Consider the following 142,139-nt stretch of genomic DNA (forward strand, 5'->3'; position numbering starts at 1 on the left):
CATGACACAGGGGTCTGAAATAAAGAGCGTCCTCTCCCTTGGGCTGAGGGAAGAGGCTGTTGGCCACTTGGGTGCAGGGAGGAGGGAGCCCCTTTGTGGCCTGTCTTGGGAGGGAGCAGCCAGAGACAGGCCAAGTTTCCCCAGCTGAACTCAACCTGGGGTCTTGCTTCTGTATCTTGGGCCTACTTATTTCCATCCCATTTCAGTTGGGTTTGGAAGATGCCACTTGGGACTTGGGGAAGAAGAATTCCTATTAGCATTGTTGCGGCCCTTAAGAAAAGGGAAAAGGAGAAATATAGAGATTTCAGACCAGACGGGTGAGCTGGAGATGGAGACAACCGTCCAAGCCAGACCACACTGGGATGGGAATGATTCCTGGGGTATTAGGGGGCTGGGCTGGGCCCGGAGATGCACCCCCAGACCAAGCAGAGAAGGAGGCTCCCTTACCCAAGGTCTTTAGCCAACCTCATCTGGACCGGAGGATCTTCCCAGGGATTCAGGTCTGAGTTACAGCTGAGAGAGCAGTGGAGGCCCATACATACCTCAGGAAACCAGGGAGATGTGGGGGGTGGTGACAAGACAGACAGTCCCAGAGAAAAGCCGTTGGGATGAAGCCAGAAAGGCAAGGAGGAAAAGAGAAAGACCAAAAGAACAAAACAGATGGAGGAGACCATAAGATAGACTGAGGGGGACAGAGGGGCAGACAGGAAAAGTGTGTGAGTGAGAGAGAAAGAGAGAAAGAGGGTGAAAGAGGGTGAGGACAGAGAGGGACAGAAAGAGGGATCAAGGGCTAAAGGGAAGAGTCCAGCCCAGCCCGTACAATCAGAAGCCCCTCACAGCCTCCCAGCAGCAACTGGAGGTCTTGGGACTTGATGAAGTCTGCATGGGGGTGACTTTTTTTTAGGGGGAACACAAAGGGAAACAAGAGGAGGGGAAGCTGCTCTCCCCAACCCCCAGCCACAGTTCCCAGGTGAACCCTCCTTTCCCCTGCTGGATGTGAAATCGCCATTTCACCCCGCCACACTCCTTAATTGTTGCAAAAATCATTTGTGAAATTGGTCTCCAACAGGCAAGAATGGCCACGCTCATTCCAATAGACAACCCCCCCAACCCTTCCCCCTGCAGGGGCCCTCGGAATCCCCGAGCTGCAAAAACGCTGGGGGCGTCACGACTGGACTCACCTCTGTGAGTCTTTTGCGGGGAGGGGGAGGGACCACACTGTGGACGAGGTGGCCCCAGTGCAGGACTCCTGAGGCTCTGAGGGTCCCTGGCTGCAGAGGTGTCCAGCTGTTCACTCCCCACTCGGCTCAAGATGCTTTGAGAGCACCAGCCAGGAGAGACAGAGCCTCCCACCCTAGGCACGCCCTGGAGGTCTTTTCTCACTCTGGAATTGACCTAAACACACACTCACACATTCCTGATCCATGCTTACAGCCAGCCATACCAAGGCAGCATGGAGGTGACCTCAGAGCAGAAATACAGACATGGTCCCTCACTTAGAAACACAGACTTACTCAAACTGACGCCAAACAGACCTACACACAAAACCCACCTGCATCTTAACACACAGATCCAGGCACAGGCCTATCCTCCCACACAAGCACCCTGGCCCATTTCACAAACACATGGAAAAAGTGCCTGGAAATCTTCCAGGCAAAGAGGACAACTAGTGATGAATGAATGGATGAATATGCAATATACCTAATATATATGCATGTGTGTTACGTGTGTGTGCATACGAGCATATCATACAAATACATATATATATATAGACACATAAAGAATATATACCCACCTATGGAGGTCAAAGCAGGCCAGGTCCCCAGCAAGGCTGGTGATGTAAGGGGGTTGCCATCTTCCCTGGGCACACATGCTATGGCTTAAAGCTTGATCTCCCAATCTCTGCTGGGGAAGGGCCCCATAATTTGGGACAGGCAAACCACCCTGGTGTCCCCCTTCCAATTCTAAAGCTACTTGGTATCTCCCTTCTCAATCAGAGATAGTGTGAGTTTAACAAGCTTTTCAGCAGGGCCCCCATTCCCAGAAGTCCCCCCAAAAATCTGATGAGCTCCTTGTGTTAGGACAGTGGGGAGAGGAGGGAGATCTGTCACAGGCTGAGGGGGCAAAGGTCACAGGTGAGGCGAAGGGGAGGGATGGGGACACCCTGGGGCTAGCCAGCGGTGAGCCCCCAGGCTAAGACAAGGCTGACCCCACTGCCCTGCCCAGAGAGGGCGGGCAGGGGGCAAGTTTGAGGGCTGGGTTCATTTTATTGTATTTTGCTTCCAGCGTGGGGCCAGAGACACTCTTTCCTCCAGGAGACAAAAGCCCTGCAGTTGTGGCGTCCTGCCCCGCTGGGAGGGCGTTTCGCCCCCAGGACTCAGTGTCCGGAGGTTGAGGCTACTGGTCACCCTGGCTTCAGAGAGCAAAGTTAGTGCTTATTGAACCAACACTATCTGAGATACCAAGTTGACTGAATTCTCATAATAATCCTTCAATTCAGGAACCTCTGATCACCCCACCCCAATTCCCAATCATTTAATTAGGATGTCCCCCCAAACCTACCAGAAAGGAGCTCCGAGTTGATGAGCTCAGAAGTCTTGACCGGCTCCCTCCCTCCCATCTCCCACCTTTTTGGACCCCCAGGTCCTCACACCAGCACCACCTCCCTGTAAACCCAACTACCTGCTGGAAAGGAGTTCTGGGCCCGGCCTGGGGGACGGAGGAGAAGGGCGGCGGCGGCTGGAGGTGTCTGCACGGGGCGGGGCTGGAAGGGGAGGAAGAGACCCGTCCCTAACACTTGGCAAACCCACTTTTCCAAGCCTCGGAACCAGATACGGTTACTAGGGGCTTCTCAGAGCGGCAGGGAGGGAGAGTAAGAACCGGACACCGGGGCTCTGACATTATCACACAGAAAAAGTCAGAATTCCTCCCTTCAAGTCACCCCAGGCCGGTTCCCGGGGAGCCTCACTGGAGGAATTTCAGAGGGTGTAAGACGAGGGAGAGAACGAGAAATACAGCGGACTCTGCCCCTGGGAGGCCAGAGAAAAGGCGAGACTCCAGGGAGGCTCCGGGCCGGAGGCAGACATTCCCATAGAGCCGGGACGCCGAGAGCGGCCGTGGGCGACCTGGGGGCCGGGGACTCGGCGGATCCGGCCCATTCATCAAAGGAAGGCACTGGGACAAAGTTGGCCCCCTCCCCTTCTCCCCCAGCCCCCAGCTCGCCGGGATCGCCTCCCTCTGTTTTCACGGCGGTTCAAATTCTCCCCAGAAACGAGGTCGAGTCGGGGATTAGAAACGAGGGGAAAAAAATATTCGTTGGCGATTTCTTTTCGTTATTGGTCCTCTGCTCCCTTGCGCCCTGGCCCCCTTCCCTCCTCATGAATAAAAGAAAAGTCCGAACCTATCAGATCGCGTTCACTGCCTCCTCCTCCTCCTCCTCCTCCCCCTCTTCCTCCTCCTCCCCTTCCTCGTACTTCGGTGAACACTTTTGCACAACTTACCCAGCTGATCACTCGCGCCCCCTCGCTTTTCCATTTCTCTTCCCCCAACCCCGTCACCCGGGTCACCCCCTCCAGCCCCGAAACCCGAGAAGGCTCCTTCTTCCGTCCGTCCCCGGGTCTCCTAGGGGGCGGGGGTGTGAAAGCTGGTGTGGAGGGAGAAGCGAGTGTGGTCCGGAGAAAGAAGGCGTGGAGAAGAGGGAGGGAGCGAGAGCGAGAGAATAAATATATAAATAAATACGAGAACGAAATCCACTCCGCAGTCTCCTGGCTCGGAAACTTTGGCCCCGAGCGCGCGGCGCTCGCCACTCCGAGGCTGGCGGCCCCGATTCCGGCCGCGTCCCCCCGACCCCCCTCCGCTGCCGGGCTTCGTCTCCTGGTTTTGCCGAGCCCTTCAGCCCGCACAACTTCTGGCAGAGCCCAGCCGGCAGAGGCGGACTTGGGGCTGGAGTGTTTGTTTGTTTGAACTTCCTTGTCGTCGCCACCTTCCCTCCCCCCAACCTCCGCCCCCCACCTCACCCCCCTCCCCAGCTTCTGGACGCGTTTGACTGCAGCCAGGGGTGGGGGGTGGGGGTAGGGAGTGTATGCAGAGGGGAGGGAGAAGAGGTTAAAAAAAAAGAAGACGAAGAAGACAGAAAGAAAGAGATCGCAGCAGGGGTGAAGGGAGCGGACGGGAAGCGATTTTTGCCGACTTTGGATTCGTCCCCGGCGTGCGCAAGAATGGCGGCCCTTCCCGGCACGGTACCGAGAATGATGCGGCCAGCTCCGGGGCAGAACTACCCCCGCACGGGATTCCCTTTGGAAGGTAAGAGCGCCCAGGCTGTCCTCGATGCGACTCCGCCGCCCGAAACTCGGGGTCCTTGGAGAGGCTGCGGTCTCCAGAGGATGGTGGCGGCGCCGGTGGTAGCAGAGGGATCCCGTTCTCTTCTGGGTCCCAGTCTGGGCGCTGAACCCAGGAAGTTTCTGGGACCCATTCTTGTCCGCTTCTGCGTGGGTTTCACTGACCGGCGGCCTTCGCTTCACAGGTCGCGAGCTGCCGGCCTTTACCCGCAGGGCTGAACTTCTGGTAGATTTGGACTCCTAGTAAATTTCAGGTCCTGGCGAATTTCAGCTCTTTCCACTATTTCCACACACTTCTTCCCTGACAGTTTCTCGGCTCTCCGGGCTCACTGGCTGCCGGCTTTCTACTCTTGTTTTGAATTATTTTTTCCACCCTTGGAATTGGTCTTCCAGTACCTTTTATTTCGAACCACCTACCATGGGTGATACTTTCTGCCAAAGCCACATTCAATCACTCCTGCTTTTCCATCTGGAAGCAAACTAATTGGAAATAATAATTAGTAACGATTTTCCCCCTAAAACTTTTTACTCGGGCTTGCGCGCTCTGGAAATCTCCCGGGAGAGAATTTCCAAACGACGAGGTTTAGAGAACCTCTAAACTGCGAGAGGGGCACGGCAATGTCCAAACGAGGGGAAGGAGTCGGTTTTTTAACGCGTCCTTCCAAAACCTCCAGCGCCCGCCCGGGAAGAGCGGAGAGGAAGGGCGGCGGCGAACCGGGTCCCCGGCTGGAAAAAAGGCTGGGAGCGCCCGGGCCGAGAGACCTGCTCCTGTGTTTTTGTTCTGTTTTCTTTTTAAACTAATGGAAGGCCTCAACCTGTCACTGACGGATCATTTGGCTTCTGGGGGTAGGTAGCCTAGGGTGTCACAGAGGAGTCGTTAGAAAATATGTGCGACTTCTTTTTTTTTAATTACTCTTCTTGTAATCGTTAGAGTCCCTGGCGCGTGAGGAAGGGGAGAGAAGGCAGGGAGGGGGTGGGCGGGCTGGCAGCCCGCGATCCGGGAGGAGCTCCCTTGGGCAGCGAGACGGCGCCCGGTCCCTGAATTAGACAGAGGCGAAGAGAGCCGCTCCGTGATCAAGTGCGCGCAGGCAGCCACGCAGGCGGGAGAGCGCGCAAACCCGGGGATTTGCAGTGCCACTCTCCTGTAGCGAATGCAAGTAAAACAGGCGGCTGAGGACGCGCGGCGGATTAGAACAATATTTGCCCAACATGACGCAGAATACTGAGGAGAGCCGAGTGCCGGTCGCTAAAGAGGCTCTTGAATATAAAGTTGGGCGCTCGAGAGCTCTTGAGCGCTAATGGCATATCCCGCCACGGAGACCGAGTGACTCTGACTTTGCGACGCACGATTTCTGATTAAATCCTAGGGTGGCTTCAGACACCTACTTTTACAAAGAGAGGTGGGGTGACCGGGAGAGCGAGGGAGGGGGCGGTAGGAACGGCCCAGCAGCGGAGCCTCTTCTCGCCTCCTCCCTTTCAATTACAAGTCGGCTCCCTCCAGTCCTGCGGCTGTGAAATCGTTCTAATCTTCCAGATCTTCGCAGCCGCTGAGTCCCCAAATTGGGGGGATCGAGGCAGGATTAGTGTGCTGGGTGTCCCCCCAACCTGCTGTGAGGAAATTGTGTAGACTTTGCATTAAGGCGACCATGGCGTTCTCCCCTCCCCAGCATACACCGGGGATGTCTGTCTTCCCGGTTCCCTAAGTCACCCCCAGCTGGGGACTGTGGCCAATCCGCCTACCAGCCTCACAGAGCCTGCAGGGACGGTTTATGGATTTGTGTGGCCAATTGAACTATTTTATTTAGGAGCTTTGGGGCAGTGGAGTGGATCCTAAAATTGTCCGAAAACGAAATTAGGACTTCGAGGGTGGTTAGAAGCAAGGGGAGTCACCCAAGGGAGAACCAGGTACCCTCGGAGGCAGCAGCCAACAGCATATGTCACCAGTCCCTCGGCTGTCTCAGCTGTTCCCTGGGACAGTTCCGCTGCTCCAGCCAGAGCTGTAAATGTAGTAATCAACAGCCCTTTCCAGCCCTCAACAAAATGGGATCATTCGTGACTATCAGGAGTGTGGAACTGACCAGATGAGCCACCATCACACCAGTTATTGGCCTCTCTGAGACGCAGGCAGGCCTGAAGCCCAAGTTTCAGCCTGAGGAACAGAGAGTCATTGGTCCCAAGATCTCTAAGGCTCTACCAGCCTTGTAGCTCTGCTGTCTCACCTGTCTCCCTCTGCTTCTTAGCAGCATTCAAATCCCCCCAGCTGTGTCCTCACCCCTCATTGTGTGGCCGGAGTTGGGGGACACAGCATCTGGGGAGACTCTTGCAGCCGTGACTCCTCTATCCATCTCTGCAGATTTCCTAGATTTATGGCAGTTGTTTCTCCAACTACCTACCTACTGAAGCCCCAGTATGAGGACCACCAAGATCGCTGTCTGGGGCCTTGGGGCTCAAACAGGCAAAACTGGAGTCAGGGAGTGCACTCAGTGTCTGCCCTCCATCCTCACCCTGTACCTCTCTCCTGCATCTCCTCTCCCTTCTCCAGTGTCCACCCCGCTTGGCCAAGGCCGGGTCAATCAGCTGGGAGGGGTCTTCATCAATGGGCGACCCCTGCCTAACCACATCCGCCACAAGATAGTGGAGATGGCCCACCATGGCATCCGGCCCTGTGTCATCTCCCGCCAGCTGCGTGTCTCCCACGGCTGTGTCTCCAAGATTCTCTGCCGCTACCAGGAGACCGGGTCCATCCGGCCTGGGGCCATCGGCGGCAGCAAGCCCAGAGTGAGTGTCTTTGCCACAGAGGCTGGCAGCTGGCCTCTCATGGTCAGGGGATCCTGATTGTGGCCCCTCTTCCTACCTTGTGTCATCCAGTGGCACTAGGTTGTAGGAAAGTACAGCTGGAGGGTGTCTCCTACTCCCAAATATCCTCCCATTGTTTTCCTATTATTTGAATTTCTCAGGGATGGGGCTAAGTGAGGTCTAGGTTGTCCTAGACATTGAGGTCAATGAGCCATTCCTGGGCTGTCCCCACATTTGCACATTTGCCTCAATCCCCGTCACCTAACAAGACCAGAAGACATCTTCTCTCAGTCTTCCCTGAGATAATGAGGGTGACCCTGGGGGTCCTAATTAGAGTTTTTTATTGCCTATTCCTGTCTCACCCCCACCCCCTGCCACCCTGCCAGGCCCCCAGCTGCCTTCCTGGGATCCAGGAACCAGTTTCTTGAAAGGATAAAGCCAATCTCTTGGAGGGTAGGGGGACACTTGGTAACCAGAATCACCAGCCTGGTTTGGGGCTCTTAAGAGGTGATATTAAAAGTATTTCCCTCCCCCCACCCCATCTTTCCACTCCTACTCTCCCACCTCCACCTCTGAAGCAGGTGGCGACTCCGGATGTGGAGAAAAAGATCGAGGAGTACAAGAGGGAAAACCCAGGCATGTTCAGCTGGGAGATCCGGGACCGGCTGCTGAAGGATGGGCACTGTGACCGGAGCACTGTACCCTCAGGTGAGAAGGCAGCTGAGCCAGCACACCTGGCCGGGAGTGTGGCTAGGGCTCTGATGTGGAGGGCTGGAGGTGGGAGAGAGAGGAGGGGAGGTGATGGTTGACAGAGAACTTACTGAGAAGTTGGGAGGAAAGGAGATCAGAAAGGCAAAGAAAGTTAAGGCAGAGGAGTAGATCAAAACAGAATGTAACAAGATGGAAAGAAAAGTTAAGAAAGAGGGGAGAGAAGGATGAGTGAAAGGGAGGAGGACGAAAGGCAGACAGGCAGGAATGGGCAAAAGTTAACCTAGAAGGTTGGATGATAAGAACCCCCCTGCAGCTTTCTTGGAGAAGTGACTAATAGATGGTTCTGTCCTAAAAGAGTGGATGCCCACTGGCTTCCCTGGACTGCTGTCCAGAGTCATCATTTCTGGTCCGTCACCACCATCAGCCATTTGGGTCCCAAATTTGGAGGTCCCAAACCATACTGCCTGTGAGAGAGAAAGTGACCTAATGTGTGCGTGTGTGTGTGTGTGTGTGTGTGTGTGCACGTGCGCGCATTCAGGCATGCAGGGCCAGGATGCACACCTAAGCGTGGGGGTGGCAGCAGGGGCTGGAGAGACTCCAGGGAGGTCCTGGGATCTCTCAGGGGTGTGGGTGGAAGTGCACCTAGGGCAGGTGATAGTGTAAGGCACAATTGCGTGCAAGCATCTGCATAGGAATGCACAGTCTAACCACCCTGCGAGTGTCCCGGGTGTGAGCCAGGCTTCCCCAAGTGAGTGCCCGTAATGGATGCCTGTGTGTGGAAGAGGGATGCATGGATATCTGTAAGGAAGCAGGGGGCTTCCTGACTTTCTCCCAGGGGCCCCGGCCACCGCTCGCTCCTCTGCCCCAACAACTTATACTCGCTCTTTTGCCTTTGCATTTCTGAGGTTTAGTGAGTTCGATTAGCCGCGTGCTCAGAATCAAGTTCGGGAAGAAAGAGGAGGAGGATGAGGCAGACAAGAAGGAGGACGACGGCGAGAAGAAGGCCAAACACAGCATCGACGGCATCTTGGGCGATAAAGGTAGGGGATTCCGGGGCTGCGAGGCCCCAGCCCGGACTTTCCCACACTCAGGTGTGCGGGCCGGAGGTTCGCTCGCGCCGCCGGAGCAGGAGACTAGAACTCCAGCGTGAGAACTCTCAGGCTGTGAGGCAGCCGGGAGTCGCTCAGGCTTTGCCAACAGCGCCCCTTCCGTGCGCACCCCGCATGCGGGCTGGACGCGGAGCCCGCGCCGCCTTTGCGCGACAGAGACCGGGCGCGGACCGCCTCTGCGTCCCGGGAGAGCCCGGCTGCGGGGCCAGGCGCCGTGCGCCGCGAACCGTGCCACAGCCGAGCGCGCCGGGTCTACCCTAGTACTGCGGGAAGTGTGTCCTCCCGGGCTGGTGTTTTGGCTGCTACTCCCGGCGTCGATCAATTATTTATAGGAAACTTGGGCACGGAGGCAGGGGGAGGGGGTGCGGGGGGTGGGGGAGCGAGGAAGGAGGAGCCGGCCCGAGGCTCCCTAAATGAATTTGTTAACCAGACCCGCACACGCTGTCTAAACGGTCCCTTGAAACCCCGCCTGACAGTTGACTGACCGCTGCAATCAATAAAAATTAGCCAGGGCCGCCGCCTGACTCTCAGCCCCGCGTTGCCAGGGCGGACTGGGGGACAGAGGGTGCCTTCCACTTTGGCGTGCGCCGGCGGGGCTGGAAGTGGAGGCCAAGTTCCCGGCTGCCCAGGGTCGGAGGATCGCAGTGGGGGAGAGATTGAGGCTGCACACACCCTCTCCCCATTCTTAGCGCGGCTTTCGCAGGCAGGCTGGAGACTGAGCCCAGCGCCACGCTTTACCTCCGGATCAGCTAAGGAAGGCGTTTAGTTATCTAGCGCCCGCAAGCCCGGGGAAGGGGGTTGTGCTTTTGTTTCTTGACGCAAGGAAGTTTCGAGAGAAAGAAAGGAAAGTTCTTCCTCACTACCCTCTCCCCTTCCTCATCGCCCTCTTAGTTCCCCTCCTGGTTCTCTTTGAGACTTGGTAAGTGCACTTTAAGGGGCGACCGGGAGAGAAATAGAAATGGAAGACCCAGAGTCACAAAGACTGACAGTTAAAAGAAAAGGCCCCAAACAGTCGCGCGGGGAGGCGGCAAGCTGAGGCAATCGGAAAGACAGTGGCCATGGGAACCCGCAGATCCAGGGCTTTGGGAAAAGTGGCGAGTGCTCTAGAACCTGAACGCTTACAAACAGCCTGTGTGGTTCCAGTCTCCTCCCTCCAGAGGTTTCTCCCAGCACCCCTCTCCTCGCGTCCCAAGCACTCCCAGCCCAGGTCTCTCTCCAGTTCTCAGAAGACCCTCCCAACCTTGAAGATGAACTTCACAGACAAAGCCGGCTTACTAAGACAACTCCTATCTTTGCCCAGCCCCCACAGGCCTGGTCCGAGGAGGAAGGATGGGGGCCGGGCGGTCCCTTGTGAGAGCGTCCCGGAGCGAAGGGAAGGGGCGGGCTATTGACACGCAGGGCCCCTAATGCTGCCGCTGTCCCGCCCGGGACAAAAGGGCGAAGGAAGAAAGGGACCGAGCGAGCTGTACCGGGCGCCCCGCTGTGCCGGGCCTGCGGCGGGGCCTCGGGTCTACAGCGGGAGGCAGCCCGGCACCGCCAAGCGGTCATAGGCCTGGCCGGTCTGCCCAGAGCCCTGGGACACCTGCTGGGGGACCCAGTTCTTATTTCAGTTCCTATTGGAAGGACACTAGATGGGCTTTTTGTGGGCTGAGAAGGGGGAGGGGTCCATAGAACTTGAATAATCTTTCCTGGACAAATAATCTCTCCTGCACAAAAGACAGCTCTTCTGAGAGTTATCCCAGGGAGAAGGAGACGAGTTTGGTTTTCTTTGGAGAAACTTTAGGTATGTTTGTACACAGGGAGTGTATCCAGTTCAATTCATGAGGAAGCACAAATAGGTAAATTTCCTCTGAGAAAAAAGGGAAGGGAAGGGAAGGAAGAGGATGGAAAGATGGTGCAGTTTGGAGGATTCCTTTGCTCATCATACCAGCTAACAAGCCACTTCGCTGGAGAGAGGTTTTCCCTGCAGCAGAACCAGGAAGCACAGCGTCTCCAAGGGTTTAAAGAGAAGCCTATGCCAGATGGGGGAGGCTGAATTCACAGGTGCTGAGTCTAGAGGAGCTGAAGAAATGAAATGATCTCATGCAGTGAGCCTGGTGTCCAGGAAGTCCTGCAGTCTTTGCGTGACGGTGGGTGCGCTGGGTGCGGTGTTTGTGCACTGAACGGCAGTGTAAGCGTAAGCATCTCTTGGTGTGACTGTTCACCCACGGGCCTTTGGATCGGAATGCTGGGGGCGTTTAGATGAGTGTGAATGAACAATATGATGGTGCAGATGAGAGAGGGCTATCTAGCCATCTGTGAGCAAATTGTATCCGTTTCCTATTTGAGTTCCTGGGCAGGTCAGCAGGCCCTCCTGTGAACCCCTCATCTCTCTCCCAGGCCCCAGACATCAGTTTCTGGCCAAGTTAAAGGTGGCAAGACCTTCCAACCTCCACCCGAGTCTAACAGGTAGGGAGAGGCAGAGATGCTCCATGGGCAGAGAAGGGGGAGTTGTGAACACCCACAACTTTGTTTTGGCTTCTTGCTCTTAAAAAATGCTTTCTCTGGGGGAGTTGCCCCTCTCATGGCAGGGAGCCGCCAAAGAAGGGGTTTAAGAGCTCTCCTCTTTAAGCACTAAAGAGAGATCCCTCCCTGAGTCCGTTTTTTCCTATCGTCCGCTTGGCATTTAATAATGTTAAGACTTATTAGAGCTGGTAATGAAAACTGGGACTGCTGAATAGAAAACTGTGTTGGAGAGGGGTGTAATAGCTTCCAGGCATGGTAAGAAACTATTTATCCGCAATCAGTTCTCACTCTCAGAGTTTGAAGCACAAACGTTAAGTTGAAGGGTTTTAAAGCAGATTAAATTGAGCTTTTATTTCTGTGCACTTTCATCTCTGAACAGCTCACTCCTGCTCCCCTTGGGCTGATATTCATGAGGCTGTTCGTTTTTTCCTTTTTTTTTTTTTTCTCTTATCCTTGTTAAGACTGACTTATTAGGATTGTTGGTTATGAGCATTCTCAGACCGCTGCCGATAGTTGCCTGCCCCAGCCAAGCTCAGCTCACCTGCAGAGGGAAGTGGACAGTTCCTTGCCTCCATGCACTTAGAGTCCCTCCTCTTCACCCCTTTCTCCAAGGATCAAGGGAGAGACAGGCCAGGGACCCAACAGGGAGAGGATCTGAGGAGGGAAGAGAAAGGAAAAGATTTTCACAGAATCTGAGCTCAGAGAGATTCTTGTGGGGAATGTGATAGGGGTTTGCAATGGGTCAAACCATTCCTTAGTGGGAGCTGAGGGAGTGAGTGTCAAGAAATAAGCAATACCATAAACAACAGTAATAGCAGTGACAAACAATAAGATCACAAAAGCCCCATGCATCTGACAGTGCACCAGTTTAAGCCAAAGCTGACCGGATCGGACCAGGGGCTCCACTTTGGTCTCTAAGATGGAAAGACCAAGGAGGTTACAATTAATATGAAATACAGGGGAAAGTTACTAGATCAGAAAAAAAGAAGTAGTAGTAGTGGAGGCAGCCTTTTTCTCTGGGTGGTGGGGGGAATCCTGGAGGTGTCGAAGTCCAGCGGGGGAATCCTGGAGGTGTCGAAGTCCAGCTGGAGAATTTGCAGACTTCCTGGGTGTGAAAGATGGTCTGAGCTGGGGAGAGGGTTGGTGAGGAGGGTGTGTGAGGCAGATGCGTTTCTCTTTGCATTTTTCCTTTATTTATTTTTAAGGCAGGGAACTTACAGGTGTGGAGTGGGAAATGACGGGGAAGGATCGGAAAGGAGGGGAGAGCCCGGAGTGTCGGTTTTAGACACTTGTAAAAGGAGGTGGGAAACAATTTAATTTGGCAGCGGCGATAGCTGCTAATGCGGTTTTCGGTCGTTTGCTACACTGGAGGAAGCTGTTTTGATTGTGTGTACAAGGACCTGCCAAATTTAATTAGGCTCCGGGGGAGCGAGTGAATAGGGGAAGGGGGGCATGGTTCCCCTCAGCCCACACCATTTTTTCGGTTTCACACCTGGAAGGGACATTGTTTATGGGATCTTCGAGAACCGAGAAGGGGCGGGGACGGAGAGGGACAGGAGCCTCGGAAAAGGGGGCGAGGGAGGGGACGAAGATAGTCCATTTATCACGAAACAATCTGCATTGATTTAAACCAACAAGTTCCCTCCTCTGTAAATGTGTGTTTAGAGAAAGGTAATTGACACTCCACCAAATCAAAGGATTACCCCGGGTTGGCAATCTAATCAAACAGAGTCCAGGCGGGATTTGAAGCTGTTCAGAGTGGGATCAGCTTCGCATAATGGGGGCTCGGAGGAAGATGGGAGGGTGTCAGGCAATTCCCGGCTTTAGGCAGCGCTAGGCGGAGGATATCCAGTGCGACCAGAGGGAGAGAGGGAGGGGGCGCGGGAGGGGCTCACCCGGCCGGGGGCTGGAGGGGGGATGGGGCGTGCGGAGCTGGGAACCTCCTGGAGGAGGGGGCTCCCGGCGAGGGGCCGAGCCCACACTGGGCTGACAAGGCTCCCCTTTTCTTCCCTCCATCCCCGCAACCGAAGAAGAGAGAGGGGGAGGCGGGAGCGGAGACTAACGAGGAACAACAATGAGGAGATAACTATTACAAAGGCAAACACTGGCGCTCGCGCGCTCGCAGCCCCAGAACCCGCGGTAAATAAACAAAGTCTGCAAACTGTTTGCCAGATAAACTCGTGCCTAAATCGAGTGTGACGGGCAAGGAGAGAAGAGACAGAAGGAGATAAGGTTGGAGGGGGAATGAACGAGCATAATCTAATAGAAGACATTTAGAAAACAAACTTTAAACAAGGGAGAACAGGCGAGCGGCGGGCAATTATCCGCCCCAGAGAGCGGGGGAAGCCGTTGGAGGGCTAGGAAGGGGTGGAAGCGGCGCGGGGGGGGGGGGGGACTGGGAGCCGCAGCAGAGCTGAGTGTTAGGGGGTGCCTTTGGGACTCCATGGGGAACCAAGAGGGGCTCCCCAGGGCGCGCAAGAAAAGGGGCTCGATTCCCGGATTGAGGTTCCCGCGCTCAGCCGGTCTTGGAACGCAGGCACATCTAAACCGGGTAGGGTCCCCTGCTGCGAGGGCGTGCGGGTTTTGTGTTCCCCTCGGGGCACGCACCGCCACACACCGGCAGTTTCGAGGCGTTTGTACCTAAAAGACTAGTGTGCACGGCGCAGCGGTTAAAGGAATTAGATATTTACCAGTTTGAAATAAGCCTGGCTAAGAAGAAGAGAGAAGAGAGAGAGACATTGAAAAGATGGGGCTGGGGGAAGACTTCAAACGAATTCATCATTTGGAATGGTGGAGGGGAGATTTACCAGACAGTATTGGGAAGTTATTTAGATATTAATAACACATTTTCCTGAGGCGCGACCACGGCAGCCATCTGCGCTGCTCTCGGAGCTATTTGGCTGGGTAAAATATGGGCGTCTCAAATGTTGGGAAGAGATAACGCAATCAGGCTAACCCTGGTCCTAAGACTGCATCGCAGCGTTAAACCCGGATTAACCTCCCCCCAACTCCCGCGGCCCCCTCCCCTTTCACAGCTTTCCAAATTTTCAGTGGAATTTACATGGAAGGATTTAAAAGCACATATAACAGTAGCCTTAAAGCAGTAAGGTGATTATTTGGGCTTTTTTTTTTTTAATAATGTCTTTCTGAAAATGATACTTGTTACACATTACATTATATATAAATAATATTATATAAAAACATATTTTTATATAAGAAAAGAGGGCTGAGCAAATGAGATTTATTTCCAGGTTACCTCTTTGGAGTTTCTATTTGCCATCATTTTATCATCAACAAAGTTGATGAGGCTTCTTTTTGTACTGCGGGTCAAGAGCGCCTAAGGATACAAACATGTAATGTACAAGGTCCTGGCCGTGGCCCTGGAAGCTCATAGTCTAAGACTAGACACAACTCACACCCCAGAAAAGACAATGCCTGGGTGAGGGAAGGGTTCCTGCACAGAGGAGAGATCCCCAAAGGAAGGTTCTCCAGAGGCTCTGGGGCCTTGAAGGCCATGACTAAGGGCGGGGGGGGGGGTACATTCCAGAAATTCCAGAAAAATAGCTCTTCTCTCACTCCCATTGCAGACTAAAGAGGTAATTAGGAAACTCAGGATGAGTGTCAGAGGCGCTTGGAAGATTGGGATGCCCCCCTCGGTTTTTGCCATCCGGGGCCTTCCCTCTTCTTTTCCCCTTCCCCCAACTCTGGCTGAAAGAGGAAAAGGTGGAAATGGGGTCAGCGCTTTCTGACCTGCTCTGGAGCAATTGGCCCCGGCTGGGGTGGGCAGGGGGAGGGAGGGAACTCGCCTTCCCAAATCGAATCAAGGCAGAACGGTGACCTAAGGGGGAAACTTCGCCATTAGTAGATAGATCTCTCCAAAACTTCAAACGAAGTGGGGTGGGGGCGAGGTGAGGCAGGGAAGGAGTCCAGAGAGAGCGCAGGGGGAACTACCAGCTTGTGAATGGGGAGGGGCCTGGAGAAGGAAGAGACGGGGTCGAGGGCAAAGGGGAGGCGGGGGCCAAAGGAAGGGGTGTGGGGGAGGGGACGGAAGGGAGGGTGTCGGCTGCACTTGGAACTTCAACCCCCTGGGAGAGGAAAAGCGTCTGCGGGTCGCTGTAGCCTCGGGAGGGGTGAGGGGAAGTTGTGTGCGCCCCAAGTCCAGCTCCGAAGAGGCCCCGAGGGCATTCCAGGGCGCCCTGGACACGCGTGCCTGGCCCCCGGTTTGGCAGCCGAGCTGAGCCAGGGTAGATTGTGAGGGGCACTGAGACCGCCGCGGGGCTCCGTGCGTCTGCTGCCGGCGAATTGTTCGATTTTCCCAGTCTGCGGGTCAGCGAATGGACCTTTCCATGACTTAGTTGCCCTGGTCACGGAGGTGCGATGGGCCTGAGCTCCGGTGGAGACCAAGGGAGGAGTGGGGAGATGCAGCAGAGACAGAGCCACAGATGAGGAGAGAGCTAGAAAATTCGGAGTGAGAAAGGCTGAGCGCGGCCGAAGAGAATCGTGCGTACAGTTTGAGGACGCTGGACAATGCGGAGGGGCCGAGGGAGGCGCCGAGCACCAGGAAGAAAGACAAAGAGATGCAGAGTCACCGAGAGGCTGGCCCTGGGACAGGCGGATCAGGAGAGCCAGCAGGACCCAGAGACAGCCGGCGGGAGAGCACTCGCGGAGAGGGCTAGCGCGCAGAGCCGGGCGGCGGCGAGGGGAAGGCGGGAGGCGGGAGAGCCGCGGCCGCCCTTTTGATCCTCCGCGGCTTCCCCTTATCAGAAGCGCTTTCGGTGACACTGGCACAAAGGCAGTTCATCATATTACAGCTCGTCCCAGCGGCTCGCTGCGATCCTGCCGCTTAATTAGAGGCGAGCGAGCTGGGCCGGCAGGGTGGGAGGGAGGCCGACCCCAGGCGGGGGCCGGGGCTCCGCGCTCCAACCCGGGCTCTGGGCAGGGGCCAGCCCGCGTGCCCGGCGGTGTTGGGACGTAGAACGAGGGGGAGGCGGGGAACCGTATTCAGAGCGTCGCTAAATTAACAGGCCGTCCGGGGCTGCACTGCCCGGAGAGTGAAGCTCGCCGCCTTCCAGTTTAGTCGCCGCCCTTTCTAAGTTCGCTGCTTTGGGAAGGGACGGCGCTCGGGCCACTGTCCCCGCTTCCAGGCTGCGAACGCTGCAAACTGGAGGGCAAGTCAGGGGGAAGTAACCCAGGGTGAGCTGAAGACTCAGTGCAGCTCCGGGTCCAGGTCGCACCCACCAGCCCCACGCGGCTGTGTTCCATCCCCTCCTCCGGCCGCCTTGCTCTCCATCTGAACCCAGGTGTGGGAGGCTGGAGCAATCTGAGAAGGGTGAAGTGCATCGTGGTCGTAGTCGAGGTTCTAGCGTCCATCCTGCCCGCAACTCACTAGCGATGTCACCTTAGACAACCAACTCAACCTCTCTGGGGCTCAGTTTCCTTCCGTGAAGAAAGAGAATTAGCTAAGACAAATGTTGTTATCCTTGTAGGGGATCCTGGATCCCTTTAAGAATAAGCTAAAACCGAAAAAATAATTTTTAAAACCTTGCCGTTTACATACTTACATACTTTCATACAGGCAGAATTTTTCATCTAGTATAAAGGGGTCTTTGGGCTCCTAGAGGCCACACCCCATTCAGAACCTCTCAGCTGCTGCTTCCTGATGACTCTGGTATTCCCCAGGGAGCTTCTGATTCCGGGATGGGAAGCCCAAAATGAGGAGACGGGGAGGAGGGGCACTGAAACCCTGCCCTTGGCTGGTCCTTGCTTCTTCCTCCCCTCTCCAAAACAGAGTGGAGAGCATCTCCCCTACCCCATTTGGTTATTGGAAGGGTCCTTTCTGAAGCGTTTATATGCTGAACCTCTATCACCCAAAAGAGAAATTTTCCTCTGGGGTGTATGTGTGTGGATGCTTCATTCAGTCTGCAAAATTTTGTTGAGCAACTATTAGGTGCCAGGCATTGTGTTAAGTGCCTGGGACTCCTGGAAGGCACTTAACACTCAAGAAGGTCCCTACCCTCATGGATATGGAGTTCTGAGCCGGGCAGTGGAGAAAGAAAATAAACAAGCCCACAAATAAATAGATGTGTCTCGTGTATGTGTCTGTTGTATGTTTACCTGGATACACGTCTCACATATGTGCTGTTTTGTTTACTTGGATATCCTTGTGGGCTTCCGTCTTTGCAAGGCTGCCTTGTGTCTGGGTGTCTGTGAATGGCACGTGTGTGTGTGTGTGTGTGCGCACACACACACACAACAGCAGAGTGTTTGGGAGGCTGGGGCTGAATTTGGCAGGCAGCCTCCAAGCTGACCTCTGGAGTGGCCCGAGTCGTCGGCAGGCTGGGCCTGGCTTCGCCACAGGTTCGAGGGAGAGGCGGAGGGAGGAGCGTCTGGGCTGCCGAGCCTCTGGCCTTCACTGCACTCTTTGTCTGACACCACGAAAAGACTGAAGATCAAAGAGGCCCCCCACTCCCCTGTCAGGACAGAAAAAGGGGTGGGGTGGCAGACGCAATAAGTAGCTCAGAAAACTACACCCTAAACTTTTCTGGGTCCTTTCCATGGGACCCAGACCCTACAGAATCCCACCCAAGTGGGCGAGTGGGCGGCCAGTGCTGGGTTTCCTACAGTCCCAAGCCTCAGCAAGGGTGACAGGTGGGAAGGGACAGCTACAGCTGCGGGCTCCAACTCAGGCCCTGGTCTTTAGGTGACTGGAGAAGGTGGAGAGAGAGCAACATTCAGAAGTTTTGTGAGGTGTGTGTGTTTGTGCAGTGTGTTCTGTACACTTTTTCAGGGAGATTGTGGGTCTGGATATAGCCTCCTGGTTTCCTGAAAACTTGTCTTAAAGTCTGCTCTGGCTTTACCTGGCCTGCAGACTTGGGAGTTGGAAGGGGTCAGAAGGAGTCCTGAAAAAGCTTCTGGAACATCTTATTCCCAGTGGAAGCCTGCAGAAGTGCCCGCATCTCCCACACTTTCTAGTAACCACAGACCTAACTCATGAAACTGGTATCTAAGCCGCCTGGCAAGGCGCTTTCCAGCCCTCCCGCGATTCTCACCCCGAAGCTATCCTTCCCACCGGATTTCTTGAGTTTGAATTCACCCTTCTGAGGGTCTAAAAATACAGTAGAAAAGGAAACTCCAATGGCGGGGGTATACCCCATCCTCCATTCTCTTCCTTCCCGCTGCCTGTAAATGCCAAAATTCAAAATGCCCACTCCTCCTACCTTTTCGATGGTGAAGATTCTGAGTGATTGCAGAATCCCAGCATTTCTGGGATTTGTTGGAGGTCCTCAGAATGAACCCTAAGAAAAGACACCTTGGAACTTTCTTTAATAAATGGGGCTGAACCTCCCCTTCTCCAGGGATCAAATTGGATTCTGGTTGGGACTTTTTCTCCGGTGGCCTGGTGGCCCATACAGGGGACACGGAGAGGTTCACCCAGAGTTGTGTGTTACAAGCGATTACTGCTGTAAATGGCCCCCTTTGCGTCTACCCCCCCTCCCCAAAGACCCGTTCTTTTACTTCTCGGCGGTACCTGAGCCTCAGTTTCCCTATCTGATTAGTGAGGATAGGAGCCGCTCCTAGCCTCCGCAGGCAGCAGGAAATTAGGGCCGGGAAGGCGGTTTGAAAACTGGTCAGCGGGTGCAGGCGGGGAGAGGGTAGGAGGCGCCAGGAGTTCGTCCTCCTCTCGGGGCCGCCCCCTCCCCGCCGCCCCCTCGGCGCAGTCCCCGCTCGCGTCTCAATGGCCACTTTAGAAATACAAACAACTTTAGAAATAAAGTAACCAAACCCCCTAAAGGGGCTTTGAAGGAGCGAATGCCTGGTGGCGCTTTACTATGGTGTGGGCCAGGCCCCGGCCTAATCCCGCTTTCATTTCCACCGACGGCCGCGGGGGAAGCGCTCCCGGCCTCCCGGCCCCTCAGGAGGCTGATTAGGCCACAAAGAGCCCCCATTATCCCGAGAAGAAAACCGGGGGGCGGCGAGGGGCGGCGCGGCGCGGGGGGAGCGGCCCGCCCGCGCCCGGGCTATTGACTTAGTGGATGAAGTCAAGAGCGGGCACGCTGGGAGCCCGGGGGTGGGGTGGGGTGGGGGGGAAGGGCTGGGGCCGGGGCGGGGATCCGGGAGGTGCGGTGGGGGGAGGGCTGGGGTCGGGGGGGGGAGGGGCGGCCGCGCGGGAAGGGGCGGGGGACGGAACAAAACCCGACTCACAAAACCCACAACAAAACCGAGCTCCGGGCGAGGGGAAGCCGGGCCCTGGTGGAGGGGCTCGTCTGCTGAGCTTGGCTGGGTCAGCCTTCCGCGCCGGTCAGCGGAGGGGAAGAAGTCAGAGGATCTGGGCCCCGCCGCCCCTGCCGCCTGGGCTGGGTTGCTTACTTGGGACGGGGTGGTGGAGGAAAGGAGAAAGTTGCGTCCGTTGGACAATCTGTCGCTAAGTGCCACGTGGCTTGGGCACCCGGTTCTCTCTTCCTCCTCTGTGACCTTGAGGAGCTAGGTACAGAGGTCTCCAAAAGTCACCCCGCTGTGGCGACCTGAGAATCTGTGATCACAGCTTTAGAGGACGCTGAATTGGGGGCCGGGCAGAGGGGAAGGAGGCAGAGGACTGAAGGAGAAAGAGGAGGACCCTGGATTCTGAAAGATTTGGGTAACTTTGGTGAAGCATTCTGAGCGCCTAGGTGTCTTCTGAGAAATGGGTCCATAGACACAACCTCAAGGTAGGCTAGGAAGCGTAAACGGCGGAATTACATAAAGTACAGGGCCAATGGGAGGCTGGAGAAATGTCAGTCCCGATCCTCTCCTGCTCCCTCATTTCCTCCAAGGCTTGTTTCAGTCACTCCCCTGTGACTCGAGAAATAATAGAGGCCTTGAAAGAAATGGGCTGTAAATCCATACGTGATCACCAAATGCGGGCGGGGGTGGGGTGGGGGCAGATGCTCAGCCAGGTGCAAATAAATAGTATCCCACCTGATGGACAGTTCTAGAAGGAGAAATAGCCTGTGCTGTGGGCAGCTCCTCACTCAGCAGAACGCCAAGAGAAGAACATAGAAACACAGAGACAGTTCCTGGAGCCCAACAGACACTGCTCTGTGTGCAGAGGGACTTCCCTACCCTTATGGCTCCTGTCCCCACAGACGGAGGCTGGGCAGCCTTCACAGACAGGTTAGGGAGGTGGAGGTGAGTGCTCTGGATTGAGGAGATGGTGAAAACATCCTCCAGGTATAAAGGAGACAGGTGAGGGTATGTGACACAGGCTCCCACCTGACTGGCCCCCAGTCACCTCTCCTCCCCAACCAGAGCTGTTTTCTCCAACCCCAGCCATCTCCCAGAAACACGCCCTGACTCCAGTGATTCGAAAATTCTTTGAAAAGTGAAGGCCACTTCACTCTTCATCCATTCACTCTACTACTTTTTTTTTTACCTGGGTCTTGCTCTGTCACCCAGTCTGGAATGCAGCAGTGTGATCACAGCTCAGTGTAGTCTCAACCTCCCACCTCTCAGATTCTCCTGCCTCTGCCTCCTGAGTAGCTGGGACTACAGGCACACGCCACCACACCCAGCTAGTTTTTGTATCTTTTTGTAGAATAAGGATTTTGCCACGTTGCCCAGGCTGGTCTGGAACTCTTGGGCTCAAGCGATCCTCCCACCTTGGCCTTCCAAAGTGCTGGGATTATAGGCATGAGCCACCCTGCCCAGCCATTCTACTGCTATTTATCAAGTCCCTAGGTTGTGTGGGCTGTGCTGGGGAGGATACCCCCACCCCCGGTCCAGACTCATCAAAAGCTAAGTTAAAGAGTTAGGAGTTATTCCAAGGGCAGCAGGTAGCTGTGGAGGGTATTTCAGTAGGGGAGTGATGGACTCACCGAGCAGAGAATGTACCAGAAGGTGTGAAGATACTAGATAGGAGGTCAAGGCTGTGGGAAAAGAGCAGAGAGGTACAGAGGGGCTGGAGAGCCAAGGATACAAAAAGAGATGGTTAGGAGAGGGCTGCCCCAGCTGGAGACAGAAGAGGAGGAAAGCAGCCCATTCCCAGACTCCCTCACTGATACCCAGGGGTCCTGAGCCTATGACTGGCTGCTAGGTTCTTTCAAGGGAACTTGGAATTCCTCTGCAGGCTGAGATTACAAAGGGTAGAGTGAGACTCAAACAGGCCTTAGAGGTCATCTGGCCTTTTTTACAGATGGGAAAGCTAAGGTCCAGAGGGAGTGATATGAATGAGGCCAAAGGAAGGAAAGGCCACTGTTCTGCTGGCAGTTGTGTGCGGGTACAGGAGCATCATAAACTGGTCAAAGCCTTGCCCTCAGGAATTAGGAAGGCAGGAACACGGACAACCACAGGAAATGTGGCCTTTTCCCAGCCCGGCAGTTCATCACCCTTTGTGTTTTATGTGACACATAATTCACAGAGGGGGAGACTGAGGCACAGAGAGTTGATTACCCAAAGGAAGTAAGGGGAGGAGGGTGCCCTCCTAACAGGCTCTTCAGGACCCTGACGCCTTTGCCCTAAGAGGCCTGAAGGGCAGCAATCCATCTCCCCTTCTTACCCCATCTGGACAATTGCAGCCCCCAGCCCCTTTCCTGGTTCTTCTTAAACCCCAGATTTTCAGGTCCAGAGGAGACTGTGGTTCAAGCCAGTGCCACTCCCCACCACCCCACTTCCACCCACACTCCCAGCACCCATAAGCACCTACTGGGATCTTCAGCCCTGCTAGAGACCACAAACCTGGCCTGCTGAAGGGTTGGTCTGTTTACCATCTTGGGAACAGTCCTTTCAACAGCAAGGGAAAATAAAGCCCAGAGGAAAAAGAGTCACAGATTTTGGTTAGGGTTGGAATTCAGATCCTCATGTGAATGGCCCCACGCAGAGGCCCTAGCCTGAGCACTAACTGTCGTGTCATTCTGGAAGAGCCACTTCGTGTCTCTGACCCCTGGTCCTTTTGTCTGAACAACAGCAAGGCAGGATCCGCCTAGTGGTTTTCAAACTGTATTCCACGGAGACGGGATTCTCAGCCTCAGGGGCGATCCTTTGAGCTGTAATACTCTGGGCATGTGTGCTGTGGAGTGGAAGCAGTAAAAAACCAGCCTTGTTCCCCTTAGAGAGAGGAAACTCCAGGGAGGCAGAACTTTGTTTTGGGAAGAGCAGGGACCGCTTCCCATCCAAGGCTGCTCTAGAGGAGGGTGAGGGGAAGAAGCTCTGTATGCTCCTGGAATCAGAGCCCTCAGGCTGTGGTTACTGGTCCTCAGAGATAAGGTGATAACTGTTTATCTGGTCACAAATGATTATCCTCCTCTTCTGTTCCTCTGATTAGGGAACTTTCTCTCCTGGCTGGGAGCTCTCTTTGGAAGAAGGGCAGGGCTGGTCAAGAGACATTGATGTCTGCCTCTTCAGTCCCCGCCCCGCCTGGCTTGCTGTGTGACCAGGAAGCAGTTACACTCTGTGCTTCATTTTGGGACCTGGTGGGGCAGCTGGTTGCAATGCCATCCTCATATGGTGCTGGAAGGAGGATTCGAGGCAGCTTCTGGGGGATGGGGGAGCAGGAGGGCAGATGGCTGTGCCCCAGAGTCACCCAAGTGCTTCTGCAAGACACACACACCTGGGCACTTTCTTGATTTGGGACATTTGAGCACAGTGGCTTTGGAACAATCTGTCCAGGTCATTCTGACAGCCTCCCCAGCGAGAGCCACGGGTCTTGTGCAATGCCTTTTTTTAGGGATAGAGATACTGAAGCCCAGAGAGGGGAAAGGATTTGTTACCTGTTGCACAGCAAAGAGAGAGGAGTCAGAAGAGAGACCCAGTCCCAGACTGTCAAGTCAGGCACCATAAAGGGAACATTCTTCCCTTCATGTTGCTGGGTCCCTCACCTTTTGTTATGGTTACCTGTCCCTACTAAGGGTCCCATCTGCCGGGGCACCATGCTGGGAACAGTGGGGCTGGCAGGGCAAGACCTCTGCTCTGTCATACTGTCCCCAGCCCCTGCTTGTGCCACGGATGGTCTCCTAGACACCCACTGTCATCTCAGCTCTGGGCTCCGAGCCCTTATATCCACAGGTAGCTTCAGTGCACGGAAGCCCCCTGGACTTGGAATCAATAAGGCCCAGGTTCCTCCCCAGTGCTGCCCCCACCATGTCCCCTGAGCTGTGGCTTCCCCTCTCTCAGCCTTAGTTTTCTCATCCAGGCAATGGGAGCAAATGAATTAAAACACAGAAAAGCTATGTGGCACATAGGTAGTACATGCTTAAAATGAGCTAAAAGACCCGAAAGTGATTTGTGTGAAAGAGACAATCCCTTAAGGTCTATATGCTGGGAATTTCCTAAGTCAAAAGCACATTGCTTCATTGGTGGCTCAGATGTATAAGCATATATTTTTATAGGTTTTGGAAAGATTTATGGTAAAAGTAATATGTACTTGTAAAATTTCACATCATAAAAAACTATATAAAACACAAATTTTATATACTTCTCTATCCCAAATTTTATATCCCTTCTCTATCCCTAGCAACAGCTTTGTTGAGTCAGGATATAGCTGTCTAGATTCGTACAGTGATATCTGGATCTGTCTCTGTATCTAAGTAGACCTATCCATCTATCTGTTTAGATACAGGTATATATTTAAAGGCAAGTGCCGTCACATCAGCTTAACTTGGGGGCAATAGAGGCTTCAAGGGGTGACTATGAACCCCCAGAATTAATTTATCAGTGGTGGGTATGTGTCTGGATATGTGCATTTCCCTGGAGAGCTATTCCGAGCCTTCCAGAGCTCAGGGTCCCCCAAAGGTTAAGCATCCTGAGTTGGAAGATTTGCAGGTGTTTGTCCTCGCAAAGCTCCCTCCCTCCCCCGCACCCTCCCTTCAGGCCTCACAGTGCCTCCCCCACCTCCTCATGCACCTGCTGAGGCTTCCGGCCTCCGCTGCTTCAAAGAGGCAGGCTGGGCTTTACCTGCCTGCCTCAGAGAAAAGCAGCCTGGTTTGAAAGGGGAAGTGGCATTTCAGGCACTTAATTAGACCCAGGACAAGAATGAAAGCTGGCTCTCAGGTCAGGCCAGGGGGGATTGTTGGGGGATTAACACCCAGGTAAACCCATCAAGGCTCACCAGCCCCCTGGCAGGAGGCGGCAAGAGAATCCCGGGCAGCAGCGGAAAGGCTGGGTCAGCTGGGCCCACAGCCTGGGAATCACATTCCGGAGTGGGGCAGGGGGGTGTGCAGAACTGGTGAAGGGTGGGAGGGGAAGGGAGGGCCACTGGCCGCTTCTACCCTTAACTTCAACCAGCTCCCTTTCCCTCCAACCCCCACCCCAACATTGCCCCAGAAAGGTAGAGTTAGAACTAGCATTTTACTCCTATGGCAAACTGTATTGAGAACCCACTCTGTGCCAGGCGCTATTCCTGGGAGCTCAGCTGGCGACAGCACAGGGTCCTGGCTGCATAGAGCTCACGTACTGGGGGAAGGTAGGCGAGGAGCAGGTTCACCGATACAGAAAGGCTTTTAGAAGGTAGAAAAGGGCTTGAAGAATATAAAGCAGAATCGTGATAGAAAAGGACTGACGGAGGAGTGATGTTTATTAATAATCAGGCTATCAGGGAGGCCTGCCACCAGAAGAGGTGGTATTTTGACTTGAAACCTGGCGGGCAGGAAAGAGGTAGCCATTTATTGAAAACATCTACTACTTAGGACAATGGCCAGTTGAGAGCCGACTGCATTCGTGTTAAGTGCTTTACATTAATAGTTTATCAGATTCTCCCAAGAATATCTTGAAGGAGCGATCATTAATTAAGAAGCCCATTTGCAGATATGGAAATGGAGGCACACAGAGAGGTGCTTCGGCCTTTGGGTGCAGATGAGCAGGGCCATCTCACTGGACACCTGTGCTCTCCACCTGCCCACCTCTTGCTACGTGGCAGGAACTAAGCCAGGTGCTCTACACGCCACATCTCCCTTAACTCCCCAGCCAGCCCTTCCCCGCGGGTATCCATTATCCCAATTTTGTAGATGAAAGCACAGCTCAGAGAGGTTTATTCAGTTGCTTGGAGTCACACAGCCAGCAAGTGTAGAGCCAGTAATTGAATCCAGTATCACAAACTCTTCCTGCTGCGACACCTGCGATTTTGCAGGCACTGACCTTGGAATACCCTCTGCTAATTGACAGTGTCCTTTGTCCCTGGGGAATGGCCTTCTCTGTCTCCTTCAGGGACAGGGTTTCGTCCTTCAGGGAAGATTCATTGAATCAGAATTTGCTGATTTTTTTTCACGAGTGGGCTTCCTGGCCCACATTTTGATATGCTCTTGGGTTTATGAATTGAGGAATCACAGTCAGCCTTGGGAATGTGTTGCAAGATAGATATTGCAGTCCCGGTTAAGGACTTAAGAACTGTCACGTGTGTGTGTGTGTGTGTGTGTGTGTGTGTGTGTGTGTGTGTGTGTTGTTGCAGCGGTGTCGTGTATGCATGGTGACAGTAGATCGTATTTGGGGAGTTAGGAAGGAAGGGGAGTTGGTTTGTGGTTAGACTTAGGGGAGGTGTCGCTTTCGGTTGTTGGTGTGCTGGTGGCTGTGTCCCTGTGACGTGGAGTGTGCCGTCTGACAGAATGTGTTCAGGGGTGTGTGGCTGTGTGGCTATGGGTGTGCAGCTGCTGGTGACGTGGATGGAGGGATGTATCCGGGTGTGTCTCTGCAGAACAAGTGATACCTGTACCACGTGACTTTGTCAATTCCACCACGTCCAGGCGCAGGTCAGGGAGTTTGTCTACGGCTCTGAATGTATCTGCCCCCATTTTACAGATAGGAAACCAAGGCTTAGAGAGATCAAGTCATCTGCTTGAAGTCTTCTAGCTGAGAAGCGGCTGAGCCTGGCAGGGAAACCAGGGCTGCCTTCAGAGTCCAGCCTCTTTTCCCTGCTCCCCAGGAAAGGTTTAAGTGACAACAAAAGGTTTAAATGCCAGCATGCGGCGACGCCAGCGTCGGTCACGGGGCCTGGCGGACGTGTGTGCGGTCACATGCATGTCCCTCTTCTCATTCTGGTGTCTCAGCTCCTGCCCATTCCCTGGGCCCCCAGCCCAGCCCTGTCGCAGGAGGGCCTTTCTTTCTCGGGGATTGCAAATACGCCAAAGATTAACGCCGCCCCGCAGCTGGCTGCAGCCCTGAACAATGGCAAGACCTAGGAAGTGAAGAAATTGCCTGAGGAGCACAGCAGCCCGGTCCAGAGAGCTGGTTCACAGAGTCTGCCTGCTGGCTGGGGCTCGAGTGGAGGGAGCCCTCCCCCGCCCGCCAGCTCCACGCTCCCGGCTGGAAGGATAAACAGCCTGTAAAGAAATTCTCCCTAGAAAGAGCACTTCGCTCAAGTGCAAGCCCACCGCCTTAGACCAGAGATTAGGGGACAGTTAAAGAAGGGGAGGGGTGTCCCCTATGTAGTGGGGAGAATATGCAATAAATAATCACAGGTGGGAGAGAGTGAGGGCGGGGGCTGGCATCCCCGCTGGATGCTGGACTCAGCCTCAACATCATTCTCCAGAATGGATGACAAAACGCAACACAGTAAAGAGAACCTGATGCTCACGTGCCATGCCTTCCTCCTCCCTAAATCTCCACTCACCCACTTCCTCCCAGTGAGTGTGCAAGGGGGCAGATGCTATCTGAGAGCTTCACGAGCTACCCAGGGTAGCAGAGGAAAAAAACCACAACATCGGGTGAGCTGCAAGGTAGCTCATACACATGAGCAAGGCTGTAATAATTAGAGATGTACCGAGCATTCTCATGTCCAATTGGGAGGGAGCTCTGGAAAGCAAACTTGGAATTCTGGAGGATTTACCATGAGCCAGACACAGCTCTTTTAATCGTCACAACCCTGTGAATGTCACAGGTTTTACTAATCCCATTTTACAGATGAGGGAACTGAGGCTCAGTGAGGTAAAGTCGCTCGCCTGAGATCACAGGGCTAAAGAAAGAGGCCAGAGGAGGCGTTTGAATCCAGACCTCTCAGGCTTCGGGCCGGGGCCTCCTATCACCCCTGGGGTGGCAAGAAAGGAGCTGATCAAAGTAAGAACTCATCTTGCTTGGCACGTGCCTGCAATGCCACCGTAATATTAGTTCCTGGGCCAGAATCATATATGCATTCCTTTAATTTGGGCATCATTGTTATCATTCAATTTTAACTCTGCTATTTTGTCTGGAGCTAGTCAGGTTGCACAGACTTCTTCCCAATTCATCTCATGGCTGCAAAACATAAAGACTGCTATTTTCAATGAAGACAACGTGACTCCCTTCTAGCAGCCAGAAGCTGGTCTCCCTGGGTTCTAGTTTCCACGGTCGGAAACAAGGGCTGCGGCGGGTCCCAGCCCATGACTACGGAGCTTAGAAATGCAGGTGGCACGTCCCCTCAGTAGATGAAGCCACTTAATTACCACGCAATCAATATGCAAACAAGTGCCAAACTGGGTTTGAATCAAATTTCTCATTGGGGACTCAGTGGGGGAGGAAAGTCCAGGCAAAGGGGGGCCAACCAGGGCTGGGCTGGCAGGGAGGGGGCTGCCGGATAAAGTGAGGGGCTTCGGCTGGGACCCAGGCACCTGAGGGCTGCTCGGAGGCCCTCCAGAGTCCCCAGTGTCTGGCATGGGGCCCGGCTCCCATTGAGGGGAGCCGGGGCCTGTGGCTTAGGGCTGCAGTCGGCGGGAGGGTTTCCAGGCCTGTCAGCTGAAGTCTGGCGGCCTCCACTAATTCATTTGACTCGGAAATCTCAACTTGACCAGGTTCCCCCTCCCTTCTTTAAAACAAACTCATTAAACTTGTCAACACTCATTAGGCCTGTAAAACATTGAACTAGAGCCACCAGGGAGACTTGGAGAGAGGGTGTGTGTGTGTGTGTGTATGTGTGTGTGTGTGGGAGTGTGCAATCCAAAGCTGAACCAGGTCCTGGGAGACCCATCTCCGAGACTTGGCAGGGGCAGAAGTCACATTCGTTTGTTCATCTACTTCCTTCCTTCCTGCATCTGTGTTTTATCAAAGACAGAACAGCGTAGGGGTTTGCAGAGTCAAACCTGAGCTAGAATCAGGCTTTACCCTCCTGGCACTCCAATGCAGCCCTTGTCTATGTGTCAGTTTACCCCATCTACAATACGGGTATTATCATAACGGACCCATCCCACTGGGCCATTGGGAAAATAATGTATCTAAAGCACCTGAAACAATGCCTGGTGCATTTTAAGAGTTCAATGACTGGTAGCTGTTATTCTTGTTGTGATTAATGATCTAAAATGTAAGAGACAAGTCTGGGCGCGGTGGCTCACGCCTGTAATCTCAGCACTTTGGGAGGCCGAGGCGGGCAGATCACTTGAGGTCAGGAGTTCGAGACCAGCCTGGACAACATGGTGAAACCCTGTCTCTACTAAAAATACAAAAAAAATTAGTCAGGTGTGGTGGTGTGTACCTGTAATCTCAGCTACTCGGGAGGCTGAGGCACAAATCGCTTGAACCTGGGAGGGCAGAGGTTGCTGTGAGCTGAGATAGTGCCAGTGCACTGCAGCCTCGGGCGACAGAGTGACACTGTCTTAAACAAATAAATAAATAAATACGATGTAAGAGGCAGCTTCATTCAGTACTTTGAAATTTGAATTTGGAAAGATTCAGGTTTGAATTTCAGCTTCCTGGTGTGAGACTCTAGATCAGGGACCATTTCCCTGAGTTTCAGTTTTCCAAAGTAAAATGAGTAAAATAAAATGCATGTTAAAAGAAAAAAAAGGATAATGAGGCCAAGCGAGGTGGCTCGTGCCTGTAATCCCAGCACTTTGCGAGGCTGAGGTAGGAGGATTTCATGAGCCCAGGAGTTAGAGAGCAGTCTAGGCGACACAGACCCTGTCTCTGCAAAAAAAATCAAAACATTAGCCAGACATAGTGGGGCACGCCTGTGGTCACAGCTACTCGGGAGGCTGAGGAGGGAGGATCGCCTGAGCCTGGGAGGTCGAGGTTGCAGTGAGCCGTGATCACACCACTGCACTGCAGCCTCAACAACTGAACAAGACCCTCTCTCAAAAAATAAAGAAAGAAAAAATAGGATCATGGTGACAAGTGAGTTCACGCACATGAACTTAAAACTAGTGTGGTGTCTGTTGCTGTAGGAATAGTAAGAATGTCATTCTTTCTTTGTTTTCCCTCCTTATTCAACCCACACCCCCGACCTTACCAGGCAGCACAGAATCTGGGGGAAAGGTTGAGATCCCATTGCTCTGGCATAGAGAATGGGGGTGGTCAGAGGCTACACTTTCTTATGATCCAATCCAAAAGTGAGGCAGATACGGGCTTCCGGGAGACCAGCTGGGGATTGAAACCCCACCCCCAGACTAAGGGTGGTGATCCCTATGGTCTGAGCAGGAGAAGCCTCATGTGGAGAGGAAAAAGTGATTAGAGGAGAAAAAACTGGCCCCATTGCCTCCACCTTTCGTGAAAAAAACACCTGCAGTTTTTAAAAACTGCCTGATGGCAGAGACCAAATGACCCCAGATCCAGAAAGAGAAGCCGGTGGAAGGGTTCCTGGCTGCTCTTGCTTTCTGGCACACTTTCCTCCTAAGAAGCTCTTCTCGGCCCGCACTCTCTGAGCTACAGACCCGGTCTCCTCTGCCTCCTCCAGGCTGCCAGCAGGACCCAGCTCCACTAGGCCCAGGGACACTTAAAAGGAGGCAGAATTCAGGGGCCCGATGAATAGCGGTTTTGTCTGGGCTGCCTTTTAGGGTCTGCGTCTGTAGTGGTGGTGTGTTCTTTTTCGCTTTAAAGCGGGGTGTCTACAGGCTCTCTCTCTCTCTCCCTTTTTCCTTCTTATTGAGAATGCCCCCTAAAAAAAAAAAAAGACGCCAGCCTTCTGCTATTTTTCTTCTCTCTCTGAAAATGAGAACATCAGCTATTGAAGCGGATTGATGAACTCTTCCCAAAAGTTTATTAAGGGAAGGTTAGACAAAGGCCCCAGGGCCCGCAGGCGACTGAGCAGTCAGTATATATACTGGGCCCTTTTGTCCCCCCAGGGCCGACGCATGAATACCTCTCAATGGCCCTCTTTAGAGTGACAAGATCAAGCCAGACAACGGCTTGTTAAAAGGAACTGCGAGCTGTTTCTCTTTTTCCAGCCCAAAGCTCCGTCCCCCACTTCTCCTGCATTAATGTACATCTGCAGCGGGAGGAATAATCGGCTGGAATTCTGTCGGTTTTGTGTGGGTTTTTCTTTTTTCTTAAATACACCCTTCGTCCTCCTCTTCCCTGCCCCCACCTGCCCCTCCCCCCTCCTACCCTCCCTCTCCCCCCACAAAGGTCCTGGAGCCATATGTTACTGAGCTCATCCTGCCCGTGTCTTCCAGGGACCCCAGGGTGGGTCTTTCTGGAAGACAGTGAGCGAAGGGGGTTCTGGAGCTTCTGTTCCTTTCGGTCCATGCTCACAATAATCACCCTGTTTCTAAATACTTACTGTGTGGCAGGGTCTGGACTAGGGCCCCAGGCTCCATCACCTCTGCAGACTTTTACATTAAGGTAGGCATTACTGGCCCCTACGTGATGGAAGGGAAAATGAGGCAAGAGAGAAGTCCCTTGCTCAGGGAATCATCTGGGATGCAGCTCCAGGCTTGGCCCACTCTTGGGGTCTCGCCCTGATTTTCAGCTGCTGCATTCGGGACAGGGTTTAAAGCCAAAAGCAAATCTTTGCCCCAGTTCTATGGCAGGCTTCTGCCTGGCTGACGATGGCTCAGGCAGCTCAGAGAGAATGTGTTCCGCAAGGAAGTTTTGCTGGTAGAAGCCTGACCATAAGGACATGTGGCTGGGCAAGGTTGTAGGAGGGCTGGTTGGGGCTGACATTTCATAAACATGAAGTTGCCTTGGGAGAAACCTTTCTGAATTATCAATGCTCAGGGAACCCTTTCTCAGACAAACCAGGGTTATACAAAAATCCAAAATTCCCTTCATTTGGGCTGGAGAGTGTGTGTGCATATGTGTGTGCATATATGTATATGTGTGCACATTTACACATATGTATGTGTGTGATGTGTGTGCATGCATGTGTAATGTGCGCATGTCTGTATGTATATGTGTGTGCATGTGTATTTGTGTGCATGCATGTGTAATGTGCGCATGTCTGTATGTGTATGTGTGTGCATGTGTATTTATGTGCATGCATGTGGCTCTGTGCACATGAGCACGTGTGTGATGTGTGTGTGTATGTGATGCAGAGTCACTGTCCACTGCGCCTCCCATTTAGAGCTTGGCTCTTTGACTTAGACCAACTCAAGTTCGAATCCTGGCTCTGTCACTTGCTGGCTGGGAGGTTTTGGTCAAGTCATCCCCCTACCTGTGGAAGAGAGGCGATACCACTCAGACCTAACTCTGCCCAGGACAGAGCAGGCCTCCGACTAATGCCACGTTCCTCTTTTCCTTTCGGCTCTGCTCTTCCCCCAGACACCTTGTTTTTTCTGGCTTAAGGACAGAATTAGGAGGGAGGAAAACGGAAAATCCAGATGCCAAGTCCTTCCAGGGAGACCAAAGTGGGGGCTGAGTGAGGCCTGGGAGGTGGAGGGAGGGTTGTTGTGGAGTCATCATAATTTAAGAAATCTGCCTCCCTTCTGCGCCCCAAGATGAGCGTTGCTATTTCATGGATGATTCAAGTCTAACTTCCCCCAAGGAAGGACTGTGACCCCTGACCCCTGTAACCTGTATTTACCACGTTCAAAAGCCCCTACTAGCCCCAGAGAGCTGACCTGAGCTGGGACCAAGGCACCAGGGCCGGCAGGGCTATAAACAAGCCTGGCTCCTTGGGCTCAGGAATCCTGAGCGAAAAAACAGAAGGGGGCTCAGAGGTGGGGCCCAGTCCTGGCCTGTGAGCCAGCAGCTGAAGGGAGGGGGGAGAGGACTCACCTCATGGGGGTGGGGGACCTGGCACATAAGGAGCTATTTCCTCTCTGTGACCCTCAGTTTTCTTGGCTGTAAAATGGAGCAAACACTACTTTGCTCGTAGGAGTTTTATAAGGCTGAAGTTAAATAGTGAGTGGAAGGGCTTCAAAGTGCTACGGGGGAAAGGTGAAAAGCAGATGCATGCTGAAGCGGGGGCACAGGACGGGGAGGGGGCCAAAGGACTGAGGATTAGACAGTTGACACGTGGTTGTTAGTTGATCAGTAAATCTCTGTAGAAAGATAAAAACCAGGATCTCCGCTGAAACAGAATGACATGGGTCCGTCCCTGCCCTCAGAGGCCCCCTCGCTTAGTGGGGTAAGCCCAGGCAAACAGATACCCCTCCCTTCAGTGCAAGAGTTGCCATGGGGGCAGGGGGCATAGGGGCTATGGGAGAGTCCAGCTTTGGGGTCCATGAGGTGGAGATGAATTTGTCTTTATTTTATCAAACTCACATTTCCCAAGCATCTTTGCAGAAACTTTCTGATCTCTCCTCCCACCCCAAACCTGCCTTTGCTCTGTCCACATCTCTTGGATTAGACTTTAATTCTCTTCCGTCTCCTTGATGGGCACGCAGAGGCTGAGAGGATTGAAACAGCCTTTCCCAGCTCATGCTCTTGGACTATCTGGAAGCCTGCACCCTAACTCAGCCCTTTGCCCTGCCCTGTAACTGCAGACAAGAAATGACCGCCATGAGCCTCAGTCTTCTCATCTGTAAAATAGGGCTTACGATACCCGCCTCACAGCGTCAGACAAAGCCACGCGCCGTGTCTGGCACACAGTAGGTACTCAGAGTGTGGGCCTGGAGCCCATGCTGGCTTTCTGGCAGCAGCACACAAGAACTCAAGCTCCCTCAGCCAACCGGGCCTGGCCTTTGAAGCTTAGTGCAGCTCCTTATTATGGCAATTAATTACCGGGGGACAATGGAGCACAGCCCTGCCCTCTGCCCGCGCCTTCCAGTGGCAGGGGGCAGGCGGAGGGCCCCGGGAGGGGGAGGTTAAGTGGCTGCCTGTTTGTTTATGGGCACTGGACGCTTTATTGGTTTTACACTCAAGCCTGTTCTGAAATCAAAGACCATTTCCAGGGAGGGGGTGGGAGTCAGTCACTTGGAGCTCAGAGAGTGGCTTTGTTTATTTTTTGGGTCCTGACAGCACAACCCGGTCTCTGCCTGTCCCAGTGTCCTAGAGACCTGCTCTGGGGTTGGGCAACAGGAGTTGGTGCTTTGCTGGGGGTAGGGTGGGTGCTGGGAGGTTGCCAGGGGTGAGGAGGCAGTTCCTCCTGTAGGCCTGGGAGGAGAGGAGGAGCTTTGCTTTCCAAAGCTTGGGGTGAGTGCTGCTGAAGTTATGTGACCCAGCCTTGGCCAAGCCATTCCTGCTCTCTGAGCTTTGGTGATCTTGCCTTCAAAATGGGCCTAAAGATGACCCCTGCCCCAGCAGTCTCGGAGGATGTGCCGGGTAATGCTCATTGGTGTGGTCACACGAGGCAGCTTTTCTGCAGTCCTGGAATTTGCACTGCTCCTTTGTTCCTTCTTTAGTTCATTCATTCACTCATTCATTCAATCACTCATTCTCTCATTCTGTAAGAGAGCCTGTAGCTTCATGCCCAACTTCTGCTTGGAATAAGAGAAAAGAAAGCTGGTTTCTCAAATTCAAAAACACTTTATTAGTTCTAGGTTTTTGGGTTTTTTGTTGTTGTTGTTTTTGAGACAGAGCCTCTCTCTGTCACCCAGGCTGAAGTGCAGTGGCACAATCTCGGGTCACTGCAGCCTCTACCTCCTGAGTTCAAGCCATTCTTCTGCCTCAGCCTCCCGAGTAGCTGGGATTACAGGCACACACCATCATGCCCGGCTACTCTTTTTTATATTTTTAATAGAGATGGGGTTTCACCACGTTAGCCAGGCTGGTCTCGAATTCCTGACCTCAAGTGATCCACCTGCCTTGGCCTCCCAAAGCGCTGGGATTACAGGTGTGAGCCACCATGCCTGGCCTGTTAATTCTTTATATTGAAGGAATTACATATTATTGTGATAAAACCTCAAACACAAACAGAATACAGAAAGTAAAAGTTTGTCAGCCTCTGCCTCCTACTCTCCAGAGTTAACTATGATGAATAACTTGGGAGTCTGATCTTTTAGATGTTTCTCCGCAGAGAAACGTGCACATCTATACATATGTTTACTTTGACAAAGTAGGATTATGCAACAGACACTGTTCTGGACTTAATCAGTTAATAATGTGTCCAGGACATCATTTCCTGAAGGTTGGTACAAGAGGCTGCTTCCTTCTTGACACCTCGCCAGTGGTGGGTTTTATCCATTGCTTTAGTAACCTTCAGCCTGATGATAGCTGAGAACTGATGCATCTAGCCCCAGGATCATCACTTTCACCCGTTAACTGAGGAGCCATTGCTGTCCCCGTTGTACAGATGATAAAACTGAAGGCCAGAGAAGCTGGATGATTTCTTCGGGTCTCCCACTAGAAAGTAGCTGGAATTTGTGGGATTTGTTGTGTTTTGTTTTGCTTCATTCCGTTTTGTTTTTGAGACAGAGTTTTGCTCTGTTGCCCAGGCTGGAATGCAGCGGCAAGATCTCGGCTCACTGCAACCTCTGCCTCCCATGCTCAAACGATTCTCCTGCCTCAGCCTCCCAAGTAGCTGGGACTACAGCCATGCGCCATCACCTCCAGCTAATTTTTGTATTTTCAATAGAGATGGGGTTTTGCCACGTTGGTCAGGCTGGTCTCGAACTCCTGGCTTCAAGTGATCTGCCCATCTTGGCCTCCCAACGTGCTGGGCTTATAGGCGTGAGCCACAACATCCAGCCTTGAGCTGGAATTTGAATTTGGGTTATCTGACTCTCTATCCTCTAGAATAATCTGGGGTATGTGGAGGAACTGGCCCTATCCTAAGTTCAGGGGGCAGACTCCAGATAAGAAGTATAACACAGCCTATAGTGAAAGGTGGTATTGACATCTCCCCACAGGCCAGGAACAGTTATGACTTTAACATAACCTTGAAGTTTAGGCCAGCTGCTACCAGCTCATCCCAGATGGCTTCCTAGTGCCACAGCCTTCCCTTTTCCCTCCCAGCGAGAGAGCACAGAGGTGAACTGGGGGCTTAGAAAGCCCCCACCCCATGCATCGACCTTGATAAAGTGGGATCCCCCAGCTACAATTCACTTTCTCCATCCAGGATTTTGAAAGTCACAGCTCTCCCATATCCTCGTACCAAGATTGGGATCTGGAGCTGAAAAGAGCTTCTCCTGCAGACACTCCTCAGATGTCAGCTCTGGAAGCATTCAGTCTGACCCTCTCACTTTCACAGATGGAGGGGCAGAGGGCCCAGGAAGGTTAAGTGACTTGCCCAAGGTCACACAGCTAATCAGTGGCAGAGCTGGGACAGATTCCCTTTTGCTGGAAAGATGATCTCGTGCCTCTGAGGCGGTGGTGACCTCTCTCCTGGCCCCTGACAGCCTATGGCCACATCTGAGTTTTTCCTTCCCAACTGTTGAAAGTCTTCCAAACCTCTGGGAGGCTGGGAGGCGTAACAAATGGGGAGCTGGTGACCTGGAAGAGGGAACACCACGGCTGGGGAAGGGGAGGGAGGAGGGGAGGCAGCTACGTGGAAGTCCAGTTACCAGGCTCTCACAGCCCTCTCATTTGGCCAGCACTTTAGAGTTTACAAAGCTTGTCCCAAGCCGTGATCCTCACAGCCCTCTATAAAGTAGCCTTGTCATCCCTATTTTCCACATGGGGAAATCGAGAGGCTCAGAGGGTGACATCCGTTGCTCAGAGTTCCACAGTAAGTGATGGAATGTCAGATCTGGGGTGAGGCGGGGGCTGCTTGAAACCATCTAGTCCTATCCCCCCATTTTACAGATCAGGAAGGTGAGCCCCTGAGGAGGGGAGGCTAGGAGCCCCCTGTTGTAATGCTCATTTCCCTAGACGTATGCTGGTCCCCTGGACATAGGATGGCGAACCCCACATCCCGAAGGGAGACAGGACTATGTGTTTGTTTCCTTTCCCAGGGAGCGTGCTTCTTGACAGGGCCAGCGGGAGACACTACCCTTTGGTTCCAGTGATTCAACCTGGGAGTGTAGTGTGGTGGCTAATCTTGGGTCAGCTGGACTCAAGCTCCAATCCTGACCCTGCTGTGTGCCCTTAGGAGGATGGCATCATCTCTCTGTGCCTCGGTGTCCTTGTGTGCAATGTAGAGCTGCATTACAGGGTGGTTGAGACGGTTAGATGATGTGATGTGTGCACACAGCTTCGCAGAGAGCCTGGGCATGGTAAGTGCTCAGTAAACATTAGCAGCTTACTATTATTTCTTAAGTCACAGTCTAGTGAGAGGGGTGGAGAGTGTCCCAGCTCTCATCCTCAATGGCTTTAACAACACACCCATGGCACACGACCTTCACGGGTCTCTAGCCAACCCATAAAGGCAAGGAATGAGGTGGGCTTGTGCCTGGAGCTAAAAAGATGCAGCATGAGCGGGCTGGAGTGGCTTTTCTTTCCTTTTTTCTTTTTTTTTCTTTTTGAGACAGAGTCTCGCTTTGTTGCCCAGCTGAAGTGCAGTGGCACAGTCTTGGCTCACTGCAATCTCTGCCTCCTGGGCTCCAGAGATTCTCCTGCCTCGGCCTCCCCAGTAGCTGGGATGACAGGCATTTGCCACCATGCCCGGCTAATTTTTGGTATTTTTAGTAGAGACGGGGTTTCACCATGTTGTCCAGCCTGGGCTTGAACTCCTGACCTTGAGTGATCTGCCCGCCTTGGCCTCCCAAAGTGTTGGGATGACAGGCGTGAGCCACCGCGCCCAACTCAGGTGGCATTTCAGTGCAGAAATGGTGACCTTTTCCCGTAGAACAGAAGAAAGAGGCTGGGCGTCATGGCTCCAGCCTGTAATCCTAGCACTTTGGGAGGCTGAGGCGGGAGGATCACTTGAGTCCAGGAATTTGAAACCAGTCTGGGCGGCATAGCCCTGTCTCAATAAAGTAAGACTCTGTCTCAATTAAAATAAAATAAGAAAAGAAAGGTGGTAGTTCATTTTCACCTCCTTTCCCCAGGGCTGTGCCAATTTAATTCATTCTGTTTCAAAATAATCATTTAATTTAGAGCTATTTAAAAATAGCCCTGCAGACCAGGGCTGAAGGCTAACTCCAGACCTTGGGTCTATCCCCCCTATCTCTTTGCACTTGGTGGCCTGGCTGTGGTTTAGGGGATGATCCAAGTTTGCTGTGACCTGTGGGGACCTCCGAGGCTCTCCAAAGAAGTTGTCAGGGAAGGAGGTGTCATAGTCTCCTCCACAAGCCCCAGAAAGGCTGATGGCACAGATGAACGTACCTGCAAATGCCACAGTCTTCCTAATAGCTGCCCAGCAACATTTTCAGGGGTGCTGAGGGCCTGCGGCCCCCAATCTGAGTAAAGGTGGTGCCAGCCAGTGATTGTGGGCAAAGGCTTCGGGGTGGGGGAAGGGGTTGGTGAGGCCCGGAGGGTGACTGAGGGAGGCATCTGTCCAATCACAGAGCCCTGACACCACCCTATTCCCTGGCAAAGTCCTCGGGGTTCAGCCCTTCGCCCAGGTGCTGTGTGGCAGTGTTCCACCTGGAGACAGGTTTTGAAAGTCAATTATTTGAAACTGAGGAAGCCAAGGCCTCACGGGGCTCTCGGCATTCTCAGAGCAAACAAACATTTGGCAAGTTCAGAAAAAAGGAAGCAGGATTGAATTTCCTCTTCGACTCACCTGGGGAAAGATTCAGACTGCTTGGTGGTGGGGGCATCGGGACCTTGGCTCCAGGACAGGCTGAGGGAGTGGGGGTTCTCTGGGGTCATTGAGAAAGGTCCCTGAGATACTCTATAGCTTCTCCACAGCAGCTGGTTCTAGAGCTAAGGGCTACCAAGTTTGGACAGTTCTTCTTTTGGTCTGACTTCTTTCTCTCCTGCTGCAAATCAAAAGACAGCTTCCCCCTTGCTCACCGGCTGAGTTGAGGAGTCAGGCTCAAGTCCTGACCCTAGCTGTGTGTGCTGTCAGTTAGCTGCTTTACCTCTCTGTGCCTTTCCTTATCTGTAAAACTAGGGAGAAAAATAGTAGCCTCCTTAGAAGTTTTAGGTCAAGTGAAAAATTTTATGAGAAGGAAAGAGGTGGGGAGAAGTTTGTTCAGCGGCTGGATTTTGTCCACATCCTTCAGAGAGAGGAAAGAAGGAAGGAAGGAAGGAAGAGAGGGAGGGAGGGAAAGAGGGAGGGAAGGGAGGGAAAGGAGGGAAAGGAGGGAAGGGGGAGGGGAAGGAAGAAAGGAAAGGAGGGAGAGAGGGAGGGAGGAGAGGAGGGAGGGATAGAGGGAGGGAAGGGAGGGAAAGGAGGGAAAGGAGGGAAGGGGGAGGGGAAGGAAGAAAGGAAAGGAGGGAGAGAGGGAGGGAGGAGAGGAGGGAGGGATAGACGGACGGAGGGAAGGAAAGGAAGGAAGGAAAAAGGAAGAAAGGGAGGGAGGGAGGAGAAATGAAAGGGAAGGGAAAAGGAAGGAAAGGGAAGGAGGGAAGGAGGGAAGAAAGGAAGGAAGGGATGGAGGGAGAGAGGGAAGGAGGGAGAGAGAAAGGAAGGAAGGTGTGAGTTTTGGTCTACACACACCCAGAGCAGTAGCCGTGTAAAAGGGGATCTTTCTCTGAGAAGCCAGATTCTCATAAAATAACGGAGGGCCAGGAGGACAAACCACAGAAGGTAGATGCTGGAGGATGCGGTGGAGGGACTGAGATTAGATGTGAGGAAACACACACCTGTTACTATCTACAAGTCATGGAATCCTGGGTTGGCGGGGTGGAAATCTGAGGAATTGGAAATAACTCTACAAATGTGGTAGAGGCAGGGAGATGGTGCCAGCGACCTTCCCACTCCATGCCCAGGAATGCTGGCCCACCTGCCTACTTATGTAGGATCCCTGTCCCTGAGCCGGTCTAACCAGCACTGGGGGTTGAGGAAGGTCTAATCTTTGCTTTCCTTTTTCTCCAGCCAAGGCCAGTGGGACACATGCCCTCTCACCGGCTCCCAATCCTCCCTTTCCTCTGAGGAATTAGCTACATTCCTCCCAGCTGAGCTATCAAAGGACCCTTCCTCTGAATCCCAGTCTCCTAACCATGCTTCCTCTGAAACTGAATAGAACACGGGAAAATTCCGAGCAAAACCCATGAGCCCAGGAACAGGGGTTCTCAGCCTTGGCTGCATAGGAGATTCATATGAGGGAGCTTTTAAAAATCCCGGTGCCCAAGATGCACCCCTGCTCCATTAAATCAAAATGGACAGGGAGTAGGGAAGTATATTTTTAAATCTCCTTGAGCGATTCCAAGGAACAGCCCAGATTGAGAACTTCTGGCTCAGAGTCAGAGCTGTGAATATTCCAGCCACATTAGATGCCTGAGCCACACCCTCTGAATTTCAACGTCCTGGCCCACACAAAGCAGGCACTGTCAGAATCATCTCACAGAGCTGTAAGGCAGACAGGAAGAGAAACCAGTGTGGGACAGTGCCTAGTAGGTGCTCAGTAAATGCTTGTTAAAAATAATGACGACAGCCAGGTGTGGTGGCTCCCAGCTGTAATCCCAGCACTTTGGGGTCCAAGGCAGGCAAACCGCTTGAGGCCAGGAGTTAGAGACAAGCCCTGGAAACATAGTAAGAATCTCTACAAAATATTTTTTTAAAAATTAGCTGGGCATGGTGGCATGTTCTTATGGTTCTAGCTACTCAGAGGCTCAGGTGGGACGATGGCTTGAGCCTGGGAGCCCCAGGCTGCAGTGAGCCTTGATCTTGCCACTGCACTGCAGCCCGGGCAACAGATTGAGACTCTGTTTCAAAATAATAATAATGACATAACAATAATAATAACAGCTCCCATTTTTGCAGCACCTCCCTGGTACCAGGTACTTTGCATGCATTTACATAAACTTTTCTCTGGACCTGAATGATCCCTGGGATTAGGACCACTTTCCCCAAGAGGAGGGCAGCCTTTGTCCTGGTTTGGGGCAGGCGGGTGTGTCTGGGAGCCCTGGAGCAGGACCCCGGCTGGCTCTTGTTTGGACACATCTTAGATAACCGTCGGCAAACAGTGACTCAGCTGCCTTGGCCACAGATGAGTTCTTCCCAGACCAAGCCTGGCTTCCTCAGGTTTCCTCCTGCAACATGTCAGGGCCCAGGAGGATGTGGTAAGCGCCTGTGTCGGTTTTCCTCGGGGGCCCTCGGGAGGGATCGGAGCCGAAGGACAGGAATCTCTCCTTTTTTTCTGCTTTTCAAGGCGCTTGTTTTGCTGGAGCACCCTCCTCCCTCCTAGATGCTGGGACTCAGAGCGGCAGAGTGAGCAGCCCGGGGGCACCAGGATTCAAACTCAGGTCTTAGTCTCTAAAGCCGTATTCTGCTGGCAGCCTCTGGTTCCACGTAGCAGGGGAGCATCAGGAGGAATCCACGGCATCTTTAGAGCTCCAGAGCTGGTGTCCTGACTCAGTGGCCTTAGGACTTAGCAAAAACAGTGGCCATGTGGTGGCACCCTCAGGAGATCTGCGGTTGGCCACCCCCTCACCCCTTACTGATACACCCCCAACGTGTCTGAGAATCAGTTCCAGCTCTCTCATTAACTGCCATGTGACCTCTATCAAGTCGCATTCCCTGTCTGGGCTCAGTATTCGCATCTATAAGACAATGAGTTGGGACCAAGTTATCTCTCGGATTGCTCCCAGCTTGAACCAACTCTTTTGATTCAGAAACGAGGTCTCAGACGTTGGAGACTAAGTCCATACTGGGAAGCTGTCCCCAAAAGGAAGGCTGGAGCCTGCCCGAGACCTGAGAACAATCCCGTACTCTGCTGCTCAGAAGCTTTGAGACGTGGACAGTAGCTTGGCCTGAGCTCTGTCTTCTTTATCTGCAAATGGAATGATAATGTTGCAACATATCTGTCGTGCTTAAAGGATCTAATCCACAAAAAGCCCTTAACGGGGAGGCCAGGCCGAGGCGGGTGAATCATGAAGTTAGAAGTTTGAGACCGGCCTGGCCAACATGGTGAAACCCCATCTCTACTAAGAATATAAAAATTAGCTGGGTGTGGTGGCGCACACCTGTAGTCCCAGCTACTCCGGAGGCTGAGACAGGAGAATCACTTGAATCCAGGAGGTGGCTGTTGCAGTGAGCCAAGATTGTGCCACTGCACTGCAGCCCGGCCACAGAGCGAGACTCCATCCAAAAAAAAAAAAAAAAAAAAAAAAAAAGCCTTTAACATCTCCTGATACATAGGAAGCGCTCCCTATGAGCTGACATTATCACTGATGAGGATTTCTCTGAATCTTAGAGCCCTTGTCTATAAAATAGTACCTACCTCAGCTGGGCGAGGTGGCTCACTCCTGTAATCCCAGCACTTTGGGAGGCCAAGGCAGGTGGATCACGAGGTCAGGAGTTCGAGACCAGCCTGGCCAATATGGTGAAACCCCGTCTCTACTAAAAATACAAAAATTAGCTGGATGTGGTGGCACATGCCTGTAGTCTCAGTTACTCGGGAGGCTGAGGTAGAAGAATCACTTGAACCCGGGAGCAGAGGTTGCAGTGAACCGAGATCACGCCACTGCACTCCAGTTTGGCAACAGTGAGAAACTCCATTTCAAAAATTAAAATAATAATACCTACCTCGTTGAGCCACGGCAAGGCTAAAATGAAACAGTAAATGCTGGCAGTTTGGTGTCCGGCAAATGATCCTGACTATTGTAAAATCAATTGTTTGCAAGGGTGTGTCTGAGTCTCCTGTTTCCAACCCCCATCGTGAGATCAGAAACTGAGGGGTGGAGCATTGCAGGGCAGGGTGGAGGTGGCTTTCGGTTGCCCTGCCCAGGGTGCCAAAGACGTTCTGTTCCCAAAGCCCGGAATGCCCAGGCCCAGGGGACCTGCCTGTGCTCTTCCCACCTCCTCAGCTACGGCCCCAGCAGCCCTAGCCCAGGCCTTGTTCTCCACTAAGCACCCCTCCACCCTCTTGCTTTCCCTCCGGCCTGAGCTCTCAACCCCTAATTCACGAAACCTGTTGACCTGGGGCCCAGACCTGCAGCGCCGGGCGTCCATTCCGTCAGTCTATCTGTCCATCCGTCACACCGGAAACCTCGCTGGTCTCGCTCCAGGGCCTGGCCAGAGGGTGCCAGCCAGCCAGCAGGGGCTGCAGGCCATGGAGACCACAGCCGGGCCCGTGTGAGTCCCTCCACCTGGCTCCTTGTCCCATCAGGCACCACTTAAGAAGATGTACCCATACACGTAGAGGGCGAAGGCAGGGCTGGAGACGCCTTCAGAAATGGAAATGGGACCCATTTGTTTATAATTTACTCTCTGACACTTAACGGGAACCCGATGGGGCCAATAAAGGCTCAGAACTCACCCAACTCCTGCCTCAAAAGTGCTGGAGCCAGTCCAGTTCTCTGGGGGCAAAGGCATCTCAAAGCCGGGCAAACCGCTTGGCTCCCAGCTCCCCACACCCCCTCGCTCCCTCCCTCCTCGCTAAACTTTTGAAAGACCCCTCACTGTTCTGAGCTCAGTGGGCCTGCCAGCCTTTCCAAGCTGTGGGGCAGGAAGGCAGCAGGCTTTGCTTTCGAGGTAGAGAGGGGCCTAGAAGGCAATTTGAGAGAGGACTAGAATATTCCAGGCACAGGGTAGGCAAAGAGAGGGGGCCAGGGATGGAGGAGGAATCCAGTTTTCAATTTTCCTCAACAGAAAAATGAGTGCATGAGAGACAGAATAATTTTCCAGTGTGCAGCCCCTAAGTGAAACCTCCTTGAGACATTGTGAGCTATTAAAGAGGAGGAAAGAAAAGAAATGGTAAAATCAGTTTGCCTTTAGCAGAACTGTACAATGCACTCTTATTTCCAGGGGAATCTAATTAAAGGGCAGACAGCCGAGCCTGGAAGGGGAAGAAAGCCAGAGGTTGGGGCTGGGAGGCCGCAGTGGGCCAGGTGGGAGGAGGGTGTGATGGTGGAGAGCGGGCCCTGGGAGGATGACATTGGACAGACATTTTCCCTCCCAGCATCTCGGAGGGCTCAGCAGGCCTGGATTCAAGTCCTGAATCTTGGCCCTCCCTTATATCTTTGGGTTGGTGGCTTAACCAGAGAACCTCCACTTTCTTCATTTTAAAATGGGAATGGGCCAGGCGTGGTGGCCCATACCTGTGATCCCAGTGCTTTGGGAAGATGAGGCAGGAGGATGACTCAATGCCAGGAGCTGGAGACCAGCCTGGGCAGCATGGCAAGACCCTAACTCTACAAAATAATTTTTTTAAATGAGCCAGGTATGGTGGTGCCCACCTGTAGTCCTAGCTGCTTGGGAGGCTAAGGCAGGAGGATCACTTAAGCCCAGGAATTTGAGGCTGCGTGAGCTATAATTGCACCACTACACTTCAGCCTGAGTGACAGAACAAGACCCTGTCTTTAAAAAAAGAAATGTAGGCTGGGAACTGTGGCCCATACCTATAATCCCAGCACTTTGGGAGGCTAAGGAGGTGAATCACGAGGTCAGGAGTTCAAGACTAGCCTGGCCAACATGGCGAAACCATGTCTCTATTAAAAATACAAAAATGAGCTGGGTGTGGTGGTGGGCACCTCTAATCCCAGCTACTCGGGAGGCTGAGGCAGGAGAATCACTTGAACCTGGGAGGCAGAGGTTGCAGTGAGCTGAGATCACACCACTGCATTCCAGCCTGGGCAACAGAGCGAGACTCTGTCTCAAAAAAAAAAAAAAAGAAAAAAAAAGTAAATACCTAAATCAAATGGTAATAATAAAGTTCCTGTTGGTGTAGCTGTCAGGATGAAGTGTTGGAATGTCTGAGTAGAGCTTGGCACATAGGGAACACTACATGAGCATTTGTGTCTGTCCCTCCTCTTACCCAGGTGACCAACCTGATGTCCAACCCTAACAGCTTCCTCCTCCCACACACCCTTGATAATACCCTTCACTTCCAGAATCTCCCTTTGCCATCTCCTGTTCTTTCACCACTGTCCCTCTGACTCTAACCACCAGGTCCCCTGGCCTCCTGGTATTACAGGTCTAGCTTAGCCTCTGAGGCCACCAAGCCATCCCCTTCCCCCATCTCTTACGGAATACATAAGATTCTTATAATAAAAGATCAACATTTTTTGTTCAGAAACATACAACAGGAAATAAATGTCCTCAGGATTGTAAGGGTACACCATGCACCACGCACACAGCATGGCCAGCAGGAGGTGTGTGTCCTTCCACATCAATTTCAGGAAGCACGTGATGCAGCATGTTCCCAGATACGCATCCACGTCCCCTCCTGCCAAATGCAGCCCCAGACTGGAGAGAACTGGTTTTTTTTTTTTCTTTTTTTGAGATGGAGTCTCACTCTGTCGCCCAGGCTAGAGTCCAATGATGCAATCTCGGCTCACCACAACCTCCGCCTCCCATGTTCAAGCAATTCTCCTGCCTCAGTTTCCCGAGTAGCTGCGATTACAGGCGTATGCTACCATGCCTGGTTAAATTTGGTATTTTTGGTGAGGGGAGGTTTCATCCTGTTAACCAGGCTGGACTTGAACTCCTGACCTCAGGTGATCTGCCTGCCTCGTCCTCCCAAAGTGCTGTGATTATAGGCATGTGCCACCGTGCCCAGCTAATTTTTGTATTTTTGGTAGAGAGGGCGTTTCACCATGTTGGCCAGGCTGGTCTTGAACTCCATACCTCAGGTGATCCGTCTGCCTTGGCCTCCCGAAGTGCTGGGATTACAGGCATGAGCCACCACACCCAGCCAGAGCACTAGTCTTTTATGCAGCCTCCATCAGGGCTATTTGGAGCAAGCACAGCATGGTGCTGATGGGAGGAAGAGGAGGTAAGCGAGTATAGACGCAGCACCACTGGCAGGTGCATGAGATGCAATTTCCAAGGCCTCCTCACCGCCCTGTCTTAGTGAAAGGGAGATGGAGTGACAAGGGGTCTGTAGCATGAGTTCTGACAGGGCGGACCAGGGTTCAAGTCCTGACGGACTTGGGTTCAAATCCTGACCCAGCCACATAGAGCTGTGTGACCTTGAATAAATCACTACCTCTCTCGGAATCTCTTCCTTAGGACTGGTTTAATATTGATGCCTACCATCTCTGAGTGCTTGGAATGATGCCAATTACGCATGCAAAGCTTAGTACCCAGCACAAGGCAAGAGCATCATAGACACCCATTATCACTGGTTTGTCTCCATGGAGAGGAACACTTGTTCCTCAGAACTGAGAAGCCCAACCCCACAGCGTCAGCCCCTTAAATGAACACATTTTTGTCCATCCCCAAATATCTAGAAGCATGACCTTGTGCCCTCTCAGAACCAGTGTGTTTTCAGAGTATACCACCTCCCTGCTACTTTAATGTAACTCACCTATGGCTGGCCACATTTTGGGAAAATAACATTATTTATTTGATTAAGATTCAGTAAACTGGGCTCAGAGCAACAATTGCCCCAGGGTGCGAGTAACAGATATTATTTTTATTGATCAAAAAAATGTTTTTATCTAAAGCACATCAAGCTAGAAAAGGCGTAAACAGCAGGATCAAATTGGATTTTAACTCCTTTAAAAAGTGGCTCCTTCGGGAACCCATTCCAAAGTCAGACTCTTTGCAGTGAGACACTTAAACCCCAGGGTGGATGAGGGATTCCACGGGCAGGGGAGGTTGTTTTAGAGGCATAATGAAGACACTGCATTTGCATTTGGAGGCCTCTGAGTGGCTGAGGCATCTGGAAGCAGAAGGGGGAATCGACAGAGTACCTGTGTGTTGCTTTAGCGTGTCAATCCTCTGGACCTCTTGGAACCATTCAGCTGGCTAGCTGGGACTTTCAGCACGAGGCCGGGTGTCTGGTGTTGCATAAATACATCTCTAATGAGATTATTGTACCAAACAATCCTAACATCTCACTAACAATCACGTTGGCTTGAAGAGCAAACTATTTGGAACATGGCACTTTCTTGCACAGTTCTGGTCAGTTCTTTCATTCATTCAACAAATGTCTGTTGAGCAATTACCATGAGCCAGGCCCTCTTCTGGGCATCGAGGATAAAGCAATGAATAAAACAGATAAAAATCTTTATCTTCATGGAGCGGAAACATGGTTCCTCCAAATAATTCAAGAGGGGAGGCCAGAAGACAGTTCATGGAGGAGGTAGGTGTCAGCTGTGGTTCCTGACTTCAGCCTTTTAAAGGTTACTCTCCCGATAAGACGACAGCTCTTTCCCCTTGCAAATACCAGTGACACACCTGATTGCTGAACACAAAGGGAAAGATGCTGAGGAGAAAGGGGACTTAGGGAAAGAGCCAGGGTGCAGAGAAGGGGTGAAAGGAAGTGAGTCTAGAGACCGGGGCAGGCAGGGGAGGCAGGCTTCCTGACTGTGGGCTGTCAAGAATCTGATGACACAGCCACCATGGCAAGTTGCAGGAACAGCACAGAGAAGGGAGCTCCCCCTCCAAGCTGGCCCCCTTGGCATCGGCTCCAACTTCTCATGTGAAAAAGATCCAGGGCTTTGGAGCCATGAGGGGCTAGAGCTTGGCACCGCTGTCTGTCCCTCTTTTTCCGTTGTGATGATGGGTGAGAGGGGTTGTATGTTTCTCCCTGGGCTCTTGCTCCCTTTCACAGAGCAGCGTGGTCCTGTTTATTCGCTGATGGTAGTTTTCTCTGCATTTCTCTAGAACAGTGGTTCTCAAAGTGCGACCCCCCTCCCCCTCCCAGCATCGGCAGTGGCAGCAGCACCTGGGAACTTGCTGGGAATGAGACTTCCTAGGCTCCTTCCTGTGGCCCAAAACCTGTGTTTCCAGAGGCCCTCTAGGTGATTCTGATGCTGCTAACACTTCCCAGCTGGTCTAGAGGATGCTGGGGGCGCGGCTTGCTTTACTTGAAATGCATTCATTGGCTTTGTTGTCTGATCCACCTGGGTTTGAATGGAGACTTTGCTGCTTAGCATCTGAGCAAGCCTCCACGCCTTTCCGAGTGTTTGAAAGAGTACTCACCCCATGAGATGCTGGTGAGGATTCTGTGAAAGGATGTAGTGCACATTGACTTCCTGGGACATCGGAGACCCTCAGTAGCCCCCTTCTTTCCTCTGTGGCCGCCTTACCTGACACATGACACACACCAACCATGAAAGGAAGTTGAAACTGTCCAATAGGCCCATGCCGATCGCCTTGGAAAAATCAACCCCGCCAACTCTGACAGCAACAGAACCACAGCATCTTAGAATCGCAGACTCTTAAGATGTTAGAACCAAAAAGGGACTATTCAGCCCCACCCAGTTTTTATAGGTGAAGGACAGTGGCTCAGAGAGATCACGTACCTGGCCAGGGTGACACTGCTGTGTCATTTCAGGGCATCTCTCCTCTCCCCAGCCAACTGTCTGCTGGTGCTGTCCTGGGCTCTGGAGGTGGGGTAATGAATACATCACATACAGCCCAGGCCCCCTTCTCAGGCTGTCCCTCCCACCTGCTGTCCTGCTCTCTGAACAGCTTTGCAGAGACTCCCAGCCAGGAAGCTGGAATGAGCCCCCGGCTGCTTTTCGTAAACAGCTTTTGAAGTCTTATTTTCTGCCACAGCTCTCATAACTAGCTCAGAACAGGGCTCAAACCTGTGTTCAACCCCGATGTCTTGAGTGAATTAATATCTTGGAGGCGTGGCTCCAAGTTCCAGTCTTTCTTTGACTCTTCTCTGGGCGGTGTCTCGGGGGGCAGGAGCCCGGGCAGCGGGGAGATGGAGCAGCCAACGGGACACTGCCCTGATCAGGGCAGGTAACGGTCCCCACTTAGCCTCCCATCTGCCCGCCAGTGTCCCAGCACCAGGAGCTGGCTCCAAGCCGGGGTCCGCTCAGGACCAAGTTTTCCAGGGTTGGGGAGTCCGCCTGACATAATGCATAACAGTAATTAAGAAATAAGCCACCTCGCCCAGCTTCACAGCAATCATTTGGCTAAGTAACTACCATGGTCCAGTGCCTCAAAAATCACCATTAGAGTACGCTCCTTATGGCCATAAAATTTCTCGTTTTCTGCCTTTCACCGGCCTCCCCCTGCCGTCTTCGCCTTGCTTTATTTATACATTCGTCCTCAAACAATGGCAATAAACTCTTTCCCAGAGTGTTGCAAATCAGAAATTTGTCCACATTTTTCCACCACCTTCCACTGTGGACCTGCTCTGCCTGGGAACGGCCCAGCCAGGCCAGCTGGAAAGGGCTGGGCTGCAGTAGATTGATGGGGGCACGACAGGATGGGGTTGCTGGGAGAGAGGGTGGGGAGGAGGGCAGCGGGAGAATGCACCATGAAAGGCCTCTCGCTGCCCAGCGACCAGCCGGAGACGCAAGGGGCCCAGGACTCGCCGGGGGAGGGGAGGGGAAGTGGGGGAGGAGAGGGGAAGGGAGGGGAAGGATAAGGCTTTCCCCCCCCTCCGCCACCGTCCCCCGCTCCTAAGAGGGAAAGAGGGGGCTTGGGGGATCCTGGGAGGCAGGGCAGGCCCCAGGCAGAATGGGAGGGTGATGAAATCGGTCCTTCCCCTTCCCCACAGGAAGCAGATGATCTCAGGGTGTCCTGTAGCTCACACTCTTAGGATCCCAGTCCTTTCTGAAACTCCCCGCCCCAACCAGTCCGTAAGCCTTTCTCCTGCAACAGGCCGTGTAGAAAGCCAGCCCCACTGTATGCCTGGTACCGTCCTGGACCCTGGAGGTGCGGTTTATCCGTCAGATGGATGTTCTCCAAGCCAGGTTGTTCTTGGAGATCCAGGAGGGCCCCTTGGTTTTAGGGGTGGGGAAAATGCAGCTCACATTGGGGTTTAGACTCGGCAAAGGTCACACAGCAAGTTGGAGGTAAAGTCAGGGACCAACTTCAGGGTTTCAACCCCAAGTCCCCTCATCTTTACAACCAGTCCGCAGGCTCTCGGGACGCTCCTCTCATCTAGAGGGGATGTGCTGGTTGACTGTAGATGATTCCGGGGACGTTTCAGCCACGACAGCCCAGTTTAAACCTGGCGTTTCTGGAGGCAGCAACAGGGGAAATAACCAAGTTGATGGCTTCGGTGTTGGTGTCTCCAGAGGGTGAAGTCTGTTTCCTTGAGTGGGCTTCTCAGGTGGAGTTTTTGTTTCTAAGGCAGGCGGCCTGGCCTCCATTACAGCATCTGCCCCGTGGTGGGCGTGTCGGGCTTACGTTTCCAGCAATCCTACTTGACGTTCTCAGCAGCACTCCAGCACTGGCCCACAGCCTGCCCATCTTTCAGAGAGTGGGTCTCTTTCACGGTGGCAGGATCCTGAGACCCCAGTTCCTGTCGCGATGAACGTTAACTGCGGTAGCCTTTGTTAGTGTGGGTTTGTGAGGCACCGCTGGGTGCTTGGTGAACACCTGTGGGGCACGTGGTTCTCTGTACACCTTGTTAGGTACACAGAATGTTAGGTTTCAGAGTTTTCCTGGGAGGCCTATTTGAAGGAAGATAGAAGTGTGGGGATAGACGGGAAGCTGGAAGGATAGAAATAACTCCAGAGAGAAAAGAAACTGGCACAGAATCCTGGGGGAGAAGTTGTGACTCTGGGGAAGCTTCATCAGTTCTCCTTGCTGTGTGTGTGTGATGACGCGGGTCCATGGCATCTTTATTTAACTGATGGCTGCAGTTCCTATATAGACTGTTATTAAAAACATTCTAGAATGATAGGAACTGCAGAGCTGTTCCTCATCGCCCTGCCCTCAGGTAATGCCCAGTATAAGAAAACAGAGTTTCCATCCTCGAGGAATTCCCAGTTTTATTGTAAAGGCGTTATCTCTACCCTGGGGTGTCCTCAGTTTGATGGGGAGATGGACTTTCCACACATACCCACTAAAACCATCAATTCCAGCAGGAGTTGATACCGAGGGCTGAAAGGACGGCCTGGGCAGCAAATGCCCCAGGGATTCAAGCAGAGTTCTCTGGATGTGGCAGTCCTGGAGGGCTTCGTGGACTAGGTGGCCTTCATGTCCAGATTGGGAGGATGGTGGGGTTAGACAACAGGAACTAATTTGGGGGCATCATCCCAGGGTGCAAGCTGGTGTGGAGCCTGGAAGTGGTGCTGCAGGGTGGGCATGTTTGAGCTGGTCCGGGGGGACCTGGCATGGCAGACTCAGAAGTGCCACCTCGATGGTTAAGAGGGCACTAGGACCAGCAGCCCGGCCTTCACGGTCACTCTGCCATTGAGTTACTTAACCCATCTGAGCCTCAGTTTCCTCACCCTTAGTAAAGTGGGGCTAATAGAAATGCTGATGAGAGTTTTAGTGAGATGATGTGCCTTGCTACAGGAAAGGTGCTTAGTATGGCCGAAGCTAGCAGGGGTTTGAATGTTTCTTCTGCGGCCTCACACCCAACCCCACGGGGGAACGCTGCGTGGGTTCACAGAGCCCCATCTTCAGGGTAGAGTGAGCCCCAGGTTGAAGCCCTTCTTCATGGCTGAGCCCAGAAGCAGGGAGTTACGTGGACAGTGGAAGGATGCCCAAAGCCATTTTCCATCTTCACCTCCAAACAACTTTCCAACCGGACACAGCCCCTCTGCCTCCCAGGGCGCCAGCACGGAGGAGGGGTGAGGACGCGGGGAGGGAGAGAAAGAGGGTTCCAGCAGGCTTGGCTTCTCTGCCATATGGTCCTTTCACAGCCACTTTGCAGGGCGCGGATGGGTGGTCAGGCTGCCTTTTCCTCACCATGCCGAGCAGCTTCGTCTGGCCACTGGGGCCCCAGCTGCTACTGTTTCCCTTGTGCTGATTTCGAAGCCTCCTCTGCTCCAGCTTCCTGGGCATCTGTCTTCCTCTGGCCCCTTCGTGCCTCCAGCGTTTGTGCTGCAGCTGAATCACTTACCTGATACCACCTGTCCCTCTCTTCTCTGTAGGTACGGTTTGCATCCAGGACGGATTTCCAGGAAAAGGATGGGATGGGATGGATGTGGGGTCTGTGGGCGTGGCTTGGTTTGTGCAAAGCCTCCACTGTGGAAGAAGAAGGAAGGGATGACAAAGGCGTATTCATTCATTCACTCATTTGTTCATTAATTCATTCGTGCACTCATTCCTTGCCTTTGTGTTTTGTGCTTGCCTCTGAGGGATACAGAAGGAAAATAAGTCCACACTGCATGGAGGGGCCAATAGTAACAACAGCAGCAATAGTAACAGCTAACACTGATCGGCTGCTTACTGCGTACCTGGAACTGTTCTTGCCTTGCTGTAATTCCTTTCATCTCCTGCATGACAACTCTATGTGGTTGGTACTATTCTTTTCCTCATTTTACAGATGAAGAAATTGAGGCGCAGAGAAATGAAGTCACTTTCCTAGGTTAGTGGGGCGCTGGGACGGTTGAATCAAGGTACCTCTCTCTGTGTATGTCTCAAGGTTCCCACCCCTGGAGCCCCACCAGTACCCTGGGGAGTAGGCAGGGTGATGGCTCTTATTCCCAGGAGATGGATACGCGGATGGAGATTCCAAGAGGACAAGTGACAAGTGACATGCTCAGGCTCACACAGTAGGTCACGGAGGAGCCCAGATTGCCACCTCCCCACCTGCCAGGCTTCCATTCTGAAGGAGAGGAGAGACTGGGTCTGGGAGTGGTGGCTGGCAGGCTGGCCAGCCCAGGAGCGCCCATCACCCACAGGGCTGGGAGCTCAGCCTTCATCCAGTTTTCCTCACCTCCCTTCCTCCTTTTCATCTACCATCACTCTCGCCCTTTAGAAAGAACAAGAATGGGGCTCAGGACTTAAACATACTCAGGAGTTACGGCTGATGGGAGGCAGTTTTCGAATCTGAACTCAGGTCTGTCTAACTCCGTTGCCTCTGCGCTTCCCACCTCTCCCCCAGTGCGAGCCCTTGGCTGCCTCCACCACGCTCTGTAAGCCCTTTAGGAGCAGCATAGTGACCTCTGTCCTGCCCCACACAAAGCTGCTCTCCCTGCTGCTTAAATAACTTGGGTGAGTAAATGATTGAAATAACCCATGAGAGAAGTGAATGAGAACTAGCAAGGAATTTCAAGATGGCCTTAAAGTCACAGGAAGAGTGTAAAGGATTTTTGAGCCAGATATGGTGGCTCATGCCTGTAATCCCAGCACTTTGGGAGGCTGACGTGGGTGGATCACCTGAGGTTGGGAGTTTGAGACCAGCCTAACCATCATGGAGAAACCCCATCTCTACTAAAAATACAAAATTAGCCGGGCATGGTGATGCATACCTGTAATCCTCACTATTCAGGAAGCTGAGGCAGGAGAATCACTTGAACCCAGGAGGTAGAGGTTGCAGTGATCCGAGATCGAGCCATTGCACTCCAGGCTGGGCAACAAGAACAAAACTCCATCACAAAAAAAAAAAAAAAAAAAGAGTTTGAGCTGAGCGTCTCATAGAGCAGGCCTGCCCCTACCCCCAAGGTGCCCTCTTAAAATGTCCCACCTTGCTCTCCTCACTAATCCACAGCTGCCACCCCTTCCAAAACTCCACATTAGCTGCATAGGACACCAGCATGTTAAAGAGACTGAGTTGGAAAGGTCCTCGTGATATCTTCAGCTTCAACCTCTTGCTTCAAGGGAGAGGACCTTGGTTTTGAACTCCCTCCACCCAGGAAGCCTTCCCTAAGTGCCCTTGGCTCAGATGGTTCCAGCCCTCTACACCCCTTCTCTTCTCTCCCATATGTGCCCTTGTGCTTGGTTCACAGCTTGGTGCAGAAGAAAGAGCTCTGGGTCCGTCATGAGAATACAGGGCTCTGAATTCTGCCCATGCAACTACACAGTACCATTTCAAGCAGTACTACTTCCTTCTTCCTAGAAAGGCTCCTTCCCGGCAGGAATGTATACACAGTGCCCTCTAGTGTCTGAGGACAGTACCATGTTGTTAGCACAGAGAATGCCCCACTGCAGCTTCCGCTTACATCACATTTTGTGGTGCAAATCATCTACTTAGGGCTTAGAATTTTATTTTATTTTATTTTATTTTTCATTTTTCTTACGGAGTTTTGCTCTTGTTGCCCAGACTGGAGTGCAATGGTGCAATCTCGGCTCACTGCAACCTCCACCTCCTGGGTTCAAGCGATTCTCCTGCCTCAGCCTCCCAAATAGCTGGGATTACAGGCATGCACCACCACGTCCAGCTAACTTTGTGTTTTTAGTAGAGATGAGGGGTTCACCATGTTGGTCAGGCTGATCTCAAACTCCTGACCCACCTCAGGTGATCCACCCACCTTGGCCTCCTAAAGTGCCAGGATTACAAACATGAGCCACTGCGCCAGGCCAGGCTTAGAATTTTAAAACGCAGCCTGATGGGGTTCCATGAGAGCTCCCTGGAGAAGAAAAGGTTTTGTGGACAAGGTCAGAGTCTAACTCTGGCTTTCCCAAAGACACTCTCCTCTCTCCCTCCTCTCCTTGAGTTGGAAGAGTGAAACTGAACCCGTGGGCCTCTTAGTCCCTGGGAGACAGCATAGGATTTGGAGTCAGACAGAGCCTGTTTGGGTCCTCACGTTGCCAGTGCTTCCCGGCCCCCAGGAGGCCTCTGGGGCAGCCGGAGGACCCGGCCACAGAGCCTGAGGTCTGGGCTCTGGTTAGGGGCCCATGGGACCCTTCAGACATCAGCATGGAGGGGTCTCTCGCTTTGCCAGCTGTTGGGCCCCAAGGTGGGGGAGGAGCCATGTTGCCCCCTTTCTAGAATCCCCTTTGAGAAGAAGCAGGAAGAGTTCTCCACTGGATGGATTCCAGTTCACCCTGTCTTCTTCCCAGTGGAGAACTGGGTGGGTGGGGAGCCACCTGAAGTGGGCGGGACTCCAGCCCTAGAAAACCCCACATTTAGAATCCTGGCCCTGCCACCTTCTGGACAGTGGCCCCAGGTAAGTCCCTGAGACTCTGAGCTCCTGTCCCCTCCTCTTGGGCCAGCAACTCCATGGTGTAGCCTTGGTCCAAGGATTGGAGGTAATGGACTCCCCAGATGTGCTGTGGCCTTAAGACATTCCTGGCCCCTCCTGGGCCTGCCTGGGAAGGGGAGAGAGGAGGCGCTGTGGGGCTGTGGGGGCAGGGCAGGCAGGACCTGGGTAGCTGATGGAGATCCCGTCTGTCAAGGACGGATCTCAGGGAGTATATGCAGAGCCACCTCCCTGCTCCTGTACCCCCACTTAATCCACCTTCTCCACCTGGCCCCTCAAGGCTGCCCAGCTGCCTGGTTGGGGCAGGACACCTGGCTGGGGTCCCTGCTCACCAGGACAGGGGAGTACGTGTGTGTGGGGAAGCGGGTGGGGGTCAGGCGAGTGGTCAGATACAGCCAGAAACCAGAGCAGGGCCAACTGGTCAGGCAGTCAGCTCAGTGGCTCCATCCAGGACTGGCCTCCCCTCTACCCATCTCCCCTCCACCCTCAGAGTAGGGCTGAGTTGATTTCACCTTCGAACTCCCAGACGCTGGGACTGAGTGGGTGCCCAGACATTTGAAATGAATCAAGCGATGCAGTTTTGCTCTGTCCCAGCAGTGAAGATGCAGCTATGGCTACCTTAGGCCCAGAGGGAGGAGAGCACCGAGGAAGACTTGCCTGTCCCCAGCACCGTTGTCTTTGTAAATTTCATTTTCTCTGAACATTCCGTTGCTGCCAGCACTACTTTATGCGCCGTAGGATACCAACTCATTCATCTTCCACTCATTCATGCAACAAAATTTGAGTGCCCAATTGTACCAAGCATTGGAGATTCGGCAATGAAGAAGAAAGCAGTCAGCAGTGCCCAGTGGCAGGGTGCGGTGGCTCACGCCTGTAATCCCAGCACTTCGGAGGCTGAGGTGGGCGGATCACCTGAGGTCAGGAGTTTGAGACCAGCCTGGCCAACATGGCAAAACCCCGTCTCTACTAAAAATACAAACATTGGTCGGGTGTGGTGACAGGTGTGTGTAATCCCAGCTACTAGGGAGGTTAAGGCAGGAGAATCACTTGATCCGGGAAGGCAGAGGTTGCGGTGAGCTGAGATTGAGCCACTGCACTCGCATGGGCAATACAGGGAGATTGTCTCAAAAAAAAAAGAATGCCCGTCCTTGTAAAACGTGCAGTGGGTGTTGGATGGTGCTGCCGACAGATGACAGGACAGAATACATAGCAGGTCTGACTGCGATACGTGCTGAGGGAGGGTCAGGGGCGTCTCTGTTATTATTTGTATTTTGCACATGTGGGGGCCACAGCATCCAGGCAGGCTGAGCCCAGAGTCTGTGCTCCTCAGTGTCCACTCTCCTCGGCCTGACCAGCTGCAAACTGCAGGAGTTCACACCAGGCCTTGAGGAGGGTGGGGGGTGTGGGCAGAGGACACAGCCTGTGCGAAGGCCTGCCATTGTTGTGGGAGAAGGTGGCGGCTGGAGTCCAGGAAGAGGTGGGGAGGTCAGATGCCATGACAGGTTCCAAGCTAATAGGGATTTGGAATCTCCTGGCCTGGGTGCTGGGCTGACTGCAGGGGAGGCGTGAAGGGAGAGGAGCGGGGTATGAAGGGAGAGGACGGGGATATGACGGGAGAGGAGGCGGATATGAAGGACAGTGCTGGCTGGGTGTAGTGCCCATCACTGAGACAAGACCCAAGAGGAATGTGGGCAGCAGTGGACTGGAGTGGGATGCTTTATCCTCTCCTGGGCCCCCAGGGAGATTGAACTTGGAGTCCAAGCCCCTGCCTCTTGGTTCGATTCCCCATCGCCTTGTCCTTGTGTGCCGTCTGACTCCCGCAGACATGCTGGAGCCCCACGCACCGCCCCGTGCACTGGTTACAGCTGAACGGTTCCCTCGGAGGGGCAGGGAGGGCTCCTGCCCTGACCCCGGCTTGCCGGGCCCCCAGCTGAGCTGTAAATGGCTTTTCCATTTTCTGAGAGCTGCACCCAGGCCTGTTTGGTATTCAGGGACGCCTGGCCCACACTCGCCAGTTCTCAGCTCTGCCCGAATTACTTGATTAAAACGCATATCAACTATTATGTGATTCGTTTCTCTGCCGCAGCTCCACGCCGGGGCCTATGTTAAACTGTAATAAAAGCTGGGTTGGGAGGCTGTGGGAGAGGGGAGCGCGGGAGCAGGGGTGGGAGGGTTTCTGGGGGGTGTGAGGGAGGCTGAGAGAAGGACCCCAAGCCTCAGGGCCACTGCTGGCCTCCACTGATCCGGGGTGCATGATTTAGAGATGGGTCGGCTCCGTCCTGGTCCTCTGTGAGCTAGGTAGGTCCACAGATTGTGACCACCTTATTTCAAGGCTTTTCCTCTGGCAGAAAAAGGGAGGAGGGAAAGGTTGGGGAGGGAAGAGAAGCCACATTGGTTTTCAGGATCAGAGATGGAATTTTCCATACCCGGGAACTAGCTGTAGGCAAATTGTTCTTCTCTGGGCTGGGATCCCTGAGTCCTGGGCTTACTTTGCAGCCTCACTACCCTGGGACTCCATTGAACATCTGTAAAATGGGGATAAGACTGCCTGCCTTCCCCTCCCCTTATGGGACAGACTGTGTTGGGACGACAAAAGGGCGTGTAAACTGTAGAGTGCTGTGCACAAGTGCAGGGGGGTGACACAGCTGCAGCGTGTCGGAGTTCAAGAGGAACTTTGTGATCGCTCTGCCAAGCTCTGTTCATCCAAGAGGCCCTTTATTGAGCACATGCTGGGTCCCAGGCACAGTCCCTGCCGCACTCAAGGATCTCCCAGCCCAATGAGACTGACAGACCCATCAACAGTCAAGTTCAGTGTCTCCTGATGAACTTTGAGAACCCCAAGGAGGGGAACTGATACCACCTTGGGTGGGCCCGGGAAGCCTTGCTGGGGGAGGTGGCCCAAGAGCTGGATGGTGCTGGGTGCGCACTCCCAGGAAGAAGGAAGGCGTTCTGAGCAGAGGAAGTTCATGTTCAAAGGCATCAAGCAAGACCCACCTGGCTCACTCCCTCACAGAAGCCGTGATTGGCTGGACAGGGAATTGCATGGGATGGCACAGTGAGTGGGGACACGTGGGCAGGGCCGATGGTGGTTGAGGCCTTGCTGGCGTGGCTGAGGTTTCCTAGCACACCCTGGCAGTCAGTGATGACTTCCAGAGGTCAGTAGCTGTAAAGGAGGCTTTGAAGGAGGAGGCAGAGGCTGAGGGAGAGGTAATGAGAGCTGCCCATGGCAACCTTCCATCCAGCACCATCACCATCATCACCTCAGCCTGGAGCTGAACTTGCTCCTGCTCCCCTCCCCCACCCCAAAGCTTTAACAATGCAAACTGCTCCCAGCACCTTCCGACCCTCATTCTGTCCTGAGGCTCTACTGCTTTAATGCATCACGAGCTGCCTTGATGTTTTGTCTATCCTGTGCCCTGGTCCATCTGGCCGTGTTTCCTCCACTGGACTGGAAAATCTCCAAGACAGGGGTGATACCTCCTCCATCAGACTGGGAGCTTTCTAAAACAAAGGCTGTTTCTCCCCCATGAGATTAGGAGGTCTCTCAGGTAGGAGTTGCAATTCTCCTTTGCTCAGTATGGGCCTTCCCACATCCCTAACTAAAGCCAGGATCCAGGAACCCAGAGAGAGCATCTCTCCCTGTATCCTTCTCTTTTGGGGCAATCTCCAGACCAGCAGCCCCTGGGACCATCCCATTCCTTAGCTGTTCGAGAGTGTGGGGTCAGGAGCCGAGGCTGGCCACGAGGCTGCTCCCCACTGTGCACCCTGAATCTGGCTGCCGTTTGATGAATGCATTCCCACATTCACTCTCCCCACGATCCCCTCTCCGAACCGGCTGCCCAGGCTTCACCGAGGTGACCAGCTTTTGGTGCACAGAAGACTCAGCCCTCGCCAGCAGGGTATCTCCGGCCAATTCCACCTAATCCTGCTGATTAATTCAACTCTGAGGGAAAAGCGTTTCCAGGGGTAGGGAGGGGAAAGCGTACCCCAAGAAAGTGGGTGTGCAGGAAGCTGAAGCGAGGCCGATGTGGTGGCATTGGGGCTCTTTGTGTCCCCTCTCACGCTGCTCGGGCCCTGTACCCCCCACCCTCTTCCTTTTCTGTCATCACCACTGTCAGTATCCTCAGCACCAACGATAGTAATAGCCTTCATGGGTCCTTGAAGTTTCAGATTACTCCTATGATCTTTATTTTATTTATTTATTTATTATTTATTTATTTTTTGAGATGGAGTTCCACTCTTGTTACCCAGGCTGGAGTGCAATGGCACAATCTCGGCTCACCGCAACCTCCACCTCCTGGGTTCAAGCAATTCTCCTGCCTCAGCCTCCCAAGTGGCTGGGACTACAGGCACACGCCACCATGCCCAGCTAATTTTTGTGTTTTTAGTAGAGACGGGGTTTCACCTTGTTGACCAGGATGGTCTCAATCTCTTGACCTCGTGATCCACCCGCCTCGGCCTCCCAAAGTGCTGGGATTACAGGCGTGAGCCACCGCGCCCAGCCTATTTTTTATTTTTTAAGGCAGAGTCTCGCTCTGTCGCCCAGGCTGAAGTGCAGTGGGGTGATCTCAGCTCACTCCACCTCCTGGGTTGAAGTGATTCTCCTGCAACCTTCGCCTCCTGGGTTGAAGCGATTCTCCTGCCTCAGACTCTCAAGTAGCTGGGATTATAGGCATGCACCACCATGCCCGGCTAATTTTTGTATTTTTAGTAGAGATGAGGTTTCACCATGTGGCTCAGGGTGCTCTTGAACTCCCAACCTCGGGTGATCTGCCCACCTCTGCCTCCCAAAGTGCTGAGATTACAGGCATGAGGCATCACACCCAGCCCATCATCTTAATTTCATTCCATTCTCAAAGCCATCCAGGGAGGCATACGAGGATGTATTGTTACCCTCTTTTTTATAGCTGAGGAAACCAAGATCCTGAGAAGGGGAACGATTTATCCAAGACCACACAGCTCAGGAAAGACAGAGCCCAGAAGCCAGGGCTCAGGCCGTCGAGACCAGGGCTCCTGATTAGACTGGAGCTGCCCCAGTGGGCCCTCGAACTCCCTCCCAATCTATCCCTTCTTGCTCATCACTCTCCAGGGCTTACTGGCTGTGTGTCTTCCATCCAAGTGACTGAACCCCTCTGAGCCTCAGTATACCTATTTATAAAGGAGTCAGTGGTCCCAGCTTCACAGAGCTATGAAGGCTGGCACAGAGGTTTCTAGAATGGGGGTCTCTTCCCCTGACCTTGGCCAAGGCAGATGGTGGAAGCTCTTTTTCAGGGGCTGAAGTCACAAACAAACTGCAATTCTGTTCTCTTAAGATCTCTCTGGATCTCAGTAGGCAGTGAGACAGAGCTCTGCCCTCCCCACTCAGTATCCAGAGGGTTGTTATGGCAACCTCCAACATCCACGAGGATCAGGCTAGCTCCTTCCAGACAAGAGAGGCCTGTGGGCCCTGCTTGGCCTTCCACAGTCTGGGCTTCGGTCCAGGCATCTCTCTGGAGTTCCCCAAATCCCTGCAGAATAAGGGGTGAGAGGGACAGGGAGACAGGAAAGAATTAGACCCAGAACTCCATGGTGAGTCTAGAAAGCTGCAGGCGACTTGCAGGACAGAGGGATCGGAGGAGGCATGAGAAGGCGCTGAGGCTGGGGACTTGGCAGAAGCACCTTTAATTTTCTCGCTCGGTGGCATAAAGCAAATAAGTGTTGGTCATTTTCCAACTGCATTCATGATTTTGGTCACAACCTTATATCTTGTCCTATTATTTCCTTAATATTTTACTTCATCCAAAAGCACCTTTTTTTTTTCTTTTTTTGAGATGGAGTCTCATTCTGTTGCCCAGGCTGGAGTTCATTCTGTTGCCCAGGCATGGTCTCAGCTCACTGCAACCTCAGCCTCGTGGGTTCAAGCGATTCTTTTGCCTCAGCCTCCCGAGTAGCTGGGACTTACAGGTGTGTGCCACCACGCCCAGCTAATTTTTGTATTTTTAGTAGAGATGGGGTGTCACCATATCGGCCAAGCTGGTCTTGAACTCCTGACCTCATGATCTGCCTGCCTCGGACTCCCATAGTGTTGGGATTACAGGCGTGAGCCACTGCGCCCAGCCTAAAAGCACCTTTAAAAAAATCTAATTCAAGGATATTAATGCTCTTATGAATGGAAAATGAGTATCATTTCCTATAAAGAGATGGGAACCATAAAAAACATAAAAAGCATAAAAACAAGGAACGTTATTAAGTTCTACCTAGAGATTTGCACACAGGAAGCTATGAGCTTGGGGCCTGCCCTCTCTTTGTTAAAAAGAGAACAACTGTGTTCGTGACTGTCTTGGTGTGTGGTGGCCTCGGTGGTAGGCACCAGCCACACGTGACTGTGTGATTTTGAATTAAAATTAAATACAGTGAGAGATGAAGTTCTTCAGTTGCAGTAGGAAGGTTTCAGGTGCTCAAAACCACCTGTGGCTAGTAGTGTCATATTAAACACTGCGAACCTAGAATGTTTCCATCATCACAGAAACTTCTATTGGACAGCTCTGCCCTAGAGCTGAATGGAGACTCAATCAGATCAGTATTTCCAGGCCCGGCACGGTGGCTCACACCTGTAATCCCAGCACTTTGGGAGGCCGAGGCAGGAGGATCACCTGAGGTCAGAAGTTCAAGACCAGAGTTTGAGACCAGCCTGGCCAACATGGTGAAACCCCGTCTCTACTAGAAATGCAAAAATTAGCTGGGCGTGGTGGCACACATCTGTAGTCCCACCTAATCGGGAGGATGAGGCACGAGAATCATTTGAAACCCAGGAGGCGGAGGTTGCAGTGAGCAGAGATGGCGCTACTGCACTCTAACTTGGGTAACAGAGCAAAACTTCGTCTCAAAAAAATAAAAATGCAAAATAAATTTAAGAGACTAGGATTTCTCCCAGGACAAGGCTGTTCCTCCTCCATCAGCCTGGGGTTCTCCGACGGTACGGCCTGTATCTGCCCTCATCTCTGACCTCACAGTTCTGAGGACAATCTCTGCCCAGAGACTGCACTCCCCACAACTCTGTTCCCCATCCACTCACCTTCTGTTTGAGCTCGAGTATCCTCACTAGAGAACTGAATCTGGGCCCCATTCCCCATCCACAGGCTGACCTCCCTGCCTGCCTGACAAATGCCTGCTCCCTTCTTCTGAAGCCCCAAAGGCTGGCTGTCTTTGTCACCATCAGAACACGGAGGTTATGCAGTGCATTTCAGGAATTGAATCCTTGGCATTAGTTGTATTTAGCTCTGAACCCTAGTCGTGGTGGGTAAGGGGCCCCAGGACGCTAGCTGTGCCCACCATGGTCTCCCCACAGTGACTGGGGGGCTGGGTAGCTGGCAGCCCTGGCAGGAAGGGCAAGGGCAGAGGAGGGAGTTAGATCTGACCCCAGTTCTCTGCCCTTGGGGATGAGGCAGGCCGCGGTGAAGGCAGGACTCCCTTGCAATCTGTTCCTTTGCTGTGTGGCACGGCATCACAGTCAGAAACCCCTTGGCACTGGCCAAAAAAAAGCAAGGATAACTTTCCAATGGAGAAGATAGCAGGATGGAAGGAAGTGGGCCCAGGGCAGAGAGGCATTGCCAAGATGGATGATACTCCAGGAGCATGACCTCCCACACCCCGGGGCCACACCCACCTGGTTCCTGGCTCTGAATGTGGCCCCATGATTAAATTACCCAGCATGCCTTTTGACACACCGGGCCTTTGCACGTGCCCTTCCGTCTGCCTGCAGTGCCTTTCCCTTCACCTCCACTTAACGTCTAAGGCTGTACTAGTTTCTGTTTTTGTTTTTGTTGAGGAGAGGAGGGGTTTGCCCCTTGGGGGAGGGGCCTAGGCCCATTTATGTAATTAACACTTGAAGCGATGGGGAGGAGGGGGATCTTTGTGGTGGTGGAAGGGGTCGGGGAGGGGAGCAGCGTCTGAGTGCACCTCACGTTACCTTTCTGGGACTCAGTTTCTCCCATCTTTGGTGCCAGCACGAGGCCTCCCAGGCTCTTCTAGCTTGACCCAGGCTGAGTGCCTCAAGCCCAGGGCTCAGGTCCTTGCCCACTGCATACATAAACCCTTCAGGTGCATACCAGGTACTCAATACACGCTTTGGGGGAGGGAGTGAATGAGTGAATGGCAAAAACATAAAAGCACTTCCAGGAATACCAGAGATGGAGGAGAGGAAGGAGGAGAAAGAAGTGAAGGCAAATGAGAAAAAGGAGAAAGCAGGAGTGGGGGGGAAGGAAGGTAACCTCTGAGTGTCTGCTGTCTTTCCCATCTCCCTCTCTCCTTCCTCTTCTCCCTGCTCCCCACAACTCCCCAGGGGCTGCTGAGGGGCAGCTTCGGAGCCCTCGCTGGGAGATGCCCTGCTAGCATCCCCTCTGCTGGGTCGAGGTGGGCAGGAGGCATCGGACTGATGGGGACAGGGAGCCAGTCCCTGGGTATCTCAGCCCCCACAGCCAAGGAAGCTGAGCAGCACTTCCTCTGGCCTCCCTGGCCTAGGTCCAGGGCTAAAACAGATTTCCGACCTGATAACCCCAACCAGGCCTGGGAAGCAAGCTGGCTCCAACCTTCTGTGCTCTTCAGGCCCAGGAAGCAAAAGGCCTTCACCCACCCCCAGCCTCCGTGGTGGAAATTAGTAGGGATGATGGAGTGGGGTCCGTGGTCTTGGCCAAGGTCATTCAGGTGAGGTCTTCTCCTCCTCTAGCCTGGGGGGATCACTCAGAGACCCTGGGACATCCCAGAAAGACCTTGTCACTGGAAGTCACCTAATCCAAACCCTTCATGTCACAAATGGGGAAAGTGAGGCCCGAGGAGGGGAGGTGGCCTTCCCAGGGTCACCCGCATTTAGGAGCAGAGCCAAGCCTGGAATCTAAGCTTCCTGATGGGCAGCTCTGGACGCATCCACTTGCTTTCCCCTTCGCTTGATTTCTTCCCGCCTTCCTTCTTTCCTTACTTCCTAAGGTGCAATACGTTGCTGTTTAAATGATCACTATTCTTTAAATGCCAAAATGTACAAGCATAGAGAAGAAAACAAAAGTCCCGTCGCCCTGGAGGTCAGCATGGGTTATATTTTGGGTACAGTGCTTCCTAATGTGTCCTGTGTGCTTTGTCCAAAAGCGGGATCTATCTTTGCACACTGGTTTCTGCCTTGCCTTTTTCTTTTTTTGAGGCAGGGTCTTGCTCTGTCGTCCAGGCTGAAGTGTGGTGGTGTGATGGGCTCACTATAACCTGGAACTCCCAGGCTCAAGCGATTCTCTCACCTCAGCCTCTTGAGTATCTAGGACTACAGGCACGCACTTCCACACCCAGCTAATTTTCTTACTTTTTTCTGGAGGTGGGGTCTTGCTGTGCTGTCCAGGCTAGTCTTGAACTCCTGGGCTCAAGCAATCCTCCTGCCTCAGACTCCCAAAACGCTGGATTGCAGTCATGAGCCACCATACCTGGCTGGCTTTTTCTTAAAGTCAGGATTATTGAGGTATAGTTAATATACAGTAAAATTCCGCCCTTTTAACTGAGAATATAGCTCTACGGATTTTGTCAAATGTATCTCACCGTGACACCACCCCTTGAGTCTATGTCATGGACCTCCTTCCATGGCAGCGGAAATAATCAAAATGCCCAACCAGAGGGGACTTTTTTTTTAAGAGAAAGGTTTTGCAAGAAAGCATTTGAGCAGTACCTTAGGGTTGGGCATGAAGGTTGCTTCGCGACCTTCACACTAATAGATAATGCTGGGGGAACATCCCTCTTCCTTGTGCTTGGAAGGGGTCTGATCCTCAGTGCAGTGACGGGTCCTAGGTGGGCATACATGTGCCTTTGTGCTCTCCTCCCAGACCCCAGCACCCTGCCATCTCTCTAAGCCCCTGCCCTCTCCCTCCCTCTCCTCCTGCTGTAGGGAACCGGCTGGACGAAGGCTCGGACGTGGAGTCGGAACCTGACCTCCCGCTGAAGCGCAAGCAGCGCCGCAGTCGGACCACATTCACGGCCGAGCAGCTGGAGGAGCTGGAGAAGGCCTTTGAGAGGACTCACTACCCAGACATCTACACCCGTGAGGAGCTGGCGCAGAGGACCAAGCTGACCGAGGCGCGTGTGCAGGTGAGGAGGCACCCCGGTGTTGGTGCTGCAGGTATACTCCAGAGACTCAGAAGTTCGGGATGGCCAAGGTCAGTGGCTTTAACGGGACCCCCTCTGGGGGTCTGCACCAGGTTCAGGGGGTTGTGTAGACAAGTAATGCCACCAGCAGTTAATGCAGAGTTAGGAGGCTCACACCTGTAATCCCAGCACTTGGGGAGGCTGAGGCAGGCGGCTAACTTGAGGTCAGGAGTTAAGATCAGCCTGGCCAACATGGTGAGACCTCATCTCTACTAAAAATACAAAAGTTAGCCTGGTGTGGTGACGGGCGCTTGCAATCCCAGCTACTTGGGAGACTGAGGCAGGAGAATCATTTGGACTGGGGAGGGACAGGTTGCAGTGAGCCGAGATCACGCCACTGCACTCCAGCCTGGGCAACAGAGCGAGACTCCATCTCACAAAGGAAGAAAGAAAGGAGGGAGTGAGGGCATTAGTTCAGCCAGAAGAGAGGGTTTGGGGAGTATAAAAAAATCTCCAAATCTCTGATGAGCAGAGGAAGTGATCGGGAGGAAATTTTCCAAACAAGCCTAGCTTCCTCAGATGGGTGATGAGTGTCCCATTATGGGAAGCATGCAAGCAGACTGGGCAGGCAGGTTAGATGCATCAGGGCAGGGTGGGCAGCCCCTGAAGACCCTGAACATCCCCTCCACAGGCTCAGTGTTTGGGAAGGAAGAGGGGAGAAGAGCAAGAGCCTCTGACAATTGCTTGTCGACACAACCCCCAGAACCTGTTGAGGACTGCCTAGCCTGCCCTGGGTTGGTGGCTGGGGCGAAGGCCTGCCGCAGGGGGCTGGGGGTGTTGCCTCACCTCCCCAGGCCAAGCTCTTGAATTCCAGGAGGCCTACAGTTGTTCTCCAAGTGCAGGAGCCTGTCTGGGGGCCTGACGGGAAAGGGCAGAGGCTGGAGGGTTGGGGATGGAGGAGGAGGAACCAGGACAGGTCGTGATGGATGGTTCTTGTGGGACTCCATTCCCGGGCTGCCTTCTCCATGGATGGGGAGGCATTGAGAGGAGAAAGATCCCCGTTACCAGAATCTAAGCAGTGCTCAGGGAGTCAGAGTGGCCTGCAGAGGGGCCGCCCCAAACTGTTGATAGCGAGCACTCCCATCCAAGAGGAAATAGCCCTTGCCTGGCACCCACTTGGTGCCACTGGCATTGCTTGGGCTGCTTCTCACATGTGACCTGGTGGAAGCTCAGACCACCTTGTTGGGTCAGTATGGTCACCCCCTGCAACCCACGGGTGCAGAAACTGGAAGTTCAGAGAAGCAGCTTGGCCAGGGTCCCGGGCTGGATGGGGGCTGAGCCAGGCCCAGCAGCTGGCAAAACCCACATCCTTTCCATCCAGGGGAAGGAACAAGTTGAGTCAGAAGCTGGAATTTGAAAGCAACTGGGACAATCCTAGAAGGAAGGGGCATTTCAGCACTCCAGGACTCAGCGGACACACGTCCGCCCCCTGTCCCCACTCCCAGAGTGGGGCCCTTCGCTTCCTTTGAGGGAGACCCCAAGGGGAAGGGAGCAGGCGGCGGCAGCCAGCTCTTCTCATTCCCTCCCCTCTTGTCCGAGGTGATATCCGAGCTGCCTGGCTCTAGGCCCCCCTCCCGCTCTGATCCTCCTGCAGCTGTTCTCCTGGGCACATTCCTGGGCGCTTTCTTGTTCCCTTGTCTGGAGGCCACGGCGGCTTCCCACCACCTTGAAGCCTGACCGCTCCTTGTAAAATTTCCTGGCTGTCAGAGCAGTGCTTTTATTGGCCCAGGGGACTCAGAAACAGGTGTCACTCAAGGTCCATGGAGGGAGGGGGTCTGGGAATGGAGAAGCAGCCAGACCGCAGGCAAAGCCATCCTGAGGGGGCTGGGCCCGCCTCCTGTGCCTCGTGGACTTCCTGTCACACTCTGGGCTTCCCCAGTACATGGAGCTCTCTCTAGGACAGGGCAGGACTCCCCATTAGACCAGAATCTCTCCCAGGACAGGGCTGGATCTCCCCACTTAGCCTGAGAGCTTTCTCAGAGAAGAGGGAACAAAAAGTATTGAGTTTTTAAAGAATAAAGAAAGGGTCGGGCGCGGTGGCTTATGCCTGTAATCTCAGCACTTTGGGAGGCAGAGGTGGGCAGATCACCTGAGGTTGGGAGTTCAAGATCAGCCTGACCAACATGGAGAAACCCTGTCTCTACTAAAAATACAAAAAAAATTAGCTGGGTGTGGTGGAGCGCACCTGTAATCCCAGTTACTATGGAGGCTGAGGCAGGAGAATCACTTGAACCCAGGAGGCAGAGGTGGTGAGTGGAGATCACGCCATTGCACTCCAGCCTGGGCAACAGAGCAAGACTCCGTCTCAAAAAAAAATTAGCTGGGCATGGTGGCACATGCCTGTAATCCCAGCTATTTGGGAGGCTGAGGTAGGAGAATGGCTTGAACCTGGGAGGTGGAGGTTGCAGTGAGCCGAGATCATGCCACTGCACTCCATCCTGGGCAACAAGAGTGAAACTCCATCTCAAAATAAACAAATACATACATACATACATACATACATAAACAAAGGTTGACCAAAAAAAGAAATCAAGAGCATTTAGCCTGGAGAAGTGGAGACTTGAAGGACACAGCTGCTCTGAGAGTCCCCAGAGGGTGAGCCCAGGTCCAGCGTCAAGAGAGGAGCATCTAAAGTCCAACATAAAGGTCTATAGGAAGAGAGCTTGAGACTGAGAGCTCCTGGGTTTCTGCCTCCGTCAGCTGTGTCACCTTCAACACGTCAATTTCCTCTCCTGAGACTTCATTTTCTATCCACTAATAAGGGGATGAAACTCAATAATCACTAAGTCCCTTACAGTTCTAGGATCCTTATTTATTGACAATCAGGGGTGCTTTGTGAGGTGATGAGATTCCCATGACCAGAGGTGTTCAAACAAAAGCACAGGGTCCAGTCAATCAGGGACCCCGGAGTTAAGACCTCCGAGTCCCCTGAGTGCTGCTGAGATTGTATGACTTCATACATTTTACATCTTGGTCTTTGATTCTAAAGGTCTGTGGTTCTGGGATTTTCTCATCCTATATCTCATCTCGGTGGCCCTGGGAGATGGGGGGGTTAGTGGATTGGTTCAGGGTGAGCTCGGAGCCAAATGCCTAGATTTGGATTCCAGCCCCACCTCTTCCCCTCTCCACCCTCCACCCGTCTCTCACCTGCAAGATGACGATATCAATGTCTCCCTTGCTCTGAGGATTAAATGATTACATGTAAAAACAAAATGAAAGTACCTGCACACAGAAATGCCATAAATGGGGGTTCTTACTAAAACTCGCCTGTTCTTGGCAGCTTCAATTCTAGCCACCTTTGCAGCCCCAGGTGCGTTCACCCAGCAGTCATTTATGGAGTACTTGCTGTGTGCCAGGCGCTGTTCTAGGCATTGGGGATTCACTGGGCAAAAATCTCTGCTGTCTTGAAGCTGGCATTCTCATAAACACGTGCACAAGTAAACATGATGGCAGCCAGGGATCTGGTCACCAAAGAGTGGCCTGTTATCCCCTCCAGCTCCCTCCAGCCCTGCTTCCCTGCAGGGGCCGGGAGCCTCTGCTTGAAGCCTGCTGGATGTCACCAGTGCCTGCAACACCTCTGCCTCAGCCAGGAGAAAGCCAGAGCCACGTGAAGGGCAGGCAAGGGGGTGTCAGGCAGGAGAACCTATGCCTGGAAACCCATCTTTTCTTTCTCTGGAGTGATACATATGTCTCCCTTAGAGGTAAACGGATCCATTTTTTTTCCTGGGTGCCACAACCCTGAGCCTGTGAATTTCTTCTAGAAACAGAGGCTGCAGGGCTGATAGGTCCCAGGGTCACCCCATGGCCTCTCCCACAACTGCCTGTGACAACTCCCCCATCCTTCAGATGACCAGCACCAGGAAACTAGGGCTGTACGCAGCGCCTCTTTACTTTACGGTCCTTGGAAGCCTGCTGCTTGCTTGGGGTATGGGTGGGATATTCTGAACAGAAATTCCATTGTGGAAGCACTACAGAGATTTACTAATTAACAGCTTATATCGAATCTCTTAATAATACTAGGTAGCATTCCTGATGCATTGCTTTTAATAATAATTTAATTGTACCTTTAAAAAAAGGTGGGCAGATCACGAGGTCAGGAGATCAAGACCATCCTGGCCAACACGGTGAAACCCCATCTCTATTAAAAATACAAAATTAGCCGGGCGTGGTGGTGTGCGCCTGTAATCCCAGCTACTTGGGAGGCCGAGACAGGAAAGTTGCTTGAACCCGGGAGGTGGAGGTTGCAGTGAGCTGAGATCGCACCATTGCACTCCAGCCTAGGCATCAGAGCGAGACCCTGTCTCAAAAAAAAAAAAAAGAGTATAATTGAACTATTTGTAATACAAAGGGCAAATGCTTGAGGTGGTGGATACCCCATTTACCCTCGATGTGATTATTATACATTGCATACCTGTATCAGAATATCCTCTCTACCCCATAAATATGCGTACGTACTATGTAGCCACAAAAATTAAACATTAAAAAAAGGACACAGTTCATAAGTGACTGTGCTGGGACTTGAACCAAAGTCAGTCTGCTCAGGCTCGTTTCCCCTGTGCTACGTGAAGAGACGGGCCAGATGGGGTACTGGACTCAGTCCACAGATGGCAGCAACTGTTCCCTACTCACAATGTGGGGTATTGAGAGAAGGATCGGAAATGAAGAATAAAACCTAGCCCCTGCTTTCAAAGAACTCAATCCTAACCAGAGATTCTGGGTAGGGTGCTGGGGTTGTCACTGTCCCTCTTAGAGCAATTTATTTTCCCCTCTGCAAATCAGCAGCTCACACGAGATGCTGGCAGAGACCCTCCCAGCTTAGCCATCTCAGAGGATCTCCAGCAGAATGATAGTTACGTGCGGCTGATGCTGTTCTAAGCACAATGCCTGTGCTAACTCATTTGAGGTCCAGAACCACGTAGGAGGTGACTGTTATTAGCCCCATTTTATGAAAAACTGAGGCACAGAGGGATAACAAAATTTTCCCATCTTAGGAGTTAGAGGCAGAATTCCAACCCAGGCAGTTGGCTCTAGAGTCCCTGCTCTCAATCATCCTGTTAAACTCAGTGGGAAGGGAGATGCCTACTGGGAGTGATATGGACCTCGGGACATAGGACAATGAAGGAAGAAGAGATGACAGAATTGGCAACAAAGGCATGACCTCTCCTCCAGGAAGTCCTCCCAGATTCTGGGAGGCAAAGTTGGAAGCCCCTCCTCTAAGCTCCTTATCCAACCTTGCATGTCACCCCATCTGGGTTTACCGCACTGAAAAGCAGCCTCTCTGACTCGTGCCCAGGCAAAAGGCAGCTTGAGGGCTAGGACGGGGTCCTGTCCATCTCTCCAGCCTGTGTCTTGCTTGGCACAGAGAGGAGTCCCAGTAAAAGTCTGAGACGAGAAGGCGGAAGGTAAGAAGGAAGGGAAGAGTAGGAAAAGAAAGGGAAGGAAGGAGGGAGGGGAGGGAGGAAGAACGCTTCCAACTTTCTTCAGCAGCCGCACCTAAGGACCAGCTGCTATGTAACAAACTAGAATGGCGCATGCCAAACGCCCATCATTCTCCAACCCGTTCCAAGATGTTTGCCACGCTCACATATTATCTCTATTGTTATTTACTTTTCAATGAAATTGATGTGTTTTAGAATAAAAATGCACAACACGCCCATAAAGGGAAGGCAGTTACACACACACACACACACACACACACACACACGGAAAACAAAACAACATGATAAAAGCCTTTCAGGAAACTGTCACCTGCAAACGCCTCCTCTCCCTGCGTTCAAAAGGGAGATTAGCACAGGTTAGAAAGGTGCTGAGGATGCATTTGCACCAAACTGAGACCCCTCTTCCCCACTTCCCCATGCCCAGGAGGCCTGGGTGAGAAGTGGAGTGGAATAACTTTCCCAACCTCATGTCCTGGTTATTGAATTCTGTTTCTCCAACATGGAGCGGAGGTAGGAGGCCCACTGTTTGGGAAACACTTAATTAGTACAAAGACCTCCCCACAGGAGCCTGGGAGCTCGGAGACAAGGCCTTCCCTTGCAGGGCTCCCTCTCCAGCATCCCTCCCACACCAGGGTGCCCTGGGGAAGAAGTGGGGAGGAGCCAGGACTTTGAATCCACTGGGGGGCAAGTTGTTTTCCCTCCAGGTTTGGCTGCCTCCTCTCCTTTCTCTGTGAAACCTAAACAAGTCAGAGGCAGCAGCTCTGTTTATCTAGACTGAGAAGGTGAACGCTGCTTTTTCCACCCTGGAAAGATGATACTAGGGGCATGGAAGCGCCCTCTACCTGGCTGCCCTCCCCTCCCCCATCTCGGCAGATACTGTCCAGAGATCTGGTGGTCTTGGGTGATCAGGTGCCAGGGGAGGTGGGGGTCTTCATCCCCACATCAGGATGGGACACCTACCAAGCCTTGTGGCCCCAGCCCCAGCAAAGATACTCCAGAGCCAACCCTGCCTCCCCTTGTTCATTCATTCATTCATTCATTCATTCATTCTTCACTCTTTCATTCATTCAACAAGTATTCCTTGAACACTCACTGAGCTCCAGGCATTGAGCAAGGGATGCATGGCCTCTGTCGCATGGAGCTTGGCCTCGAGAGGGACATTAGGATCAGCACAGCCAAGAAACAAGTAAATGGAGTCACAGCTCCTGTGGGGAAGCACAGAGGCAGGAGGCCCCCGAGAGAAGATGGAGAACCTACCTGAATCCACCTTATATGCGACGATTAGGGAGTCGGAGTAGGAGGAAGCATTTCAGCTGAGCTCTGAAGGCCAAAGGGTCAGCTGCAGGCAGTGTTCAGCTGAGAGGGAACAGCATGTGCAAAGCCCAAAGTGGAAAAGAGCCCCTCCAAGCAGCCCCAGAGTGCACCCTCATTCTCCTCTTTCTCTGATCTCTCCCAGGAAACTTGCAAAGCCACATAAGTGGGCTCCAGAGAGCTAGACTGATTTTAAGTTTGAACCTCAGCTCCAACACAGACTAGCTATGTGGACCTGGGCAAGCAACCTGACCTCTGTGAGCCTTGGTTTCCCCTTCCGTCAAATGGGAATAGGAGAACACGTCTTATGGGTCTGTGTATGGATTGACTCGTGAAGTGTTGGCACAGTGTTTGCAGGAAAGGGAGACAAAGGTTTTGGGTTATTATCCCACTAATGTTTGATAAATCCCTCTGTGTGTGTGTCTGTGTGTGTGTGAGTGTGTGTGTGTGTTTCTTTTTCAAGGAGGCTCAGGGTATGTAAGCAAAGTAGAGCCTCCGTCTCCAGACACATAACCCAGCTTGCACATCTGGGTCTGAAGTGCAGGTCTCATTCAGGTGGGTTGCAGATGTGTGGCTTCCTTCTGGGGGGCTTCCTGGAGGAGGTGGTCGAACAGGGAACCAGCATCCCCAAGGAAGGAGCAGCTGCAGTGGAAAGAGAACTGGACTGAGAGCCACACAGGATTGGCTAGGCTACTGACTCACCCTGGCCCATGGACAAGTCACCCACTTTCTCTGGGTCTCAGTTTCCTCATCTGCAAAATGGGGATAATATAGAACCCCCTCACTGGTGGTTGTGAAGGCAGAATGAGGTCATGGATAGGAAAACACTTTGCAAACCGCCCCACCCTGCGCAATGCCAGGGATTTCCCTCCCTGCGGGAGGATGCTGTCTGGGTCATAGGGTGATGGCTTGGGCAACTGGGTCTAGATGTGTTGCAGTTCTCCGCCAGGAACCTGGCCGAGGGGTCTCCATTCTCTGCTCTCCATTCCCCAGGTCTGGTTCAGTAACCGGCGCGCCCGTTGGCGTAAGCAGGCAGGAGCCAACCAGCTGGCGGCGTTCAACCACCTGCTGCCAGGAGGCTTCCCGCCCACCGGCATGCCCACGCTGCCCCCCTACCAGCTGCCGGACTCCACCTACCCCACCACCACCATCTCCCAAGGTGAGTGTCTCGGCCCCGTCCTGTCATCTCAGTGGCGCCCCTTCCCTTCTTTCTTTCCTTTCACTTAAAAGGATTCTTTTTTTTAGTGACCGTTTCTGACTTTCATATGAGCAGACTATTAAGACAGAAAAGATGCAATCCTGCCCTTAAAATTCGTGGCCCTGACACAGAGCAGACAGGCAGGGTCCCTGCGCACCTGTTTAGAACTGAGCGCCTCAAATGGTACCATGAATGTAGATCTACTGGGGATGTTATTAAAATGCTGGTGTGGGTGAGGTCCAAGATTCTGCACTTCTAAAAAGCCCCCTGGGGGTGCCATTGCTGGGGCATGCGCCAGGCTTTGAGCAGGGAGGATGTGGAGCAGAGGACACTGGGCTGACCGGCTTTGGAGGGAAAAAGCCAGATCTCCAAGGACTAGTTTTTAAAATGAGAGTGTGGTGTGAGTACATGTGTGAGTGTGAGTACGTGCATGAGTGTGTGCATGTAAACGTGTGTGTGTACTTGCTGGGAGGACGTTGGAATCGTTTCTTTTTAGATTATGTTGGTCTCCAACCTATGACCAAAAAAATTTACAAAGGGGCTTAAATAATTTGCTGGGACCTCATTTTCTTGCCTGTCTCTCGAAAGATCCGTTTTCACAGTTGGAATAAAGATCAAGGCCTCCCTTGAGGACCTGAGAAAGCTCCCTCTGAGAGATTCCTCCCACCCCTGTGTGAACAGCTCTAGGCCAGGCTGGGCTGAGAGGGGTCAGAACCCTGAGGTCTGCCTGGGAAGGAGGCCTCCCTTGGGCCCAGTTCTCCCAGTGGCTTGAAGCATAAGATTCCCTTCTAGCTTTGGAAAGGGGTGGGCAGAGGGAAGAAGGTGAGTGGAAGGGAAAGGCTAGGGGATCAGAGGGGCCTTGGGAAGGGAAGGGGAAGGCTGTCCCAGGAGAGAAGGTGAGCCTTGCAGGGGCAGAAGGGTTCCCTCCCCTACCTCCCAGACCCTGCCCATTCCACGCCCCCCACCCCATGCCCTGCCCCAGCACGCACCAGGAATACCAGTATGTGATATTGGCCTCATGGGCCAGGCACAGTGGCTCACACTTGCAATTCCAGCACTTTGGGAGGCCGAGGCAGGAGGATCACTTGAGGCCGGGAGTTGGAGACCAGCCTGACCAACGTGTGAAATTCTGTCTCTACTGAAAATACAAAAAAAAAAAAAAAATTAGCTGGGCATGGTGGCATACATCTGTAATCTCAGCTACTCGAGAGGCCAAGGCAGGAGAATCGCTTGAACCTGGGGAGGAGGCGGAGGTTGCAGTGAACCCAGATCACGCCACTGCACTCCAGCCTGGGCAACAGAGCAAGACTCTATCTGCAAAATAAATAAATACATTTTTAAAAAGTAGCTACCTAGTAAAGCCTGCTCTTAAATGGCTGGCAGGCTGGAGTTCTGGAGGCCAAGGAGAGAGGCGAAGAACCCCCTCCACCACCGCTGTGACTTTGTAAGATAAACTGAACCAGTGCTGAGGGTCCCTGCCCCGGCACGCCTGCGCAGAGGGGTTCAGACGGAGCACAGTCAGAGCCCAGCAGCAAAGAACACAGCGGGCTCCGGAGTCAGGCCATTCCAATCCTGGCCCATTCCTCACAAGCCCTGTCATCTTGTGTGAGGGCCCCGAGCCCACCAAGCCTCGGTTTCTTCATCTGTAAAATGGGATTTATAGTCTTGCTTCATACCCTTAGGCAGCATTTGTAAAAGCACCCAGCAAGTGGTCGATGCTCACAAAACGAAACAGGCCCAGGTAGATTAACAGAGTTCCCACTGAGGTCTGGCTTTCAGTCCAGCTGACATTTATTGAGCACCTACTGTGTGCCAAGCACTGAGCAACAGGGGCTGGTGTGCAGTTGCCTAGGGGTTGTCTGGAATGTTGGGCTGCCAGTCAAGACCTGGCCAGTGCCCAGTGCCCTGCCCAGGAGCCAGATTGTCTCATCCCAGGTAGCATGAGAAGTAGGTCCCTCCCCTCCAAGGGATGGAGACTGGACGGAGGAGGCTTATGGCTTGCCTTCTGCTCTAGGAGGCCCAGCCTGCAGGGTGAGGTCACTTGCTGAGGACCTCTCTTGGGTCTCTCTACAGATGGGGGCAGCACTGTGCACCGGCCCCAGCCCCTGCCACCGTCCACCATGCACCAGGGCGGGCTGGCTGCAGCGGCCGCAGCTGCCGACACCAGCTCTGCTTACGGGGCTCGCCACAGCTTCTCCAGCTACTCCGACAGCTTCATGAACCCGGCGGCGCCCTCCAACCACATGAACCCGGTCAGCAACGGCCTGAGTCCTCAGGTAGGTGGGCTCAGCCCAGCACCCAGGGTCCCGCCGCCACGAAAGTCAGGCATTTGTGGACCGCATGTTGGTGGAAACCTTGCGATCGTTCCTGTAGGAGGCTGACTGTGGTTGGGGTTTTTATTCTAGAACCAGGAATCCTCCCTGGATTCTGTCCTGCACTCTTGGCTTTTCACCAGGAGTGACCAATTCCTGAAAGGCAGAACCGTGTCCTGTTGGTGGAGGGAATGGCGGATGGGGTTCTGGGCCGGTAACTCTACCCTGATTGGTCATTGAACTCTGTTTGCTCCTGTGGGATTGGTTAAGTTACTCACTGCCTGGGGTGCTGTTAGAAGTCACAGGACCCGCTTTGGATGAAGTCAGAGAGATAATGCAGGCACTGATGGTGGTGATCGGTGAGTTTGGGGAACAGGGCTTGAAGCTGGAAGTCCCAGTGAACTTGATGGACTGATGGGCTCAGTTTTTTGTAGCTTCAGCAGGCTCCCAAATATCCGTGGGGAAGGAATGAAATCCCCGCCTCCCCAGCCACTGTCTGTGGTAAGAATCCACTGCAGGTGACGCAAACCGATCTGAAGAGCCATAGTGTGGGAGAAAAGTGAAGGCTTTGGCGTGGGTCTAAATCCCGGCTCTACTGCCCAGGGGGCTCTGCGGCAAGTCAGCATCTGTGAGCCTCAGTTTACCCCCCAATAAGCAAAGACAGTCTGTTACTAACCTCTCAACACGGGGTGCCTGCCACATTCCGCATGCTAACAGGTCAGAACACCTAGCCCGGAGACTGGTACAAAATCAGTGCCCAGTAAATATTAGTTCTCTGGCCTTCCCATTGCCAGGACAATATAATTAATATGGGACACCCACTACCTAAAAGGAGAATAAAAAGAAGTCAAAGAAGACCAGAAAGCTACATCCTGTGGGCCACGTCTGTACAGCTCCATTTTTTGTAAATAAAGTTTTATTGGAATACAGCCATATCCATTTGTTTATGGCGACTTTTGTGCCACGTGCCACGATAGCAGAACTGAGTAGTTTTAAAAGAGATCATTTAAGTCCAGGCATGGTGGCTCGCACCTGTAATCCCAGAACTTTGGAAGGCTGAGGCAGGTGGATCACCAGGAATCAGGAATTCAACCTGGCCAACATGGTGAAACCCTGTCTCTACAAAAATACAAAAATAGCCAGACATGATGACGTTCCCTGTAATTTCAGCTACTCAGGGGGCCAAGGTGGGAGAATTGCTTGAACCTGGGAGGCAGAAGTTGCAGTAAGCCAAGATTACACCATTGCACACCAACCTGGGTGACAGAGTGAGACTCCATCTCAAAGAAAAAAAAAAGAGAGATCATATGGCCCACAAAGCCTAAAATATTTACTATCGGACCCTTACAGTAAATTTAAAAACAAAACAAAACAAAACAAAAAAACCTTGTTGTGAAACATTCCTGAGAATGTGAAGTTTCTGTTTGCCTGGATTCATTTCTGTTTCCCTCCATTAATTTGTGTAGTTGAGGGTTAATTGCATTTCAGTTCCATCGTTTATTTATGGGAAAGCCCTTGAGTAAGTCCCTTCCCCTCTCTATGCCTCAACCTTCTCATCCATGAAATGGGAATAATCCCAGTTCTTGCCTCCCAAGGTTGCTGCAGATTGAATGAGATGATCTGTAGAAGGCACGCAGCTCAGGTCTGGCACAGAGGGAGTGCCCAGTACGTGTAGGCAGCTGCCTGCAGAGCTCCTAGTGATGCACCAAGCCTTCTGAGGCTCCACAGTATGAAGGCTGATGCCACTGACCTGGCTGGCCTTGTCAGCCCCAGCTCTAGTCCTCACTAGCCCACCCCACTCTCTTGCTGGGATCCCAGGTGAACTAAACCCTGCACATGTAATACAGTCTTTCGGCCAGAATGTCTTTCCTGGGGACCCCGGTTGGCCTCTTTGGGGTTCAAGGTCATGGCCTCCATCTCATTAGTGCTAACTTTCCAGAGCCCTTGAATAAGTCCCAGAGCCCTTGAGATGAGTCACAACAGGATCCCAGAGCTGGCTGGGGGAGGATGCTGCAGAAATCCAGAGTGTCCACACCCAAGAAAGGAGTCTGAGCCCAGCTTGGTGGTACGAAACAAATTTGGAGGAGTGTCCTTAGAAAGCTGAGGAGGGGCTTCGGGGTTCTGTGCACAGCTGTCTTGCTTTGGAGATGGTGGGCCCCAGTACGCATTGATCAGGCCAGGGTTGAGAGTCCAGGGTCCCTGACTCTGTGACCACTGCTCTTCCCAGCCCGCCCTGTCTCACTGTGGGCTGAGGTTTATCCCCAACACAGTTCTCTGTTACAGGACAGAGGAGAGATTCAGCAAATAAAAGGCCCCAGGCCTCCAGAGTGTGGGTCGGGGGTGGGAAACGGGCCCATTGGGATGAGCAGTGCATCAAGGAGGAGCATCCCACATAGCTAGAAGGCTTCAGAGTTGGACGCTGTGTTTCCCACCCTTTCCTGGAAGTTCCTAAGTCGGACCCCCAGCCCTCCACCCAGCCCAGGATTTCACTGAGGTTAAAAGCGAGAGACCCTCAGGAGGCCTCCAGCCCATTCCTCAGGGCTGGGAGGCTGACATGATGAATTGGAGAAGCTCAGAGGCTCACCCAGAGGCTCCCATCAAAGGTGTGAAGACAGATGGAGGGTCTGACAGGGGCAGAGGGGACCAGGAGGTGAACAGCTGCTGGAGGAGGGCGGATGCAGGGGCAGCAGGGCAGGCTGTATGTGCTTCTGTGCGTGTGAACCGCAGAGGTTAAGCTGCGAGCACTTCCTGAAGGACGGGTGCAGCAAGCAGGGCCGGAGCTTCCGGGTGTCGCACAAAAGCTCCCAGGCTTGCTAAGCTCTGACTTCCACTGCCTTCCCTCCTCCGTCTGGGCAGGTGGACTTGACACCATCAGCACATCGCTGTGGTCCTGGGAGGTGCAGGGCCAGGAATCCTCCGCACGTAAGGATCTGTAAGGACAGATCTGCCTCCTGCGTCCTCTCTTCCCGACAGGACCGGCTTCTCTGTAGCTCCTGGGCAGGAGGGACAGGGTAGACTTCCCCCTGGGCTGTGGGGTCAGCACACTGTCCCTTTCCCCAGGATGGAAGGTCCCAGACATATTGTCCAGATGCCTGTAAACTGGACCTCTCAACTGGAAGAAATGTTTGTTCTTACACAAGCCAAAGGGACTTACACTGGAGGATGAAGCTGTGTCTCTACCAAGCAACTGGGCAGACCCGGGATAAGCTAGGTGGGCAGCACACTGCCAGCTTGCTACTAAGGGGGAAGACGTGCCTCCTCCAGTGGCTTGACCCAAGTCCCTTGGCTCAAACCCAGCCTGGGAAGTGGGGCCATGGCGCATCAGGGACTCCGTGCGGAATCTCACGGAAAAGCGACTTACTCATCTCATCTCTGCGTGTGCCCCCTGGCTCGGAGGGGGTCACCAACATAATAAATGTTGATAGATATAGACACCTACTGTGTGCCAGGCACTGTTCTAGGCACTCAGGATAAATCAGGGAACATGAGAGGAAAACCCTTGTACTGTCCTGGTGGAGGTAACAGTACAGCAGGGTCAGACAGACAGAAAATACAATTTAAAAAATAATACGGTATGTTTAATACCAGTGTTGACAAGGACGGCTGAATTTTCTGCAGCACTTCTGACCTTCAGACCCTGCTCTGGGTGTTTTACACATATCAATCCACTTAAAGGGTAGAGCCAGGATTCAAACCCATGTCTTTAGAGCCTGAAATATTTTTCTTTCTTTCTTTCTTTCTTTTTTGAGACAGAGTCTCACTCTGTCACCTAGGCTGGAGTGCAGTGGCACGATCTCGGCTCATTGGAACCTCTGCCTCCTCCCAGGTTCAAGCAATTCTCCTGCCTCAGCCTCCAGAGTAGCTGGGACTACAAGCACACCCCACCATGACCAGCTAATTTTTTTGTATCTTTAGTGGAGACGGTGTTTCACCATGTTGGCCAGGCTGGTCTTGAACTTCTGACTTCAAGTGATCCACCAACCTCAGCCTCCCAAAGTGTTGGGATTACAGGCATGAGCCACTGCACCTGGCCTAGAGCCTGAATCTTAGCTACTCATTGTCTTCCTACCTGTCAGAAATGCCCATACCTGCACTTTTTTTAGAGATTGGCTGATGCAAGAATAAATCATCTAGGGAGGCCAGTCCCTTCAGCTCGGTAGTGGAAACAGCTCATTCAACCCGTGTGGTGGATGAGAAAACTGAGGCCAGTGACCTCAGATTAGGGACCAATGGGCAGAGCTGAGTTATATTGGCGAATGGCTTTCCAGAGGTTTTGATACCCTTGAGGCTTGGTTCCTTCATAGTCTCCCCTACCCGCCCAAGCCCCAGTCTAATAGGATTAGGGATTAGGCACTCAGCACATGGATGTCCCTGGCTTCATGCACTGAGTCCTTCTGAAGAGATGTAGGGAAAAGGAATCCTGCCAGTGAGACCTCATTCCTAATGAGGCTCATCTGGGGTTAGGATCACAGACTACCCCCAACCCCCAGCCCACTCTCTCCCCTTTGCTCTGGGCTGAGGGCCAGTTATCTGGACAATGATTGTTAGAAAACAACTTAGAGGTGGGGCACCGTGGCTCATGCCTATAATCCCAGCACTTTGGGAGGCCGAGGTGGGAGGATCACCTGAAGCCAGGAGTTCAAGACCAGCCCGAGCAACATAGCGAGACACAGTCTCTATAAAAAATATAAAAATTAGCCATATACAGTGGCAGGAGCCTGTGGTTCCAGCTACTAGGGAGGCTGAGGTGAGAGGATTGATTGACCCTGGGAGATTGAGGCTACAGTGAGCTGTGATTGTGCTACTGTACTCCAGCCTGGGCGACAGAGCGAGACCCTGTCTCAAAATTAATTAATTAATTAAAAACATAAAACAATTAGGATGAAAGGAATCTTTGGTAACACAAATGACTTTGAATAATGTGACACCTGCAGATTGAGCCCTTCATACCAGCTCCTGTCTAGGAATCACAAGCAGGCCACACTCTTAGGGGTAGTGGCCACAGGTAGAAAGGAGGACACAAGGCCGCCCCTTCAGGGGTCTCCAGTCAATGAGGAGGACACAGCCCCTGTCTTCAGGAACTCGTAGTCTGATGGAAGAGACAAACCCCTCATCCTTAGATGCTCCAGTCTGATGGGGAAGACACAGCCCCTGTCCTCAGGAGCTCATAGTCTGATGGAAGAGACAAACCCCTCATCCTTAGATGCCCCAGTCTGATGGTGGAATCCCAGCCCTCTCTTGGAGCACAGTTCCAAGAGACAGATAGGGGAGACAGGCGTCAGAAAGTCATTCAGAACTGCAGTTCCTGGCAGGCCGAGATCCCAAGCAAAGAACAAGGAGAAAAGTTCTGCCAGTTTTGAGCGTCCTTTGGGTTGAAGGCTGAAGGCAGGGATTTCTCAGGGTCCATGTGCTGCGTGCCGGGTGGAGCCGGGGGGTGTGGTTTGCTGGAACTTCCTCATCTCCCCGCTTAAGATCCCAACTCTGTCAGCATAGGAAGTAAAAACGGAGGCCCAGGGAGAGCCCGAGCTCCTCAAATTTTCCCAAAGTCACACCGTTGGTTGTGTGCCGGGTGGAGTTGGGGGTGTGGTTAGCTGGAAACTTCCTCATCTCCCAACCTTTTTAAGATGCCAACTATATCAGAGTAGGAAGTAGAAACTGAGGCCCGGAGAGGGCCCAATCTCCCCAGGTTTTCTGAAAGTCACACCGTTGGGTTAGTGGCACCCTTGGCTGGCATCGAGGGCCCCTGACACAGCCTCGGGGAAGGGGTATCCATCTTGCCAGCGCCCTTCCCCATGCTCCTTCAGAATGTCCCACATTCATCATCTCCTTTGTTCCTTTCTGGAGCTTAAAACGAAGGAACCCATAAAGGGATTTACATATTTACAGGTTCCCCACACACCGAGCTAATGAAGGATGTTCTCTAAGCGTGAGGTTAACCACACAACCACAATCGTGGCCCACCAGCCCTTTCTGTCCTTCCCTGCTTCTCGATCCCCTTCTCTCCCGGCCAGCCTGTGCCTTTAGTAATTACGGCGACAGCAGTGGCGGAGATGGTGCTTACAGCTGGCCGGGTCCCGATGGGTCTGGATGCTGACCCCGCTTGCCCTCCTTGACTCTCGGCTGTTATCTTGTGACCCTCATTTTACAGATGAGGAAACCTTCCTTGTCCAGGGTCCTCTATTCATCCAACCATCTAACAAACTGACAGAGCCTCTCCCGGGTGACCGCCGTGTGCTAGGATCTGGCAAGTGGCAGAGTTAGGATTCCACCAGCCCGGCTCCAGAGCCCACTATGCTACTGTGTCGTAGCTGTCTGGTGAGGCTGGTCTGGGGGTCCATCCAGGGAAGCTGAGGTCCCAGGTCACAGGGGCAATTAATGGCAGAGCCAGGTTCAGTCGCTGTCCCCAAACGCCAAGCTCCCTCTTGCCTCCTCAGACCCATAGTAATCAAGCTCAAGGCTTTACCTTTATTTATTATTTGTGAATGAGGTCTCTTAGGTGCGTCTTAACAGCACATGCCCAGTGCTGCCCTTTGGCATTGTCTGAGACCTCGGGGCGGCCAGTTCAGCAAGAAAAGACATTCCATGAACGGCACACATACGTGTGTCAGATCCCATGTAAGCACTTTGCCTATCTGAAGTCATTCTATCCCCACAGCAACGCTACTCTTGGGGAAATAGGCTCAGAGAGGTCAAGTCACTTTCTGAAGGCCACAGAGCAGGTGAGCAACAGAGATAGGGTTCTAATTCAGGTCTGCCAGACCCAGGAACCTCCCCACCGCTTGACTCTCAGCAAGACACGACCAAGGCAGCCCACTTGCCCTAGGGAACTGAGCAGTGCCACTCACACAGTGGGCACTGGAGATCCCCCACCTCTCTCTCCTCTCACTTCCTCGTCATGTCCCCCGCCCCTTTATTGGCGACACTGCGTTTATAATAAGCATTTAAAATGAGTCTTGCTGGACCAGGGACGAGGAAGAAGGCGGGAGTGAGAGATTTGTAGGCAGGAAGATGGGGAGGGGGATTGTGGGGTGTTAAATAGCCCAGAATTTTAAAAAAACTGATGCAAATCACTGGTAGGAGAGAAAATTATGTGCAATTACGTCCTGATATTGGAAGGTTTTGCCTAGCCCAGGCAACAAGATCTCATTAACAAGCAGAAAATAAGATTGAAATGGTGTGTAAAAGAGCTGAAAAATGAATTTGAATGCTGCGTTTGTCCACAATTACCCCCTCCTTCACACATATTTTATTGCAATTTTTTTATTATTCTTAATCTCTCCATTCCTCAAAGCAGATTGGGGACATCCTGGCATTACCAGGGCGTCAGGAGGAGGTGTGGAGGATTTCCTGCCCCCTGAAAGGAGACCCTTCTCTCGCACATTTTCCAAGGTTGGGTTTTGGAGGGATCAGAATTCATTTCTCCGGCTTAGCGGGTTGTAGGAACATGGGACTTTAACCCCAGCCTCGCGCTCCTCTGCGCCCCGCCCAGCCCTTCCTTCTCCTCCCTTCCTGGGCAACTCTCCTGCTGCCCGCTTCCTCCCTTTGCCTTCTCAGGGTCTCTTTCGGGCCTCTGCTTTCTCGGGAGGCCTCTCCCTCAGGCCCCACGGGTGGAAGGAAGCCTGGAGCGAGAGAAACTGCGCGACCTGTGCCAACAAACAGCCCTGAGTCGGAGCTCTGGTTCTGCCATTTACTGAAGTGCTGTGTGACCCTGGCACAACTTGCTTAACCTCTCTGGGCTTCCTTTTCCTCATCGGAAAACAGGGGTGATAATCGCTACCTCTCGGGGGTCACCATGAGAACTAAGGCAAAATTGGAATTAGGTGCCTGGCACAAGTAGGCGCTCACTAAATGTGCACTCTCCACACCCCTCCGCCTGTGCCCTGGCCTCCACCTCTGCCTCACTGCCTTCCATTCTGTTCCCTTCCCTATGCTCCCTTCTTTTACCTCCCCTCTCTCCTTGACCCCTTTCAGTCAGCTGGACAATGCTTGGGTCCGTTTCCTATCCAGGGCAATGGAAGGTGTTCTGCTGACCTAAGTCTGGGGAGGAGAAGGTGCCAGGGGCAGGGGTTCCCTCTCTCCAGAAAGCAGGGGAAAGGCTGTCTCCTGCTCCTCCCTCGGGCCCTGGGGAAGGATGAGCTGATGGAGGAGTGCTTGACTCAAGTTGGAAGGACACGGGCTGTGAGTGGTTTTTCCCAGGACGACGGGAAAGCTAACTGAGGCATCCCCCCACCTCCAACACACACCCCCAAGCCCCTCTTTCTCTTTCCTTTCATGGCCAGCAGTGATGGTGTGGAATGAGGGGTCAGTGTGTGGAATGGGCCAAGAGACTGCACCTGGATTTCTTGGACCTGAAGCCAAGTGACATTTTTCAGTGTCTGCCCTCCTAACTGGCCTTCTGTACCCAGGATGAGCCCAGCTCCCAGAGACTGCCCCCCGCCCAAACCACACCCACCAGCCCCTGGTCACCGCGTCAGGCTAACAGGCTGCTGTCCACTCCGCTCATCAGGTAGCCCCCAACTCCCCAGGGCTCTTTCTGGTTCTCTTGCCCGGGAGGCCCAGGGCAGGGATGAACTGCAAGGCTTAGGGAATTGGCCATAGCGGAGGTGTGAGTCAATGGTCACTTTAGCCTCTGGCCCTGGGCATTCTCAGCCCATCCAGAACCTGGAGAGACAGATCCTGCCAAGATCCTGCTCTCACATCCAGCTCTGTCTTTGTCCACAGTCAACCCACTTCAGTGGGAAAAGCTGAGTTACTTCCCTGCTGGCGGCTCCTCACCACACAAAACCACCTGCTCACGTCCATCAGAGGCTCCCGCTCCAGCCCACCAGGGAGAGGCCTGGACAGAGCCTCTTCCCCTGTGAAAACAGACCCATGTTTGTGTCTCTGCCTTTCCCACCCCTTTTTCCTGGGTGGAGGGAAAGGAGAGGGCAGGGGAGAGGGAGGAAACCCCTCCCAGAAAGAAAGGCCAAACCGGGTTCAGGAACTTTCCAGGCTGCTGATGAGGGAGTGGAGCAGGCCTAGGAGTAGCTTCTGCTAGGAATCAGGACTGGTGTATTGACTGGCTTTCAGGGTGTTGTCAGAGCCATTTTATCATTGAGGGAGAAGCGGAAGAGCGACCCTGGCCTTGTCTCCTTTCTTGGAGAACTGAGTGGGATTCTGGGAAGATTCCAGGCCTTCAGCCCATCTATCTGAGTCTGAAGCAGAGGTGGATAGAGGGTGGCCTTCAAGGGCCACTCTGGGACTGGATGTGGTGGCTCACGCCTGTAATCCCAGCATTTTGGGAAGCTGAGGTGGGCGGATCACTTGAGGTCAGGAGTCTGAGACCAGCCTGGGCAACATGGTGAAACCCCACCTATACTAAAAATACAAAAATTAACCAGGAGTGGTGGTGGGTGCCTGTAACCCCAGCTTCTTGGGAGGCTGAGGTGGGAGGATTGCTTGAACCCAAGAGGCAGAGGTTGCATTGAGCTGAGATCACAGCACTACCCCCAAGCTGAGGCGACAGACTGAGACTCTCTCAAAAAAACAGGGGCGGGGGCCTCTCTGAGCCTCTTTATGCCCGCTAGCAAAACATCTGCTTCCATCCAAACTCCACACCTCCAGTGGGTGTGAGCAGGAGCTGACCTCTGCCCCTCTGCACAAGTGGAGCCGAGGCCTGGTGTCAACAAGTGGGAAAGGGGCTCATAGCCTGCTTGGAAGCTCTAGATGTTTCCACACACCCCTGTTGTCAGGGACCATGGTCTTCAGTAGGACCACAGGCAGCATGGCAGTACTTGGAACACAAAATCTTGGTGTGACACTTGTATTATACCTCGGCGTCTGGCAGGTAAGGGACCACCACCAACTGTTGGGTGACCCCTGAGCACACAGCAGGCCTGGTGAGACACAGCTGTAGTCCATTCCCAAGCGGATTTTGAGGCAGCTGATGATTTGGTTTGCACTTGAATATCATTGCGTATGATTCCCTTCAAATTCCTGTCTCTAACTCCATTTATCACGGCACAGAGGGAGACTCGAGAGAAATGTGCATGGCTCTCTCAGCTCTTATACTTTGAAGAGACATTACTCCTCATCCCACCCCGGAGATAAATTATTCAGTGTTGATAATGCAGTGTGATTTCCAATCAGACGGGAAGTCTAGAGAGGGGAGGGCATAGTCAGAGAAGGCTTCCTGGAAGAGAAGCCCCAGTGGGAAGACAGGATTTGCTCAGGGATAAATAAAGGAAGGGGGAGGGGGTTGGTGCAGACCAGACAGCAGCAAATGATATGGCACATATTAAAACAGCCACTAATTCAGGCACATCGTGGACACAGTGGAATGATCATACAGGCCACGGCTCAAACTCTAGTTCCTAGGCCGGGTGTGGTGGCCCACGCCTGTAATCCCAGCACTCTGGGGGAGATAGAGGTGGGAGGATCACTTGAGGCCAGGAGTTTGAGACCAGCCTGGCCAGCATGACATCTTTACTAAAGCCTGGTCAGAAACCACGTCTCTACTAAAAATACAAAAATAAGCCGGGTGTGGTGGCGCGTGCCTGTAATCCCAGCTACTCAGGAGGCTGAGGCAGGAGAATTGCTTGAACCCCAGAGGCGGAGGTTGTAGTGAGCTGAGATCTCATCATTGCCTTTCAGACTGGGTGACAGAGTGAGACTCTATCTCAATAAATAAATAATAAAAATAAAAAGACAAATTCTAGCTCCTCTACCTATTTGCTGTGTGATCACAGGCAAGTTATATGAGCTCTCAGAGCCTCAGTTTACTCATCTGTGAAATGGGGCCTCTGCTACTCACCTTGCAGGCTTATGAGAATGAAATGAGATTGTTCATGTGAAACACTTAGTACCATTCCTGGCATCTAGTAAGAGCTTCAGACAGTTTTCCCCTCCCTGCTTCTTGCCCTGAGCAGAATTGAACTACAGAAGTCTTGCTAGGTTTCTGTGCCCAGGCAATTTCCTTTCTGGGCCTGGTCATTGGTTGGAAACTCGGGAGATCCAAGTTCCCTCTATGCTCTGCCTCCAACCCACCAAGTGGTCTTGATAGATGCCTTACTGCTGTGGGCCTCAGTTTATCCATCTGTGCAATGAAAGACACGGACCAACTGCTACCAACGAGCCTTCCTGCTCAGAGTCGGTGATTCTGTGGGTTTCTTGTCCATCCGCGTAAGTCACGGCCTCCAGATCTGCGGGCAGGGCTGGCCCCCTCTCGGTTCTCCATCCTGTAGCTCCCTCCCGTCTCCCGGGAATCCCAGCAGGCCAGGGGTTTAGCCTTCCAGAGCTGCCTGGCTTGGTGGGAAAGAATGCAAATAGTGGATTTGTCCTTCTTTCTGATTAGCACAGGGACTGGGGACGAGACAGTTCAGCAGACAGAGGGAAAGAAAATGAGGGAGATTAGCAATTAATACGGTGGGCAGACTTGGAGTTTCACAGGCCTGTCCCTGGGGTCCCCTGTGGGAGGGAGGCCGCCGGGATGGTTGGGGAATTGGACCTGAGAGGCCAGGCAAGGTCCCAGGTAGGAGAGGCAGGGATGACTTTGAGGGTCACCAAAGGGGACCCGTGCTCTCCTCTGCCTGCAAGCCTTTGCACCTGCTACTAACGGCCCAGAATACCTTCTCCACCACCCCATTGCCATCTCGAGCCCACCCATTCTTCAAGACCCGGCTCCCTTTCATGAAGCCCTCCTTCACCCCCGCAAGCATGGTGGGTTAGCTGTCCTTTCCCTGTCCAGTTACTACATTTGATCAGTACATTAAAAGTATATATTGATATAAGTGATACAGTATGTCAGTATTGCTACATAAATATTATTAAATAATAATAAGTAAAATGTGTGAGCTCTTACCACAAGCCAGATGTTGTGCTAAGCCAGCTGCATGAATTATCTCATTTAATCGTTATAACATCCCCTTGGAGGAAATGCTGGAATTATTATTTCTGTCCTACGGATGGTGGGACAGAGGCACGGAGCAGTTTAAATAATTTGTCTAGGGTAAGTTGCTCACTAAGAAGAGCGGGGGGTCAAAATGCATAGAATTTCTGTGCCTGGCCTCAGTCCCCAGCACGGTCACTTCCTACCTGTGTGGCTCCAAACAGGCTCTTCCCTGCCTCAGTTTCCCCCTCTGTAAGGTGAGGTTAATAATCGTTCCTATCTTGTAAAGCTAGCCTGAGAAGTGTGTTCGTATACACAAAGCGTGCAGAAGAACATACTAGGTGCCTAGTATGATATGAGGTAGCTCTTTACAGATGGGGTCTGAGGCTCCAGCGGGTGCCACGGGGGGCCAAGGTCACAGTGAGTTAGTGCAGGGCCAGGACGCAGGCCTCCTGCTGCAGAATTCACGTTCCCTCGGTACCTTTCCAGCTGTCTCTTCCAGACTCATTTGCCATCTTCTTTCCATCAGCCTTTTCCATCCTGTTCCCTGGCTCCTTCCTGCCCCCGAGTCTAGGTTCCTGCCCTGTCCCCACCTCAGCCCCGGGGGCTCCCTAACCTTCCCCACCTGCCCCTTCTCCCTCCTGGCCCTCTCTCCAGCTGTGAACACGTTTCTCCAACACCATTTTCAGTGGGGACAGGTGTCCTTGGCCACCAGGGGTGTTCTGCTAAGGGCAGGGGAGGCTCCTCCCTTGCAGCTTCTGAGAGCATCAGAGATCTCGGTCAGTCCCCCGGGAAGTGGTTGGAGGCGATTGGAAGGATGGGCCTGAGTGCTGCCCTAACTCCTGTGCACCTCGGCCCTGCCACTCCCCTACTCTGTGGCTTTGTCGCCTTCGAGTGAAAAGAGCCCGCACTTTCTTGGGAGGGTGGACAGCCTCCCCCACCCCCCAGCCATTCTTGCCTCCCTGTCCCCTCCTGCAGCCCCGAGCTTTCTCTAGGGCTCAGTTAATGGAAAATCCCCGTCTGTTTTTTTTTTTCCCCCACACACTTTCTGCTTCCTATTTCTCTCCTTTCCCCATTTCCTCTTTTCTCCCTTCGCCCCCCATTTCCCTTCACCCCCGTGCACCCCCACCCGCCTTGCTCACCCTCTCCCTGTCAGTGTCATAACCCTGAGAATACCTGCAGCCTGGACCCTGTCTCCAGCCACTCCCTTCTCTCAGATCCTCATTTATTTACCTCCTTCCCGGTCTCCTCCCACACATAGCCAATCTCGCCTGCACCCATTCTCTTCCCCCTAATCTCTCTCATCCCGCCCCCAACAAACACCTCTTCCCCTCCATCTTCAGCCCCTGCGCACCCCCTTTACCCTCTTCCCCTCCCCTGTGTCCCCTTTCCGAATTCCTGCGCTGCTGCTGGGCTCCCAGGCAGGGGCCGGGGCGGGCTCCCGAGGCCGACCCGGGTCGGGGCGGGGGTTGGGCGGCGGCGTGAAGGGGGATCGGGTCGGGGTTGGGGGGGATCCGCGCGGCCGCCCCTCCCCGCGCTCCGCCGCCGCCGCGCCTTTGATCCGTGGCCCGAGGCTGCCTGACGGTGGAAAATGCGGGGAGACAAAACCACTCAGTCAAAGTGATTCCCAACAACTGTCTCCCGGAGATAAGGGCGCCCTCGGGCTCAGCGGCCTGCTTAATTCCCGCTGCCCGGGCCTGGGATCCCGAGCAGCCAAGCGCCTGGCCGCCCCCAGACTGAGGACTGCGGAGCCTCAGCGCTCGCTCGTCCAGTCTTGGTCGCCGGGCGTCTGGGGGTCTGGGGAGCCCGTGAGCAAGAGCCTTGCTGCCTGCTGGGGAGAGAGGCCGAGAGGCTCCCTCGGGAGAGCCCCGTTCCCCACCCGTTCGTTTGGGCCTTCTCCACCATGCCCTTCCCTCCCTCCACCTAGAATCTTCTCGCCCTCCCTCTGGGTGCTCAGCCAGCCCTGCTCATCCCTCTGGTCTCAGCTCAGAGGTCATTTCCTCCAGAAGTTTGCCCTGACCCGGCTCTGGTGGCCAGGCCCCCTTCCACGCCTCGTATGCCCTTGGGTAGCAGCTTTGCCTCTGGTTTCTAACTTTTTGGATACAAAAAGTTAAAAGCCCTCTCCCTCTAACGCGAGGACTGCTGGGCTCTGGCCTGTGTCGCCAACACAAAGCCTGGCACAAAGTAGGTGCCCAGTAAACAGCAACGGGCATGCCCTGGGCTCTCATGAGGGTCTGTTCTGTGCCCCGTTCTGCGCATAGAGGATGCCAGGTTGGCTAAACCTGGCCTCTGCCCTCAAGAACCTTCAGTTAGACCACCCACAGACAAGCCAGCAGACAAACCATAAGCCAGAAGCTTCCAGAGAGGAAGGAGGCCTGGGGAGGGCCTGCAGCCCCCTTGTAGCGAGGGAAATACCGTCTAGAGGGCCAGCCGCCCTGATTCACTGGACAGACCACCTAGAGCCCCGGTTCTGCTGTCTGACCACCCTCCTTGGCAAGCTATGGCTCGGCAATGTGGAGATTCCAGAGGGACAGGAGGTGAGATTCTGTAAAGTGAGGCCAAAGGGAGCCCTCATGATCCCACCTGAACCTCCACAGGGGTGTCGGGGACAGGAGAGCCGGCATGTTTGTGAAGAAGGCACGTGTCCTGTGGAGGCAGAAGTCAGCTGAACTGAGTTCACTCGGAACTGGCCAGGGATGGAAGGGGTAACTTTGGAAAGCAGGGTGTGCCCCATCTCTGCTCAGCGTGGGGTACAAGCAGAATCCAGGCCCTACCTGTCAACACGGTTGGAGGGCGAGCCCTTGCCAGGTGGGGCGGTTGAGCTAGAGTCAGCGGTTCCCAGACCCGGGCCTCAAAATGATCTGGGAGACCTGTTAAAAATCTAAATTCGCAGACTCTGCCCTGAGAGGCTGTTATAGCAGGTCCATGGTAGGACTGGGGAAATCTGTATTTTTTGAAAGGGCATGATGCAAGGCAACCAGTCCCAGGCCTGGCACATCCAAAGCATGGATTAGCGGGCTTCCCCCGGTCGGCCTCACCCTGAGTGGAGGAGCATGGGGCTCTGTCGAAGGCCTCCCTAACCTCAGTGCACCTGCGAGTCCCAGTGCACCTCGGTATCCTCGCCTTGACCCTTTGTTTCTTTAGAAAACAAGTTGGAGGGAGTGTCTGCTTGCAATGAACTGAGATCACCCTCCCCAGCAATCTCAGAGCTGGCAGGCACCTAGAAAGAGTGAACTGATTGTCTCATGTTGCAGATGGAGACCCCCCCAAGGCCCCTGCACACTTTCACTGTCCAGGACTCAGGAGTTAGCAGGGCTTTCCGAGGGCACGGTGCGTGTGGTAATGGCCTTATCGTTGCAAGAGGTTGATCTGCAGCATATGTGGTTATCTGTGCCTCTGCTCACAGTGGCTTAGGTCAGGTGACTTCCGCTTTGACACAGAGCCCTGGGAAACCTTTTCAAGCATCCACAAAAGAGGCAACCCGTGTGGGAGACCTGGGTGGGGCTTTTGAGGGAGATCCACCCCCGCCCTGCTCCAGTCCCTCCATCCTGCTGTGTGAGGGCTGGGGCTTTGGGGGATAGGAGATAGTGTGCACTCTCAGCACTCAGCCCCCAGGCCCTGGGGACTGCAGGTGAAACTGGCCCGAGGCCAGATGAATGTGACCCTCTCACCAACCCGGAGGTCTCTAACCAGCAGCATCGGAGGATTAAGGTCCCGTGAGGGCCCTGGCAAGTGTCTTATCACAAAGGGGACACGTCCAGGCTGAAATTGAGACATGATGCCCAGGGGCAGAAGTTCCGGAGCCTCCTCCAAAAGGGGCTCCCTTCCCTTCTCGGGCATAGGTAATGCCTCCCCGGGCCCTGGAACTCCATAGCCTCCTTCCCTGAGACCCCTGGGCTGTGGTTCCAACCCCAGCCAACTTCATTCTCCTTGTCTAAGTCTCTGGGGCGAAACAGCTGTCCCGACTGAGGTCATACCCTGCTTTGACCCCAAAGAACTGGAGCTGGTCTCCCAGCGTACTTACTGATCATAGTAGCGGTCGTGCCACCCTCCATGGGTTCGGCAGTTGGCAAAGGCACCTCTACTCCTATTAGCTATTTGGTTCTCCCTGAGCCCTGAGGGCTTGGAATCATTGTGCCCGTTTTGCAGACTCAGAGAGGTGAAGCCCGCGGTCAGCAGCAAGGGGCAATGTTGGAAGCGACATTCCTGGTTTACCCAGATAACACTTCCTTCGCTCCTCCAAGCTGGGCTGCCAGAACAGGCAGGGTCTGGAGCAGACCCTTGCTGCTCCTAACGAGTTCCCCCAGAGGCTCTGCGTGCACATGAATGTTTGAGAAGCACTGAAGGGTGACCTCTCATGCCCTCCCCGCTCCCAGCTCTCACATGCCCCAGAAGCTCCCTGCGGTGACTCAAAGTGGACTTCGTTGGACAGCACAGGACAGAGAAAGGAAGGGGCCTGGGAGGGAACCCCAGATCCCTCAGATGTCCAGAGGAAGAGGCAGAAGAGTGAGAGAGGTGGCTGAGAACTCCTCCAGCCCTGAGGTTCTGTATTCAGCCAACGCCCAGCTAGACCAGGGTATGTGCCTGGCACCCTGGCATGGCAGCTCAGTCCTGGGCACATCAAGCTCCTGGTCTGATTTGACAGGTGACTCTAGCAGGGAGGTATACAGGGGGCAAAGAAGTGGTCAGAGAGACAGACAGACCCAGAGAGAGTCAGGGTATTAGGTGCTGATGGAGAGAAGGGAGGTGGGCATGAACGGACCCACCGAAGCGTCAGGGAAAGGAAAAGGGTGGAGAGGGGTGGAGGTTGGGGTGGGGTAGAGAGAGAGGCAGAGAGAGACACCCAGAGACCAAGAGACAGAAACAGGGATGAGAAGAGCTAGGGCAGAGCGGTGTGGAGGCGGAGGCATGTACAGGGGCGGGGCCGGGAGAGGGAGAGATACAGGGAGAGGGGTGAATCAAAGGGGCGGGGGATGAAGGAGCGGGGACTCCGGAGCTGGAGGGAGGAAGGTCCAGAGAGAGGGCTTGAGGGTTCGGAGGAGAGAGACACAGACAGCTCTGCCATACGAGGAACCCAAGTTTGAATTTCAGCCCCGTCATCTGCTCCCCCATGTCAGTCCATAGGAGCAGCAGCGGCAGGTCCCTTTCTCACTCAGCCTAGTGACCTGCCGGAGCCGCTCCTCTCCACACTCCCTCCAGCCTCTTCTCCCACTCCCAGGTCAGGTGTCTGTGGCAAGGACCTTTTCCCATGCACAGGGGGCTGCCCGAGCCTGAACCCCAGATGCCCTGGCCTCCCAGTGCGGCGGTGGTGGGTCCCAGAGCCCTCAGAGCCCAGGGTGAGAAGTCCTGCCCTTTTGCCAAGTGTTTTCCTTTAGTTCCAGATGCCACCCTGACAGGTGCTACCCTGTGATTAATGTCTCCACCCCCTAGGCCTGGGGCCAGCTCCTTCTCCACAAGCCAGAGGTGGCGGTGGGTGGGGAGCACAGGGACTGAACTTCCAGAATCCCTTCCTGGTTCCTCTCTCTCCCTGGATCCCCTCCAGCCACCAGGAGCAGAGAGCAGACCCTTCCTCAAAGACACTCTCAGATGAGCCATGTGACCTTGGCTGTTTCCCTTGAAGCCTCAGTTTCCCTGGCTCTGTGAAAGTGGCAGCAGTCCTGCTGCTGTGCTCAGGAGGCCGTGCCAGCAGAGAGCCTGGAGCTCCCTGGGGCAAAGCAGAGAGGCTGCTGGGGTTCTCTGGGGAGCCCCACACAGTCTTGATACCAGAGCCACTAACGGCGGATGGGAACCATTTCTGGTACAAAAGAACCATTTCTGCTCTGTCAATGATGCAGGGAGGTGAACCTGGCAGCCATCGGGCCATGTCTGGAAACACACAGGCTTCAGCAACTTGAAGGCCCTGTGCAGAGTGGCAGAGAGGCAGACCACGGTTACTTCAATGGAGAGTCAGGATTAGGGGTGTTGCATGGTTTGGGGGACTGCAATCAGAGATGGGATCAAGGTTGGAGTTAGAATCGGTCATGTTGAATCGGAGAGTATTATCTAAGTTGAGGGCAATGGTTGCCAGCTGTATGATCTTGGGCAAGTGACTTGACCTCTCTGTGCCTCCATTTGCTCCTCTACCAAATGTGGATGACACAGGGTTGGACCTACTTCCCAGGGCTGTTGTGAGGAGTAAATGGGTTAACTCAATGAAATGCTTAGAATCGTACCTGACATGGCAACAGCATTAAAGAATATCAGCTTAGGATTATGAATGGCTCACCTTGGGAGTGTGGTCAGCACCAGGGACATGGAGTGGGGTCATCATCAGAGCAGGGGGCCCAGATTGGAGTTGGGGTGTATGCAGCATAGGATGAGGCGGGGACTCCATTTGCCCAACCGCTTCCCCCCGCCCCGTATAACCCACAGCATCGACATCGCCTTCCCAGCCTGCAGCGCTAGCGGAAAAAGCCCGAAAAAGCCCCTATCTCCTCCCGCATCTCTTAGGGCCCGGGGACTGAAACGAGACAACATCTCTCCGCCACCGTCCCCAGCCTCTTGTTTGCCTGGTACGTCGATGCCGTGGGCACGTTTTTGCTAATTTCGTAGCTGCCTTTATCAAATGGGGATTCACAGGCGCTTTATCCTCGATAAGTGGATTAGTCGGTGAGCTAAACAAGAAGGTGTGGGACGCGGGGGCTGCTCCGGAGAAGATATTTGTTTTGCAAAGAATGGAGCCTGCGTTCCCTGCCCTGTGTGGGTGAGGCGGCAGGGCGTAGACGTAGCTGGAAGGGCTGTCTGTGTTCCTTCTCCCAGGGCCCCCGGAAGCCCTCACTCGTGGGAACTTTCTACAGTGCAAGCAGGGAGGAGGAGGGAGGCTGGATCTCTGGAGGAAGAGCTCCTGGGTCCATACGGGGAAGGGAGAGTGAAACTCCAAATCAGATCCACGTAAATAGGTAAACCGGGCTCATTCTGAGTTATGTCACCTCCCCGGGCTGCAGCTTTTTCCTTGCCATCTTCTGTCTTCATCCGCCTTTCCTTCCTACCCTTCACCTCTCTTTTTTGTTTCATTTCTTCCTCCCTCAAACCCCTCCAAGGGCCTTTTACTAAGAACTGTACATTCAGGGATTGCCAAAACATTCGTCTCTGCTCCTGCAGACTTCATAGTCCAGTCGGGCAAAACCAAGACAACAAATTAATGGGCCCCCAGACGTGGCAGCAAGAGGTGAATCTGGCTGGAAACCCTAGAACGTTTCCAGCTGCTTCCTTAGCCTTGATGCTCTCTAAGGAATGGCCATCTGGTGCTCGCAGGGCTTCTCAAACTTTTCTTCAAACACCCAGGATGAGGGTTGAGCGTGTTCCCCCTGAGGCCCAGGAGGTGGGGTATAATGTAGTTTCATGTATTCTCTTTGAGATGCATCCTTTGCCACTACGGAACCATGTATGTTGGGTCATAGTAATGAAATAAATTGGCATCGTGTCAACTTGACTCCTCTCCAGGAAGTTGTGCCATGTTTAGCTTGTGACTTTACCTGGCACATGATGGACGACTGAATGTGGGCACTGAGAGGGGAAGCAAAGGCGATTGGGATGTCTGAAGTCTGAGTGACCAAGAAGGCGAGGCAATCAGACAGAAACCGGGAATGCAGGAGGAGGACTCGCTCAGAGGTAGCTCTTTGCAGGCCAAGACCGGGAGAGAGCCATATGCATGTCCAGGACAGAAGTCAGGGCAGAAATATAGATTTCAGAGATGTCTGTCTGCAGGGATCCAGAGACAGAATAAGACGTAGGTTTCAGAGATGTCCCTCTGCAGAGACCCAGAGATGGAACAAGGAGAGAAAGGCTGGGAGGTTTCATTGCACCCGTGGAGGGGAAAACCCAATTGTTTTCTTCTTCCCTTCCATTTTTAACGTGAGTAGCTACGATCTTGAGGTCCAAGCTCCGTATTGCAGGCAAGAGCCTGGTTGAGGGAGAGAGAGGGAGCAGAGACTAAGAAGGGAAGAAAAGAGTGGAGCAGAGCATTTGGGTCCCCAGCTGGTCCTTAGCAGCGTCTGTCCTCCCCAAGTTGCCTCCAGCTGAGTGTGATTTTGCTATTTATTTACATGTAATTATTGCTATGAGGTGCAGATATTAACGCTGTCAAGAGCAATTTGCTCTGACATTTTTCACTCCCTCAGTGCCCCCGCCACTCTTGATGGGGCCCAGGGCTCTCCCCACTCAGGCCACCTCGCGCACTCGGTGGCCCGGCCGGGAACCACCCATCCGGCAAGGAGTGGCATCAGCGAGCTCACCCGGCTCCTCTGCAAACTCATTAAGCTTCGAAATTGAATTTGGTCTGGGAGAGGGCTGGCTGGGCCCCACTCCACCAGCCGAGGCTGGCTCAAGGCCTCCCTGCTCTGCCTTCCTCAGAGAAAACTGGGCAGGGCCGAGCTCACTGGGGCACAGGCCAGTGGCTAAGGCTGGCAGCAGGCTGGAGAGGCAGCTGGTGAAGGCAGTGGAGGGTCATGGTCAGAGGTGAGATGTACACGGCCGCCATCTGCAGAGCCCCAGCACGGCCATGGCATGGTGCGGGCATGGTAGCTCAAGCCCTCTCTGTCTGTTCCATTACCAGGTCACCCAAGAAACCAATCCCTAACTTTAAGGGACAGCACTGCAATTGACAGCTGTACCCATTTAACTGACAGACTGTCCTATGAAGCCAGTCATACACCTTAGTCATCCTGCAGAGGACGGTACCGTGGGGGTAGGAAGAGGTGCTGAGCTCCTGCCCAAGGCCCCTGGGTGGACGCTAGAAAGAGAATCGACTTTCTGTTTGCTACTTTTTAGTTCAAATCCAAGCCCCCGTGCTTACTCATTGTGGAGACCGGGGCAAATTATTTAGCTTTCTAGAACCTCCGTTTCCTGATCTTTAAAATGGAACAGCCATTTTTCATTATAGTTCATATTTCATTGAACCTGAGACATCTGATGCTGGCCCTCTCTCAATCCTATCAGAAGGTGGGAACAAAAGCTTTCCACACAGCTGCGCAGCCACTTATCCACGGCGAGGCAGCGGTGAAGGCAATACACGTCCTGATTTCAGAAAGGTGAACATGTACGTCTTTGACCTAATGTGGGGAGGAGGGGCTGGCAGTCCGCCTGCACATAGTAGGTGATGGGCACATAGTAGGTGCTTAAGACTAGGATCCTTTTTCCATGTGAGCCTCTCTCTAACCAGGGGCTGTTTTACAAACGGGGAAACTGAGGCTGATTTGTTTATTCATTCCACTGAAGGGATTTAGCTTCTGGGAGGGGGCAAGCTGGGCCTGAGCTATCATGGCCCTGAGTCCTTAACACATTGTGATATGTGCCAGCTTGTCTGCCCAGGTACTAACTAGGCCTCCCTGCCACCATTCAGTCCCTGCCACGGCCAATCTGCATCCTCATCTCCACCAATTACCGAGGTAGAGAAGCGCCCCCCCAATCCTCTGCCATGCCAGGGGAGCCTAAGAACCCAGACCTCCTCCTTTTCCAACCTGGATGGAGACCAGAGTCAAGGAGGCCCTCCTCCCTCCCCTCTCCTTCCTCCCACATCCCCCTCCTCCCCTTAGCTCGGCCAATTAGGCCCCTGACACCTGGAGCCGCTGACAAACTGTTTCTGTCACTTGCTCTCTGTCTTTCATTAGGGCCGCAGAGGAGGGGGAGCAGGGAAGGGAGGGGGAGAAGATGGGATCTTTCATGCTTAGTAAGGCCAGATACATTAATTACAAAACGACCATTTGCCGCGTGAAAGTGTGCTAATTAAATTTATGCAATCATTATCTTTAAATAGTCATATCTTTCCCAGCGATCGGCCCCTTCCCCCCGCAGCCCCGCCGCTCCGAGCAGAGTCGCTCTAATCCCTCATCTGCCATTTATCGGGCCATCAGAGATGGTTTGTGAGTCTCACTACACCCTGCTAGCACCAGCACCCGCCAGGGGCCCCGAGCCCTGGACCCATCCTGGCGTGAGCACCTTCAAACTCAGGCCAGCCCAAGGATCTGCCCTGGGATGGGGGGTAAAGCCTCCATCTGGTGTTTCCAGATATTTCTAGATGTTTCTAGATATTTGGAGATTGATGTCTTGTAAAACAGACATTGGAAGAGAGTGTGTGTGTGTGTGTGTGTGTGTGTGTGTGTGTCTTTGACTTCTTGGACAGTAAATGGAAAGCCATTCTGTTCCTCCCTCCACCCCCACCTCACCTCTAGATAGTCCTTAAACAAAAGCCTCCAAGGACCCCTAGGGTCGGGAGGGGGCTCTTAGAAACCCATTGGGTTGGAGGATGTTTGCCAAATGACCCCTCAATTTATAACCAGCTCTGTGCTAGACCCTGTGCTCGGGGTAAAAAGATAAATTCAGTTATTCATTCACGAATTTCCTCACTTAGCAAATGTTTGTTGGGTGCCTTCTGGGAGCCAGGCACTGGGAATAAGACACCGAGTCTGCCCGCAGCCAGCTCCCGGCCAAATCCAGGCACGTCAGGGCCACAGGAAGACAACAAACGGGGTGGGGCTTGGTCTGTTCCCAGGAAGAGGATTGGGCCTTCCTGGAACTGAAAGTTTCCACCAGGTAAGGCTTGAACACAGGGACCTCATGGCCTCTTTTGGCTGTAAGGGTCTCTCCCTCATACACCAGAAGGATTTCTGGATATCTTCTGCTGCAGTTTCACAAATTATCCCCCTTGCTTCTCCCTTCACTCAGACAGAGCCGGCCTCATGAGTCTTCCAAGTCTGGTGTATCAAACTGCACGTGGGAGGAGGAGAGACCCCAACAGGGCTGTGAATGAGGAGCCCCCACCCTGGTCAAAGATGGCAAACAATGACCCTGTGTTCACCACGTATCCTCTGACCTTCCAAGGTCCCCAAGCTTCAGTCTGTACTTTGAGTTGGGGTACACAGGATCTGTGCTCCATACACGTGCAATGCTCACATGCGCACACACACAGGCAACAATCACACATGCACACACAGTAGTAGCTACTGCGTGCACACAGAATACTTATGCATACACAATACTCACACAAGCACACATACAAAATTCACACATACACAAATACTTGCACATGAACACAAAAATTCTACACATGCACGCACGTACAGTACTCCCATGCACACATAACACACATGCACATACAAAAACACAATGCTCACACATCACACAAGGACTTAGAAGCACACAAACAAAACACACGCATAGCACTCCCATGTGCACAAGCATGCATGAACACAGTACTCACACATGCACACACAGTATTCAACCATGCACACACTCTCCCTCTCTCTCCCTCTCTCTCACACACACACATACACACAAACACACACACACTGAGTTAACACTCAGTTAATAAATGACCCTGAGCCACCTAGGGTAAATGAAGGCCACAGACAGGCACAAGGCAACCACCTTCTAGCATCAGACCAGAAGCTGAGCGTCAAGAGTCCTTGCCCCGATCCTGCTACTCATCCCCCAGCTGATTCTGAGTGAGCAGCTAAGCCTCAGTTTTCTCACCTGAAAAATGGAATAACTGTGCTTCCTAGAGTAGTTACGAAGCTTACACGGAAATACTTCATCAACTGTAAAGTGCGGTGCTGGTGCAAGAGAATGTCATCAGCCAGGCTTAGAAAAGTGTCACGGAAGGCTTTGGGGGTGACAAATGAGAGGGAACCAGGAGTCAAGGGGCAGGGTCAGGGGAGGGAAGGGGAGCTTGTTGGCCACACAGCAGGTGCAGGGCTGCAGTGTGGGATGCTGGTGGTGGAGGGGGTGGGGTGTGAAGGCCGTGAGCAGAGATGGGAGCTAAATTGGGAGGCGGGGGACAGGGAGACCTGCAGGAAATCTTGTTTGGAAGCTCCAAGTCAGCACCCGAAGCCCATTACCGCTGTCCACAGCGAGGAAGGAGGGGGGCGAGGTCCAGATCCTCTTAGTGGAGAATTGAGAAGAAGAGGGGGTGAGGGGGGCAGCTGCCTGGGTGGGTGATTTCTGGCTTCCACTAATCCTAGTGTGGGGCTGGGGACAGGCAGTCGCCAGCAGGGGCATGCGTGTGATGTGTGTCTGGGTGTCCCCTGGAGGCTGGAGGAGGGTGAAGGGGTGCGCAGGTTTGCGCGAGTGAGCCGTTGAAGGTGGAGTTGTGGGGCCACAGTGTGTGAGTGCGTGAGGGTCTGTGTGCTCTGTATGTGTGCGTCGGGGAGGCACGCCGATGGGCTGTGGCCAGCGGGGTGGGTGCCTGTGGGTTTGCATGGACGCCGTTCTCCGCGTGTTTATGTTGGCACATCTGTAATGTGTGTATCTTCCCGCATGGGGTCTGGGTGTGTTTTGTGTGCATCCCATATTTTCACCTGCATGAATATGGATGTGTCATGGTATTACGTGTGTGTAGCAATTCACAGTGATGTCTTGAGACTGGTGGCTCTCAAACTTGGCTGCTCATTAGAATCACCTGGGAGCTTTAAAAACTCCTGACCCCCAGGCTCCTCAGTGATTCCAGTGGACAGTCAAGATGGAGAACCAGTGACGGAGCAGACAGACCCAGGAGAGCAGCTCTCCCCCAGTCCTCAGCCTGCTCTGACACGGTCTGCCTGGAGGCAGAGGTGGACTCCAGGCCCCAGACCCTTAGGAATCAAGGCAAGTTGTGAACTGGGCTGCCCCAGTTCATCTCCCAGCCTGGGGACAGTTCTTGGTCCATAGAGACACTTTCATGCAATTCAGACGAACGACGCATTCTATTCCTGGCAAGCTGTGTTCCGACCACGGGAACAGATGGCTCTGAAAATATCCCCTCCTCTCACCTCTTGTGGAAGTCCAGACGGTGAACCAGGGCTGGAGTTGGACCTGAGGCTTGTATAAAGTGCTCTGTGTGGCAAGCCAGCAGATCCTTCTGGAACCAAACCCAAGACTGGGGGCACAAGGGAGTGGCAGTAACCCCTGGGGATTATTCCTGAAGCCACTCCCTCTCTTTGAGCCTCAGTTTCCCCATTTTTGAACATGCAGCAATCTCCAAGTTGCCTCCCAGGTTTCATGTGCATATTTAGGTGTATCACATGCACGTGTGTGCGTGTGTAAGTGTATTGGACGAGTCTAAGAAAGCGAGCGTGCAAATGGGAGAAACTATCCTGCCATTAACTGGGGCTCTGATGAAAGGCTGTTTGGCGATCCGGACCAGAGACGTTTTCACTGGACTCTTCGTCCTAGATTCAGGGGTGTGTCCTGCGGAGCACGGTGCGGGCTGCCCCATGCGGTGTGTGTGTTGTGGAGTTGTGCGGATTCTAGGCCTCGCTCGGCTGAGACTGGGAGACTCCCAGGACTTGTACTGTGAGGGTTCCTTCTTTCTATAGAGGAGCACATTCAGGCCAGAGGGGATGTGACTTGCTCCCTTTCCAGAGTGCAGGCCCAGCTTCTGTGTGGAGACAGAACATGAGAGGGGCAGAGCAAGTCTTCATTCAGAAAGCACCCACTGGGTGATGGCCCCCATGGGGGAAAAGGATGAAAAAGTGTACGGCCCCTGACTGGGAGGTGTTCCCAGAGTCTGCTTCCAAGTGCTCATTTCCATCTCAGGTGAGGTCCCGGAGCCACCTCCTCCCTTCTAATCCAGGCAGAAGTGTCAGGGAGGTGAAAAAGGGAGGGGAGGAGGAGGGCTGATATTTACTGGAACTAACAACACACTGGCATGGCACATCCTGTGTGCATTTATTTACTCACTTAATCCTTACAATAACTCTCTGGGTAGCTACAATTACCATCATACCCATTTTACAGATGAGAAAACTGAGGCACAGAAGGTTAAAGAAATTGCCCAGGGTCACAGTTATTCAGGGCAGATATTCTGGCCCCCATGCTGCAGGAAAGCCCTTCTGAGCACTGACGGGCCCAAGCCCAGTGCCCTCAGGGACACTGTTGTCCCTCATAGAACCTCAGGGTCCTTCTCAGGCAGTACAGAGGTGAGGCTCCTTGACCTGCCACTGGTCCCCGTGGTCTTTGACCTGATTCCAGACCCTACCCCTATCCTGACGTTCAGTCTTCAGGCTCTGTGCCTCCCTCTCCCTCTGCACGCTGCTGCAGCCTCCACCCACCCACCACAAACCCTGCCATGGAGCCCGGATGATGGCGATCGCCCCTTCTAATTGCAGCCGCACTCCCAAAGCCACGTTCGGTTATCACAGAGGGTGCAGCTCTCGCAGCTCAGCCTCCACAGTCCCAGGCCCTCGGGGCCAGCTCAGGAACGGAGGGAATTAATTACATTTTTCCCATCCCCTTCTTTTAAAGTAGGGGAGCGAGCCGGCACGTCCTGGGGGAGGGGGCGGTGAGCAGAGGCTGTGGAAGGGGGGTCCCCCACCCCTAAACCAGCAAGCCTCTCCCCAGCGGGCGGAAGGGAGGGTGAGGCAGGGCCCTTATTGATTTAGTCTGGTCAAGGCTGGGACTGATTTGGAGCAGAGGGAGAGGAAGGGGTTGGGGGCTGGGTGGGGGCGGTGGCGGGTGGGGGGAAATGGAGGAGGAAGGGAGAGGAAGGGATGGCTGTCTGTCAGCCTGATGGACAGCCCTGAGATTTGCCTTCAGATAAAACCTTACAGATGTGGAGGTCGGTATTGATTTTGAGTTAGTAACGGTAACGTACCAAGAAGTAATACATTAGTGAAAGCAAGGTCACCGGGAAAAAAGTAAGACCCACCCGGGGAGAGGCCTTAGCATTCTTGAGGGGGGGTAGATTACTGCATCAGACCTGGACTTCCTCAAGTTCAAAAGTTTGCAGGCTCCAGACCTCAGCTGGGCTCCTAACGGTGGGCCAATGCTTCCTGCTTCTGCAGGCCAAGAGGGAGCCCTAGAGGTCCTGGGGAAGCCAGAGGCCAGCGAGGATCGTTTAGGCCCGTGGGGCTCTGCACAGTGAGATTGCCAAACCTCTCCCTGTGTGCTCTCCAGCTGATGGCAGGGAAAGAGCACAGCTAGGGACCCGGGAGACCTGGGTGCAAATCCCAGCTCTGCCACTTCCCAGCTGTGTGGTTGTGGGTGAGGCTTTTTGCTTCCCCGTGCCTCAGTTTCCCCATCTGCATAAGGGGAGTAATGATACCCTATCTGCTCGAGGAGTCCATGGAGTGACCAATGTACAGCTCCGGCCCTGCGGTCTTCATCCATGAGTGTTCTCCCCTCCCGCTGCTCTCCACTTGGGTCCTGTCCCATTAGCTTAGATGCTGCTCTGCCTGGAGACAGGAGGTTGGATGAAATGGAAACCCTTTGATCCACAGACCCCTAGGGACTCTGGAAGAGAGTGAGCCGCAGCCACACAGCCCCCATTCACACCTTCCCCAGATGTGGATTTGATTTGATGGTCCAGGGCAAATCCCATTGAGCAAATCCCATTACTGGAAAAGCTCCTGGACCCAAGCTGTTTCTGAGCTGTCTGTTCATGGCCCAGGGTCCAGGGCCCTCCTGAGCCGCTGGGCACCACCCAAGCCCCTTCTGAGAAAGGACTGCACAAGCCCTTGCAGCTCCTGGAGTTTTCACTCTCTCCACATTCACCTTCTTGCTCCTAAACCTGCAGGGTGTATCTCGTGGCTCAGCCCCCTCAACCCCAGGGACCTCAGGGCCTTTGCACTTGCTGATGTCCCTGCCTAGAAAGCTCCCCTGCCTCGTCTTCTCGGGGCTGTTCTTTCTGGTCTTGCTGGATACCACGTCTCTGGGGAGGTCTTGCCTGACTACCCCACATAGCTGCTTGTTTTTTCTCCATAGAATTGATCAGTATCAGAAATCATATTATTTGTTCTCTTGTTTTAAGTCAGCATTGTTTCTTAGGCAGATAGCTCCAGGAGGGCATGGGACTGGCATTTTTCATGGCTGTGTCCCCAGTGCCTGGCTCAGTGTCTGGTATATAATTGGTGCTCAGTAATTATTTGTTAAAGGAATGTGCATGAATTCAGCAGAGGTTATCTGAGCTCAGAATATGTAGCAAGCACAATGTAGGCACTGGGGCTACAGAGATGGACAAAATGCAATTCCATCCTGTTCTCGAAGAGGTGGTAGTCCAGCCCTAGCTCCAGACTGGCACGTAGTAGCACTCTATGAAATCCTTGTTGGTTGAATACATGGATGAATAAAGGATATCTTCAAGAAATAACACATTGTTGGGGATAGCTGGGATATAAAGTGCAGGGTAGAAAGGAGTGAACGGAGTTGGGACAGGTAACTAGAGGTCTGGTCAGGAGAAGCTTTTGTTGGGAGGTACTAGTGAGCCATTGATAATTCTTGAGTGTTGTAGTCAGATTGGGCGGCAGTTCTGTGTAGGTCTCTCTTAGAGGATGAGTAGTGGGTCTATGCACAGCTCTCAGCCTGTCCCAAAGCATCCTCATCTTCTTCCTAACCGTCCCCCCATTCCTCCCCTCTCATCATCCCATCTGGGTTGGCATCTTGGGGATGGGCAGGAGGGAAGGATCAAACTGGGGTCTCATGGGAGCTGACAGATCCTCCCAGGAGCCTCCCAGTCCCTGACAACAGCCCTTCTGAAAGAAGAGATATGGAGCCCATCTGAGCATCTAAGTCTATTCTTGGAGCCCAGGCCTCCTATGAGCCAGGGAACAGGGTCCTTGTTTGTGTTGGGTCAGAAAGGAGATGGGTGGGAAAAGGTCTAGATTGAGAACCCCAGGGCAGTTAGATTCCTGAGTTTGTCCTGGGACCCAGCTCTCCTCCCCAGGCCCCCAGCACATTCTTCAAGCCAAGGAGATCCCATCTTGACAGACAAAGCAGCAAACACAACCCTGCAGTGTCAGACACCCTCGTATACCGCCCAGCACCCTGCTGTTGACCTAGTCATGACAAAGGCCTCAGAAGCACATTCAACAGAGCAAGCTGGGGAGACCTCAGCTCCCTAAAGTCGCGCTAGTGTCCAGAGCACTCCAGACACCGTCCAGCCCAGCCTCCTGCCTCCTGGGCAGACTTTCTCTCTCCTTCTTGCAAACCCATTCCAGTGTGTCTTTGCCATCTTGATGAGGTCGACTCACTCAAATCTCCCCAGCTGTGTGAAGATGAAGACCAGCCAGTGGACAGCCCCAGCTGGCCTGAGTTCTGGGCTCTGGATCTGGGAGGAGAGTGACGGAGGAAAAGGATGGAGGAGGGGAGACCCCCAGGGTTGAGGGCATGGGGGAAAGAATCAGGCAGAGGCTCTGCTCAAGGCATTCCAGAGGTCCTAAGCTTCCCCAGAGTAAGGAACCCAGCCCCACTCACTCCCCATTAGCTGCCCAGGAAACACACTACTGCCGGTCCTTGGAGTGAGACCCTCTAAAGTGATCAGATGCCTCAACCTCATTCATTCTTGAGAATCAAACTTGACATTTTGCAGGTGAACTAGGGTCAGGCGAACTGAGCCCTCGGCCTGCTGTGAGATCTAGGGAAGCCACAACCCCTTTCCAGGCCTCAGTTTTTTCATCTGGGAAATGGGCATCCTAGCTCCACTCCACACATCTCAGTGGGGTTTTCAGTTGGGAGATCAAATGAGTTAACTGCTCAGAGACACAGCCGGTAAGTGGAGGAGCTTGGTGTCTGTACCTGGCCCAAAGAATCCATCGATGCCCTCAACTGTGGCCAGGCCTCAATGCCTGTGGAACAGGCCAATCATCATGGCAAAGATAAAAATCTTCAGAAGGTGTCTAGTCGGCAAAACGATCACTGCTTGAATGCCCACAGCCTGCTCTCTTACCCTGGACGGGGAGTCAGGGAACACGACTGTGTAGCCAGCAGGGATTGCCATGAGGTTCTCCGTCTCGGTGCTGGGCAGATTATCAGCAAAGCCAATCCCACCTCATCATATTCAGGGTCTTCCTCTCATAAGGGGTGGTATCACCAGCAGGTCATCAGGGACGTAGGCCCTGCAGGTCAGGTTCACAAGGACCTGCCTCTCCCTCCTGTCCTCTCCCTGCTCTCCTCTGGACTGACCGGGACACTGCCCCCTCACTCTGCAGGGACTCCTGCGGCACCACCCCCTCACCCCCACAGGAAAGCACTGCTTTTCCCCAACCTCTTTCCTGGAGAGCTGGACAGCAGGTGCCACCTCCCTCAGATTTCCCGGACTGCCAGGGATGGCAGGATGCCCTCCTCTGCGTCCTTTGATGGATAAGAGCCTGTATCACTACTCCATGTCTCCATGGTCTTGGCTAGTAGCCTCCCTCACTGGACCCAGACCCTTCCTCCTCCTCTCCCGCCACTGAGGGCAGGGACTGTGGCTCTTTCTCCTCTGAAGTCTTAGAGCCTTCAGCTCTCAGCCTGGGGCCAGAGTCACCATCCATGCCAATTTGTGGAGCAAATAAGTGAGCATCCCAGTAAGTAAACACCGGAACCTACACCCAGGTCCCCTAAGCTGAGTTTCTAGAGACAAGCCGCCCCTGCTAATCTCTGTTGCCAGCTCTGACAGTGAGCTCCTATTTGTGGAACCCGACCAGGCAGGGAAAGAGAGGATGGTCACAGACCTCAGGAGCTGGTAGAATCAAAGGAAGGGACCTGAGAGGCTCTTTGAAAGCATGGCTGAGGGCTTCGGTGTCGGAGGGTCAGGAGCTTCGGGGTCCAGAGAAGTGGTGGGCAGAGAAAGTTGAACACAGTGATGCTGGACAGATCAGAGTCCTGCTGAAATGTTTGTGTTAGAAGATGGGGCATCCTGGTGTAATGGGGGAAGCACAGTTCTCTGAGCTAGGAGAACTCCCTGACTGATGGGAGAGGCATCATTAGCCACTTGGTTCATCCATGCATTCATTCATGCATGCATTCATTCATGCATTCATTCGTTCAATAGACAGGCCCAGGGTGCCCCTTAGAGCCAGGCCCTGAAGCTAGAGTAAGGCCTCACCCAACTCCCAGTGGAAGGAGGACCTCTGGTTCGGGACCTTCCTTCAAGAGAAACACTGAAGACCCGCATAAGGGCACGCAAATCAGGTAAACCAAAGACCTCAAAGCTCCAGAGACTTCAAGGGAACAGCTCCAGCCAAGAGCGGTCCAGGGCCAGCTGGGCATTGTGCCCAGCATGCTCATGTCTCTGGGGTCTGTCGGGTGAGCCTGGCACTAATGACCTTTTCCCCACAGGTGATGAGCATCTTGAGCAACCCCAGCGCGGTGCCCCCGCAGCCACAGGCCGACTTCTCCATCTCCCCGCTGCACGGAGGCCTGGACCCGGCCACCTCCATCTCAGCCAGCTGCAGCCAGAGGGCCGACTCCATCAAGCCCGGAGACAGCCTGCCCACCTCCCAGGCCTACTGCCCACCCACCTACAGCACCACTGGCTACAGCGTGGACCCCGTGGCCGGCTATCAGTACGGCCAGTATGGCCAGAGTGAGTGCTGGTGCCCTGGGCATCCTCCCTCCCCATTTCTTCTCCTCCTCCCCAGGGCCTCCTGCTTATCTGTAGGGAGCTACAAGGTGGTGTCGGGGTGGGGATTGTCCATTTTACAGATGGGAAAATTGAAGTTCAGCCAGAAGGAATAGTTCATCTAAACTGACACTGAACTGGGCAAAACCCAGGACATCTCCTGGCCAAGCCCCTGCTCCCATACTAGGGCTCCAACAGAACTATAATACATGACACAAATATCATTTAACATTTCTAGTGGCCACATTTTAAAATGTAAGAAGAAACAGGACAGGCGTGGTGGCTAGTGCCTGTAATCCCAGCACTTTGGAAGGCTGAGGCTAACGAATCACTTGAGGCCAGGAGTTCAAGACCAGCCTGGTCAACATGGTGAAACTCTGTCTCTACTAAAAATACAATAATTAGCCAGGCGTGATGGCACGCACCTGTAATCCCAGTTACTCAAGTAGGTGAGGCACAAGAATCACTTGAGCCCGGGAAGCGGAGGTTACAGTGAGCCGAGATCATGCCACTATACTCCTATGTGACAGAGTGGCCTGTGTGACAGAGCAAAACTGTCTCAAAAAAACAAAAGAGAAGAAACAATGGAATTATTTTGACTAGCATTTTATTTAACCCAGTACATCCAAAAGGTTATCATTTCAAAATGCAATTCATATATATTTATGGAGATATTTCACATTCTCTTCTTCATGCTAAGTCTTTGGCATCCTATGTGTGTTTTACACTCACAGCCGTTTTAATTCGGACACTGAGTTTTCAACCGAAAGATTCGATCTGTATTTACATTTCATGTAGTTTACAATAGAGAAAATAGACTTATACACCCAAAGTGTTCCAAATTGCAAGTTTTCCAACCACCAAATAACTGAAGATCAGTTTTTAGTTTTGAATGAGTGAAAGTGAAATTGACATTTGAAATTCACTTCCCTGGTTGCACTAGCCACAGTTCAAGTGCTCAATAGCCATGTGCTGCCGGTGGCCATGGTGCGGGACGGCTCAGTGGGAGACCCTGCCCTTTCTGCCTAGGGCATGGGAAAGCTGCGTTTCCAGCTCTCTCCTCGACTCCAGACTCTTCAGTGGTCTCACACATCCATTCCAGCTGCTATCCCCTTGGTGCCTTGCCTTGAGGCAGGGACGGTGGACCCTCAGACCACAGGCTGGAAAATGCAGGCCTGGACATAGCCTCTGCTGCCTGGTAAGGCCAGCAGTGGGGCAGGCCCAGATGCTACAAGGAGCCGGAGGTCACCAGTCACTCTCCTGCCCCACCTCCCTACAAAGCCCTCACCTGCTGGTGTCAAACTAATCAGAAGGGCGTGTGGCAAGAGGGCCAGGCGCCCATCCCCGAGGGTGTCCTCTCCCTGGGCCAGCCTTTCTGACCTCTGCTTCCTGCCCACCCCAACCCACTCCTCCTCACGTGGTGTTGGCTTCCACTGCCAAGTGAGGGCCAGCTGTGTCAGCCTCCACCTCCCAGTTGTGTTCACGACCCTTCCTGTGCATGCACATGCTTGCATATGTGTATGTACACATGTCTATATGGGTGCATGTGAGTACATGTGTCAGGACATGTTAATTCCTGTGCGTGTGTGTGCATGTGTTGTGTGCATGCATTGTGTGCATGCGATGCCTCTGAGTATGTGAGAATCCATGTGTTATTGCATGCATCTTTGCATATATGTGAGTACAGGTGTGTGTCAGTGGGCACGTGTGGGCATATGTGAACACATAGGACTGTTCACATGCATGCACATAAATGAGCATATTGTGCACATGTGATGTCACATCTGTATGTATGAACACACATGTGCACACATATGTATGTGTCTGCTTAAACAAATATGTTTAAATGTCCATTCAAGTCTGTACATATGTTTGTGTCTTTATGTGTGCCTGCACTTTTTGTATGCATATGTCAATATGTAGATATGTATAATGAACATGCATGTGGGTATATAGATGTATGTTAGTGTGCAAATGTGTGACTGTATGAACATGTGTATAGCTATGCATTGAGGCATGTACACATGCTTGAGTGTGTCTGTGATTGTGTGTTTGGGAGTACCTGTGTGTGGACACATACCCTCTATGTGCCGTGTATAAATGGGGGTGCGTGTATGTTTGGGCATGTCATAGGTGTGGCCATGAGCACATGTGTATGGATGTACATCTGGGTGTAGACATATACCATGTCTGTGTGTATAACTCTGTGCATGTGTGTGTGTGTGTGAGTGTGTGCATGGGAGTATGCATGTATATTTGAGAGCAGGGAGCATGCATGTGCTTGGGAGTGTTTCCAGAGGGTCCCAGGGCGACCTCCTGACCCAGCCCATGTTCCTGGGCATGGAGCGGGACACACATGCTCTTGATAAAGATTTTAGAGTGACCTCAGCTGCAGCAGCAGCCCCGGCCTGGGGCAGGCGTTAGTCACACCCGAGCTCGGTGCCCTGCTCCCGGGGCGCCTGCTCAATTCGGAAATAAAATTAACCCCAAAGTCAGCATGGGGGTGGCAGGGGAGGGGATCAAAAGGGAAGAGGCCTAGGAGGCGAGAAAGGAGGGTTTGTTCACCTCTTGCTTGGGCAAAGCCAGGCAGAGCAGTTTCCTCCCCCCTCCCCCAACTCCATTTTTCTCTTTTCCATCCTCTCCTTCCACTCCCTTCTCCTCCTCTCATGCCCCTTCCAGCTCCACTCCTGCTGCCCTCGCTTCTCCAGGAAGAGCTCAGTGCTCTTCCCGGCCACATTCTCCAGCCCTCCCCAAAGCGAGCCCTACACAGATCCCACCTGACCCCACAGAGACTCCGGACCTGAGCTGGGAGGGAAGGGCTGGAGGAAAAGTCCGCTCCTCTGACATCAATTAGTGCGGGCAAGCCACACACTTGCCTCTCTGAGCCTCAGTCTTCCCATCTGTGAAATGGAGGCCACAGAGTAGACTTAGCCATCTCAAAGTGTTTCCATTGCACCACCTCCTCTCCTGTGGCATTTTGCAGGCCCAGAGACACATTGTCTTCCCACTAACCACTTGCGCCACACCTCTCGGCAACTGAACACGTCTGTGGCTGAGACGCCCAGCATGTGTGCAGGAGTCCCATGTCCCGGACAGTGCCTGTGCATGCCCAGGTCCACCTGTCCTCCGCTGACACCTGTCCTCTGCCCAGCTTCATCCTCTAGGGCACTGGGCAAAATGCGTGCTCCTCATTCATGTAATTCTCTGAATTATTTGTCCCCAAGTTACAGATGCAAACACGAGGCTCAGAGAGGCTAGGTAGCTTTTCCAAAATTCCACACCATGGCAATGGTGGACCCAAAGTCTCCTAATTTCAAGCCACAGATTTGTGGAGGCCACTCAGCAACAATACACACCTGAGCCCACCCACGTGTGGATTCACATCCACGGCTTCACAGACGCCTGCATATGGACAGATGCACCACAGAGAGAGGAGTTTATATGTGAGTGTTCACTAATGTGTGTACACATGCAGCCTTAAGATATAAACACACGAAATGTGCGTGTGTAAAGGAAGGAGGGATGACTGTTTATTGAGCATCTACTATGGGTCTGGCGTGTCATCCTCACACCACCCTATGTAGCGCATGCGGTTATTCCCATTGGACAGATGAGGAAATGGGATCTCAGAGAGGCTGTGTGCCCGATGTCACCCGGCGGCTCATACTGATGTGTACACAGCCACACCTGCAGCCCGTCCCTGGAGAGCCACCTTCAGGTGTGCACAGAACGAACATACACATGGGCCAAACCCTTAGGCCCCCGAGTCCTCCTCCTCCTCTCCTGGGGCCTCTCCTCTTCCCAGGGACACCTTCGCTCCTTCTTTTCCTGCTCTGACTATTGTCCATCCACCTGTCTGCCTCCCCTCGTCCCTGGAGGGTTAGAGGCAGGGGCCCAGGGATGGGGCACACGGCAGATTAATATGGCCCTGGTGTTCCCAGAGGCCAGGGCCGTACTAATGATGGGGCTGATAGAACGCAGAAGTGTGAAAAGAATTTTAATAGATCTGACAAGTCTAATAAGAATTTGTGTCTAGAAGGGTCCTCCTCTGGGGCTGCGGGCTGACGAGGCGCTGACGGCTGAGATTGTTTACCAGTTGGCACCACCACCACATCTCCTGCCAACTCCCGATTAATCTAATTTGAGACATTTAGAGCCCAGGCGCGGGCGCGAGGCAGAGGAGGGGAGATACAGAGAAACAGAGGGACAGGGAGGGCCATTGACGGAGACCATAATGAGAAATGTTACAGCCCTGGCCTTGACGGCCCCTCGGCTCCACCCCAGGGAGAGGCAGGCTCTGCGGCCTGTTGGGTGCCCTTGAAGTTGGCAGGTCACTGGGAAAGTTTCCTTGGCTACCTAGACAGGGCCTGGCAAGCTCCTACTGTGCACTGGGCCACGGGCTGGTCGCTGGGAGAGGCTGACAAGGAGAAGTCACACAGAGTGACCAGAGGCACAGGCTGGACCAGTGCAGGTTCCTCCATGTCATGCACTGCCTATGACTCTGGGCCAGCGACCTCTCTGTGCCTCAGTTTCCACATTTATAGAAGGAGAACGCTCATACCTGAAGCATGGGGCTGTCGAAAGAAATAGAGGTAGTCATGCCTGCCAGCACACAGTAAGTAGGTGGGCCATACGTGAGGGTGCTCGCTTTGGTGTTCTCATTATTATTCAAAGCCAGCGAAAACTAGAACTACCGTATTTATCCAAAGTATAGGAATCAGTGTAGCAAAGGAGTACCTGCACTCCCATGTTTATTGCAACACCATTCACAATGGCCAAGATACGGAATTAACCTAAGTACCCATCAATAGATGAATGGATAAAGAAAATAGTGTATAGATTCCCAGTAGAGTACTATTCAGCCAGAAAAAAGAATAAGATTCTGTCATCCGCAGCAACGTGGATGGAACTGCAGGTCCTTTTATTAAGTAACATAAGCCAGGGACAGAATGACAAACATACATATTCTCATATGGGGAGCTAAGAAGGTTGATCTCATGGAGATAGAGAGTCGAACGATGTTTACTAGAGGCAGGGAAGCAGGGAGGGGGATGAAGAGGTTGGTGAACCAGTGCAAACATACAGTTAGATAGAAGGAGAAAGCTCTAGTGTTTGATAACAGAGTAGGTGACTACAGCTAACAGCAATGTATTGTATATTTCACAATAGCTAGAAGAGAGGACTTGAAATGTTCCCAACACACAGAAATGATAAATACTGGGCCAGGTGCGGTGGCTCACGCCTGTAAATCCAGCACTTTGGGAGGCCAAGACAGGCGGATCACCTGAGGTCAGGAGTTTGAGACCAGCCTGGCCAACATGGTGAAACCCCGTCCCTACTAAAAAATGCAAAAATTAGCCAGGTGTAGTGGTGGGCACCTGTAATTCCAGCTACTCGGGAGGCTGAAGCAGGAGAATTGCTTGAGCCCGGGAGGCAGAGGTTGCAGTAAGCCGAGATTGTGCCACTGCACTCCAGTCTGGGTGACAGAGCGAGACTCCATTTCAAGAAAAAGAAAAAAGAAAAGAAATAATAAATACTGAAGGTGATGGATTCCCTAAACAGCCTGACTTGATCATTACGCATTCTATGCATGTAGCAAAGCATCACATGTACCCCAATAAATACGTACAAATATTATGTATCGATTGTTTAAAAAGCCAGAGCTCTCAGCCCACCCACAGGAGTAGCTGGAGAGGTTGGCGTGAGAGGCTGGCATGGTGTGAAATAAGGTGGGAAGGCAGCGGCTGCTGAGACTCAGGGAAAGGGTCACCTGTCTTGGCGGTGTGCCCTTGGACACATCGCTTACAGTGCCTGGAGCAGAACATGGGATCAATGCAGAATTTGGGGTGTAGAGTACCTCATGCACTCTAAAGTGTGCATGTACAAAGGGTTATTCTCTAGGAGCATGCAGGGGTGGCTGGGAGCTAGGTTCCCAGGGAGACGGCCTGGGTTTGAATCCTGACTCCACAACTTATGAACTGTGTGATCTTCGAAGTGCAGCAGTCTCTCGGGGCCTCAGTTCCATCATCTGTAAGATGCCGATACCACCACTACCAGCCTCACAGAATTGTGAGAACTAAATGAAAATGACCACAAAGTGCTTCTAACAGGACCGGCAGAAGCAGGCTCTCTGTAAACATTGGCTCCTCCTCTTTCCATTCCTACTGTCACTCTAAGAATGAGCCTTCTTAACGGAGTGGACGCTGGAGCCCGGGGAGGGTGGGCTCCAGGTAGCAGAGTTGGTGTGGCCAGGGCTGCATGGTCCCTGCAAGGCCAGAGATGGGAATGACCCTAACCCCATGCAGAGCAAGGGGCAGACCCAAGGCAGGGCCAGGCTGGCTGCCACCGCCTCTGCTCTACCAACTGGGAGCCTGGAGGCCAAGTGACTTCAGAGGAAGGTTGGCAGCCCTCAGGGGCTCAGCTCAGACCCTAAGCAGGCTTAACTTTTCACTCATCACCCACCCTGCATCCTGGGAAGCAGAGGGGCACAGGGTTCAGACATTCCAGAGAGACCCCCGGGCATCTGCACATCCTTTGAGAATGTCGCGGGCCCAGCCCCTGCATGCTCCGTAACCCACATCGTAAAGATCACTGTCTCACCTCATCCTGAGAGCAGCAGCCCCAGAGGAGGCTGGACTTTGTTTTCTCCCTTCTGCAGACAAGGAAACAGTCCTAGAGAGGTCAAGGGATGCGCCCAGGGCCACATGAGTGGGAGGTAACTGGAACTGCAGCCACCTCATCTGCTGCTCCATCCCTCCTGCCCTGATCAAAGGCCACGTTTGCTTACTAAATCCCAATCCTAGTCTTCTGCCGCTTCCAAACCCACATCTCTTGAGCTCACAATGTGGCAGCACGGTACTAGCTAGCCACTTTGTATGCATTTCTCCTTTATCCTTCATAACAGCTCCTCAGATGGATGTTGTTATGATCCCATTTCACAGACAAGGAAACTGAAGTTTGAATAGATGAGGTGGTATGCCCCAAACCTCACGCTAAGAGTTGGCATGTGCAGGATTTGAACCTCCGTCATTTGAACCACTAGGCAATACGGCCTCCCATGGCTCAGTGATTGGCACTCCCTGGCCTCGTCTCAGGCCGTGCCTATCACCTTTTGGCTTCACCCACCTGCCCTAGGCAGAAACCTCCAACCTTGGGGAAGCATGTAGAGTGCCATAGGGTCCCCTGTGGGGAGGTAATAGAACAAGTGTTGAACCAGGCCTCATAATTCCTAATGCAGTGTTCTTTCCATCCTCCTCTTGCTTCTGGACCCTACAGATTCCAGGGATTTGGACTGGCCATGGCCACATACCCCAGCTTGGGAAGCCCCCATCCCTGTGTCTCTGGAGGGCTTGGCCACACCCCAGTCAAATCATTTAGTCAGGGCTGATTTCTGCTGTGACCTCAGATAGGCAGAATCAGTATAGTCAAGACAGAACACATGTACGTGCAGGTCAGGAGTCATCCCTGCACATACACACAGAGAGGCAGGTACCTGGCTCAGTTGGAACTCACCCGTCCATAGTACCTGCACATGCATTGGCATTCCCAAGGTTCATCTATTCACATAGGTGCACACAACTCACACACATATGTGCACATGTGTGTGCAACGTTGCTCTTGTGTGGACATTCATGTGCAGGCCAATTATTCAAGGAGATTCTTGTTTCCGCTGTTCACACACACAAATATGCACCACTCTCAGGCTCAGACACTCATCTGTCTCCTCTGGGTGACCAGAAGGACAGAGCTGTTGGTCTCAGCTCTCCTGGCTTCTTCTGCGTGGATCCCTCAGTTCACCCTCAGCCACTCTGGCTTTGCAGCAGAGGTCTTGCTTTGCCTTATCTGTAAGCTGAGCACAGACAGAGAAAACAGAGAGACCTTGCCCTAATCATTGACTGGACTCAGGGACTCACAGGGCCTCCTCCACAGCAGGAATATGTAGTGGGTTTGTTAAGGGGTGGCAAATTATTTGCCCAGCAATGTGGATAATCTTCTGTGCCTCCCTAGGAACTTACCAGAGAGCTGGGCACACAATGTATTAAATAGATATTTGCCAAATAATTGGAGAGGAGGTGAGAGAAAGAGCTTCATGAAGAGATAGATAGATAGATGGATGGATGGATAGATGCATGGATGGAAGGGAAGGATGAGTGGATAGAAGGATGGGTGGATGGATGGATGGATGGATGGAAGATGGATAGAAGGATGGATAGATAGATAGATAGATGCATGGATGGAAGGGAAGGATGAGTGCATAGAAGGATGGGTGGATGGATGGATGGATGGATGGATGGATGGATGGGGGATGGAGAGAAGGATGGATAGATAGATAGATGCATGGATGGAAGGGAAGGATGAGTGGATAGAAGGATGGTTGGATGGATGGATGGATGGATGGATGGATAAATGGACAGAATGGATGGGTGGGTGGATGCATGGATATGGCTGGATGGATGAGAGAATGAGTGGATAGAAGGATGGAAGGATAATGGATGGATGCAAGAACAGATGGATAGACAGAGGATGGATGAATTGATAGATGGATTTAGAGTGAATGGAAGAATAAACAAAAAGAACCTCAATTTCTAGGAGATTCTCTTCTTTTTTCCAGCTGCTGTTGATTACCTGGCCAAAAACGTGAGCCTCTCCACCCAGCGTCGCATGAAGCTCGGGGAGCACTCTGCTGTGCTGGGACTCCTGCCTGTGGAAACTGGACAGGCCTACTAGGGCCCCCGGGGCGACTTGCCCCCACCCAATTCCCAGCCCAAGCCTAACTGACCCCTGAGCCTCCCAGACTTGCTCCTTCATCCCCCTGGGGTCCCAGGAGGCCAGGAAAGGAGCCCACCCGCTTCTCATCACCGGCCCCCTGGAGGTAGACAGCCAGCTTGTCACTCACCTGTTGGTTAGGGATCCAGAGTGATGCCCTTGGAGTCTGCTCCCCACTCTCCCCCAGGAGGGTTTCTGGTTGTCCTGCAGCCCTCCCCATCAAATCCCATGGTGGCCTCTGTGCCAACACAGGCATGGAGATCGAGGCCTGCCCTAAACACCTGGGGCACCCAGAGGAGGACAGTGCCTGAGAGGAGGCCCTGCAGCCCTTTGGACCCAGCTCCAGTGGGTGCCCTAGCTAGAGGTGGAGGTGAAGCTTTCAGGGCTGCTCTCAGCTGGATGTACTGGGAGCCAGCCTTCCAAGGTAGGTCTCTGGTTCAGTGTCAGAACCACAGCCCTTTCCTCCTCTAGACATTGGGACTCCGGCAATGAGGGGACCCTGGCTCTGGGGTCTTCCCAGGGGAGTCAGCAGGGGGACAGTCTCACTCCCACCCAGAAATTTGAAGGACTTCAGAACACTCCTCCCACACCTCTACTGGGTGCAAAGGGAAATCTAGCACAGGCAGGGAGACTGAGGAGGCCAGGAAGAGGCTTAACCAGAGGGCAGGACCATGTGGGGTTGGGGCTTGTCAGACACGGGCCCACCCAGGTTACAAGGACCCAACTCAGGCATCTAGAAGCAGAGGGCTCTTAGCCTGAAGCCCAAGTTCCCACCATGTCCACCCCACCTAGGGCCTGGGGAGCCCACAGAACTTTTCAATTTCCTCATTAGCTGGATCAGATGAGATGGAGAGGGGATCAAGTCTTGAGGATACGTGAGTGGAGGAGCATGAAGTGGGCTCAGAAGGGGCTCTCATAACCAGGTCCCTTTGCTTGTGGGAGGGCAAGCCTTTGTTGCCCAAGGCTTCAGCTCTGCCTACAAGTCCATACCCCAGGGAGTTGAGATTTTGCCCAAAGCCTCCTGCAGAGATCCATGCCCATGCTCACCATGTCCCATCCTCTAGGAAGAGGCCTCCATCTTCCCCACACCCCTTTCAGCTTCTGGGGATGCAGAGAGCAACCCTCAGAGCTTTGGAGGAGGGTTCTAGACTGGGCAGGGATTGTTTGCCCCACAGACAAGACTACAGATTCCCCCTGGCATGTCGGTAGGGACATATCCCACTGTCCCACCCAAAGTGGCATCTTTCCATGTTACCTCCCTCTTGGTCAAGGAGCGTCTGTCTCCTGATCCAGCTCAGCTGAGCTGGGGCAGCTGGGGCCAGTTTTCAAGCTACCACCCCTAAGCAGAGGAAGATGTCAACAGTTCCAGAGCAGAGGGAAGAGGCAGCTTCCTTGACCACACCAGCGGCCTCCTGAAGTACCATTCTCTTAAGAGTTGGGACCTTGAGAGGGTGATTCAAACCCCAGATTCCCCCTCCCTGGGAACTTTTTACCACCTTTACCTACTTATCAAAATCATATTCATCTTTACCGTCACTGTAATCCACATTCCATCACCGTTATCAGGCGCTGCTGGGTACAAAGTACTTGGGATGGGAGACACAGCACTGAATTCACAAACACTGGACCAAATTGCTTGTCCCCACCTGGGTTCATGAGGCCACCTCTTTGCTCAATCCATGCCTCTTGCCCTCAGCCAACAAGACATTCCTAGAGGGAAGGGCTGGTGCTCTGGGAGTCAATCTGAGTTCCTCCTTCCTGGGGAGCTGGTTTGGCAAGATTCTGGAACACTCACCTGCATGGATGTCACCTCTGTGACAAACGCTCACCCGCTCCTCATCTTCAGAGTCAGTGATATCAAGCCTTTCCTGGACCATAACCAGGTTGGTTCATAACTCTGGTTTAGAGGAACCTATGAACAACTGGGACAAACAGACTCTTTGGTAGCAGCGGACACATGTGACCCATCAAGGTCAACCAAGATTGCAACTGGAGCATCCACTGCAGGAGACCTTTGGTTCTTCAAACTCGGGCAAAAAAAAAAAAAGACTCTGTTGTCCCTTGGTAGCCCAGTCCCTGCTTTTATAGCTATTACAGCAGAAAGCAGCTCTTCCTGAAGACCAAATATTCTTCATCCACATTCCCTGAACGGTCAGTCCTTCCCCCGGAGGCCTGGCTCAGAAAGTGTCTGAGTGTCCTGACACCCTCTGCGACTCAGGAGCAGAGATCTCAGGCAGGTGACATCAAAACCACCCAGCCCCACTCCCAGGAGGTGACATTTCCGTGCTAGGACCAATCCCAGACATCTGGCCCCGATGGTGAAATGGAACTAAGACCTGCTTGGAAATAAACCAAATGATTTCTCATGATGTTGAAGATAAGTTCTCCCAAGCCACCGTCTTGGTAGAAAATGGGACTTATTCCTTGAGGGCCGCCCCCCTTCAGAAAGAGGCCCTTGACCCTGATAAGTTCTCTCTAAAACCTATATACTAATGTGTCTGGCCAACTTGGGCTATAAAATTCAGCCTTGTGTTGGCAGCTCAAAACAGCACCAGAGAGGTGATGTTGGACGGAAGACACAAGGCCTCCATGTCTCTGGGGCTGAGCACAGCCTAAGAAAGAAGGCCTGGGTTTCAGCGGCCAGGCTGTCCCAGAAACAACCCCCATCCATCCCTGTAAATAGAGTCTGTAGCAAAATAAGAGCTGCTTCCTACAACTTAATCACAAGTCGCTGTTGGTCCTCTCTGAGGAGGGCTCTCTTTTGAGTTCATTGTACATTAGTTGGAAATGTGGTGACGTGCTGTTCGTTTATAGAAAGTTGACTTTTTATAAATATATATATATACTAAAAAAGGAAAGAAATCCCCCACAGTGCGTGTCGTGCTAGTGCCAGGAACCATCTATAGGGATATATCTTCATATCGTGTGTTTCAAATTATGCATTCCAGGCTCTGTTGGGTTCTTTCATTCTTGTTCTTTTATTTTTCCATTTGATATTTCTCTCTGACTATATAAAGAAAAAAAGAAGTGATGTGTAAGAACCAACCTATGCTTTTATACTTCCATTTGATACTTGATTTACCTTTGTTGTTCTTTTGCCAGAGGAACATGAAAGGGCAGAGCAAACAGAGAACTAGGGGGATAAGAGAGAAGGAAAGGAGGATGGAGAGAGAGGTTTGCCCAGAAGGAAAATGAAAAGAGTCAGACTGGAAATCTGACTCTGGCTTAAGAACAGGACCGGTCCCAGACTTTGACCACACTGTCAGCATCCAGTGTTTTAAGATGGAGTTGGTGAAGCATCCAAGATTTTGGATCCTGGGACTCGGTGAAACTCTATTACCCAACTAAGAAGATGTTCTCTAGGGCCTCTCTCAGGCTGATGTTCTTCTCATCAAGCTCCCGAATGTGTCCCGCACTATTGGACACTTTTTGGGGGTACACAGGTCTTCTCTCCTCCCCTCCTGCAGAGGCACCAAACCAAGACCAAATGGGGGTTCTCTAGCCGCCAACTTGAAAAGCTCCGAGACTTCTGTGTATTTGATGCTTCTTCAAGTCAACGCTGACATGGCCAATTCCCTGACCTGGGAAATATCTACATAGTACTCTAGATCATTCCTCCTTCCTAGTAACTGCAACTTTGTTGCTTCCGTGTTTGACTCAGCCATTTCCCCCATGCGGAAGTGAGTGGGTGTGCGTGAGAGTGTGAGTGGGGCGTGTGTGTGGGCGTGTGGGTGTGAGGTGTGTGTTTAAATATAATCACACCATAATTTATTCAGCTATATGGAGTAGTAGACTAGAAAGAGAAACTGGTATTTGCTTTAACTACCTGCTGCTTGTAAGCGCTTCCTCTGTAACTCAGGCGTAACTGTTATACATTAAAAGAAATTAAAAGCATTTTGAAGATTTCGTGTACTCAATTGATTGTCATTTGGATTGCTCCAAAAGGGACTCTGAGGGGTGTCCAAGAAGCCTTTGTACCTAATACAGAGGATCAGGGTAGAAACTATGTTTCTGTTGCTCCCTACTGGATCCTCTAGGGCCAAGCAGCTGCGAGGCTTCTAGTGAATGCCTGATCGATATTTGATCAATGGATGCCGTTGCTTTAAGCCTCTCTATGAGCTCATAGAAACAGTACGGTGTCAAAAAATAAGGTGAAACTTTAGTCCTTTTCACCGGAACAAACTTTTCCTGCCGCTAAGCATAGAACCCTCGGTGGCTCTCTCTCATTACACAAGATGTAGGAGGTAGAAGAGAGCTCAGAAACTTACATATTGCTTAGAAGCATACGGGGATTCTCGGGCAATTTTCTGTTTTTGTGCTTTTTAGAAATGGGGTCTTGCTATGTTGTCCAGGTTGGAGTGCAAGGCTATTCACAGGTGTCATCACAGCACACTGCAGCCTTGAACTCCTGGGCTCAAACAATCTTCCTGTCTCAGCATCTTGAGTCGCTGGGACTACCAGTGTGCCTGGCTCTTTTTGAATTATTGATGGCAAGATCTCCAGAGAAAACTGTAATGACATGAAGGATGTAAGACAGGACAGGTAAAGAAGCTGAGCAAAGAGGGGGTTTTACCTGGCGTCCAGCTTCAACCTGGTGCCACCTGGAGCTCTGGAGCATGAACTGTAGTAGCAGGGTAGTCCCACTTCAGACCAGGGCCTGGCCTTTGGTACTGGATCAGTTGGTCATTGACTGCTGGTTGTCCTGGTAATGTGGGTGGGTGGGTGATGTGTAAGTGATACATAAACTATCTGCCCAAGCATCTCTAAAGTGGCTCTCGCGGACTGCAGGCACTTCTGCAGAGAAGGCACAGCTAAGAACCCTTAGCAACAACAAGCACATCAATCAGGGGACAGACACACTGACCCAGACAAAGGGACCCGAGCAGGGACCAGCAAGGTCCACTCCACGTATGCTTCCCTGGCCCTAAACCTGGGTACCCAAGTCATTCCAGGGCTCAGGTTTCCTTGGATTATCTTCAGAACAGGAAGGCAGTGGGGCGAGAGAGTTGTTGGTTGAAATTGTACGTGAAGTATTGATAAGGTGTTCCTGTCAACCTGTGTCCAGTTAACCCAGCCAAATTCCCCAGGGCAAGATCTGGAGGAAAACCCTTGAGTCTCCCTAGGGTCTGAAACCAATCAGAAGTTGCCCTGGTATGTTCCTCTGTACAGAGTCCCTGCAGTGTGATTAGCTCTGTGCCAACCCCTCTGGAATCCAGACAGCATATATTGGAACTAGTGCTCCCAGCCATATCCTGTCCCACATCTGTCCCCGACCCAACCATAACCAGACAATCTATCCTTCATGTAAGTCAGGAAGATGTGGGGAGAGTCACCTCTGCATGTAACTCACTGTGGGTCCTAAGACAATTTTCTTCCCCTATTGGACCCTATTTCCATATATTTGTAAGAAGCAGGCTGCTGACACCTAAGGATCTTCCAGGTTACCATGAAGAAAAACTAAGCCAAAGGCTTGTTGTCATGCAGGCAGCTCAGAGAGTGCCTGGATGGCTTGAAGGTGTTCATCACAAGTGCTGGGAAAGCAACACAACACATGAGGTGCTGAGTGCATGAGGCCAAGGGGCTCCCCAACACAGCCTGCCCTTGGAGACCCCCCGCTTAGGGAGCACCTTCTGCCCTCAAAGACTTCTGTGTACATCCCAAAGAAAGCTGAGAATGTAGTTTTCTACCCAGGCATAATGACTGCCCAGAACAAAATCGGTTTTCTGTGTATAAAAGAAAAGAGGAGATGGATATTGGACAGACAAGTGTATCAGCTACTGCCACAATAACGCTGCATAACAAAGCAGTCTTTCTTCCTGGTTTCATTGATCTGCACACCTTATGGTGAATGAGTTTCACAGCCTTTACTTGGACAGCATTTACTAGTGAGGGAAAGGGGCTCCTTAGCAGATAAATGAAACCACTGAGGTGGGAAGGATACAATTGCTCCTGCTCTGTGGCAGAGTCTAGACTATCTGGTCCTCCTGAGAGTACAGGTTCCAGAGCTCCACCACTCTCCTCCCTAGGCTGCCACTGACTTAATCTGAACAGAGGTCATTTTCCTAGTCCTGACAATGTGAACAGCTGCAGTGGGGAGTGGGGATCCATTTCCCAGAGGCAGCAGCTGATGGGGGGTGTTCAGAGCTCCAGTCACCTTAGCTCTTACCATCCTAGTTCAGAGCTCCAGTCACCTGAGCCACTTTTTGGAAGAAGCAAAACGTGCTTCCTTAGGTAAAGCCCCACCCCTTGGTACCCTCCGGGTGACCATAAGCAAGTCACTTCCCGTCCGCTGTCCAGTTCTTCAGTCTGTCCCACTGCGTTAGCATAGAATACAGTAACTAACAACCCCAAATCTTGGTGGCTTAAAACAACAAAAGTTTGCTTTCTTCTTATCCATAATCATGACCACTACTCATCCTAGTCAGCCTGATAGAGACAGGCATCCCCTTGAAAGTGCTGGCCCAAGGAAAGACAGAGCAGGTGGTCAAGCACTGGTTCTTAAAGCTTCCACTCAAAACACAGGACACACCTACTAACATGCCATTGGCCAGAGCAAGTCACATGGCTACACTGCACTTCAAAGGGAGTAGGGAGGTGTAATTTACCACTTCCCTGTTAGATTGCATCAGCTGCCCAGGGGGTTTTCATGAGGATCAGGAAGAGAAGCAAACACCTTCCTGAAGGACCTGCTCTGTGCTCCTCTCCAAGGTGGGTTCTGGAGGGAAGGTAGGGCGGGGAGCCACATTAAAAAGAACAGAAGACATAGATGGCCCCGGCTCTGAGGGAAAGGGAACACCATTTAATTGGGCTCCTAAGTGGCTCCAGGCAGCAGCTTTTTGTGTATCATCAGTGTAACAACAGCCTTGTGAGGTGGGAAGTTAACCCTTTGATGTACAGGAAAGAAGGGTCAGAAAGTTAAAGTCTCAGCTCAAGCTCACGTCACTAGTCAGTGGTGGAGGCTGATCTCTCCATGGTCAGGTCTGATTTTAATATCAAAGTGCTGGGGAGATGGAGCAGGGGTCTTGTGTGAGGGTAAATGCCCAGGGTCTCTACCCCATAGAAAACAGATGGGGCTGCCTTCTGCTATAGGGCTCACACCAGAGGGGCTACCCCAGGTCAGGAGCCCCACAGGTCACCTTCTTATCTGGCAATGAGAAACCTGCCAGGAAACCCTCAGGTATGAGCAATGGAGTGGTCCCTCCAAGAATTCACACTGCATTCATTCTCTGAAGAGATGGACATGTTGGCTACAAATAAGAGCTTAAGAGAGAAACACTAATATTAAGTACCACACATCCATAGTTTTAGTTAACCCTCCCAACATCCTGCAAGGTAGGAATTGTGAGTCCTCAGACAAGTGAGGACATGGACCCAACAGTGAAGTAACAGACTCAAGCCTCCCCCAGCTAGAAATTGGAGAAGTAGAGATTCAAACCCAGATCTGACTGATCTCAAATGCTTTGTCCATCATACCAGGCTGCTTTCCCAAAGTGGAGCTATGACACTGTGTAAACCAGAAGGACAGTGCTTCTTGAAAGGAAGTGTAACAGTCAGCTACATCACAATAATGCTGCATAACAAACCACCTCAAAACTCAGTGGCTTAAAACAACAAGCATTAATTCTCACATTCACAGGTTTGTAGGTTGACTATGGTTGGGCTAATCTAGCCATGGATGGTGTGATAGGCGCAACTCTAAGATGTCCCCTAAGATTCCTAACACCTAGTGTACACACCCTATTTAGCTCCCACCCCTTGAGTGTGAGCAGGATCTGTGAATATAATGAACTAGTCACTACCTTCACATGGTTATGTTACCTGGCAAAGGTGGTGGAATGGTCAGTCACTCTCATGATTACATTACGTTACATTGCATTGCATTGCATTACATTACATTACATTACACTTCATCACAGCAGACTGCAGTGAGGTCCTCCTGTTGGCTTTGAGAAGTAAACTGGCTACATGGCTAGGATGTGAAGGCATCCTCTAGGAGCTGAGAGTGACCCTTGTCCAGCAGCCAGCAATAAAATAGAGACCTCAGTCTTACAGCCACTAGAAACCGAATTCTGTCAAAAGCCCAAATGAACTTGGAAACATTCTTCCACAGACAGGCCTTCAGATGAGATCATAATCCCTGCCAACCCCCAATTTCAACCTGGTCAGATCCTCAGCCGAATACCCAGCTCTTCTGCACTCAGACTTTCACTTGCAGAAACTGTGAGAAAATAATGCAGCAAAAAAAAACTAATACAGACAAGCAGCTTGGCTTCAGGCTATAAGTGTGACAATATTTGTTCTGGGAGCCCATTAAGAAGGCAGCTTCTAGGCCATGATTACAAATCATGAGTTCAATGGATGTTGTGGGAGTTCCAGTTCAATCTCCATGTCAAGCTCCTTCTCTTGCAGATTCACTGACATCCCACAGCCAACTCAAGTTTCATGAGGCCAAGCTCAAAGTCAAGGAATGGGAATGTATATTCCATCCATCTTAAGGCATGAAAAGAGTACAAATGTCTAATTCTATAATAGAGGAGTAAAAAATTATGACCTATTATTCAGAAAATGTAGGAGAAAAAGTTGCTGTTTGTTTCTACCTCCTCCACTTCCATGGATACACAGCTGATCAATAAGCATTTACTTCCATGGTAAATTTGAAGTTCATGAAACCCCATGCCAGTCCTGTCACATTGGTACACAGAAGATAGGCCTCCAAGAGAGAAATGTGGGACTTAGGGGAAGTGAGGTGCATGTCAGAGTATCAGTAGGAGTATCAGGATGAAGTTTGTGGGGTATCAGGAGAAGCTTTGGACATTTGAACACCAGCAGGAACATTCCCAGGCAAAAAGGCAGAAAAGTTGACATAGAGGTGGTTGGTCCCCTGGGACCTTGTGCTGGGTCCCACCTAACTGACCCTAGAGATCCCTTCCTCCTTTTGTGAAGCCAGCCTTAAGGTCAACACTTTAGCTGCCCATATTATAAGATAAGCATTTTTTCTGTGTCAGGCACTTTACATACAGGATTTGACTACAGTTTTAAGACAGAAGACTCTGAATCCAGGCAACCTGTGTTCTCATCCTGACACCACTACTGGATAATCTTGAGCAAGTGGTCTAAACTTCTCTGAAGACTCAGTTTCCTCATCATCTATAAAACCGGCATGATAATGGCACCAGCCTCCAAGGTGGTTGTGAGGATTAAATGAGATCACAGAATAAAGAAATCAACCTAACTTTCTTTAGCCCTGTGTTTTGCACATTTATTTGATCATAAGGCCTTTTATTGTAGGAATGCTTTTTACATTACAGGGAGATACCTGGATCTTTCTAGCAGCCAATGGAAAGTGGGAAACCTGGAGAGTTATACAACCACTGATATCAATGAAGAATCTTACTAAGGGTAGGTTCAAAGATTTCTACCCTTCAACAGAGTAGGTTCAAATAATTTCTCTCTGGGGAGAGACCATGTGATACAATAAATAACAACTCAAGAAACTTGCAAAATACATAAAGATGAGTTGTGAGGGATTGTTTCTCACAAAGGTCTTCAATATAGTTTGATAGCAATTTAGTAAATGTAACCCTGGTGGCAGGTGAGGATATATAAGAACAAGATGCAATCTACTAAGAACAGATACTGAGTTCCTTATATTTCATTTGATCTAAGGATTATTTGGGAATATCTAGAGAAAGGAGTGTAGTCCCATCAAGAAAATTATACTTAACATGACCTTTTAAGAACCAGGCTTTTGTTAAATGGCAAAGAACTGAATAATATACACTCTGGAAAATTTTTAGAGTATTAATTATATAGATATTTAGGTTTTTTACAGACAGCACTATCAGAAACTGACAATCTCTGTCTTTTAAGGCCTATGTTTAGACCTTTTACATTTAATGTAATAAGTGATGTAGCTGGATTTAAGTCTATCATTTTATCTTTTTTTTCCTGGTTTTAACCTCTTTTGTTCATTTGTTTCTGTGTTCCCTTCGTGCTGCCTTCCTTAAAATTATTTTAATATATTTTAGTGTTTCATTTCAGTTTATCTATTGGCTTTTTGGCTATATCTCTTTCTATTATTTTTTAGTGATTGATCTGGGGATAAAAATATGCATACCTAACTTTTTACAGTCTATTTAGAGTTAATTTGTACCTGTAAATAAAAATAAAACATAGAAGCCTTACAATCCTTGATATTATAGTTATCCTATGTACATACATTGAGCCCTCCCAATGTTATATTTAATAATCACATATTTTAAAGAACTTAAGAGGAGAAAAATAGTGTATTATATTTACCCAGATATCTAACATTTTTGTTGCTCTTTCTTTATTTCAGGTTTTCCTCTGGTATCTGTTCCCTTCATCTGGAAGAACTCCCTTTAACTTTTCTTTCAGGGCATTTCTCCTGGTTGAGAATTCTCTTAGTCACAATAGTGAGTGAGTTCTTGTGAGATCGGGTTGTTTAAAATTGTTGCAAACCACCGCCTTTAACCTTGTTGCTCCTGCTCTGACCATGTGACATGACCTACTTGGCCCTCTGCTAAGAGTAAAAGCTCCCTGAGGCGCCCCCAAAAGCCGAGCAAATGTTGATGTCATGCTTGTACAGCTTGCAGAACTGTGAGCCAATTAATCTTTTTCCTTTACAATTACCCAGCCTCAGGTATTCCTTTATAGCAACACAAGAACAGATGAACACAGGGGTGGAAATGATAATGTGGCTTCCAGGACAAATGATTACATTGTCATATACGCTTCTCTAACAATCTTTTCCCCTACCATATTCATCAGACAAGCTGCATAATCCAGACAATGCAGCTACATGATGATGAAATCTAATGCATGCCGATGCTGAGACCTATAGAAGACTCAGTAAGATAAAAACATAAAACCTTGTTGTATCCAGGAACTGAGATTTTTGAAGTTGTAGATTACTGCAACTTATCCCCACTAATCCTGAATAATATCCCACATGAGAAATACTTAAGTTTCTAAAACATGTCTGTAGAGTTTTAAAATGACACTAAGAATTAACAGGTTGAACTACAATGATGAATACATCGCATTTGTCAAAACCTGTAGAATATACAGCACCAAGAATAAACCCTAATGTTAACTATGAGCTTCAGATGATAATGACGTTCATGTGGTTTGGATCTGTGTCCCCACCCAAATCTCATGTTGAATTTTAATCCCCAATGTTGGAGGTGGGGACTGGTGGGAGTTGATAGAATCATGGGGGTGGATCCTTTAAGAATGCTTTAGCATCGCCCCTCGATGCTGTTGCTGTGACATGTGAGTGAGTGAGTTACCGTGAGATCTGGTTGTTTAAAAGTGTGTAGCACCTCCCTCTTCTCTCTCTTCCTCCTGTTCCAGCCATGTGAAAACACTTGCTCCTGCTTTTCCTTCCACCATGAATAAGTTTCCTGAGGTCTCCCCAGAAGCAGAGGCGTCTGCAGTCTGCAGAAGCATGAGCCAATTAAACCTCTTTTCTTTATGAATTACCCAGTCTCAGGCATTTCTTTACAGCAGAGTGAGAATGGACTAATACAGATGTGTTAAAGTAGACCCATCAGTTTTAATAATGCACTCCTCTGGCTGGAGATGTCAATAGTTGGGGAGGTTGTACATGTGTTGGGGTGAGGGGTAGATGATAACTTTCTGTACTTTATGCTTGATTTTCCTGTAAACCTAAATCTGCTCTAAAAAGATTAGGCCTATTTAAAAAATTCACAGATTAAGATATTATATTTTTTAAACCAAACATTTCAATGTTGATATCTATCACTTATTTCTCTACTATAATGCGCAAATTGGCATTTCCTTCAATATTTGCATTATTATTTTTACTTTATTATACTCATATCAAATTATCTTCTGTTTTATAAACATAATTTTTATAGTTGTTATATCTTACATGTCTACTTAATAAATGGATTAAATGCCCACCACAAATGCTTTCAACATGGTTTCTATAAAATAAATTTTTTTTAAAAAAAGAATCCCCTTAGTTTTTCTTCATCTAAGAATATCTTTCTTTTGCTTTCATTTCTGAAGGGTATTTTTGTTAAATAAAATTTCTGGGTTGACAGTTCTTTCTTTCAGAAAAGATGTCCCAATGTTTCTTCTAGCCTCTATGGTTTCTGATGAAATATTCAGTTACTTGAACTGTTGTTCCTTCTTATGTAACATGCATCATTTTTCTTACTACTTCAACAATTTCCCCTTATTTTTGGTTTGCAGAATTTTTGTTAGGTTGTGTCTGGGCATGAGTTTTTAAAATTTATCTTCTTTGGGCCTTTACCAAACCTCTTGAATCTGTATATTTATGGATTTTTTTCTCATTATGTTTGGAAACTTTCCAGCCAATATTTCAAAAAATATTTTTTCTATATCTATCTCTCACTCTTCCTATTCAGGTATTTCAATGACAGAAATTTTAGAGTTTTGTTTTGTTTTGTCCCACAGGTCTCTATTCTGCTATTAAACTCATCCAGTGATTTTAAAATATACATGCATACATGTATACTATGTTTCAGTTATAACATCTTGTTTGGTTCCTTTCTATAGTTTCTATTTCTCTGCTAAGAATGTTCATTTTTACATTCACTTTAGTACCTTCACCTCATGGAGTATGGTTATGATGGCCCCATTAAAGTCTTTGATAATTCTAACATCTGAGTCATCTCAGGGCTAGCATCTATTTTTTGTCTTTTCCCTTAAGAGTTGGTTTAGAGTTCCCTGGTTCTTGGTCTGTCAAGTAATTCTGGACTTTTTGAACACTATGTTGTGAGACTCTCAATTCCGTTAAAATCCTCTGGAGAATGGAATTTTTGTTTTTTTGTTTTAATTTAGCAGGCCATCAACCTATTGATGTTCAGAACACAAGATCTGTCTTGACTTCCATGAGTGATGGTTTCAAATTCAGTCCAGTTTTCAAAGGCTTTGCTGTGCTGTTTTGATATGTCCCACCCAGAGGTTGGTCTAAGATTTGGGCAGTGTTTTACATCATCATTCACTTCTCAAATTCTTTTCTTTTTTTCTTGTTTTTTTTTTAAAGTGTATTCCATGCACGCATCACTTGAAGGTGAGCCTGGTACTTAAGTCAGTTTATACACAGAATTAGGGGATTTCCTTCTCCATCCCTCTCCTGTTGGAGATTTCTACCACATCCTGTCGCTTACAGGGGTCCCAGTTTCTGGTCCCTCTGGTCAGAAAAAATGGCATTCTCTGAGTGTTTTAGCCTCCCATGCTATCACACAGATGCATGTGACTGGGCCTGTCCTCAGGAAGAAGGCACATAAGATTTTTAAGAAGATTTTTAAAACTCTAGAAATAAAGATATTTACCATTTATCACATGTATTTGGAAAAGAAAAAAAAACCGTGGACTCTTTCCACACTCTTTACAAAATGGGGGACCCCTCTGCCTGGCTCCTCTATCCAGGGTGACAGGTTTCATCTCTGGCCCTTAGGTGCCCACTTGCCACCGGCATCACCACAGAACTGTGACTTCATCACTAGGGTTGGTCTCAGAGTAAAGCAGAGAATTTTTAAAAAGAAAAAAAAGAGGCCGGGCACTGTGTCTCACACCTGTAATCCCAGCACTTTGATAAGCCAAGGTGGGTGGATCACTTGAGGTCAGGAGTTTGAGGCCAGTCTGGCCAACATGGTGAAACCCTAACTCTACTGAAAATACAAAAATTATCCGGGTGTTGTAGCGGGCACCTGTAATTCCAGCTACTCGGAGGCTGAGGCAGGAGAATTGCTTGAATCCAGGAGGCAGAGGTTGCAGTGAGCAGAGATCATGCCATTGCACTCCAGCATGGGAGACAGAGCAAGATTCCATCTCAAAAAAAAAAAAAAAAAAGAAGATGAAGAAAAAGAAAACAAATATTTGTGTCACATTCTCCAGCCCAGAGGGATATTATTTTTTTCCCGGTCCTATGGCCAGAAAGATAGTTTCTGATCTGTTCCACCTGCAGGTAAGTGGAGTCCATGTGACCCTGGTCCTTGTGTGTCAGGATGCAGACTCAGTGTAATCGTTTTTTTTTTTTTTTTAGATGGAATGTTGCTCTGTCCCCAGGCTGGAGTGTAGTGGTGTGATCTCAGCTCACTGCAACCTCCACCTCCCAGGTTCTAGCAATTCCCCTGCCTCATCCTCCCGAGTAGCTGGAATTGCAGGTATGTGCCACCACACCTGGCTAGATTTTTGTAATTTAGTAGAGATAGGGTTTCAACATGTTGGTTAGGATGGTCTTGATCTCCTGACCTCATGATCCACTCACCTCGGCCTCCCAAAGTGCTGGGATTATAGGCATGAGCCACCACACCCGGCCTCAGTGTGATTTATTTTTTGAATCCTCAATAAAGTGTCTGTCCACTGATTCCAGTATTCTGTGCCTTCTTTTTTTTTTTTTTTTCTTTTGGAGATGGAGATGGAGTCTTCCCATGTCACCCAGGCTGGAGTGCAGTGGTACAATCTCCACTCACTGGAATCTCCGCCTCCCCAGTTCAAGCAATTTTCCTGCCTCAGCCTCCCAAGTAACTGGGACCACAGGCGTGTGCCAACACACCCAGCTAATTTTTTATATTTTTAGTAGAGATGGGGTTTCACCATATTGGCCAGGCTGGTCTCAAACTCTGACCTCGTGATCCGCCCACATTCTTGGTACCCCAGTTTTGTAGGTAGTCCTAAAAATCAAAAGAGAAAACTTTTGCTTCTCTGTAGATAAGAGGTCCAAGATGCAGGTGGAAATTAGGAGCTTGATTTAGGGGTGGCTGAAAAAGAAAATGAACGTTGTGCTAGGCTGAACTTAATAACGACACTGTGTGTCTCATCCGTTTGAACAGCTTTAAAACAGTTCATCTCAAACCAACATTTTCCTGAGAGCCTGGCCTATGCCAGCTCCTACCCAAGGTGGTTCAGAAACAGCTTAGTTGGGGAGAGACAAGTAGAAAACTTCAATGGTGCATGAGAGAGGCTCTGAGAGGGAGGCAGGAAAGGAGCATCTGCCTCAGTGGTTCTGATCCCTGGGTCAGAATCCAAACCTGGCAGGCCTTTAAAGCTTACCAGTGTGACCCCACCTCAGCCAATTGCATCAGCATCTTGGTGGGGGGTGATGACAATTTTTTTTTCCTGAGACAGGGTGTCATTCTATTGCCCAGACTGGAGGGCAGTGGCATGATTTCAGCTCACTGCAACCTCAATCTCCCTGGCTCAGGGTATCCTCTCACCTCAGCCTCCTGAGTAGCTGGGACTACAGGGATGTGCTCCCCTCCCCCAAGACTGGCTAATTTTTCTATCTTTTGTAGAAACAGTGTTTCACTACATTGCCCAAGGAGCTGGTCTTGAACTCCTGGGCTCAGGTGATCTGCTGGCCTTGGCCTCCCAAGTTGCTGGGATTGCAGGCATAAGCCAGCGCCTTGCCTGAGGTGGGGGTAATTTTTAAAGTGTCCCAAGTGATTATAAACTGCAGCCAAGATGAAGTCCCCCAACTACCTGGGTAGGGGCATCTAGATCTACCCAACAGTGCATTTGGGCTCATGGGACGCTGAAGGTAGAGACCGGAAATCAGGGAAGTAAAAAGTGCAGGAAGCAGAAGAAACTTCATCAACATGGGTGAGAGCTGGTGGACTTGCCTGAAATGAGGGCTGGAAAATGGGGAGAGACCAATGCAAAGACCCCACAAAGGGAACAAGACACGCAGGCCACAAAGTCATGCCAATAATCCTGTAGCCGATGGTGCTCCCCTGGTTCTGTAATTTCTAATCTAATGTCACTTTCCCCTGTCTGAGTTTATTATTTTCTTTGTCCACTAGGATGTTCATCTCCATGTTGAATGTATGTCCTTAGATTTTTGAAAAATAGCTTTATGTGGGTTGTAAGCTTACATAAATGTCTTTGTGATGTAGATTTCCTCTGTTTCTTCTCATTTGCAGGTGGCACTGACCCTCCTCCATATGACTGTATTCAAGCATCCCCTCCATGTGCTAATGAATGTTGTGCCACAGCTCACTCAGTCCTCCGGTCCCTGAGGGATGTGCACCTGAGCTCCCTCTGGCTCCCGCTCCCACCAGCAGTGCTGAAATGAACACCTTCATACCAGACCCCTTGCAGCTCCCACCTGAACACCCGGATGGGACTGCAGGTCCATCAGATGCTGCTGGATGACCCACTGTGGTCAAGGGGAGTCTCCATCATCATTTTCCTCATTTGTGATTTTGGCCCCAGAGAACAGATTGGCCCAGGAATCTATCTTCAGGGCCCGGCAAGGTCCATTCGCATGGTGCCACCTTTGGCTCCAGGTCCGTCATGAGGGAAAGCAAAGGCAGCCTGAAGTTAAGGGGGCAGTCCACAGACCACTCTCACTTCTAACTGCAGAGTTTGGGCGTTCATTCCCAAGGCCATTCTCAGGTTTGACCATTTGCTAGAAAGACTCATGGAAGTCACGGAACGTGTTTGTACCCATGGTTATGGTTTATTACCGTGAAAAGATACAGATCAAATCAGCCAAGGAAGACACATGTGGGGCAGAACTCAAGAGGGTTCCCATGTCAGAGTTCCTACTGTCCTTTGCCTGTGGAATCACAGACAGTGCTGACTCCTCCAGATATGACATGTGACAATAAGCAGAATATAGCCAGCCAGGGGAGCTCCCCTGAGCCTTTGTGTTCTGAGTTTTTACTGGGGAGTCAGGGTGGATGCCTGCCTGCCTGCATGCCTGACCTTTAGACCCCAGACCCTGGAGGCTGAGCTGATATTTTCAACAGGCCCTGTTATTAGTCAGGTTAGGCTTGGCTCTGGGGCAGAGGCAGATAAACCCCCACACTCAGCAGCACTAGACAATAAAGGTTTGTGTTCTCCATTGAGGCCCATGTCACTTGGAATGTATAGGCCCCAAGGTCACTGCATCTGGGGAAGAGGAGGGAGGCTATGGTGCTCTGGCTCTTAACTACTGTGGCCCAGAAGTTACACGTGTCATTTCCTCTCACAGCCCATTGATGGGGATTCATCACATGGCTGCAACTTACTACTATAAGGAAGTCTTGGACATGGAGGGCAGCTCATGGAATATTTGCTGAATGGAGGTCCAGTCCCCAGGCAGCCACCCTCTGAGCGTGAGATGATCCCCATCCCTTCCTGTCAGCCCAGGGGGAGTGGACAGGCACCGAGTGGGCAGCCCGTCACCTGCCAAGTTCATCCATGCTCCATACCCAGCTGGAATTCTTGGAGGGCTTCCAATGCTCTGTGCTAATGCCTGAGAGTCTGGGAACACTGAAATAGTTCAACCAGCTCAGGCAGCTGATGAGAGAAAGGGGCCAGCCCCTCGAGAGTTCAGAGGAAGCAAGGGGAGAGGCCTGAATGGGTGGGATGGTCCCCTCATCTGTGGCTTCAGCAAGGACCTTGCTGTCTGCTCCACTACCAGGAATTCCAGATGAGGCCTTTCACAGCTGGGGCTGAGTGCAGGGCTTGCACAAACTCAGAGTCCTTCATGGGGATTAGGAGCTTTGCCTCCCTCCTGCTGTCTGGGTAGCTCAGAGTCCCTCCAGGGCCATCACAAGGCTTAGGGCTGCCCTCACGATCTGGTCTGGAGGATACTGCTAGGATGAGGCTCTAGGATGAGACTAAGTCTTCCCTGCCCACTTGTGGATAATGAGGTCCTTGCAGTGATGTCAGAGGAGCTGCTATGAACCCTGAGGACCCCTGCTATTGGCTAGGTCCTCACTCCGTGCAGGTGGTCCATGCCCTCTCCTGGGTCATCTCACTCCTTTCAACAACGCTGCAAACTGGAAACAATTATGCTCAGTTTAGAGATGAGGAAACCAAGGTCTAGAGAAGCAAAGAAAAATACCCAAGATGGCACTCCAGGTGGTGAAGCCAGGGCGTGAGCCCAGACAAGAACTTTAAAAACCAGCATAAGGTGGAAAACGTCACAAGAGTAAAGACGTAGCCATCACCGGCCCCCATAGTTACAGCTCACCACCCATCCCATTTCACGTGTCTGCCCCCCCACCAATCACCCCTCTACACTCCGGGTTACTTTGGAGCAAATTCCGGACCTCACATCATTTTAGATAGTTCACCATTGTCTCTAAAAGATAAGGAAGGGCCTGTGTTCTTAACTACAGGACCTGGCATGGAGTGGACATCAATAAACATTCAATGACTCTTCACTTATTCTCTATGTGAATAAAATCTCTAAGCACCTGTCAAGTCAAAAGTGCATTTGTGAATCTCTAAAAGGCAGTCAGGAGTGGTGGGAAGATAATGGGCTTCACCATAAGCTTTGGGTTCAAAACCTGGCTGTGCCAGTTGCCATGGCTATGGGATTACTGCGTGAGCTCATGGAAACTGCATGAGCCTCGGTTTCCTCCTCGGAAATCCACACATCATGACACTGTGACTTGCAAAGTTGTTAGTGTTGAATGAGCACATGAATGCGGGGACATACCCCATAGAGAGCCTGGATAGTGAGTCAATGGCATAACATTCGATGGGTAATCCACCGAATCTCTTGTGCTTCAGTCTCCTCATCTGTAAAATGGACTAACAACAGTACCTGCTGCAATGGGCTGCTGTGAGGAGTCACTGAGCTGATCTATGTTATGTGTGATGCCTGGCACTTCGTAAGTGTTCCACGTGAGTCACCAATCATTAGAAGCCTGCCATGTGGAAAAGTAAGTCCAGTGTAGGGGTCATAATCCTGCAACCGGAACAGTTCTGGATCAAGCTATGCTTAAGATTAGAGCAATGGTTCTTACCTGGGGACAATTTGACTGCAATCTTAACTGGGGGCAATCTACTGCCTTACCGACCCCAGGAGACATTTGGCAATGTCTGGAGATGCTTATGGTATCACAGCTGGGTGGGTGAGCTGCTGCTGGCATCAAATGAGTAGAGGTCAGGGATGCTGCTCCACATCCTATGAGGTTCAGGATGGTCTCTTCAGGATATGGTTATCTGGCCCAAAATGTTAGTGTCAAGGTTGAGAAACTCTGGATTAGAGAAAGGATCAGGAGGGAGTTAGGTTGGGAGATTGAGGTTTCATCATCGAGGTCCAGACTCCAATGAAATTAATTTCTGAGTCCAGACTCATGAAATTAATGGAATTTTTTCCATCTTCAGCAAAGTAGCAGTTGATCTGGTTCTTTCCGGAAGACAGCTGGATGTGGCAGGATGCCCTCTTTGAGTTGGGTACACTCTGTCTTATGAAGTGTCCTCTCTGAGCCTCTGCAGCTGGTTTGGGAGTGGCCAGGCCCTGGTGGGTGGAGGGTTCTGCAGGACACGGGGGCCCAGCTCCCAGCCGGAATGCAGGGTCAGGTGGGGGTTTCTAGCAGCAGCTGGATGTGCTTCTGGTCCTAACCTGGAGACAAGAGGAGGGATCGGGGGATGGGAGGCACATTCGGAGAAAAGCACGAGGAAGTCATGGGCTTTGGAACCAGAGTGGGAGCTGTTCAAATCCTAGGTTTGTCAGCTACCACTGGATGACCCTGGCATGGAACTGATCTCCTCCAAGACTCCTTTTTCTGATTTGTAAAGTGGGTGTAGCAATACCTACTTTACGGGATGTCGTGAGAATTTATGCAATAAATGTTGAGAGGCAGGACAAGCGGGGATTGTCCAAAGTCCCAGAGTAGCCAAGGCTTGAGTCCCTGTCTCTTAATTTTCAGTCTAGGCCCTCCTCCACACATGCATTCATTTATTCATTCATTTAGTCAATCAGCCATTCATTTGTGATAGGAGATTGGAAGGGTGAAATGGACAAGGACCACAGAATGAAGTGCCCTGTAGATCTTGGCAAAGAAGTTAGATTTTATTCTAAGAATGAATGAAAGCCATGGAGGGTCTTGAGGGACAGAATCAGACTTATGTTGGTCAGCCGCCATGACTCATGCCTGTAATGACAGCACATTGGGAGGCCAAGGAGGGTGGATCACGAGGTCAGGAGATTGAGACCATCCCAACTAACACAGTGAAGCCCCGTCTCTACTAAAATACAAAAACTTAGCAGGACGTGGTGGCATGTGCCTGTAGTCCCAGCTACTCAGGGAGCTGAGGCAGGAGAATTTCTTGAACTCTGGAGGTGGAGGTTGCAATGAGTTGAGATCACACCACTGCAGTCCAGCCTGGGCAACAGAACAAGAGTCTGAGAAGGAAGGAAGGAAAGAAGGAAGGAAGGAAGGAAGGAAGGAAGGAAGGAAGGAAGGAAGGAAGGAAAGAGAGAGAGAGGAAAGAAAGAAAGAAAGAGAAAGAAAGGAAGGAAAGAAGGAAAGAAGGAAGGGAGGGAGGGGGAGGGAGGGGGAGGGGAGAGGGAGTGGTAGGGGGAGGAAAGGGGAGGGAGGGGGGAGAGGGAGGGAGAGGGGAAGGAGGAAGGGAGGGAGAGGGAGGGAAGGAAGGAAGAAAGAAAAAAGAAAAGAAAGGAAGGAGGGAGAGGGAAGGAAGGAAGGAAAGAGAGAGAGGAAAGAAAGAAAGGAAGGAAAGAAGGAAGGAAGGAAGGAAGGGAGGGGGGAGGGGGAGGGAGTGGTAGGAGGAGGAGGAAGGGGGGAGGGAGGGGGGAGAGGGAGGGAGAGGGGAAGGAGGAGGGGAGGGAGAGGGAGGGAAGGAAGGAAGAAAGAAAAAAGAAAAGAAAGAAAGGAAGGAGGGAGAGGGAAGGAAGGAGGAAAAAGAAAAGGAAAGAAAGGAGGGAGGGAGAGGGAAGGAAGGAAGGTAGGAAGGAAGGAACAAAGGTGGGAAGGAAGGAAGGAACAGAGGGAGGGAGGGAGAGAAGGAAGGATCTGTTTGATTATTGGATGAAGCTGGAAGGGCAAGAAGCCAAGGGCCCAGTGACAATGGTGGCTTTGACTGGGTGGTGGCAATGAGGTGCAAAGGACAGAGATTCAGGACACATTCTGGAGGATAAGCCAGCAATCCCTGCTCATGAATTGGAATATGGTGGGGGTAGGAAAGGAGGGAATGGAGAGTAACTACTGGGCTTTGGTCCTTTATAGTTGGGGAGATATGGAGGCAACTTACTGAAATGGGAAAGACTGGGAAAGGAGCCTGTCAGGGGCAGGATGCAGTGGGCAGAGATTCAACAGGTCTGCTCAGCTCCCGGCAGAGCTGAGAGCTGCATGGGAGGTCCCTGAGTAAAGATGGCACTGCTTGACAATGTTGTGCCCTGGAGAAGATGATGCATGTGGCTCTGGAAATTTGTCTGGGGTGCAACGTTTGAGATCATTTAGAAAGGGGTGAGATAGAACATGGAAGAAGAAAAGAGAGCCAGGGACTGGGCCCTGGGTGCTCCAGCCTTTAGAGTTCAAAAGAAAATAAGCTTCCAGCAAAGAAGTCTGCTAAGTAGCAGCAGACGACAGTGGAAGAGCTGGGGAGAAGGATGCTGGAGCCGCAGGAGAGAGCGCTGGGTGAGGCCACAGGCCCGGCACACAGTAGGTCCTCCATGAGGCGACATGCGTAAGGCATCTGGAACATAGCAGGTCTGTAGTACTTATTCCATATTGGTATTAACTCCATTTTTTTTTTTTTTTTTTTTTTTTTTGAGACAGAGTCTTGCTCTGTCACCCAGGCTGTAGAGCACGATCTTGGCTCACTGCAACCTCTGCCTCCTAGGTTCAAGCGATTCTCTTGTCTCAGCCTCCCAAGTAGCTGAGACTACAGGTACATGCCACCATGCCCAGCTAATCTTTTGTATTTTTAGTAGAGACGGGGTTTCACCATGTTAGTCAGGATGGTCTGGATCTCCTGACCTCATGATCTGCCCACCTCAGCCTCCCAAAGTGCTGGGATTACAGGCGTGAACCACCGCACCTGGCAGTATTAACTCTTAAACATGCTTGGAAGATGGCTGCTACATATCAGTCCACCATTAGCCAGTTGATGCTAGAGTCTGACCCGTGTCCGACAGGGCAGATGCTCCTGGGTAGGACATCGGGTGTCAGGCTCCAGCTCCCACAACTTCAGCCTCCATTCTCAGCTCTGCCAGCCCTGGGGGTGTGGCCCTGAGCATGTTCCAGAAGCTCTTGGAGCCTGTGTGTTCTCATCTGTAATAGGGTTATTGATAGAATGTGAGAACAGAATTAGGATTCGAATCCCCTTCTGCTGAACCCAGAGCCCACTGTCTTTCTGTGACATAGCATGGCAGCAGTTCTCACAGCAGGAAGGAGCCGCTGAAGGGGCATTGAAGACGGGGCTGCCTGGAGGCCCTGTTCTGGATGCATTCCACCACACAGGGTCCTGCTTCAAGCACATCGGGTCCACTTGTTCTCCACTCTGGCTGCTGCCTGTTAGAATCAGAGCTGGGTAGCTGAAGAGGGTAGAGTGAAGGGGGTTAAAACATATCAATGTCCAGGCCACTCCCCTGCCCCACTAAATCAGTCTCTGGGAATGAAGCCCAGGTATCATCATCATCATCATCATCGTCATCATCGTTGTAAGGGTCATTAGGTCCTTGCCGAGTTTAAAATGAAGAAACTGAGGCCAGCACAAGAAGATCCAATGCGAATTTATTCAGCTCCCGGGAGAGGTTCTGCGGTCCAACAGGAAGGGCCAGAGAAGTCGCATGGACTCCTCTCAGACGTGGGGTTTTATAGGGAGCAGGGTAAGCTTGCTATTGGCAGGTAGGCAGGGTTTGAATGCTATTGGGTAGGTTTACAAGACTCGAATGCTATTGGGTAGATTTACAAGACTTCTTTTGCATTTTGGTGGGGTTCTTTAAGGGAGGGTTAGGCTGTGTGAGGGGGGTGGGCGTGTCTGAGCTCCCGGAGAGGGAGGGGGGTGTGTCTGAGCTCCTGGCGAGGCGACCGGCCTTACAATCGTCATCATCATCATCATCATTTTAGGTTCCCAGTTGATACACACATCCAGTATCGACAACCAATGGAGAAACTGAAGCCCTAGATGTCTAACCCTCAGTCTTTCCTACCCTGAGTTCCTGCAGGATGAGAAACAAGGCTGGCTTTCTCTTCCCTGAATAAAATACACCCAGAGAGGAAGTGTGGTGGGTAGTCAAGCACCCCCCGGTATGGGGTTAAACCCATCTGAATTACTTTTTAGACATGTGGCCTTAGTCAAGTTCTCCCAGCCTGATTCCTGGGAAAGATAAATCCTTCAATAACAATTGCACAACTCTTTCCAGTTGATAAGGCATTTTGACATATGCCATCTCTTTGAATTCTCCCCCATAATCCTGTAAGGAAGAGAGAAATTATTAGTTCCGTTTTCCGGTTGGGGAAACTGAGGCTCAGAGATAAAGTCAGTTGCCAAAGGACATTCAGCTTTGGTTCAAGTGCAGGTTTTCTTTCTCTTTTGCCAAAGGGAGGCTGTGTAAGGTTTGTTCTTGGGTTCTTGCCGAGTTTAAAAGGAAGAAACTGAGGCCAACACAAGAAGATCCGATATGAAGGAATTTATTCAGACTCCCGGGCGAGGTTCTGCGGTCCGACAGGAGGGGCTGGAGAAGTCGCACAGACTCCTCTCAAACGTGTGGGGTTTTATAGGGAGTAAAGGAGCTCGATTGGTTGTGGGAGAGCAGGACTACTATTGGGTAAGGTTACAAGCCTTCGTTTGCATACAGGACTTGGCTGCTATTGGTTAGAATTACTCGGCTGCTATTGGCTAGAAAGACTCGGCTGCTATTGGCTAGAAAGACTCGGCTGCTATTGGCTAGAATGACTTGGCTACTATTGGCTAGAAAGACTTGGCTGCTATTGGCTAGAATCACAAGACCTCGCTTGCATACTGGGTTCTTTAAGGGAAAGCCAGGCTGTGCGAGAAGGGGAAAAGGGAACAACCCGAGCATGTCTGAGCTTTCGAAAAAAATGGCGGGGGGGAATGTGCGTCCGAGCTCCCGGCGAGGCAGCCAGCCTTACAGGCTGGAATTAAGAAGATCCACAATGGAGCCTTGCCCAGGCTTGGAAATTGCAGAACGAATGAATGAATGAATGAATAAATAAATAAATAAATAAATAAGCTAAAGGATGGACAGTAGAGGCCGGGCATGGTGGCTCTAATCCCAGCACTTTGGGAGGCCAAGGAGGGTGGATCAGGAGGTCAGGAGATCATGATTGACCTGTCCGATATGGTGAAACCCCATCTTTAATAAAAAATACAAAAAATTTTAGCCAGGCTTGATGGCGCATGCCTGTAGTCCCAGCTCCTCAGGAGGCTGAGGCAGGAGAACAGCTTGAACCCAGGAGGTGGAGGCTGCAGTGGGCTCAGATGGTGCCACTGTACTCCAGCCTGGGAAACAGAGTGAGATTCCATCTCAAAAAAAAAAAAAAAAACGATTGGCAGTAGATGCTTCTAAACAGGGTCCTGCAGTGACCAAGGCTCCTACTCCAGTGAAAGGAGAGGAAGAAATTAACCACTCCAGGCAGTGGCTGCACCAAGAACATACCAGCCATTTACACAGCATGGGGCACTCACAGTGGAAGGGACCCATTTTACAGATGAGAGGTTGAGGCCCACAGTCAGTGGATGGACAAGATCATCTAACTCCTGATCCAGAGCCCCTTCTGACATCCCAGAGTTCAAAAAAGATCAGGGAATTTTCAAGAAAATTCTAGGTAAAGCTTCTCTAGGGAAACAAAGCCCTAATTGTGGTGTTCATCCCAAAGAGAAATTCTGCATGTCTGACCAGTGTGTACCAGGCATAAGCTGGACGATGGAAACTGTCGCAGGAACACTGGTTGATTTTCTTCCTGACACCCAAACTCGCTCACATCCCATGCCAGATTGGTTAAATGCTTTTACTTATGTTATTTCAGGGGCTGGCAAACTTTTTCCACAAAGGTCCAGTTAGTAAGTATCTGAGGCTTTGTGGACTCTCCAGTCTCTGTCAGTTTCTCACCTCTGAATGTTGTATAAAAGCAGCCATGTGTAAACACGTGAGCATGAATGTGTTCCAGGATTTAATATGTGGGCACTTAAATTTGCATTTCACATAATTACATACCACAAAATATTGTTCTTCTTTGCATGTATTTTTCAACCATTAAAAAATGCAAAAACTCATTAATTCAAGGACATGTGAAGAAAAATAGAAAAAAAAAAATGCAAAAACTCCTCTTAGCTCCCAGCCTGTATGGACACGGGGCAGGAGGATTTGGTCCTAAAGGGCCATTGTTTGCTGACAGTAGCCATATGAAGTAGATTTTGTTGTTACTCCCATCTTAAAGGTGAAGAAACTGAGTCCCAGAGAGGTTCAGGGATTTTCTTAAGATCACACAGCTAGCAAGTAGCAAAACCAGGAGTTGGAGTCGGACTCGGAGTCAGGCAACTGGGCTCTGGAGCCAGGCTCTTAACCACTCCGTTGCTATATCGACACAAAACCTTCATGTGGAGGAAACTTTAAGTGCATGAAACTGAGGCCCAGAGAGGGGATTAAGGCTGCAACCTACCAGAGACACACAGTGAGGGAGAAGCAGAGCCCCACCTGGCTCCCTGACTCAGTCCAGCCTTACTTCCTCCACAACGTGCAGCTTCCTCATTTATTCCAACTAATTATCATCCATTAAGCAGATCTGGGAATGCCGACATGGGAGTCGGAAGTGGGGGTGGGCGACTGACAAGGCGGGAGCGGGAGGTGGGCAAGAGGCCCCCCTGCCTCCACACACGTCCACACACATCCACATGCGCACACACACACTGCGGCTTCCATTTCCTGAGATGTCCACCTGCTTTTATGAATATAAGTGGATTTGTAACAAGCATTGCAGCTGCATATAAGGCATTCAGACATGGAGACAATTTTACTAGATAATGGACTATCATGCAGGATACAATTTAAATTAAAAAATGCAATTTTCACCTTGAAATGAACAAATGATTACAATTTCTATACAAATTAAGGCATTCAGCCTCTCTTTCAGTAGTGGCACCAGCCCATGAAATATGACATAATTACCATGAAATACATTTTCAAATATTTTGATTTTTGTCCGCTGCTTTTTAAAAAACATAGGCCGCCTTCTAGGTCTGTGAGTATGTGTTGGCATTTCCCACCTTCTGGGAAAAACACATTAAAAAGAAAAGCCAAAGTCCCTGAAGATGAAGTGGGCCCCCTCCCTGCCTTCCCCTCCTCCCATCTCCTCACTCCTCAGAGTTCCCTGCCCTCCCCCTCCCCCTCCTTTGGCTCAGAGATAAAATTGAAAAAAGGCAGACAGAGGAGAGGGGACACAGGCGCCCACCTCCAAAGCCTGAGCTTTATCTGAGTTGCCACGCTTATCTGCAGAATCACATCTGTTGGTTATCACAATGCCAAACGCTCCAACCCTCTATCCCGCTCCTCTCTGGAAATGGCTCCCCCCTTCCCCACTACCATTGCATTTCACCCCCCTCAACCTGCACTCTTATTTTTTAATTATTTTTCCATTCTGTTGTCTCTTCGTGGCTGGAGATGGAAGGATGAACAGCCACTGCCTGTGACTTAATCCAGTCCCACAGACCTCTGGAGTTCAGGAGTGGACAGGGTAGGTGGCCAGTGAGTCTCAGCTACAGAACTGGGTGGAGCTCTCTGTTCATTGTCCTAGCTGAGTGACCTTGATGAAGGTCATCCCTACCCAAATCCATCTCCTCCCTATGCCTGCCATCTTGAACAACCCACCCCACTGGTCTGAGCTTTGGGTGGAAGATCTCTTGGGACATTAGATCTGCATCCAAAACACTTAAAGGCAGATCTTCATGCTCTCCCTTGGTTCTCGGTGTTGATCTGAGTCTTCTGTTCTGAACCACCGTTGGCTAGGCAGGCTTCCCCACTCCCGATTCTGCATCTGCTGTCCCCAGAACTTGGCTCCCATCTGTTGTGTGGGCTCACATCACTCTTTCGGCCAGCCATGCCCTGCCTTTCCCTCCTTAAGAGTTATTCTGGCTCTTTCTCCATCCTGGCTAGTCTAGTCTGGCCCAAGTCTCCTCCACTTCAGGGGGTTGTCTTTCCACCTAAACGAAGCCTGAGGAGGAAAACTGATGATGAGATACAGCGCTGAAAGCCCCTTGCTTTTGCTTAGCACATTTGTTTGTGTTTTCCATGCATTCTCGTCTGCTTCAACATGATCCCATCTTGCAACTGCCCTGGATGGAGGACCTCACTCACTAAGTAAGCACTCAACATTTGACAGAGGAGTAACCAGGTATTCTAGACCAACGTGGGAAATGACCAAAAGCAAGTCCACACTCATTCTTGGAGTGTGGACCACACCCTCTTCCTCTGACCCCAGCCTACCTACATTCTACCCTCCCTACTCTCCTCCCCGACCCAGGACAAGGTGAAGACTGGATCATACTCCAGCTCAGCGAGAAAAACGGGACATCCTAATGGAAAGAGAATGAGTGTTAGGTTCAAACATTCAGAGTCTCCAACTCTGATCTCTACCTCTTTCTTGCTCTCTGACCTTGGCCAAATGAATTGGTCTCTGTGCCTCAAGTGTTCTCATCTATAAGATGTAGGTAGTGATCTCCTCTGCATGGAGGCTATGAGAGTGAACTTTGTAAGAGTGTGGCTGACCTTCAGCAACGTGAACTTCCCCTCCCATGCTCTGGCTCCCAGCTTGCTAAGGGATTTTGAGATTT

At 51.8% G+C, this 142,139-nt stretch overlaps 1 protein-coding gene across 2 annotated transcripts; it reads left to right on the top strand.

Moving 5' to 3' along the window:
• Nucleotides 1-3,480: 3,480 nt before the first annotated feature.
• On the top strand, nucleotides 3,481-118,475 carry PAX7 (paired box 7). 2 transcript variants are annotated; one of them, XM_012439743.2, is made up of 9 exons: nucleotides 3,481-4,302; nucleotides 6,880-7,115; nucleotides 7,712-7,841; nucleotides 8,750-8,884; nucleotides 64,104-64,303; nucleotides 72,103-72,268; nucleotides 74,381-74,583; nucleotides 105,533-105,779; nucleotides 114,427-118,475. In XM_012439743.2, exons 1-9 carry the CDS (start codon nucleotides 4,218-4,220, stop codon nucleotides 114,540-114,542), a joined length of 1,518 nt encoding a protein of 505 aa, XP_012295166.1. In that variant the 5' UTR covers nucleotides 3,481-4,217; the 3' UTR covers nucleotides 114,543-118,475. The 2 variants fall into 2 exon arrangements, with proteins under 2 accessions (XP_012295166.1, XP_012295167.1); XM_012439744.2 differs by having other exon boundaries at nucleotides 4,149-4,302; nucleotides 8,756-8,884; nucleotides 114,427-114,559.
• The last annotated feature ends 23,664 nt before the right edge of the window (nucleotides 118,476-142,139 follow it).

The sequence above is a fragment of the Aotus nancymaae genome, unplaced genomic scaffold, assembly GCF_030222135.1.
Source record: "Aotus nancymaae isolate 86718 unplaced genomic scaffold, 86718_ANA_hifiasm-v0.15.2.pri h1tg000053l, whole genome shotgun sequence".
Lineage (NCBI taxonomy): Eukaryota > Metazoa > Chordata > Mammalia > Primates > Aotidae > Aotus > Aotus nancymaae.

Excerpts from the sequence above, each read along its gene's own strand:
- PAX7 (XM_012439743.2), top strand. The coding sequence starts at position 4,218 with ATGGCGGCCCTTCCCGGCACGGTACCGAGAATGATGCGGCCAGCTCCG. Across the intron at positions 4,303-6,879 it reads CACGGGATTCCCTTTGGAAG|TGTCCACCCCGCTTGGCCAA; the intron begins GTAAGAGCGCCC and ends TCCCTTCTCCAG. Across the intron at positions 8,885-64,103 it reads CGGCATCTTGGGCGATAAAG|GGAACCGGCTGGACGAAGGC; the intron begins GTAGGGGATTCC and ends CTCCTGCTGTAG.